Raw genomic sequence first — 124100 nt, 5'->3', positions numbered from 1 at the left:
AGTAAATAATCCAACTGAATATTAATTGCATACTATGGAGACTGGTACTTGAAATAAGGCACCACAGGAGGATATAGACAACACTCGCATGTAATCAAGCAACTCTACCCTGACACTTCAACTTATCCATGCTAGGTAGACACATGAGAGATATCTTGGGATGCTATCGATACCCATATGAGTTCCACATTGTATTAGATCCCTAGTGCTATTTTAGTGCTTTTAGCTATTTGTTATTTTCTATCTCGATGTTTATTTTTAAATTACGATTCTTTCACTATTCTTGGGAAATGTGACAGCTCTTGAAACTTCAAATGTATTTATTTTTGTCTCCTAGGTTGATATACACCTCTTTCTCCCACCCCTCCCTCCCCCCAAACACGCTCTAAAGCTAGTCCTTTTGGCTTGTTGCTAGATGCAATAATCCTAGACCTCCAACACATTACTAAATAAGATATGGAATCATTGATTGGGAATCTTGTGTCTGTAAAGCTTGACTAGGTAGCATCTTAGCTAGCACTGGTCAATCACCCTCATAAAGTGTGAAAAAAAGTCAATTTCTCCCTATATGTTAGACAATAGGACATGTAATGATCCTCTAACTCTATCTCTTTTTGGTAAAGTTGGCATTCCACTATAGTGCACTCTCTCTAGATGTAAATAGTTGTCTCAACATGGAGCTAGTGTGAGGACGTATCAAGCTAGCCAATGAATCCCATAATGTAGATATGCATCTACATATCTCGATTGTGCCAAGAAGTGGTTGATCACTATGGAGCTAGTGTGAGGACGTATCAAGCTAGCCAATGAATCCCATAATGTAGATATGCATCTACATATCTCGATTGTGCCAAGAAGTGGTTAATCACTAGAGGGAGTAGATGCTCTTAGTAGAAGACCATCTTTATGCCCAATGATCTTGCTACATTTCGCAAAGTCAGCATGTTCAATCTAACCAAATCCAGAGAGAGAGAGAGAGAGAGAGAGAGAGAGAGAGAGAGAGAGAGAGAGAGAGAGAGAGAGAGAGAGAGAGAGAGCATGAACACATCCCTCCAAAATAAAGAAGTCAAAACACAGGAGGCACAAAGGGGAAAACATTGGAAATGAGGGTTTTTAAAAAACAATTACAATGTAAAAGGAGTAAATAATGTGAGAAAACACCATACCCAAACATATTAGATGGCTACGTGAAATATTTATGCAACGCATCGAGAATATCCAAAAGTCTCAAAAGTTTTTAATACGTAACACTACAATAGTATATCAAATAACTAGGAGAGCATGTCCACATGTAAGCTAAGTAAATCACGAATCCCACTAATATCTTGCAAAAAATGTAGATTGGTCACCTCTCACACAAATTATTCATAGTCTCACCCTCTCTTACTTTAGGAGACATCGACATGTGCCATGGACATCCTTTAAGCTGTTGGGATTGGTCCTCTTGTTTCATGGGCAAGAGAGCAACTATGGTGAGAAGAAGTTATACACACAATATCTAGCACTGTGAATAATGCAAATGTTTAGAGAGAGGCCACATGTAGGAAAAACAATTAGAACACACCATGTGGAATTATGAGAGTGGTGATTCACATCTACTTTTTTTGATACATATGAAATGACACAATATTTAAAAACATCCACAAATGCACATACACTGTAAAAAAAGAGTTTAATCTTCTAAAAAATTTGAATACATGGGATGAGCATGTTCATGCAATGCATACATGCAAGCACATACACATGTATGTATGCACACATGTGCAAAACTATATGCATATGTATACATGCTCATGCTCATACACATGCAAACATATATGAGAGAGAGAGAGAGAGAGAGAGAGAGAGAGAGAGAGAGAGAGAGAGAGAGAGAGAGAGAGAGAGAGAGAGAGAGAGAGAGAGAGAGAGAGAGAGCGCACACACACACACAGAAAGGGTTACAAATATGCACACATGCATACATGCAAATGCATACATCCACACACAAATGTATATATGTACACATACACACATGTATATAGATATGTACACATACATACACATGCACACATATGAGGTGAAGAAATTTGAGAGATAGGAGGAAAAAGAAAGGATAGAAAATAAAAATGATAAGAGAAAGAGAGAGGAAACATATTTAGGAGATTATATAAATAGACACACATGTATTAGACACACGTAGATGTTTGTACACACACACATACGTATGTACGTATATAGATATGCACACACATCATCATAGAAAAAATAAGGAGAGAAAAAAAGAAAAAAAAGTGTGTATCACACACACACACACATGAGAGAGAGAGAGAGAGAGAGAGAGAGAGAGAGAGAGAGAGAGAGAGAGAGAGAGAGAGAGAGAGAGAGAGTGTGTGTGTGTGTGTGTAGTAATTCTCAATATAGTTTATGGGTTGTCAAATTTAGGTAATGTTGTAACCTCAATGCACGAGGATAATATGCATGCCATCAAAGTAAATAAAAATCACCATTAAATGATAGGCTCAATATGTGAGAATAATATGCATGCCATGATAAGTTCAATGTGAATAGAGATCACCATTAAATGTGTTTGTCTTTGAGAAACTTTGAGAAATGGTTATAAGGGTTCTTTAGAGGTATAGTTTAGGTTTCATCCTATTAATGTTGCCAACATCTTCCACTCCCTATATATCAATGAGTGCCACATCCATATATATTGTAATTTTGCGCATTCAACATTGTATTAGTCTAAGTTGCTGAAGCTTTCAAAGTTTGGATTATGTTCCTTATATTAACTTTCCATAAGTTCTCTTGCCACATGAAATGTGCTTTTGAACAACGGCGTGAACTAGTGCCAGGAGAATCTGTACCTAGTGTAAAAGTTAAACAAAATCATGGAACTCGTATGACTTGCCAAAATAGGGTGTATTGGTCTCTTTGCATTGATTCTTCACACACTTATTTGCTCTCCCTCCAGGAGAAATGGACACGTGCAATCGAAGTGCTTTGAGGTAGTGGGAGTGGTTCCCTTTCATTGATTAGAGGATGAGTTTTGGCCTGGGTATGATTAGTGGAGTGTATGTCCACCTTGCATGTCCGCTAAGTCGACGAAGTCATAAGTCGTTGCGGTCTCTACGCGTGGACACACACGTACAAATTTGTATGGCTTTGGCTAGATGAGCATGTGGATATTCCTTGTACAAAAGAGGAGGTGCTCAAGGTTTTGTAGACGAAATGTTACTGCTGTCTACCTTTAGGAAGAGCTGTTTGTGTGGAAACAGGCCAAACAATAAGTACTATCATCATCGCCATTGCCATTACGCACCATCGCACGCGCAGCAGAAGGATGGGGATAACTGGATCGAAACTGGAGAAAGCGCTTGGCGACCAATTTCCGGAAGGAGAGCGCTACTTCGGCCTCGAGAATTTCGGCAATACTTGCTATTGCAACAGCGTTCTTCAGGTGCGCTCCATCTTTTCTGGCTTTCTTCCTGCGATCTTCCCTTTGCTGCGTTTTGCATATGCGGTCATATGCATTGCCAATGATTCTGTTGCTGTCCCTGGAGTTCCCTTTTTCGCGCTGGTTATGGTTAATGAGCGATTGACCTCAGCTGATCTGAAATACAGCTATGCTATGAATGCAGCGTTGTTTTTCGGTTAGGTCTTTGATGCTATAAGGTGAAATCTTGTATCAGGCTTGTACCGCTTGCCAGTGATGCAATCAAATCCATGTCTATGTCATAACAAGTAGTCCATTACTGTTGGCATTGGATGGAAGTCCCAGAGCTTCTCAGTGGGAAGGCCGCTTTGATGAACATGCCCTGTGAATTCTTCGTAACCAAGTTCCTTCAAAAGACTGTTACAACGCTGGAAGTCACCAGGGATAACTCGAAGAAACAAGCAGTTTGCCAGTGAGAAGGCTAGCTGTTATTATGCTTTATCAAACGGCTCTATGTTTTCTGTTGCAGCCGAAAATTCCTCCAAAAGCTTGTTACAAGCATTGGAAGTCATCTGTTTAACCTTGAAGAAATATAGGGTTTTACGTGGTAGCTCTGTCCTGATTGATGCATTATAGAATCTGGAGTTGCTTGTCTACAGATTGGGAAATATATTGTACCGACATGTTTGCTTTGTTTAGCTAGATATAGGGGTTTAAGAACTTGCAAGCTCACCTGATTTTGTTGTTGAAGTGATCCTTGTAGATAAGGAAGATCTCTGTAGCAGAGATGCTCAGGTCTTTTGTATGTGGATGGTAGATTGTGATAAAACGTTATAGATAGAGATTCCAAGCTAGAGACCATTTCATTCTCTGAGAACAGAAAATTGTATTACTAAATTCCCCTTGGGACAAAGTATCCCAAGCGTAATAGCACAGGAGTGCCGTTCCACCCCCTTGGGAATGGGGGAATGTGTTCTACCCCCTAAAAAAGACTAGGGAACAGGGGAATCTGAAGGGGGAACATCCTGCAAAGGGAACTGCTAGGGAAACATGAAGGGGAATGCAAAAGGGAATGTCCAATCTGCTGTTCCACCAAAGGGGAATGTGGGACTTCACTGTAAATTATTGGGAAAGAGAAAAAATCTCACATGTTGCTTTTGCCCCCCCCCCCCCCCCCCCCTCCATAGCCATATGCCATAGCAATTGTTGCACTCAAATACGTACACAACTCTCCCCCTCCCCGTCCCCCTCCCCCTCCCCCTCCCCCTCCCCCCAACCCCCAAACAACTTGTGCCACTTTCAGCTATCTTGATTTCTTGACTCTTTCATCTAGTTTGATCTTAGATTATCATTTATTTTGGGTCTTATGTTCTGTTTAGATGTAACTGATGTAACCATGGTGTATGAAAATGCTTAACCGTGGGCGTATCAACGTATGCAAACAAACTGGATAAGTAGTGAAAATGCTGCTTATTTGACTTTCAAAGCTTTCCCATAGCGGGAGTTGTAAGCAAAAAGAGAGAGAGAGAGGAAGCAAAAGATGAAGGAAGAATATTGCACTGATTGAAGAAGAATATTGATACGATGATGATGGATTGATCAGTCCCTACACGCAGCCCAAAGTGTTAGTGAGGGCACTAGATCAAGTTGATGACGATGGCAGCACCAAGTACCGAGAGTTGGAGCATTCACTTGCAAAGGGAAAGATTGAAGATTGAAGAGTGTGTGTATCTACCAAGTGGAGGGCTGGCTATAAATAGCCATAAATGCCCAAATTTGGCCAACGTGCATTGGCGGAGACCAAAAATACTGGCCGACCAGCAATAATGCTAGTCACATAGAAAGAAATGCCAGAAAAAATAGGTGATATCCTAGAAAAATCCTAGATGACAAAGATAATGTCTGGCGGGTGTAGGCAGATTGTGGAAAGTAGTAATTGGCGTAGGAATTCACACAAGAAGCCAACAAGTAAAGAAAATGCACCTAAATTGCAAAAGCTCCTATATCTCCGTGGTATTGTGTGGAGTTGAAGTTTCTACACCAATTGAGAAGAAATAAAATTGTGAGTAGAGTCATGATTGAATAAAACAATAACTTCTTGGTGATGAGGACGAGCGGAAGCAGAGAGCACGCATATCAATCGAGGTGCTGAATAGTGAAAGAGTGTGAGAGTGAGTTGAGCGGAAGCAAAGAGAGCACACACATCAATCGAGGTACTGAACAGTGCTAAATAGTAAGAGAGTGTGAGAGTAAGTCGATTGATAGGTGTATACCAGTGTGGTGCACACAAAGAATAAAAGAATGTATTTATACTTGGGATACGGTACATTTACACCCGCTAGGGTGAGTTTACGTGTGTGAAGTAATATATACACGGGAGATACACGAGAGAGCGTAAAGGGCCTTTACACCTAACAACCTCCCACTTAAAGATCCTAAGCGAACCTTTAACCGACTCTCACAAGTCTAATGCAATGCTCATGTTGAGCCTTCGCAAGACTTTTAGTGAGAACATCTGCAGGGTTATCCTGTGATTTGATCTTAGTCAGAGTGACTAGACCATCATTCAGAACCTGTCTGATAAAATGATACCGAACATCAATATGTTATCTGCGCCTGTCATGTGCGACCGTTGTCTGCACTTGTCGACTGAGTGTTGGCTATGGTATGCACTTGTCAACTGTGAGTGCTGCTTGCGTCTATTAACTGCGAGTGTTACCTGTCACGTCTACCAGCTTGGACCGTTAAGCTCTAATACTAGTATGATGAGGACGAGCGGAAGCACAGAGAGAATACACATTAATTGAGGTACTGAACAGTGAGTGTGTCGACCATTAGGTGTGTACCAGTGTGGTACACACATAGAATAAAAGAATGTATTTACACTTAGGATACGGTACACTTACATCCGCTAGGGTGAGTTTACATGTGTGAAGTAATATATATACGGGAGATAATATATATATGGGGGATACATGGGAGAGCGTGTAATGTACCCGCCTTTATTACATGACGAGTAACGTTTTAGTAGTCGCCCAGAGTTTACCTTCTAGCTGTCGCCATCTGTACTTTGACCAGAATGATCGGATTTTGTCCAGCTCTATAACCCTAGGTCTATCCCATAGGGGAAGCGTCCTGCTGTTACCCACGAAGGATTGACCACTTGAAGGTTCCTAATTGACCTAATAGTCACCCATCAACAACTAGCTCACATCTGGAGGTGTCCTTTGAGAGGCTTCTTGTTCGAAAGGAGTGACTGCCATTACCCTTGGTTCATGGAGTACAACACTTTTTTTTAGTAGCAGACTAAGGATTTATGAAATCCCTTGCAGTGCTCTGGCACAGTTGCCGTACCTTTTCCCTAAGATAATTTATAGTTCGTGTTTTGAGACCAAACCCTAAGTAAGTCATTGAATGAGCCCTTCCTAGAGTTTCTTCCTAGCGTTTGTTTTTGGGGAAACCTCTCGGCTAACTGAGACCACCTTGCCATAGGATTGGATTTGTCGGGAATCCATCCACCTGCTTCCCTCTATGGAAGTTCTTAGTTACCTAATTACCTACCACATTTCATGAAACATATAGAAATAGCTTGATTAATTAAAAAGAATCCTTTTATACACAGTTGTTTGTTTGCTTAATGTACTCACGGACATACAATGAGAATGAAACAATTTCACTTGATTATATTCCCTAATGTGTGTTCTCCCGCCTATACAGGAGAAAAATTACAATTTTACGTGCTGCCTCATCTGGCGTATCTACATGTCACCAAGATCAAATCCATCTATAGCTAGCGTTTTTAGATGTCCCAAGTAGAACTTGGGTCATACAAGGGACCAAGTAGTTTCTAGATGCGTAAGGGATTTACTAACCAGAGCCCTCTTGGCACCTTAACCACCTCCTACTTAATATGATCCCTGCTCGGAGACCTCTCGCCATTGGAGTCAGTCCATATTTCCGTGGCGGTAAAAACATCCCCTCTTGTTATGGGGATTTAGCACCTATCCTTGGGGGAGGTATAGGGCTCCTCTATTTATATCTGTTCCAATACTTAATTCAATCAGGATCTAATCTAGAAAATCATAAACAATATTGATGTCTTTAAGCAATTGTGACTTTAAACACTCGTGCAACTTTCAAGTGATGATTAATCTCGTAGCAATCGACCTTTGAAATTCACGCAGTGAGCTCTTCCCCTAGGATATCTAGATTTTGGGGTCTCTAACCTCTCAGTTTAAGGTTTATAATGACATTCTTGTAACCAAGTTTCTTGGCCTTAAGTCCGTTTCTTCAACTTAGAGATATTTCCGGTCTTAAAATCTTCTATCAAAGCTTCTAGATTAAACTAAATCCTTGACTAATTTCTTCGGGGTTCGTTCTTAATAAATCCGTCTTGAAAAATTTCTCATGATTTCTTGAGTTCTGGAATTTCGTAGTTTCCCTAATAGTTTCTAGCCTATAAGATTTTCTAATAGTTTACCAAGTGAATACTCTAAGATTGCAATATTTCTTAAGAGACTTATATTATTTCTATTGAATTCGGATAGAAATTTTTAGAAAAAACTTGTGGTATCAAAATTAGTAAAGAATTGTTATCCGCGCCCGTGACTCCGTTAGTGACTTCCGTGCTCGCAACTCCAACTATTGCTTTCACGTTAGTAGGGTCATTCGTGATTTCCGCTTTTGAATTCTTTTTCTTTGGGGCCATGACGGAAATATGATTCGTAGAAGAAGCAGAATACGACAGTAATACCGATTAGCAAGGGTGTAAGACTCTCGATGATGATGATGCTTATTGCGAGATTCAATGATGTAGGCCTCGCGGATGGTTCTTGCCTCGTGGAGAGCAATACTTCTCTCTCTCTAGTAGAGGTATGACTTCTAACCGGACTGATAGAATAGGATAAAGTTCTTTCAGTGTCTTCTCTTCTCGGATTAGAGTAGAAGGGGATGAGAGACCTTCAGTGTATCTCCTTCCTTGGGTTGAATGGAATGATGTTTCTTTCTCTCGCGGAATAGAGCCTTCTCCTTCTCAATCAACGTCTCGTCCTCGTTAATATTGCTCTTGTTCCCTTTCCTTGTCATCCCTAAGTCCTCAATCTATAATTTTGCAGGGGGAGGGGGCAAAAGAGAGGACGCTTGCTTTTTAGCGTTTTTCGATGACATCATCGATGACAAAGAGAGAACGCTTTTTTTTAGTGCTTTTAATGACATCAGAGAGGGAGCTCTGTTTTTGTAGTGCGAAGATAAAACTTTACGAATATATGGGTGAGCACCGCGTGGCGGCCGTCACTCCAAGGCTTACGACTAAGACGGTGATCAAGACATAGACCTTGGCATGTTGGCCTTGGGATACTTGGCAACAGACTATAAGGGCTTCGTTGGCGCCGTTGGCTGCGCGCGAGAAGCTCCCACTAGCTTGTAGGAAAATCTTCCTGGGAGGTCACCCATCACGGTAGTGTCGTCACCCAAGTGCACTTAACTGCCAAGTGACTATCCACTAGGCTAGTTCTTTTTGTTGTTCCATATTACAAACATAGTTTTAATAAGCTAGTCTTGGGAGGGTCTCCCAAGTCTTTCTTCCATGAATTGGCATATAATACCTCATTAATAATAATTATTATCTTTATAATGAGAGTCAGTTTCATAATTAGAGCTAGTGTTTTTTTTATAAAAAAATGTGCAACATAAATCAATTTTCTTGTGACTTGGCCCTTTTCACAATGAATATGAGCATCATTGGGAATTAATCCAAGTCACATTCTTGAATCTTGTAGGACAATAAGTGACCACACAAGGAGAAGTAGGGAAACCAAAGATTCAATTAGCGAAAGCTTCTCGAATCGCTAAAGGTTTAAGAAAAAGCTCACCTGTATACCTAATCAAATTTAATAAGATTAAACATGATAAAGAAGTCGAAGATGAACCGTCATGGCTAAGGGAATATGTTGATGTATTTCCTGAAGAATTAACTAAACTTCCACCACAGAGAGAAGTTGACCACGAAATTAAGCTAGTACTAGGAGCTGTACTAGTTGTAAATCGACCATATTGAATGTCCATTCGGGAGGCCATAGAACTAAAGGAACGACTCAAACAACTCTTAGATCAGGGATACATTAGACCCAATAACTCACCGTGGGGAGCTCCGGTGTTATTTCAAAAAAAGGACGGGACTCTCCGGCTTTGCATTGATTATCGAGGGCTAAATCAGGTAATGATCAAGAATAAGTATCCGATTCCAAGGATTGATGAACTACTTGATCGACTACAAGGAGTGAAGATTTTCTCCAAGATTGATCTCAAATCAAGGTATTACCAGATTAGAATCAAGCAAGAAGATATACCAAAAACCACTTTTAGCACAAGGTACGGTCATTACGAGTTTATCGTAATGTCATTTGGATTAACAAATGCCCCTACTACCTTGAATAGATTAATGCAAGATATATTTAGACCTTATCTTGATGATTTCATCGTTATATTCTTTGACGACATCTTAACATATTCCAAGGATAAAGGAAGTCACAAGTCACAACTGTGGACAGTTCTTGAGACAATGCAAACTCACAAGTTGTATGCTAAGAAGAAGAAGAAGTATGCGTTCTTCAGGGTTTATAGTTTCAGCAGAGGGAATTTCAATAGATTCGGCCAAGGTCAAGGATATACAAGATTGGCCTTCTCCAACCACCGTAAGTGAAGTTCGTAGCTTTTTGGGTTTAACAGGATGGTATCGGATCTTTATCAAGAATTATGCTTTGATTGTTGCACCCTGCACCGACCTACTCAAGAAGAAAGTTGCTATTAAATGGATCCAAGTTGAATGGTTTAGCTTTGACAAGCTCAAGCTAAGCTTAGTCACAGCCCCGATTCTCAAACTACCCAATCTTAGCAAAGAATTCGAAGTGACTGATGCAAGTTTTCTTGCCTTGGGATGTATACTCATGCATGAAGGACATTCAATAGCATATTCCTTCAGAAAATTGAAGACTGACGAGAGAAATTATGCTACTCATGACTTGGAATTACTTGCAATTATCCACGCTCTTAAGTTATAAAGACACTATCTACTTGGGAAGAAATTCTCATTGGTAACAGATCATAAAAGTCTTAAATAGATATTCACTCAACCAAATCTAAATATGAGGCAACATCGGTGGATCGAAGTCTTGCAAGAATATGATTTTGAGATCAAATATAGACCAGGCAAAGAGAATGTAGTTGCAGATGCTTTAAGCTGCAAATCATTTCTCAATACACTTATCTCAAAAGAACCTCCTAAAGCTCAAACACTAACTACAATGATATCAATGCCTAGTAATCCCATCATCGAGCTAGCCAAGGAGAAGGTGAATAATGTGTCAGAAGTGGAGCAGCGGTGAAAGCATAAACATGTGCTGAAATAAACTGCTGAAACACAAGACAAAAAGAGAAAAGAAAAGAACACGATACAGATGAGAACTCAGATGTATGCACGGGAAATGGAATCCATATATCTGAACACGAGACAGTCGCATACAACAGTGAGTCACTGGCTGCGTGGGCACTGGCACTGGCTCCTCTCTCCACAAAGTCTGCAGATGGTGAAGATGAAGTGACTGACTGAGGAGGAGCCACTGAGTATAAATAGCCTGAAAAAGTGGGGAGCAATAATGCTGGTCGGACAGCATTAATGCTGGCCGACTGGTGCATAAAAATGCTCCACTGGCATAAAATGCCACACTAGAAAAAACCTAAAATACCTAATAAAAATGCCCAGCCCAGATCAAGCTCAGACTCACACATGAGCTGATAAATACTCTGCTAACACCCTCTCTCAGATCATGAGTGATCTGATACAATACAATAGTACAATGAAAAGGGATCATAAACTATACAACAGAGAACCACCAAGTAGAACCATGGATACCCAAGCAGTGGGTGATCAAGCCACCACCAAGGTGCCTCGGAGAAAACCTGATGTTGATGTCGATCGTACCAAACACCTGAAAATAGAGAAGATCATAGCATGTCTCTGTGTCTATCACCAATATCTTGCAGTAGCATACAAGTCCATCCTGTCAAAAATGCCCCTGAACATAGGTGACCATGGATTCCCCGCCTTTGGCCAGACCGCCAAAGTGTCCCCTCATGTGAGCTCCAGACGAAAGCCTCCCGCTCTCTGTCAGATAACCAGCTCAGCATGAACCTGGATGTCAATCCCAGCTCCAGGATTTGATTCCGCCAGACTGAAGTCGATGCGTCAGGGACGTCCCTCTCTGGAACCTGTGCACCTGTATAAAAGTATAGATGAGGTGCGGCTGCCCCATCTGAACACCCGCTCACACTCCCTCTCTGGCACAAGAGAGTCGTGAGGGATGACCTCATCACCACTAGAAAGCAGCCGAGGAAGGGGCCACCAAGCCCTTCCCACGATCTGAAGAAGAGGATCCCTTCCGCGCCTTGGACTTCACCTTGGTCGGAGGATTGGAATCGGAGTCTGATGAAGGAGAGGACTCATCGGTAGAGTCAGCATCCCGCTTCGTCTTCTGCTCCTTCTTCCTGGAAGCCGCTAACTTCTCGCAGTCCTTCCGCAAATGTCCCTTCTTGCCACAGTGGTAACACTGGGCCTTCGACTTCGTCTTCCCGTTACCCCTCGCTGAAGCTACATAAGCCTCACCTCCATAATGTGCCGGAAGCCGCCCCTGTAATCTCAAGGATGCCTCATGCAACTTATCATCAGGGGAAGTGCACGGAGGAGCCATATGGAGAGGAGAAGAAGAGAAGTAGAGAAGAGATGGAATGTAGAGAGGAAACACAGCCAAAACACAAGCACAGACTGCAGAAAATGAGAGTTCACATGCAATATAACCCAAAATCTGATCAATAGAAGACAAAATCTGTTGCAGAAAGTCAAAAAATCAGTCAAAAACTGCCAAAAACAGCAAAAACGGCCTGAAGTAACAGTCACCCAGCCACGAGAGATGTTGAATCAGCAAAACGCAGGCTGTAAACTGGAGAAAAACAGGTAGAAAACTGTCGCCAGCAGCTGCAGATGAAAAACGCAGGCAGTAGAGGGTGCGGAGGCAGCAGGCGATGGCAAAACTGCAAAAAACGCAGGCTGAAAACAGCCCCAAAACAGAGGCAGCAGGCGATGGCAAAACTGCAAAAAACGCAGGCTGAAAACAGCCCCAAAACAGGTCGCCTGGCTGCGACAGTAGTCGTCTGATCAGCAGGGGTACAAAACAGTCCTGAAATCAGCAAGAAAACACAGCAGAAACACAAATCCTGAAAACTGATACCATGTCAGAAGTGGAGCAGCGGTGAAAGCATAAACATGTGCTGAAATAAACTGCTGAAACACAAGACAAAAAGAGAAAAGAAAAGAACACGATACAGATGAGAACTCAGATGTATGCACGGGAAATGGAATCCATATATCTGAACACGAGACAGTCGCATACAATAGTGAGTCACTGGCTGCGTGGGCACTGGCACTGGCTCCTCTCTCCACAAAGTCTGCAGATGGTGAAGATGAAGTGACTGACTGAGGAGGAGCCACAGAGTATAAATAGGCTGAAAAAGTGGGGAGCAATAATGCTGGTCGGACAGCATTAATGCTGGCCGACTGGTGCATAAAAATGCTCCACTGGCATAAAATGCCACACTAGAAAAAACCTAAAATACCTAATAAAAATGCCTAGCCCAGATCAAGCTCAGACTCACACATGAGCTGACAAATACTCTGCTAACATAATGATCCCAAATATCAGCAACAAATGCTGAAGGAAATTCAGAATAAAGAACAAAATTCTAAGCTTAAGACAAAGTATCTTAACTTCTTTGTTGACGAAGGACTTGTCTACTTCAGGACAAGATTATGTATTTCTTCAAGTTAAGAACTTAAGAAGAAGATACCATGGAAAGCTCATGATTCCCCATTTTCAGGACATCTTGGCTATGCCAAAACGCTCAATGCTGTTGTGAAAAGCTATCATTGGGAGAAGCTCAAAAGTGACGTACTTAAATACGTAACCGAATGCTTGAGTTGCCAATGAATAAAAGCCGAACGAGTTAAGCTGCCAGGAAAGCTACAATCACTTAAAATTCCTCAGATGAAATGGGAATTTATTAGTATGAATTTTGGAGCTGGATTACCCTCAGTTCAAGGAGAATGCCACTTGGGTCGATGAGGTAACCCTTATGAAAGAATACCCCCAGTTTCTCTTGAGATGAGGATATCTCGATTTCTCTAAGGAGGGAAGAATGTAATGTTCCCATTACTAAGTTTATTTTAATGTGCGTATACATTTCACATTTAAAAAAAAACTAGTTGTAATTATGAAACTGACTCTTATTATAAAGATAATAATAATTATTAATGAGGTATTATATGCCAGTTCATGGAAGAAAGACTTGGGAGACCCTCCCAAGACTAGCTTATTAAAACTATGTTTGTAGTATAGAACAACAAAAAGAACTAGCCTAGTGGATAGTCACTTGGCAGTTAAGTGCACTTGGGTGACGACACTGCCGGGATGGGTGCACATTAAAATAAACTAAGTAATGGGGACATTACAAAGCATAAAGGGCCTTTACACTCAACACTTGGCCATTAATATAATCGGTGACCTTTAAAAGATCATGTGGACCAAATACAATTTTTATGGAACATCCATTACAACTGTTCACATTAACAAAGCAATCTTTGGGTAAAAATTTCGAAGAAATGCATGGAGCTTTTCCACTATTTACTAAATCCTTTGAAGTAGACTTCACTTTCTTGTTTTGAGGACACTCTCCACCACTATGAAAGTGCCTTGTCTGATGGCAAGCAAAGCAGCAAGTGACCTTTGGAGCAATCCTTGCTATGAGTTACTTTTCACTCACCATCCTTCTTCTTGTGCAACTTTGAAGGCAATTGGTGAGTTGCTGCTGGGGTAGAAGGTTTCTTTGGCTTGAGGATGGAGGTAGCTTGATGGGATCCACCCATTGACTACCTCCTCAAGTGAATGTAATGGATTGTAGAGCACCTTATTCTGGTAGTCCAGTGGCATTCCAAAAACATAAAGCACATAGAGTAATGCTTACAGATCGTCCAAAGCCTTTGTTTTGCGATGAAGAGCTTCAAATTCTTGTGAATACATGTCCAAGGTCTTCTTTTCCATGTTGAACTCAAACAATTTATCAAAATTTTCAATGTGATTATTCCTTACAAACCGCTTGCAAAAAACGGATGGAAAATCTGTTCATGTTTTTGGCTTGGGGCGTAGCCTTGCCCACCAAGCTCCTTCCTTGAACATGATTTATATCTATTTGATACGTTAAGTGTCATCGAATTGATACAAATCAAAATAATCCCGTGACCATGGATCGATATTGGTCTTGTCACATTTCTTCTTCTCCCCTTCAAAGAAATTAGAATGGAATTGAAGATGCAATGTCCTCGTGGGTGTTGGTACAAATGGAAATGGGGAGTGCACATGTCGGCCAAGTGTTGTTGCGTGTCTTTAATTTGAGCTTGGAGAATCTTCACTAGTGATGAATCTCCATTAGATTTCATGGAAGAAGGCCCTTTGGGACATTGCTTGAGTGTAAGTTCGGGTTTGCCGGATGGGCATCCTCTGTTAGCCTGCTCTTATTCAGTCTCAGTCTGTCATCTCCTGGTTGTGAGCTCCTGTCAGAGTCTGACAGGAGACAGAGGAGCTCTGTCATTGTGTTTTTAGGCTGCTTTAGTCAGCATTCAGCCTTGGGCATTTTACAGCCCAATCTGGGCTGTTTCTGGGCTGTTGGGCAGTCGGACCAGATCTGGCCATAGTCGGCCAGATCTGGCCAGGTCGGCCAGTTTAGCTGGTCGGCCAGTTTGCTGGCTGGGGGGCTATTTATAGCAGCCCCCCCAGTCAGTCCAGCATTCATGCTCTGCAGGTACAGCACTGCTCCCTCCGTCTCCGTCTCCGGCATTGGTGCTGCCTCTGCTTCCAGTCTGTCCTGGTTCCCTCACTGACGCTCCGGGCTGCGTGCAGGGACTGTTCTGTCCATTCCAGTGTATTCAGCATTCATCTCAGTCAGTGCAGACTTTCTTCCTTCATTCTCTGCTTCCTCTCTCCTCTCCTCTGTGTTCGTGTTCTTCTTTCGCTGCGCACTCTCACATGGTATCATTGCCTGATTGAGAGCACGGAGGACGAGAGAAATACCTTACTGCTGCTGCCCACAGTTCCACAACAGCCAGGCGATTCCTTCAGGCGGCTGCCCACAGGTCCATCCCAGCCAGGCGACTGCATCAGAAGGCTGTACAGCCTGCGTTTGCTGTACACAGGGGCTGCCACGTCATCCAGTGACGCAACAACCCTGCGTTTGCTGCCAGGCGACCTCTTCTGCTGCAGGGCGACCTTCCTACAGCCTGCGTTTTGCTGTTTTGCAGGTCGCTTCTACCCCGGCTGCTCCTATCCTGCAGGCGACCTCTGTCTGGGCTTGTTCCCGGTGCTGGTGGTCTCGATTCTGGTGTTTGACATCAGATCTATTTGCGTTTTGCAGATCCAGGTGTTTGTAGGCACTCTCTGCCTGCGTCTTGGTGGTTGGTGACCACATTGCTGGTCCTATTTCGTCAGCGGCACAACTTTCTTTGGTATTTTGCAGATTGGAAGATGTCTTACCAGTTTTCAGGCTTTGAAGACTCAGAGGATGAGCTTCTTTCTCATCATTCCTTTGAGCGGAGGCGGGACTATTGTGAAGTTCGACATCGGGAAGACCCTCCTCGCACTCGTCCCTCTTCAGTCCATGCATCTCAGAGGGTTCCATCTACTGCGAAGGTTTCTTCAGTGAAGACTGCATCAACTGTGTGGATGCCTTCCTTGATTCCCTCTATACAGGTGCCGATTCTCCCTTCCTTTCCGAAGGAAGATAAGTTGGATGGTTCCAACTACTCCCTATGGTCATGCAAGGTGGCTTGCATCCTTGATACCTTTGATCTATGGGAGCTTGTTTCTTCGCCCATCGACCGACCCCCCGTGGATTCGTCCGATGGCACCTCTATGGACCGAGCAGCCTTATGGGATAGGCTCAACTCTCGAGCCCGTTCCTTTCTTTTTATGAGTCTCCATGATTCTGTTCTTGTACATGTTCACAGGTTAAAGACCGCGGCGGAAGTATGGACAAAGCTTGCATCTTTGTATCAGCACAAGACATTTGCCCACAAGATTTCCCTGGAGAAGAAGTTGCGGATGCTCAGTCTTGATGGTTCTTCTTCCATGAAGGAGCACATCACGAAGATGGAGGATATGCGAGGCGAGCTAGCCTCTCTTGGTCGTCTGATATCGTCTGAGGATATGGCGATGATTCTGTTGACTCAGCTGCCATCACCCCGTTATGATGTCTTCTACACCAGCCTCATCACTACGAGAACCCGTGAGACTCTCCTATGGGAGGAGCTTTCCCCGCTTGTCTTGGAGCATGACGAGCGACTCATAGAGGTGGGAGCCAGTGGCTCCACCAAGGCATTTACGGCTACCACAGGTGGTGGCAAGAAGAAGAAACAAAAGAAGGAGAAGTCCAAGGACAAGAAGGAGGAAGATAAGAAGGATGCGAAGGAGAAGAAGCCCAAGTGTCCCCATTGTGGGAAGGGCACTCATCCCGAGGAGAAGTGTTGGCAGAAGTATCCCCATTTGAAGCCTAAGGAGAAGGACTCGAAGGCGGCCCCAGCCACAACAGAATCTGCGTTTGTGCATCTCTTTGTTGAGGAAGACACTGCCCTAGCTTCTACCACACAGGAGAAGCCTTGGCTCGTCGACAGTGGAGCATCTTCACATATGACCTTCCGTTAGGATTGGCTTCAGGATCTTCGTTCCAGAGGGGGTACAATCACCATTGGTGACAATTCTACAGTTCCTGTTCATGGAGTGGGGACTTTACCTATGTTTTCTGACAGGCGGTCTTCCTCCGCCAAAGTTCTCTATGTGCCTGATTTGGGTTTTAACCTATTATCTGTGCATGGTCTTACTCAGTTAGGTACCCGAGTCATTTTTACTCAGGATGCAGTCACAGTGGAGGATGCTTCTACAGGTGATGCTCTTTGGACAGGTACACAGGAGGGTGGGCTTTATACGTTCACAGCCTTGGCTGCGCGGACTTCCCATGAGCTTGGGCTGCTCTGACATGCTCGGTATGGTCATTTGAACCTCGATTCTCTCCGCCGGGCTTCTAGGAGAAAGATGGTGGAGGGACTTCCTGATTTCCCTCCTCTTCACACTTTGTGCCCTAGCTGCTTGAGGGGCAAGCAGCACCGGCAGCCTCACCCGTAGGTTGCTTCTAGGAGGGCTACTTCTCCGCTTGAGTTGGTTCATACCGACCTTTGCGGACCTATGGGCACGGCCTCCCTTGGGAAGGCCAAGTATTTGATGCTGATTGTGGACGACTTTAGTCGTTATGTGTGGCCTTATTTCTTGGAGTATAAGAGCGAGGCGTACTCTCGTTTCTGTGAGTGGCAGGTGTTTGTGGAGACCCAAACAACTTCCAAGGTTCGTGGTGTTCGAGCTGATCACGGTGGAGAGTTCACTTCTCACCTTTTCTCTCGGTTTTGCAGGGATCATGGTATTCGGGTGGAGTATTCCCATCCGAACACACCATCAGAGAATGGTGTGGTGGAGCGTGCGAATTGGACCATGATTGAGATGGCCCGATCTATGCTGGAGCATAGGAGTCTTCCTCATTTCCTTTGGGGTGAGGCGGTGGCTACAGCGGTGCATATACGCAACCGCTCTCCGACTTCGGCGTTACAGAACATGACTCCATATGAGGCTTTCTTTGGAAAGAAGCCTTCCGTGTCCCACTTTCGCATCTTTGGGTGCGATGCTTTTGTCCATGTGGACAAGAAGAAGAGGAAGACGAAGTTCGACTCTAAGTCGAGAAAGCTTATCTTCGTTGGTTATAGTACGACCACGAAGGGATATCGGCTCTACGACCCGACGACTCGGCAGGTTGAGGTGAGCAGGGATGTGATCTTTGATGAGGCTTCGGCCTCTGAGGATCCGATTGATGGTTCTATTACAGATGTTTCTTCATCATCGACGGACCCCCTCCCCCCACCTTCTCTCCCTTCACTTCCTTCCAGGATCACCCTTAGCACCCCCCCTATACCTCCTCCTTCGGCTTCCCTTTCCCCTTTGGTGGATGTGCCTTCGTCTTCTACGAGCTCTTCTACCGCCACTTCGGGATCTTCTCGGGATATACAGCCTTCTTCAGATGCGGAGGATTTACCTTCACTCGGTGAGGGGGAGTCCCTCTCCGATTTGGGTGCTTTACAGGTTCCGGAGACCCCCCAGTCTCCCTCACAGAAGGAGTCTCTCAGGATTCCTTTATGGTATCGCCGGCTCATGCAGGATTCAGGTGTTACTCACTTTCCTGCTTCTTCTTCAGGTCCACGTCGATCAGCACGTTTACAGGCCCAGCGGGACAGTTCACTATGTGTGAACTATGCTCTTATGTCTCAGATTCTTCAGGATTCTGAGCCTTCCACTGTGGAGGAGGGTCTTGCACAGGATATTTGGAGACAGGCTATGCAGGCCGAGCTCGACTCCATCGAGCGAAACCATACGTGGGAGCTTGTACCGCGTCCCGCGAAACGGAAGGTGATTGGTGTGAAATGGGTCTTTAAGACCAAATATCTTGCAGATGGCTCCTTGGACAAGCATAAAGCTAGGCTTGTTGCCAAGGGTTTTGCCCAGCGTGCAAGGTTGGATTACTTTGAGACTTTTGCTCCTACAGCTAGGATGTCCACCATCCGAGTGCTTTTGGCTCTTGCTGCTCATCACCGTTGGCCTGTCTATCAGATGGATGTCAAGTCTGCTTTTCTGAATGGCGTTCTTGAGGAGGAGATTTATGTTTCACAGCCTCCTGGTTTTCTTGTGCAGGGGAAGGAGGATCATGTCTACAGGCTGCGGAAGGCTCTTTATGGCCTAAAGCAGGCTCCTCGTGCTTGGTACCAGCGGATTGACCGCTTCTTTCTACAGAGTGGTTTTGCGCGCTCCGCTTATGATCCCAACCTCTACTTACGGGTTGTGGATTCTCTTTCGGTGTTCCTCATCTTGTATGTGGATGATCTTATCATTACAGGGAGCAACACTCAGCAGGTGGAGCATACACGGTCCATTCTACAGCAGGAGTTTGACATGACGGATCTAGGGATCCTTCACTTCTTTCTAGGTCTGGAGATCTATCAGATGGCACAGGGCATTTTTATCTCGCAGCACAGGTATATCTCCGAGCTTCTTTCGGAGTTTGATATGGCTGATTGTCGGCCTATCTCATGCCCTATGGACCCTGAGTCCAAGCTTTTGACAGCTGGAGTTCCTCTTACCGATCCCACCCGTTACAGGTGCCTTGTCGGCTCTCTTATCTGGCTGCTTCACACTCGGCCGGATATCTCCTTTGTGGTGGCTTTATTGTCTTCCTTTATGCAGACTCCTACCCAGGATCACTGGCAGGCGGCCTTGCGGGTTCTTCGCTATTTGCAGGGGACTCGATCCTTTGGGATCATGTATGGAGATGGGATTACCCTTTCTGGATGGAGTGACTCTGATTGGGCAGGTGATGTGGATTCGCGACGATCCACTACAGGTTATGCTTTCACCCTTGGATCTGGTGCTGTTTCTTGGAGCAGCAAGAAGCAGCCTACTGTGGCACTTTCTTCTACAGAGGCTGAGTATCGGGCCCTATGTTCGACCGCTATGGAGGCCGTTTGGCTCCGTCGCTTACTCGCGGAGATTGGCTTTTCCCAGACCGGACCTACGGAGCTGCGCGTGGATAACCAGAGTGCTCTTGCTCTGGCCAAGAACCCGGTGTTTCATGCTCATACGAAGCACATTGAGGTTCAGTATCACTATGTTCGAGAGCGGATCGTGGATTCGGAGCTGGTGGTGGTCTATTGTCCTACGGCGGCCAATGCAGCTGATCTCTTTACGAAGCCGTTGCCTCAGGCTTCTTTGCTTCATCACATGCGGTTCTTGGGTCTTCAGACTCTCCCAGGAGTTGAGAGGGGGTGTTAGCCTGCTCTTATTCAGTCTCAGTCTGTCATCTCCTGGTTGTGAGCTCCTGTCAGAGTCTGACAGGAGACAGAGGAGCTCTGTCAGTGTGTTTTTAGGCTGCTTTAGTCAGCATTCAGCCTTGGGCATTTTACAGCCCAATCTGGGCTGTTTCTGGGCTGACTGCCCATTATTTTGGGCAGTCGGACCAGTTCTGGTCAGTCGGACCAGATCTGGCCATAGTCGGCCAGATCTGGCCAGGTCGGCCAGTTTAGCTGGTCGGCCAGTTTGCTGGCTGGGGGGCTATTTATAGCAGCCCCCCCAGTCAGTCCAGCATTCATGCTCTGCAGGTACAGCACTGCTCCCTCCGTCTCCGTCTCCGGCATTGGTGCTGCCTCTGCTTCCAGTCTGTCCTGGTTCCCTCACTGACGCTCCGGGCTGCGTACAGGGACTGTTCTGTCCATTCCAGTGTATTCAGCATTCATCTCAGTCAGTGCAGACTTTCTTCCTTCATTCTCTGCTTCCTCTCTCCTCTCCTCTGTGTTCGTGTTCTTCTTTCGCTGCGCACTCTCACATCCTCCACGTGCTGAGGTTGACTAGTAGCGAGTGTATCAAAAGGAGAAACACCATGAGAAGTCATGGTGTTGATAGGATAAAGGATCGGAGAGAGAGAGAGAGAGAGAGAGAGAGGTAAGAATTCAAAGATTATAGAGTGTGAGAGATGAGGACAGACAAAAATAATTTGCATTCAATGCAGAACTCGTTAGCAATATAGTCAATTCATGAGTGAGTGTGGGATGTGTTTCAGAGGGCCCAACATGATAGTGTTTTTAAGGCATTTTTTATTGGTCATTTCTATGGTGATTTAGGCATTTATTGCTAGCCAACCAGCATTAAATGCTGGCCCACTTGGTCACATTTATGGCATTATTTTGTGCTATATATTTGTGCTCCTCCTCCTCCATAGTTCATTCATTTCATCAATTGTAGATTCTAGTGCAAAGGTCCTGTTGGTGAGGGAGTCGGTGCCAGTGCCCACGCAGCTAGTGACTCACTGTTGTATGCGATTGTCTTATGTTTGGTATATGGATTCCATTTCCCGAGCATATATTTGAGTTTCCTTTTGTAGTGCTCTTGTGTTCTCTCTTTTCTTTCTCTTCTATCTTGTGTTCAGCAGTTTATTTCAGCATTCCTCTATGGTTCCATTGTTGCGTTCACTTCTAACATGGTATCAAATTTCAGTATCTATATTTGTGTTGCTGTCTCTTGCTAATTATTGATCATCTGTGTTTGCTACAGTTGGGTGACCAGTTTCTAGGATTTTTCAGCCTTACAATCTCTGTTTTTTGCTGCTGTGATCACCTTCTAGACTGCATTGACTTCATTTAATATTGTTGCTGGCTAATGCTGGCAACAATATTTAATGCTTCTTTGTTTGCGTTTTTAACCTGCAGCATTTGCATTTTCAAACTCTTGGGCTCTTGAAGGCTGAGTGACAGTGTTTTTAGCCTTTGTTTGTTTTTGATTGGCTGCTTCTTCCCAAATTCTGCAGCTTTCATGGATTAGTTACCCTTGACATTGCGTGTGAACTCCATTTTGTGTGGTTTGTGTTGTGCTTAGCTATACTCTCTCTTTCTCTATTCCTCATCTTTTCCTCTAGATGACTCCTTCCTATTGTTCTGTTGATGACAACTTCACGGCCATGATTACCTAACATGGAGTGTTGTTGTGAAAGCATGGTTTGTGTAGAAGCGGTTATGGTACATTGTTTTTGGAGCTATTATTGTTCTCAGGGCCCCATTCCTCTTCCAGTTGATTTCGACGAGGAAAACTATGAAGCTCACGTGGGATAACGATGATACGCGTGGCTATTTTGGTGTTTTTCACTGTATCTCTAAAGGAGTTCTTCTGATGGTCACTTCTTGCAGGATAGCTTCAACGATATGGGTGAAACCTCAGATGTTGTACGAGGCTTCCTGTGCAGTTATCCTTCATGGACAGCTCCAGCAGATGAAGTTTGAGCCGAAGGATACCATCAAGTCATTCTTGCTTCATATTATATAGGTATAGGATTAGCTTTGTCATGCGTAGTTCCCCCTTCTAGAGGCTCATATTGTGGGGATTGTACTCTACAAGCTCCCCCTGGAGTTTGATGGAGTGGCCAATGCTGGGAGTTGGCAGCACTTCGGGTCACAACCACATTCCAAGGGTTGGTGTCCCATACCACCAGCTCACACCCTTTGTTGAGAAACCCTTCACCCTTCACCCGCAGTTTGCGTTTTTGTGTTTCTGCGTTTTGCATTTAGGGTTTGCAGTCCCAAAAAGGAGCGCCATGCTAGACCGACCGTGTCTATAGGCCACACTCTCATTCATTCCTCACGGCTGATTCATTCAGTCCGTCACCGCTTCTCTCACACCCTTTCAGGAGGACATTGTGGTTCATGGTTCGTGGTTCGTGGCTGTCTTCATCATTTTCCTTGTGCTACGGCACCCTTGTTCCCTTGTATCACATTCACTCCATGATTCAGATCTTCATCATTCCATTCATCAGAGTTTCTTCTCTCTTCTCTTCTCTTCTCCATGTTTGTTGAGTTCACTCCGTGTTCCTCCCCGCAAACCCTACTGCCTCGCTGGTATGTCATCTTTTGACATGGTAGCAGAGTTGGATCTGCTCAAACAACAGCAAAGATCCTACACTCAAGTGACGGCAAAGACCGATGGCGGGTTCAACATCCACTTCTCTTCTTCTTCCATTGCATTAAAATCTCGTTTTTGCAGGTTTCAGGTGTTTTCAGCTTGCTGCCCACACCCCTTTTGCGGAGGACATCGCAGTCTCAGCTGTCCATTGCTGTCTATATTAGTTAGTGCCTCATTTCCAGCCCTCTTTTTGGAGTTTGGAGCTGATCCTAGCTAGGTGACTGCTGTTCCTACACAGACCTGCTGCCGTACTACCTGCCACGTCATTTGCAGCCTGCATTTGGCAGATTTCTCTCCTCCAAGTGTCGCCCAGCTTTTGCAGGCTGTCACCAGGCTGTCCAGCCTGCGTTTGGTAGCTTTCTCTCTCTTGTAGGCTGTCCTGCCTGCGTTTTTAGTCTCTCTTCACCTGTGTTTTTAGCCTTTTGCTCTTCTCACATGCGTTTGCTGTTTTCTCTCTCTTGTAGCATGCGTTTTAGCACTGTCATTTACATCAGATCTAGCCTTCCTTGGCTGCGTTTGCCCACAAAGATCCTCCTCATCACAGAGAAGACAAAGATCGGTGGTGGGTTCGGTATCAACATTTGATTTCTGTATTATTTTCGCCGCGCATTGGGAGATATCCTTTTTCTCCCTCCCACCCTTCCTTCTTCAGCAAGGCACACTGGTACCCATGGCTTCTTTCCCAACAGATGACTGGACTACTGGGTGCTCCTACTGTGGCATCTCTGGAGACACCACCGATGCTTGTCAACTTCAACCTTTGCTCCCCACCCCCCTCGGAAGTATATGCGTCTTCCACCAGGCACTCCTTGTGCCACCTCTCCTTTCTAGGTCACAAAGATCATTTTGCATCCGCTATCAGAGTACTATGCTCGAGGCAATAAGACGTATCCGATACACACTAAGTCCTTTCGAGCACATGGAGGATTGATTGGCACTACGACCTCCCGGAGATCGTCACAATGCCATCGACAGTCTTCTCCCACCTATTTTCGGGTACAGTGGCTACCACAGCCCGTGGTTTTGCAGTCCGCTCCATTGAGAGACAGTGATTGTTTGATATCGTCTCCTCGTCAGTCCGCTCCTTCGAGAGATAGTGGTGGCTGCACGACTCCTTCCTCTTCTTCAGCTTCCCGGTTTTCTCCATTGAGAAGTAGCGACTGTTGCCCACTCATTGCTTAGTTTGAGCCCCACCCACCCTTCACCCTCACCTACTCAGGTTCGAGAGGCCACCTTTGGGAGTTCTTCACCACCCCAAATACCTTCTTCGGCACGACGGGCGGCACTTCCTGTTAGAGAGTCATTTCTTGGACAGCAGAGTGCCATGTTAGCAGTATGGACAGCAGGAGGAGCCACGTCAGTAACAGTTGGACAGGTGCCACATGGCATAGTAGCAGTCGACCAGTTTTTCTGTGCAGTCGTCTGCATTAAATGCAGCCAACCTGATTCTGCCCATTTTTTCGTGAAACAAAATTCAAGATGTGTTTGGTATTTTAACTCTTATTTCTTGCTTTTTCCGATTTTGTTTCATTTGATTTTACTGAAGGAAAACTTGTGGTTTTGATGTTAGCTGCCCGAAATTATAAAAAGAAGGCATGGACTACTGTTGAAATCAGTCATGGCTGGCTACATTAGACATGGATGTCCTGGCCAGATCATGACTGTTCAAGAGGCAGTGTGGCTGTCATGTGAGAAGATGAGGCTGTCCAAGGCTATGTAGGCTTCAAGCGTGGCTATTTTGATAGCAGTAATCCTGGCTGTTACAAACAGATCGTGGCTGTTTGTGGCTACCTTGGCCATCAAGAGGGCTATTTCTTGCAATCCTGTGAAAGATTGGCTACTTGTAAGCTACTATAAGTTGTGTGGTATCACATCTTTGATATAAACTCGTGGTTGTTTTGTGCACCTAGGATCACGCTCCTAGGTTGTGGTGTAGAGATCATAGTTTTCCATACGTGAATCAAACATCAAACGCAAACGCGTATGAAAGTATGAAACGAGTATGATCCCTAGACCTGAATCATACGTGACCCTAATTTTTTAACATATTCTTAACAAAATATGAGAAAAATACACAACTTTAAGATATGATAAACATGATTAACATGTGCTAATTTCAAAATAAAAGAACAATGCACAACTCTTGAACTTTGAAGACTGAGACTCCAGAGTTTGAGTCAATATAGAAGGATTCATGATTCATCATTCAACTTTCAAGGAATTGACATGATACATGATACATCTGTCATCAAGATTCAAGCCAAGTTGCCCAATGCCAACTGCATACACCCAAAACAATCTCAGCTACTTCCATTTCCTTTACTGTACGTGAAGCTTTCTTCCTTACCCAGGCATCACTAACAACCATACGCCGTAAACCATTGTAGCATCTCTCATCCAACAAGTTCACTAACATGATAAACATGTAAGCAAACCGTGTGGTCGATGGCTTCAATAGTTCTTTTTGACTGAATTGGCAATACAATGCCAATATTGTATGCTTGCGTGTAACAAATGTGACAACTTTATTTGCTTTAGCCAACACAAGGGCAATCCAAGGAAGCTTTCCAATATCTTCTAACAGAAGATCCAAGCAATGGCATGTACATCTAGTAAAAAAAAAATTAGGCCACTCCTGCTCAATCAAATCACCTGCTCTCACGCAGTTAGCTGCATTGTCCATACATACCTGCACCACATAATCTGGGGCAATATCAAGGATCACATCTTTTAAGATGCCAAAGATAAACTCCCCAGGCTTGTATTCACCACTAGTATCAACAGCTTTTAAAAACACTGAACCATAAATAGATGGAGCCATAACATTTATAATAGGCCTATGCCTTGTATTTGACCATCCATCACAGACAATGTTGCATCCATATCTCTTCCACTTCTCCCTAATGTCAAGCAATTCACGGTCAATGCATTTGACCTCCTCCACAAGGTCCTTCGTGCGTAGACTGTTATACGAAGGTGGTTTGTAGCTCTGACCCACTTGCCCAACTGTCTTTAGCATGCCAAGAAAATATGGGCTCTTTGCTTTCCAAAATGGAATATCCTCTGCATAGAAGAAGCGACGAACAGCAATATCTATCTCCTTTCTTGCTTGCAAATCCCATGCTTTTGCTAAAGCACCCTGTGATTTGGCCACTTTCTTTTTTTTGCTCACATGCTCTTGAGAGCTTGATTGTCCAAGCTGCCCAACAGTAACACTTACATCTACATTGCCAGAGCCACGCCCACTGACATGAGAAGCATCTCCCAAATCAGATACAGCTGCATCAATGTTTGTTGTGGACCCTTGCCCTCCAACACCCACATGCAATCTACGACATATATCCTTTGCACTTTGTGGTGCAACAGTGCATTTTTCCACACCAAGCCCTGACAATCCCAAAATATGTACCCTTATGCGTAGTGGGCCACCATCCCAAGTGTGTCCACAATATTTGCATTTACATGTATTCTGCCCTTTTCCAACTGTTTTGACAACAGTAACATGATCCCATTCAGCTTTCCGCTTTCTTCCCATCTTCAAAAGTTAAAATCTGATACAAATTTAATGAAGACACGAGTCATAAGTCATGACATAATAGTAATTTTGCTGTGACCCACTGATGAGTCACCAATCTGAATTCTGCAATGCTCTGGAGTCTGGACTCTGGAGTCTGCACTATGCAGTCTTTGAACTTGAAGTTTAAACTTTGAAGGCTGAAGCCTGAAGGCTGAGAGAGAGAGAGAGAGCTCTTAGCTCAGAGCCTCAGAGGCTCAGATAACCTCACACTGCACAGAACTTACAAACTGAGAGAGAGGCCTGTAATCTTCTCTTGAATCTTCAGACTTCAATGTTCCAACTTCCAAGTTCCAACTGGCCAGTGGCAATAACTTCAATCTTCAAACTTCATATTCCAAAGGTTCAAAGTTCAAACTTCAGACTTCAGACTCCAGAGTTCAAACTTCAGAGTCCAGAGTCCAGACTTCAGGCTTCAGCTTTCAAATTTCAGAACTTAATTTTCAGCCACTGTGCAGTGACCAGTCACTGTAGTGTGCACTGTGCACTGTAGTCCCAGGCTTCAGCCTCCAGGTCTGTAACCTCGAATCTCAATATTCAGCCTTCAGGTCTGTAGACTGTGAAGTTGTGAACAGTGAAGAGTGTGGACTCTGAAGACTCACTGCAGTCTGCACTGCTCAGTGCTCACAGGCTGAAGCCTGCCTGGATCCAGGGAAAGAGTTGGCAGATAAAGGCGACCACATTCTGTATGCTTTTGTGTAAAGTCGTCAACATTTTTTAATTAAAAAAAACGTCAAGTCTGATATGGGGTTTTCAGACGTCTGTTTTTCAGATGTTTACAGACGTCTGAAATTCATTTCAGACGCGTCTGAAAACAACTATGGTAGAGATTGAGGCCTTTTACCTTCTTCTTCTACCCTTGGATGGGGTGGCTTCCTTCCAGCGGTCATCTCACCTATTGATACCGAGGATCTCGAGGATCTACCTAGATTGAGGCCTTGGAGGTTTAGCCGCGACTTGGTGATGAGGCCTTCGTATTCCTCTTTGCATGGATGCACGGAGCTAGTGGCTTCTCTCTTGAGGTTGAGTTTCGGGTTTTTTAGTTCACTTTGTCTACTATTCTTTATTGCAGGTTACCTTTCAGGTGGAAATCTTGGATCTTAGGGATCCTCTACATCTTCTTCCTCCTCTTCTTTTTACCTTGGTTACTTGGTCAGTATAGAGCCAACTCCTGAGATCAAGTACGGGCATATCCTTCTTCTCGGCACCACACGAAGTTTGACATTCCTCCTTTGCATTGCATGTTTTCATCATTTTTGTACTAGGGCGCTTGGGCAAGTGAACAATTTTCCCGCGAGGAACACTGTCCAAGTGGCACTTGCTGCATGAGCATTCTTTAGCATGTAGCATTGCATCCCACTCTTCTCTTGTTCCCTTTTTTGGGCTTGGGAGGGGGTGTTGAGAAACCCTTCACCCTTCACCCGCAGTTTGCGTTTTTGCATTTTGCGTTTAGGGTTTGCAGCCCCAAAAAGGGGCGCCATCCTAGACTGACTGTCCCTATTTATAGGCCACTCTCTCATTCATTCCTCATGGCTGATTCATTCAGTCCGTCACCTCTACTCTCCAGTCTCTCCACTACCCTCACACCCCTTCAGGAGGACATTGTGGTCCGTGGTTCGTGGTTGTCTTCATTATCTTCCTTGTGCTACGGCACCCTTGTTCCCTTGTATCACATTCACTCCATGATTCAGATCTTCATCATTCCATTCATTAGAGTTTCTTCTCTCTTCTCTTCTCTTCTCTTCCCATGTTTATCGAGTTCACTCCGTGTTCCTCCCCGCAAACCCTACTGCCTCTCGCTGGTACGTCATCTTTTGACACCCTCTTGGTGTATGGATGCATTGGCCAATGGGCCTAGAGTCCACGAGTGGTGATCACACAATGAATGTGCACAATAGGGCATTGAGTCCTACTTATAGGATTCCGCTTCCCTAACCTTGAAGTTCCCTTAGTGCATTCTCACCAAGTCACTTCATGACCACTGTGACCAATGCTACTAGTGCATGTCTGGATGTCCAAGGATATAACAGCTGTTCATCATCCCTTATGTGCGTGCATATGCACATGGAGCTGAGCATTGATGCAATACACCACACCATCATACTTGGGAGGGAGCTTGTAGAGGACAGTCCCTGCCTAGTGTGCTTTTGAAAGAGCAGCGTGCATGTGTAGAATATGATTTTGTATAGTTGTCACTCGGAGAAGGAAATATTGCATTTAATCTCTTGCCTTGAATCGAATGGCGTAGAGCTGACCATAGAGAGTAACAGCTTGGCTCACCTTTGGATGGATCTCCCACCTCAAATTGAATGGTCTAATCTCCTGCCTCAAATCAGATGGTCTGGAGCTGACCATAGAGAGCAATAGCCTGCATGGTAGATGGAGCCTCACGCATGAGCAGGAGCTTGGCCCACACCTTTGGAGATATCGTGCAAGAGGTAATTTGCTGGTAGGGCTCCTTTGGAGATGCTTTAGGACCTTGGAGCTTATCCTCTTTGTTAATACAAAGAGGTGCCATCAGACAGGATAAAAGAAAGAAATTAGGAATGCAGGGAGAGAGATACTTGGGTCAACTGAGTCATCAAAGAGCCGGAACAAAACATTAACACAAAGTTCTACAATTCACAAAGCACAGTTCAAGTAACACAGTAACAAAATAAACACGCCAATAAAAGACACATGTATGGCTGAGTCTAGGATCGCGATAATGAACATAGTCTAGTGTGAAAGGACTGAATCAAGTATGGAACACCCTCTGTTAAGCACAAATGCAGATTATAGAGTGTGAAAATGTGCAAAATGCAGAGTGTCAAAGCACTGAATCAAGCATGGAACACCTCTGTTAAGAACATATGCAGATTATAGTGTGTGAAAATGTGCAAAATGCAGGTTATTAGACACTTAGGGGCAGCAGATATCAGCAATCACAGCCAAAAAGTCAGTCAAGTGCAGCAAAACACAATGACAGCAGGTTAGAGTAGGAAAACAAAACACAAATGCAGCTGTGAGCTCCCATCTGTGGCCTTTTTCGTTTCAACTTGTTATTGCATTGATACAATTGCCCTTTCCCTTGCAGTATATAGATATGTGGTGTGCATGCAAGCTGGTTATGGTATAAGCCGGTCTACATTGCAAGTTATATCATGGGCACAGTTAAAACATCATTCTGATGATCATTATGCTTTGGATGTTTACCTCCTGTTTCTAGTTGTATGATATGCATAAGTCAAATATTAATCTTCCAACATAGAGTGCAAATTCTGACGACTTGTCATGCTTTGGATGTTTTTACCGTCTATTTTGGTTTTAATGCAGTTATATATTTAGTGTCCCAATTGGTGAGTGTTTTGGAAAATGTTGGTACATGATAATCAAATCAAAAGTTGACTCAAGATTCAACATATGATGTTTGTTTAAGGCCCCAGAAGTGACTTGGAAATTACTCACAGCAGCTATTTAATTTTAGGGGGCTAGTAGTTCTAAATTCCACTGTACTACATTTACTTTGTGGCATATTGTTGGTAAAGGAATGGCTGTACACAGCGATTCATTTTGTGGCATACCATCGGTAAAGGAATGGCTGTGCACAGCAATTCATTCTATTGCATCGTCAAACTAAAAGTCTCTCTTATCTCATTCTTAAGAACAAGTACTATCCATGAGTATTACTGGTACACAAACACCTGATTCTTGCATCAGCCTTCGTTTTCAATGTTAACACCAAAAACTGTTTCAGCACAAATCAAGTAACAGGTCAGGAGAATCGAAATTTCTCGTATGTATGCCATACTGAGTTAATGATGACTCTTTACAGGCCCTATACTTCTGTGTGCCTTTTCGAGATCAAGTTCTGGATTATGGCAGTCACACCAAAGCAACTGGAGAGAGTGATGAAAACCTGTTAACCTGCTTGTCAGATCTCTTTATGCAGGTACCTTTCCTACAGTTCACTTTTGAGCATAGGGAAACCAGACGTTTTGATTGGATGTGCTGTTTTCTCCCAAGTGTCTGTGTTAGAGTTGCTTCAAGACATGGCACGTACTTGTATTTGTCTGTCTCCTATTAGCTTGGTAAACTAGTTTAGTGGGCATTCTTTCTGATTCTTTGAAAGTACACTACAATTTTGGTTTACTGCTGTAGAATTATACTACAGTGTCTACAAGAGAGTTGTTTGCTGTTCTTGCCCAGGAGAGCTTGTCTTCGAAGTCCATCTTGCTCTCTGTTGGCTGTTGAGCCAAATCTTATTATAGCATATTTCTCTGCTCAAAGTTGTCCTACTTGCTATGTAATGCACAAGTGAGCAAAGTAATTGGGTGAGAGTATAAGAAACACTTCTTTAGATAAACTTTTAAGAGTAACCTTTTAAAATTGTGATTATGTAGCAAAGCTATTTGTCTTGTGCAGCATGGTCATGGTTTACCCCTGGAAGAGTTCATTGTGTAGCAAGCTATTTGTCTTGTGCAGCATGGCCCATGGCTTATCCTTTGAAAAGTTGATCCTGTGCAGATTCTTGTAGATTGTTTAATTGTAAAAGTCTCACTCTTAGTAGCTCCTCTAAATTATTGTTAGTGGACCAATAGGCAACTTATGCTTCTGTTCTGCTACTTTCTGTCAAGTGTTTTGCACAATGTAAGTTGCATGAGGTTTTGTTTGTTGGTTTTTCCTTCCCTGCTAAATCTATCAGGTGATTTGTTCAAGTATGTAATTTATCTAGACACCTGCAGATAAATTGCCAGAAGAAGAAGACTGGAGTAATTGCTCCCAAGCGTTTTGTACAACGTGTAAGAAAGCAAAATGAATTGTTTCGGAGCTACATGCATCAAGTGAGTCAGCATCATGGATATCTGTGTTTCATTGGCATTTAGTGGTATAAGATGAATATGGAACACTTAGTTTCTTTTAACAATGTAGGCTTCTTTTCCAGGATGCTCACGAGTTTCTCAATTATTTGCTTAATGAGCTTGTGGACATATTAGAGAAGGAGGCAAAAGCAAACGTTACATCTGGAGGAAACACAGCGCATGCAGAAAAGGGGATCAATGGGACAGTAAATGGGTCAGCGAATGGTGGGCAACCGCATCCTGTCATAACTTGGGTGCACAAGCTTTTTCAGGTAAATATTATTACTTTATTGCATTTTGCCGTTTTATATTCCTTAAATTGGTTAGAAAACTGATGAACAGGGCTTCTATAGGGTACTTTGACAAATGAAACACGGTGTTTGTGCTGTGAGACGATAACTGCAAGGGACGAGACATTTCTGGATCTGAGTTTGGATATTGAGCAGAATAGCTCTATCACAAGCTGTCTCCGCAATTTTAGCTCCACAGAAACATTGAATGCTGAAGACAAGTTCTTTTGTGACAAGTGTTGCAGGTAGATTACATACATATTTTTATTTGGGATTTTGTTTTTGCTGATTGTACCTGCAAAAAAGGATGCTTCAACTGCTTAATGAAGATCACTTCCTTTTCTATGGGAAATGCTTATTGTAGTCACAGGAAATCTGCACTTATTGAAGTTTTTTTACTTTTTCAAAATTTTAAATGCTTATTGAGGGTGTTTCTTTAACATATAACGTGAGCGTACTTGAAGATTAGAACGATGCACTTTGAACAAGAATGACTTGAATATGAATCTATGATTGATTCACTTCTTGTGGATTAGCAATCAATGCCTTGATTGTTGCTTCCTTGAAGTTTTCCAATTGTCGTGTATTGGAGATATGCTACAATATTAACATTGCCAAGAACCCCATATGCAATTGTCGTGATTTTGCGATCATGCTATTGAAGGGCCAAAGGCTTACCTTGCATGCAAGCACTTGCATTATATGTATATTCTTGTCTTTGAAATGGGTCTAATGTAAATGTCTTTATACCCTAATCCATGCTTACAGATAACAATTTATCTCTTATATTTGGGAGTAGAAGAATAGTTTCCATGCCCCCAACTATTTGCCCAGTATTAACATCATAAAGCTACATGCTTTGTAAGATGCATTGTTCTGGTAGACAATGAGAATTACTAGCCCTCTTTCTAGATTTTGCAATTATGACTTTATTTTTTCCAAACAGGAGATTGAGAAATCTTTCCTTTTATTTTGTGTACACGCAAGAGTTCTCTCTCTCTCATGGAGTTTCATCCGCCATAGCCTTGACAATCTTCGTGAGCTCCATACCCAACAGTGTTATCAAGGCAGAAGATCTGATCTATCCCTGTGCAACAAGGTAAAGGAGCAACTCAATGATCTGCTAATTGAAGAAGAGGATTAGAAGAAGGATGTCTGCCCACAACCCAAAACTGTTACTACAGAAAAAGTTGTTGTTGATGTAGTGGTAAATGAGCTGCAACAAGTGAAGCCTTTGCTCCATTCACAGGGTGAAGCCAAAGCTAGAAGGCAAGAAGTCTCTACCTAGCTGAAGAACAACAAGAAGAAGAAAATGAAGAAGAGGAGGAGCAGGTGCTGCACCTGTCATGCATCCTGCGAGTGATATGCCAAGCTCCTATGCCATGTTCCCTGTGCGTTGTAGACTTGTCTGTGACCTAGAGAAGCATTGTTGCCCAATGCATGTCGAAGCTGTCACCTGAGAAACGACACAGCTACCGTGGCAGCCTTTGTCACGCTGCCGTGTGCCAGAATTTGAGTGTCTGTCACCTGTAGTCCACGTCATTCTCAGCCCATTGCTTCAAACTGTTCTGTGTCGTGATCAGCTCCGGATCATACTCAGCTTGTTGCTTCAGCCTCTGACTTTTGTAATCACAAGGTTCTAGTTAAAAGTTATTTAAACGAAATTTAAAACTCTCTCATAATTTAAAGGCCGTTCCCTTGAAGTTGGAGAATCTTGATTTTTAATCAAAATTTCTCGCCATTTTCCCAATAAAACTTGGGCTTTTCACACTAGCACTTATCTTCATCAAGTCAATGCCTTTGACCACACGTCAATGCCTTTGACTCTTGCGAAAAATTGCCTATCAAGGGTTCAACACTAATTGTGATGTCCTCAACATTGACCTCGAGTAATCCCATTAAAAAAGTAAATGTAAAAAAAAAGTAGAAATATAAAAAAATCAGTTCAAAAATTAAATGATTGGAATTATATATTGGCCATGCACATGCATGCGGTAAGACCTTTTTGTCACTTACCAAATAATTGTGTGGGGTCCTTTGCCCAAATTTTAAATCCAAAATGACGTGTGTTTCTTTTTATTTCCTTCCATTTTGACTCACAAAGGCATTGTATTTTGGGGGTAGGGCGGGGCGGGGGGCAAGGGATTGTAACCACTTTATGCATGACCTTTGAGTTGGGCCTGAAAGCTATATCCATGTATTTGGCCTTTGGTCATGTGCCTAGTGCCTTCTAGCCATATTAGCTTTTGATTAGCCTTTGAGCCATGCACATGTACCTCTGAACCGTCTTAGTTTGGGTCCTTGAACGTGTTGGTAGACCATGTCATGACTATCCTCATGTTGCACCTATGAACTCTCACATTTGTGTATCTCCTTTCTAGAAGCATTGTACAAGATTAGACACTGCCTCTATTGAGGGAAGACCTTCGCATTTCCATTTTGTATGTTTTGTGTCGTGGATTCAATCACCCATAATCGACTGGGGAGTTTGTTAGTTTTATTTATCCCCGTGTGTGAACACATTTATTGTATGTAAAAATGTGTGTTTAGGTGTGAACATCTCTTACACCACTTAACATTAATTAAGGATCAAAAGGTTAGGTACACACCTTAGCACATATATTCAAGCCCTATCCGTTGTACTTTTATCTCACTTATTATTATCAAAATTTTCTTTCATTTTGTGTACATGCAAGAGTTCTCTCTCTCTCTCTCTTTCACTCACTCTCTCTCTTCTCTCACCTCCATGGAGTTCCATTCACCATAGCTTGTTGGTCAATCTTCTTGAGCTCCATACCTAACATATTTAACTTTGGCCAAGATTTGATATCAAGCACCCATTGACACCTATCTAACACAACCTCTACCACAACCCCCATTGCACAAGCTAGGGTTTGCTTGTCATTGTGACTCATATTTCCACTTATTTACATGTGCACATCTCGATGAAATAAGTTAAATTTACAATCTTCTAACAATATTGCTTGTGAATGGAGCCACGGTTTGTTGATGAGAAGATTAGGTGGATGGCCCATTTAGGGCTAGCTCATTTGTATTGCGTCTTGCCCTAGCATCTATGTATACTCCACTCCTCAATTCTTGTTACATTGGATCACATCCACTTGCGAGAGGGAGTCTGGAGGCAATGTTGGTCAGCACACATGCCATTCACTGTTGGTTTGTACTATAGATCTCGTGTGTTATGGATTCCATTGCTTGTTCAATCATTGTTTGAGTTCTTGTGTTCTCTCTTTCACTATTCATTCTTCTCAGTGTTCCACAGTTGTGATTCTTTCTTCTTGTTCATTTCTGATGACCAATTTTACCGGTTTTGGTGCTTTGTGTTGCTGTTTATTATTCTTTGTGTTCAAGTATGCAATTTTTGTGTTTTGCTGCTTTGTTGACATTGTGAGTTTGGCTAGCGAATAGCTTGTACAGTGCTCAGGCTGCCTTTTCCCTGCTGCAACCAGCCCCCAAATGCCACATTGTTGGGAATAAAGGGCTATCGTGCCTTTATACGTTCTTGGGTGTGAACACACCCTTAGCACTTGTACTTTAGTCCTTTACATATAACTACCAAAAAACCTAAGAGTGGTACAACTCTTGGTACCCACGCATTGTGCATCTCACTCTCTACTGCTGTTGCTCTCTCTCTCTCTCTCTCTCTCTCTCTCTCTCTCTCTCGCCACCATTGGCATTGCCATTGCTGAACATCGAACCTTCACTGCGCGTAGGCCTCCACAAACTAGTATTAGAACTCAAGGCCATCTTGAGACATTGCAAGCAATCAGTCCGAGTCAAGTCACAGGATTGTCCAATCAGTAGTAGTTGTCAGGCAGCTAGGCAACAGGTAGGCGCAAGTGTTAGGTCATGCCAAGCAGGCAGGGGCGACATGCAAGATGTAGGTGAAGGTAGTTGACACGCGTGCGGGCTGCTAGGCGACATCTCAGCAAGTCAGCGCGGGTGCAAGTTCGGTGGGCAATTAGCTATCGCCCATCAACATTTTTTTAAAAAAGTAATCATTTTTTTTTCAAAGGTCTATCCTTTGTTAAAAATCTGTGGGTTGTCACATGTGTACAAGCACAATTCTACAAATCCTAGAGATTGGGTATGCATCTACTCTCGGAATTTGGGGATTTTGGCGTATATGTGAAGATTTTACTCTGCAAAGTAAAATTTGTGGATTCTTGCACACTCTCGGGTCTTAGAAATTGGGGCTTTTCACATACGTGCAGAAATTGCAATGGGACAGGTATAATTCTTGGAATTTTGACACATTGGACCTCATACAATTTGGGGCTTTTGCAAGATTTGCAAAGTTTGGGTCAAATTTGGTCTTGGCATGTACTTGCAATGCAGTTTTTATGCAAATTGAGCACATAGGACCCCGGACAAATTTGGGACTTTTGCAAAATTTGTGAAATCTTGGTGAAATTGGCTTGTGCAATCCATTTGAAAGTTATGTGTGATGTCATTTGAGCAGTTTGAGAAGAGAAATTTTGGGGCTTTTGATCTTGAAAGTCAAATTGGTGCCCGTGGATGCATTTGGAGCAGAAATTGCAGCTAAAATTTGGGGATTTCTCATGCAATTGACATATTAGCCCATGATACGGCTGCAATTGCTTGTGGTGTGCTGTAGCACACATTTAATACCTTTGAAAATTAATTTGCAGATCTGAAATTTCTGCAATTACTTGAATTTTCATTGCTAGTTGGTACTTGCTTCGTACCTTGGTCATTTGTGTGACAGTTGGGCTCACATTTGTTGGCCTTTGACTCACTTTTGAGCTGTAAATCATGGCTGGCAGTAGTGATAGCAGCAATCTTTTGCACATTAAGAAGCTTGAGGGTGCACACAACTTTGCTATATTGGAGAAGCAATGCTATAATGTCTTTGTGTAGAAGAAACAGGTGAAGCCTATAAAGACAAAAGGGGTAGAGTCAACAACCATGGATCTAGAAGAGTGGGAAGAGTTAGATGAGCTTGCATACTCTACCATAGAGCTTTCAGTGTCCGACCCTTTGCTTTTCAACATCGAGAAACTAAAGTTTGCCTATGACATTTGGCAAAGACTTAAGGAGTTATATGCTCAGAAATGTGCAACCAGCAAGGTTTTTATTGGTTGAAAAAATTGATGGACCTTTGTATGAAGGTGTCAGAGTGCAGCGGTGCGAAAGCATAGGACTGAGAGAGAGAGAACGCAGAGAGAGAAGAGAGAGAAAGAGACAGTGGAAGATGAAGATCTGTTGTATAAAGTGTATTGTATACAAAGATATGCAGATATGTACACGGGCGCAGTGCGCTGGACTGCGTGTCTCCACCTCGACGATGCAACCTGCTGTTCACCTCGAAGTCCGCTGCAGTCTGCACTGTCTCCTGTCTAAAATCTGCGAACAGAGACGGAATCTGCGCGTGCCACCAGTCTGTAATCTGCGAGCAGAGAAGTGCGGGAGACTGCTGAAGAACTCGGCTATAAATAGCCAGAATCTGGGCGAAAAATCAGGCAGGTCGGCTGCATTGAATGCACCGACTAGACTGCAGTCAGTTGGACTACCACGTGGCAGTCCGACTGTACAGTCTGATTGGACTGTGCAGTCCGGACAGGCTATGATCTCTAACACCCCCTCTCAGAGCCTAGGCGGGGCAGAAGCCTGAGGGATCTGGAATGTCTCCGAAGTAGAGCTTGGGAAAGTGCCTTCGTAAACAAATCTGCAAGATTGTCCTCCGTCTTGCAGTACTCCGCAGTGATGGTCTCATCCAGAAGCTTCTCTCTGATGAAGTGGTACTGGATCTTGATGTGCTTCGTTCGAGCATGAAAAACAGGATTCCGTGCCAAGGCAATGCAACTCTCATTGTCACATTGCAGCAAAGTAGGACGAGTTTGGGGGCAGCCAAGCTCCTCCAACAATCTCCGAAGCCACACAGCCTCACATGTGGTGGAAGACGCGGCCCGATACTCTGCCTCGGTAGACGAAAGGGCTACCGTGGGCTGCTTCTTGCTACTCCATGAGATAACACCTGCACCCAAGGTAAAACAATAACCTGTAGTAGACCACATGTGGTCCACATCACCGGCCCAATCCGAGTCGCTCCAACCTGCAAGAACAAGATATGAACCATCTGTCCCTGCGGGATAATGAATCCCTAAATCAGACGTCCCCCTCAAATACCGAAGTATCCTCTGAGCAGCCTACCAATGCACCGTCTGAGGGTCACTCATAAACCCTGCCAAGAGCCCAATAGCAAAACAAAGATCAACACGAGTGTTGAGGAGCCAAATCAATGATCCAATCAACTGACGATAGCGGGAAGCATCCGCCATGGGAGAAGCTGAATGGGAAGTGGCCTTCCAGTTCGGATCCATAGGAGTAGAAAGGGTCCGACAATCCTCCATCGTAAAAGAAACCAAGAGCTCCTGTACATATCTCTGCTGAGAGATGAAGATCCCCCTCTGAGACTGATAAATCTCATGGCCCAAAAAGAAATGGAGTAAACCCAAGTCCGTCATCTCGAACGTCCGATGTAAAGCTGACTTCGTCTCTTGGACCTGCTGTGCATGATCACCTGTGACAATCAAATCATCAATATACAACACAAAAAGTACACAACCATCCTCGGAAGTGTGAACATAAAGCTGCGGATCGGCCTTAGAACGCCAATATCCCAACTGTGACTGAAGGAACGAATCAATCTTCTCGTTCTATGCACGCGGAGCCTGCTTGAGGCCATACAAGGCCTTCAACCTGTAGACTTTCCCATCTGAAGATCCAAAGCCAGGAGGCTGCTCAACATAGATCTCCTCCTTCAAATCACCATTGAGGAAGGCCGACTTCACATCCAACTGGTAAACAGGCCATCTCCTATGGCCAGCCAAGGCAAGAACAACTCGAATAGTTGCCATACGAGCAGTAGGGGCAAAAGTATCATGACAATCAATCCCTGGGCGCTGTGCAAAACCTTTAGCAACAAGGCGAGCCTTGTGCTTGTCCAAAGAACCATCGCTAAGGTATTTGGTCTTGAAGACCCATTTGACGCCAATCACCTTCTTATTCGGGGAGCGTGGCACGAGTGACCAAGTGCCATTTCTCTCAATAGCCTCCAACTCGGCTTCCATAGCTTTCTTCCATGGTGCGGACTGTAAAGCCTCCTTAACGGAGGTGGGCTCTCGATCCTGCATAACACGGGTCATCAAACAATAGTTAGAGCAAACAAGCTCCGTAGAATGTGCTTGGTGCCTCCGTGACCGCCGCGGACCATCCTGCGGTCCCCACTCCTAAGGAACCCCCTCGATCCTTGAATCACGGAGTGTGTCACGGGCCCATCGAGGAGGAGGCCGAACCTCCCCTCATCTCTCTCCATCAGCTGAAGACTTTGGAATATCCACCGATGGAAACTCCTCAGGGGTGACCGGTGGAACAGTAGACTCTGTGTCAGAAACAGAATCATAATCAAAAGACACGGGCTCCAAAGGAACTGTAGCGGGAGCCCAACTCTCCCTTGGATCTCCAAGAACGGGATGCTCCTCACCCGTTGATATGGCCGGAACCTCCACAAACCGCACATCTCGACTAGTGTACACACTCCGCTTAACGGGATCATACAATCGATAGCCTTGGGACTGGGAGCTATAGCCAACAAATACCTGTATTCGGGAAGCTGCTTCAAATTTATCACGGTGAGCCTTGGGAATGTGAACATAGGCATTACACCCAAAGACCCTAAAGTAAGAAACATCGGGCTTAGTCCCAAAGTAAGCCTCACAAGGTGTCATCCCATCAACGGCCGAAGTGGGGGATCGATTAAGGATGTGGACTGCAGTAGCCACAACCTCGGCCCATAGAACCTGAGGGGTCTGTCGGTGCTCCATCGTGGTGTGCGCCATCTCGATCACACTGCGGTTTTTCCGTTCAAGAATGCCATTTTCTTGAGGAGTGTTGGTATTAGCAAACTCCTGGTGAATACCTTTATCTGCACAAAAACGAGCAAACTCATTAGAAACAAATTCACCACCCTTGTCGGATCACAAGGTCTTCAATCTCCGGCCTGATCGGTTCTCCTCAAAGAGAAGCCAATCCTTGAAGTGGGAGAAAGCTTCTGACTTCAATGCCAAGAAGTAGGCCCATGTCATCCTGCTGTAGTCATCTACGATCAGCATGAAGTACGAGCTCCCACGCAAGGACTCGTTCCTCATAGGGCCATGTCAGGCGACGACCTTGACAGGAGGCTCTTGACAAAAGGCTCTGAAGAAAACGATCCAGAACAGAGAAAAAGTCATTCGATTCCAATGAGCACGAGCGATCCTTTCACCTCCCAACCTTACCTAGTTCATTGCTGGCCAGACCCAACGTGATCCGATTGCCAGCCGTCAAACCTTGGTGAGTCCTACTATTTTTGGACTCTCTTTGGTTCTAGGCTCCCCTAAACCCCGTTCGGGCGCCCAAGACCCCGGACGGTCATCCTCGTGCATGTTTGCCTTAATTTACCTTAATGTCACATTTCCTTCCCCTTAAGAATCGGTTTCGTCCTCGAAAACGATACTTGGAGGGTCTAACTGTAAATTGGGAAACCTTTTCTTTAAAGTACTTACTCGCTCCCATGTTGAGCTTTTTTTTGAACAATCTTTCCACTTAACCAAACATTCTCGATAAATAATATTCCTCGTTCGTCTATTACGAACATTTAATATTCTTTCTGGTTCATGTGGATTAGATTGGTCATTTAATAGCTCCTCAATGTCATCATTTAAGATTAGATTATCCAAATCACCCAGCTTCTTCCTTAATTTACTTACATGAAAAACTGAATGTATTTTACTACCAGCAGGTAGTTGGAGCTTGTAAGCCAATTCTCCCACCTTTTTAAGTATTATGAAAGGACCACAATACCTCGGTGAAAGCTTTGGACATTGTCCCTTTTTCATAGTTTTAGTTTGTTCAGGCACTTTAAGATAGACCAATTCTCATTCTTTAAAGGAGATGTCCCTTCGGTGAGGATCTGCATATGCTCTAGCTCGATTTTGAGCTTTTTTAATATTTTCTTGAGCAAATTTTAACATACTATTGATATCCTTCAAAAAATCCTTAGCTGCCTGAACCTTTTCCTTATGCAGTCCTACTGCAAAACGAGCTTTGGGCTGAAACCCATACATTAACATAAATGGACTATATCCAGTGGAAGAGTGCTTGGCACTATTATATGCAAACTCTGCTATCGGTAAATACTCTTCCCAATTAGTTTGCCTTTTACTTACATATGCCTTAAGCATATCTTCAAGGATTTGGTTAACCCTTTCAGTTTGCCAATCAGTTTGCGGGTGATCTGCCGTACTCATGCTAAGTTTAGTATCCAATTTCCTAAATACCGTACGCCAAAATTGACTATCAAATTTTCTATCCCGATCAGAAACTATATTTGCCGGAAGGCTATACAATCGGTATATGTTCTCTACGAACATCTAGCCAATTCTGGTGTTTTAACATCAGTTGAAGTTGGAATGAACTTAGCCATTTTGGTTAACCTATCCACAATCACCCACACAGAGTCGTGCCCCCTCTGTGTTCTGGGTAAAGCAACAATAAAGTCCATGGAGATACTCTCCCATTTTCCCGAAGGAATCTCTAGTGGATGGAGAAGTCCTCCCATTTTCAATCTTTCAGCTTTATTAACCTGGCATTTATTACATTTGACCACATAGTCAAGGACGTCCTTATTCATTCCAGGCCAATAGAACTGCCTTTTAATAAGACTATAAGTCTTATTAACTCCTGGATGTCTCGCGCTAGGGGTATCATGACACTCAAAGAGTATCTGGCGCCTTATTTCTATATCTTTCGGGACACATACCCTACCCTTGTAGAGTAAATAACAACCATTATCAATGGTAAAATTCTTCCACTTGAATCCGGTTTGAGCAACCCCTAATGCTCCATTTCCTTGTTGAACATCCTCAGATATTCCTTTCTCAGTAGAAGCACTTTGATTTGGATCCCCATTTTTTATTGCTTCCCATATGTTGGAATATGCTGGATCAACCTGGCATTTTCCTTTTAAAGATTCAAGCAAGTTGGAAGTGAACTGAGTAAAACTCAATTCATTAATGATGGGCATTCTGCTGAGTGCATCAACTACTATATTATACTTTCCTTTTCTATATCTTATCTCATAGTCGAACTCTTGGAGGAGTTCGGTCCATCTGGCTTTACGCCCGTGTAAATCTGGTTGATCATTAAGCCACTTAATGCTTTCATGATCCGATAAAATCAAAAGTTTGGCACCGTACAGATAGTGCCTCCATTTCTTCATTGCATGTACTATTGCATACAGCTCCCTCTCATAAACAGAATAATTCTGTTTTGCACGGTCTAATTTCTTGCTTTCAAAAGCAACTGGTCGACCTTCTTGTAATAAGACCGCGCCTATCGCTTTATCGCTGGCATCAGCTTCAACGACAAATGGTTTATTGGGATCCACAATTAATAATATTGGAGCTGTAGCAATAGCTACCTTCAGTTTTTGAAAACTTTCATTTTGGTCTGTTCCCCAATTAAAGCTCTTTTCTTTCCCTTTAAGTTGGTCTGTCATTGAAACAACCATTTTGGCATAATCTCGAATGAATCTACGATAAAATCCAGATAAACCTAGGAAGATCTGCAGCTCTTCCAAGTTCCTTGGAGATGGCCATTCAATAATTGCCCTTACTTTTTCTGGATCCATGTTGATTCCCTCTTTCGAGATAATATGCCCCAAATATTTGACCTCTTGTGCAAAAAATTCACATTTAGTTTTCTTGGCATAAAGGGAATGTGTTCTTAACAGTTGGAATACTAATTGTAAGTGTTCCAAATGTTGTTCTCTTGATTTACTAAAGATCAAGATATCATCCAAGAAGACTACTACAAAATGTCCTAGATAGGGCTGTAAGACACTATTCATCAGCTTCATAAAGGTAGCTGGTGCATTAATGAGGCCAAAAGGCATCACCAAAAAATCATAATGCCTGTATCTAGTACGAAATGCTGTCTTGGGAACATCTTGTGCCTTATTTCTTACTTGGTGATAACCTGATCTTAAATCTATCTTTGTGAAGAATTTTGCCCCTTGTAATTGATCAAAAAGATCTTCCATTCTAGGCATAGGAAATTTATTCTTCACCGTTATTTATTAAGTGCTCTATAGTCAACACAAAGTCGCATAGAACCATCTTTTTTCTTTACTAATAAAATTGGTGAAGCCCAAGGTGAATTACTGGGTTGTATAAACCCTTTATCAAGGTAATCCTTAATTTGTCTTTCAACTTCTTGATGCTGTATTTCACTTAACCTATACGGTGGTTTAGAAATAGGGTGTGTATCCTTATTTGTGTCAATTGGGTGATTTATATCACCCCTATCTGGTGGAAGGCCACTTGGTGAATCAAAAGGAAACACAGCTTTAAAATCATCTAACAAACTACTTAATTCATTATTTACATTCAACTCACAAACATAAGAAAATTGTTGCTTTATATTACAGAAAGTAAAAGTGTTTTGTACAGGAAGAGACCATAACATGTATACCTCACAAACTTCCTTCTTTATCAGCTTCTGAACTTCAGTAGAACACAGCAAAGGATTATCAGATACTTCATGTTCACCTTGAATGACAAAAGTCTTACCATCCCTTTCAAATTCCAGTGTATTATGATGATAACTACGTTTTAAGGATGGTTCCAATCCCCATAGCCACTCCTTCCCTAGAGCAATATCCGCTCTTTCCATGTTCATAATTTGGAAATCAAGTTTACCTTTATATCCTTGAATCTCAATTTCCAAATTGGATACCATTGTATCCCATATTTTATTATCTTGACCTTGCATCATACGAACAACATATTGATGCCCACTCTTTTGTTGGGGAAGTTTCAATTTTTTGACAAGTGCATAATTTATAAAATTATGTGTAGCAGAGTCATCAATCATGACTCTAACCCTCTTTCCAGCTATCAATCCATGTACTCTAACTAAATCATGTGGCCCAAAGGTAGGCTGCCACATAGAAGTTGACATACAACACTTGTATTGTACATCCATGTGCAAGACCTCTAAAGATTTATACCTTTCATGCCCCTTTAATTCTAAGGTCTGCACTACATGGATTTGTTTTTCTTTTCCCTTGCCCTTGTCCTTATCCTTTCCTTTGTCTTCCCCCTTTTTCTTTTGAGGGCAATTCCAAGCAGCATGGTTAGGGGATAGGCAATTGAAACACAACTTTTCTTTTTTAGCCTTATCAAAGTCATCAGGACTTAACTTTGGCCTCACATATTGTTTCTTTTCAAAAGGTTGCTTTTTACCCTTAAAAATGGCATATTCCTTTTAAATTTGCCCACAAATTTTGAGGTTTCCAATTCCTTAGACTTGGGCTCCGTATCAGTGAGACTAGTGAGTGTACCTGGACGCATACTATCTTCATTAATTAATGCAAATTTAATTGCCTCTTCCAGCGTCTTAGGTGAACTCCTTTTTACTTCCTTTTTACAGGCTTTATCTAGTCCCCTAATGAATCCTCTTGTCTTTTGAAATTCATCTATTCCTTCCAATTTGAGGATTATCTCACGATATTCCTCCAGATATGTCAGCAGGGGCCTTCCCTTTTGTCAGACATAATCCCAATCTTCCCAATTTCTTTCCATTTCATTTTCAGGAAGGAATTCTTTCAAAAAGACGGATTCAAATTGAGCCGAAGTTTCAGGTATTTTATTTGCCTCCTTTAAAGTTTGCCACCATTTATATGCTTTGGGCCCCAAAGTTAAACTAGCCTCCAATGCTTGGAGATGTGGTGGAGTATTTTTAAGTTTATGTAAATCTTCCCATTTTTGGAGAAAATTAAAGATTGTATCTTTATTTCTATCTTTTTCCTCCCCGTGAAACTGAGGGGGTTTCATATCTTTTAAAACTGGATTATCCCTCAACTTGTGGTGGGGTTCCTTAGGATCTCGCATAGTCACATCTAAATCTTTTGATGAAGATGGGACATCCGAGGTTTCTATCTTATTTTTATCTCTTTCTAACAATAAAGTTAATTGAGATTTTATTTCAGTGAGTGTTTAAGTTAAAAATTCCATTTGAACCCCCTGAGCTTGTACACGAGCAGTAAGATCATCAAATTGTTCTCGTGTAGCAAAAAAATTCTTCCCACTGTTCTTCTTGCATCTCTGATTCATAGGGATCTACCATAGGGTGGTCCCCAGAACTAGAACCTTCCATTACTCCCTCTTTCCCTTTTTCTGCCATTAATACACTGGAATTGGAAAGCAAAGATAAGAAATTTGCATACAAAGTAAAGTACTTTCCTGGTTTTAATGGCAGGCAACTGTTGTTGGTTTTGTAAATAAACCCGAAGAGTAAGGAACAAATTTTGCCTTCCCGAACTAAAGTAGTGAAGCAGTCATGCTGAAAATGAAGTCCTGTGGTAGAAACGAAAAAATCATGGGAACAACCGGTATATCTTCTATGTAAAAAAAAACGGATCTGATTGACTTCAGTCCACCGATAACGAACTGACTCCTGACTTCAGTCGTGTATCATCTGATGTTTTTCCGTCCGTCCCACAACAGTCGCCTCACGCACAGCAGTCGCCTCACGCATCTCGTCTCACATTTCTGACGCCTTTCCCCACGGCCATCACAGTCAACCGTCGCCTCAGTCCGCCTTACGCCTTTCTTCTGTCTGCTACGTGTCACACTTACGTGATGTGGCACAACCACAAGTTACTACTTCGTATAAAAATCTTCGACGACTGACGGATGACGGGCGACCTTAATCGACTAGCGGATGACGGGCGACCTTAATCGATTGGCGGATGACGTGTCATGTCCGTCGAACCGTGTGGCTCTGATACCAATGTCTGGCGATGACCTTGACAGCAGGCTCTGAAGAAAACGATCCAGAACAGAGAAAAAGTCATTCGATTCCAATGAGCACGAGCGATCCTTTCACCTCCCAGCCTTGCCTAGTTCATTGCTGGCCAGACCCAACGTGATCCGATTGCCAGCCGTCAAACCTTGGTGAGTCCTGTTAGCAGTCATGTTTGTCATGCCTTGTCATCTCCTGCTTGTGAGCCTCAGTCTGAGTCAGACGAGGACATTAGGAGCTCTGACATGTCTGTCATGTGTTATGATGGGGGAGGCTAGTCACTCTCGACTGGCTATCTTAGGTTGTGTATTTCTTTTTGGCCTCTTTTAGTGGGCAGCCACTGGCTGCCCGGCCACTTTTTGGTCACTGTTGTGGGGCGCCCATTTTAGGGCACTTTTAGGGTTTGCGCCCATTTTAGGGTTAGGGTTAGGGTTTGTCCATTGCCTATTTATTGGCAGCCCCCCTCCCCACTTGGTCAGTTGTCTTCTTGCAGATTCCGACACTCCTTCTCCCCCGTGGTGGTGCTGCCATCGTCATCAGCCTGATCTGGTGCCCTCACTGACGCTGTGGGCTGCGTGCAGGGACTGATCAGTCCATTTCAGTGTATTCAGCATTCATTTCAGTCAGTGCAGATTTCTCTTCCTTATTTTCTGCTTTCTCTCTCTCTCTCTCTCCCTCCGTGTTCGTATTTCCTCTTCCGTTGCGCACTCTCACATGGTATCATCGCCAAACTGAGAGCACGGAGGTCTTCATCGACTGGAGAGAGACCACACCTATCATCTGTTGCTGCCCCCCTTCTCTCCAACAGCCAGGCGGCCCCTCCAGGTGGTCTGAATATTTGCGTTTGCTGCATAGGTGGTCTGAATATTTGCGTTTGCTGCATCAGTCCCTTCCAGAGGCTGCCACGTCATCAACCAGCCTTGTCTCCTTGCGTTTTCAGCTGGGCGGCCTTCTCTTCAGCTGGGCGACTCCACTACAAGGTGCGTTTTGCATCCAAGGTGGTCGTTTTCCCTCCTGGCGGCTCATCTTCAGCTGGCGCTTCTCTTCTTGGCTGCGTTTTGGTGCCTGGCAACTTTCCCTCCGGATTTTGTGCCCTACATAGCTGCGTTTTCACCTCCTAGTGATAGGCGATCTGATTTCCTGGAGTTTGGTGGTTCTTCTGGTGGTTGGTGACCCTTCTGGTGGTCATTCTTCGGCATCGGCACAGTTTTCTTTGGTGTTTGGTATTTTGCAGATTGGAAGATGTCTTATCATCAGTTTACAGGTTTTGATGACTCAGATGATGAGCTTTTGTCTCGACATTCATCTGAACGGAGGCGTGATTTCTATCGCGAGGATCGTCATATGGAGTCTATTCCTCGTTCCCGTCCCCCTTCTATTCATGTATCTCGGCGAGCCCCTTCCAGTGGGCCGAAGATGCAGCCTTTGGTACCCCCTGTACAAGTACCCGTACTTCCTCAGCTGCCCAAAGAGGACCGGTTGGATGGCTCCAACTTTTCTCTATGGTCCTGCAAGGTGGAGTGTATCTTGGACTCCTTCGATCTTTGGGAGCTTGTTTCTGTTCCTATTTCCCTGCCTCAGGTGGATCCCGCAGATGGGACATCTATGGATCGTGTAGCCTTATGGGATCGGCTCAATTCTAGAGCCAGATCTTTCCTCTTTTTGAGTTTGCAGGATTCTGTCCTTGTTCATGTTCACAGGTTGAAGACTGCAGCGGACGTGTGGTAGAAGCTAGCATCTCTCTATCAACAGAAGACGTTTGCCCACCGGATATCTCTCGAAAAGAAGTTGCGGATGCTCGCTATTGATGATAGTCCTTCCATGAAGGACCACATCAACAGATTACAGGATATGAGGGATGAGCTTGCATCCCTCGGTCGGACGATATCTTCTGAAGACATGGCTATGATTCTTTTGACTCAGCTGCCATCGCCTCGGTTTGATGTCTTCTACACCAGCCTTCTTACATCGAGGATCCGTGAGAAGCTTCTATGGGAGGAGCTATCCCCGCTTGTCTTGGAGCATGACGAGCGACTCAGAGAGGTCAGTGCTAGTGGATCCGACTCCATTAGAGCCTTTGTTGCAGGTTCGGGAGGACAGAAGAAGAAGAAGAAGTCAAAGGCTAAGAAGAAGGACAGTTCTTCAGGCTCTGACTCAGATTCAGAGAGACCGAAGTGCCCACACTGTGGGAAAGGGACACATCTCGAGGAGAAATGCTGGAAGAAGTACCCTCACCTTCGTCCGGGAGCGAAGGGTGGATCTACATCGGAGCCTTCTTCTACCTCTACACCAGCTGTTACCCATGAGTCAGTGTTCCTTCATATCCATGCTTTGGAGGAGGATCCTTCTTTCGTGGCTGCAGTGTCTTATGCGCAGCCTTGGTTAGTGGACAGTGGTGCTTCGACTCATATGACTCCCCGAGGTGATTTGTTACAGGATCTCCGTCCATCAGAGGGTTCAGTCACTGTTGGTGACATTTTATCGGTGCCTATTAGTGGTGTTGGCACATTGCCTTTGTTTACAGACCGACCTACGAGCTTCCTTTCACAGGCCCTACATGTTCCGGACTTGGGCCTTCCCCTCCTCTCAGTTTATGGCCTTACGAGGCTTGGCACACGAGTGATCTTCACCGAGCATGCCGTTGTTATTGAGGATTCTCTTACAGGAGCTGTCTTATCTACAGGTTGGCAGGAGAGCGGGCTTTACAGGCTCCATTCCCCTTCTTTGATGCAGGGTCCTCCGAGGCAGTCTATTGCTACACCCGTTCCCGCTTGTGCACCTTCTATTCCACAGGTTCCTTCCCATTCCCCACCTTCTCCTCCGGTGGTTCCCTCGTACCCTCCATCCCTTTCAGAGGGGGACGATCTCGGTGATGCGGCTGTGGATTCCCTGGCCCCTAGTGTTTTAGAGGGGGATTCCCAGGATCGTGAGGAGCTCCTTCAGCGGCAGTCTACATCGACGGACTTCATCGACATTGGCATTCCTCTTGCTGCCCCAGGATCCGTTTCTCCCTTGGCCTTTAGCCACATCCAGGATCTGAGAGGGGGTGTTAGCAGTCATGTTTGTCATGCCTTGTCATCTCCTGCTTGTGAGCCTCAGCGTGCCACCAGTCTGTAATCTGCGAGAAGAGAAGTGCGGGAGATTGCTGAAGAACTCGGCTATAAATAGCAAGAATCTGGGTGAAAAATCAGGCAGGTCGGCTGCATTGAATGCAGTCGACTGGACTGCAGTCAGTCGGACTGCCACGTGGCAGTCCGACTGTACAGTCCGACTGTGCAGTCCGGACAGGCTATGATCTCTATCAGAAGGTACAACCATGTCTGCACATTTGAATGAGTTCAACTCTATTTTCAGCCAGCTGATTGCTTTGGAATTTCACATTGATGAGGAGTTCAAGGCAACCTTTTTGCTATGCACTTTGCTTGAAAGCTGGGGCACTTTTAGAACAACAATGAGTAATTCTAATGCTATGTTGTTATATTCAGATGTGGATAGCTCTTTACTCATGGAGGAGCTCAAAAGGCAAAATATTTCAGCAAACAAGTTCTCCAATGCATTGCATACTAGAGACAGAATCCAGTAGAAGCGCAACTTTGATAACAAAGCATCCATCACTTCTCGTGGTAAAAATGTGGAGTGCCATCATTGTGGCAAGAAAGGGCACTTCAAGCGGGATTGCTTTAAGTGAAAGAAAGAAAAGGGCAAAGGTAAAAACACTGATGATATAACAAAGATGAGAAAAAGGACAACCAATATTCAAAGAAGAGCAGTGTGAAGATAGAGGAAGCCAATGTAGTCAGTCACGAGAGTGACAGTGGCAATGAGTACTCTTTGCTTCTTCTTTTAGTGCACAATCATTGATTGCAAATTTTGACGATGACATGCATACTTGGATTCTTGATTCAGGTGTCTCATTCCATGTAACACCACACCATGAGTGGCTTTCTGACTACAGTGATGGTAGACATGGTGTTGTCTACTTGGGGGAAAATTATGTATGTGACATTGCAGGGATTGGCAATGTGTAGTTGGCATTTCAGCATGGTTCGGTGTTCACTTTGCATAATGTGAGGCATGTACCCCAACTGAAGAAGAGCTTGATAATCATAAGGCAGCTAGATAATAAAGGCTATCATACCATTTTTGGGGATAGCAAATGGAAGATATATAAGGGCTCTAGAATTGTTACTAAAGGCTTTAAAAGTGATACTCTTTATCCATTACATGTATCTAGTGTGCGTGATCATGTTGTTGTCATAATTGAGTAGCTAGGTGTGTCTTTGTGGCATAGCGGTTGGGGCACATGAGTCAAATTGGATTGGGGAGTTGAAGGAGGAGAGCTATGTTGAGGAGCCTCCACAGGCTTCGGTTCTTTTGATAGTAAGGTGTATAGGTTGAGCAAGGCTCTCTATGGCAAGTAGGCTCTCCGTGCTTGGAATGAGAAGATTGACTCTTTTCTCCAAGAGAAATTAGGGTATTGATGTTCCAAGGCCGACTCCCAGCTTTATGTTCACACCTCAGGTGGAGGTCATGTGTTGTTTGTCCTTTATGTGGACAACTTGATTGTGATAGGTGACCATACTCAGATAGTTGCATAGACAAAGACAATACTTCATGAGAAGTTTGAGATGACAGATATGGGACTTCTTCATCTCATTCTATCAGACGCTGAGGTGGATCTTTATTTCCCAATAGCGGTATGTATAGGAACTCTTGACTACGTGCGAGATGGAGGGATGCAAGTCTCTTACGACTCCTATACGAATTAACAAGCATAGTGCACGCATTAGAGTGTACTAAGTCAAGAGCATTAGACTTCTTGACGACACCAGAGTAATAAGGAGACTTAATTTGTTTTCCATATAAGCAATCATTAGAAAATTCGAGACTAGAGCCTTTTACATCAAATCTCCCTAAAGAGGAGAGAACCTGAAGGCCTTTCTGGCTCATATGACCAAGTCTTTTGTGCCAAAGCTCCATTTGTGAATGGGCTTCAGCCACACAACCAAGAACTCTCTAGGTAATGCTTTACAATGCAAGTAATATAAAGTCCCCTTTTTGCTGCCTTTAACAATCAACATAGAGCCCTTATGGGCCTTTCAAGATCCACCACCAGAGGTAGTAAAATACCCTTTAGCATCAAGCTGCCCAATTGATAGTAGACTTTTCTTTATGCTAGGTACAAATTTGACATTTTGCAAAATCAGCTCTTGGCCATTTTTAAGAGCCAAGTGAATGGTGCCAACACCCTCTATCTCACAAGCATAGTTATTACCCAAGTAAACCTTGCCTAGGCAACCTGCAGTGTATTCAGAAAATGATTCCAAAGAGGGAGTAACATGAAAAGAGGCACCGCTGTCCACTATCCATGATTGTGACAGCCCATCATGAGCCGAAAGTAAGGCATCAATTACCTTCTTTTTGGTGATGTGCATATCACCTGTTGCTACCATAATATCTGCATCATTACATGAGGCTACAACAAGTATCTCTTCAGTGTCAGAAAGCTCTTCAATCACCACACTAGATGCAACATTTGCCTTTGCATCTTCTTTTGAGGAGAAGCTGTCATAATCTTTCTTATCATTCTTCTTTTTCTTACCCTGATGTTTCTTTCTTTCTTGCTCTTTCTTGAAGAGTTGGCAATTGAGCTTTTTATGCCCTTTATGCCCACACTGATAGCATGTGAGATCCTGCTGTTTGCCCTTGCTTTTGCTTTTGCTTTTCCCTTTACTTGCTGCATTACCCCTCTTTTTAGACTTGCCTCTTACATGGTAAGCTGAGACACTGCTTTCACCACTAGACTTTATTTTGATTTCTTCATTATGGATTGAACCTCTAACACCATCAAAAGTCAAAGCAGGGTTGTTGCTAAGTGAGACAACCAAAGATTCTCAGCTATCAGGCAAAGTCATCAATAAGAAAATAGCTTTCAATTTATCATCGAAAGCTGTCAAACCAAAGTCCTGCAACTAACTCAAAACCCCTGTGAAAGCACTCAAATGCTCAGATGTTGGCTTAGACTCATCCAACTCCATGTTCACAAGTTTACACATAAGATGCACTTGATTCAGAGGATTTGTATTTTCATAAGTGTCCTTAAGCTTTTTCCATATAGCATAACCTGTATCAAGACGCTTGATGTCTGTAAGTACATCATCAGACACTGCCATCTTAATGTATGCAATGGCCTTCTTATTAAGTCTAGCCCGATTCACATTTGTCATAGCTACAGGCTTAGTCTCCAAGAGAGCATCTTCACAGTCCTTGAGAAACAAAATGCATTGCATCCTATCCTTTCACAAGTCAAAGCCAGTGCCATCAAACCTCTTGATTTCAAAGAGGGATTTAGTGTCACTGCTGCTAGAAGCATTTGCAGCCATTTTTCAGCAATAAACCAGAAATTCAATGCTGTAATTTATGACAGCAAAAATTAGCTGAATTTTTAGCTGATTTCAGCCCAAATTTTCAGCAAATAATAGCAAGATTCAGTCCAAGTACATGAACAGCAGTAGAACGAATGACTTTCAGCAGTATGACTGCAATTTCAGTATACATTGAATGCATACATCACTACGAGGTAACTCCCACTTCAGTAATATCACCAAAAATACATCAGCGACAATCCCAAATCTGCAAATGACCACTAAGACTGCTGCAACATGAATAATCTGCAATACATCAACTCAATGGGAGCTACCCAACATGTGTATTGCATACATATGTGTTCGTATCATCTTTTGATACCCAAAACACCAAGAAATCTCTGCAATTTCTCCAAAATCGCACAAGGAGATAAAAAAACTCAAATTACTCTGCTTATAACCACAAGATTGCTTCAACAATATTCATAAAGTGCATTTCATGCATTAACTTTGCCAAAATCCATAGATTTCAGTAAAAGCCCCAAAGTTTCACTATCAAATTTGCCCTGATTGCATTAAGTCATGTTCCCGAGAGCATAAAATGGGAAAAATTAGCAAAATTTCACAAAATTTTGCAAAAGCCCCAGATTTCTCGGGTCCAATTGTGCACCAATGTTAGCTAATCTGACTCAGTTGAACAAAATTTCACCAATACATCAAAAGCCCCAAATTTTATGGGTCTAATTTTGAGAAATTTCACTCAAATGAGTAAAATTTCAGTAAATTTGGCAAAATCCCCAATTCAAACGCTCACAATGTCTGCAATTTGTGATGTAGATGCCTCAATTTTGCATGAACAACACTCAATCTGGAAAGGCCCCAATTTTTCGGGTCTAAATCTGCACAAATATGCGCACTCTGCTTGCGCGCGCGAACACTCGGAAGAGAGGAGATAAAATAACCTAAAGGTTTTTGATTTAAAAAAAAGGCTGAAAGGGTCCGTTGATCCGTTGTTCAGGTCCGTGACCCATTAGACGACGTGGTGCCTGCCAAACTGGCGCGTGTTGGCGCTGGTCGTTGGCGTGCCAGGGGGTCGTAGTGCCAATCGATCCTCCATGTGCTCGAAAGGACTTAGTGCGCATCGGATGCGTCTTATTGCCTTGAGCATAGTACTCCAATAGCCAATGTAGAACGATCTCTGTGGCCCAAAAAGAAGAGGTGGTACAAGGGCTGCCTCGTATAAGACGGATATACTCCCGGGAGGGTGGGGCAGCAAAGGTCAAAGTTGGCAAGCATCGGTGGTGTGTCCGGTGATGCCACCGTAGGAGCACCTAATAGTCTGGTCATCTGTGGTAAAGAAGCCATGGATACCAGTGTGCCTTGTTGAAGAAGGAAGAGGTCAGCCATGAACCATGAACTGCAATGTTTGCCTCAAGGGCTAGGAGGGCAGTGGAAGGGTTGGAAGTGAGCTATCAGTGGGAGGAGGATGCGACCAGCAGTAAGAGGTTGCAATCGATAGAAAAACGCGGGTGAGGAGAGAGAAAGACTAAAAACGCAGGAAAAACCAGCAGTAGCAGTCAGCATGTTGAAATCAGCTTCGAACAATGTGTGATAGGCTGGAAATAGGTGCCAGACTGTTGCAGACAGCAATGGCCAGCTTGGACCGCGATGTCCTCCGCGTCTGGGGTGTGGACAGCAAGCTGAAATACCTGAAATCTGCAAAAACGAGATTGTTTTATGAATGGATAGTGATCCACTGATCAGCAATAGTCGCTCTGCTGTAAATAGCTGCCAACTGCAGGTGGAAGGCTGGCACCAGACTGTAGATGACAGCAAGGGACAGCTGAGACTGCGATGTCCTCTGTGAAAGGGGTGCGGGCAGCAAGCTGAAAACACTTGAAACCTACAAAAATGAGATTTTGATGCAGCAGAAGAAGAAGAGAAGTGGATGCCGAACCCACCACCGGTCTTTGCCGTCACTGGAGTGGAGGATCTTTGCTGCTGTTTGAGTAGATCCAGCTTTGATACCATGTCAAAAGATGACATACTAGTGAGACAGTATGGTGTGCGGGGAGGAACACAAAGTGGACTTGGCAAACAGGGAGAAGAGAAGGGAAGAGAGAAGAAACTCTGACGAATGGAATGATGAAGACTTGAATCATGGAGTGAATGTGATACAAGGGAACAAGGGTGCCGTAGCACAAGGAAGATGATGAAGACAGCTACGAACCGTGAATCGCAATGTCCTCCTGAAGGGGTGTGAGGGTAGTGGAGAGGCTGGAGAGAAGAGGTGACGGACTGAATGAATCAGCCATAAAGAATGAGTGAGAGAGTGGCCTATAAATAGGCACAGACAGTCTAGGGTGGTGCCGCTTTTTGGGGCTGCAAACCCTAAACGCAAAATGCTGAAAGGAAGAATCACACTCTCATGGAAATGACTTCTTGTTTGTTAAAAAGCAAGGGGCTGCCACATAAATTTTGGTTAGAAGGGCTTCAGTGGGCCAATCATGTATTGAATTGGACACCTAAAAGGACTTCGAAGACGATCACACTTTTCAAGGCTTGGCATGGCAAGAAACCCAAAGTTGACTACTTTCAGGTGTTTGGTTGCATAGCCTATATACATGTTTCAAAATAACTTGTGGGAAGTTTGATGACAAGGCTATAAAATGCATCTTTATTGGCTACAGTTCGGAAAGCAAAGGCTATTGCATGTATGACCCACGCATGAAGACGTTTGTCAATAGGGATGTCACATTTGCTGAAAATGCAGCATTTTCTCATGACCAGTTTCAAATGCTAGTCACACATGATATTGGTGATGTTTTTGAAGGTTTTTTTACCACTTTCTTTGGAGTTTCTGCCTACTGTAAATGGTAGGATAGATCTGTTATAGCAAGCTGTTGCCGCTCCATACGCCACCAAACAGCATGGTATTGATGAGGGTTTGCTATATGCAATGGAGGCAATAGTTCAGCATGAAAGGGTTGTTGTAAATGCAGGAAAAACCGTCCCAAGATGGTTGTTACAAACTCTCTAGGAGAGTAAAATTTATGCCCCATTACCTCAATGTACTAGAAGGGTTGCCAGGCATGCAACACATGATGCATGGGGGGTACATTTGGCTGATATAACGGAAGTAGATGATTGTGCTGAGCATGTGTCTATGAGCTCATTGTTGGAGGATGATGAGCCTACTTCCTTGGACGAAGCTTAGCAAGATGCACATTGGATGTAGGGCATGCAGGGGGAGTTACATTCCATTGCCACTAACTCTACATGGGATCTTGTTGATCTACCACCTAGCAAGAAGGCTATTGACACTAAGTGAGTTTTCAAAATCAAATGTAAAGCTAATGATATAATTGACAGGTATAAGGCACGATTGGTAGCAAAAGGCTATGTGCAGAAGAAGGGCATAGACAATGAGGAAACTTTTGCTCCTGCATCTTGTATGATTACGGTGAGATGTGTGATTGCGATGGCTGCACATTATGGTTGGAAAATACATCCATTGGATATTAAAATAATATTCTTGAATGGGGATTTGCATGAGGATGTTTATGTATCCTAATCTCCAAGGCTTGAGATTAAAGGGAAAGAGTATATGGTATACAAGTTACGTAAAGCTCTTTATGGTCTTAAACAAGCTCCTCGTGCATGGTACTCATTGATGCATATTTGGCCAATAAAGGGTTCAAAAGTAGTCCAATTGCTCCCACTCTATACATTAAGAATGAAGGGGGGGGGACTTGCTGATTATCATTCTTTATGTGGTTGACATGTTGCTTACTAGACCTATAGGGGGAAAAATTGTAGATCTAAGGCTGATTTAAAACATGCATTTGCTATGTCAGACATGGGTTGTCTACACTACTATTTGGGGATTCAGTTTATTCAAAATCAGCACGGTATCATCATGTCACAGTCACAATATGTGGATAAGCTATTATATAGGTTTATTATGTAAGATTGCAAACCTATGTGCATTCCTATGGAGGTAGGCTTAAAGCTGTCTATGTGTGATGGTGAAGAGATGTATGATGTTGCAATTTATAGCTAGGTTGTTGGTTGCCATATTTACCTTTGCAACTCACATCGTGACATTCAATATACAATATCTGAAGTGAGCAGATATATGCATAGCCCATAGACCACACATTGGCAAGGTGTTAAGGGGATTTTCAGATACTTGCAAGGTGCTTAGTCACATGCATTATTATTTCCCTGGGGGGAGACTTGCACTTACAGGCTTAGAGTGATTTAGATAGGGTTGGTGATGCAAACACTTGGCAGTCTACTAGTGGACATTGTTTCTTTCTAGGCCGTTCATGCATTTCTTCATGGCTAAGCAAGAAACAACTTACAGTGGCTACCTTGTCTTGTGAGGCTAAGTACAAGGCAGCCTTCACAACAACAATGGAAAGCGTTTGGTTGCACAGATTGTTGGCTGATTTACATATACCATTGGAGGGTGCAATACCCATTCTTTGATAGTTAGTGCTATTGCAATAGCATATAATCTTGTGTTTTATGCTTGCATGAAACACATTGAGGTGTATTACCATTACGTCAGAGAGAGATGTTATGTAGGAGAGATTCGCTTGATATGTATACCCACACATGAAAATGTTGCATACATTTTCATCAAAGCATTACTACATGAGAAGTTTGAGGCTTTCGAAAGTCCTTAAACTTAGTAACCTTCGGTGATTGATTATCCTTGTACTTCATGACATTGGTACCACACGGGGGTGTTAGAATTTAATAATTCTGGGCAATGCCCAATGTATTTCGTGTGTTGTGGACACTCATACAAGTGTCAATATAGTGCGTGTACCTAGTGTCTTCAAACATTTAGTCAGTGACACTATGAACTAGAGTAAGTTAGCTTTTGGGAGGGGGTGTGTGTGTTAGAATTTGATAATTTTGGGCAGTGCCCAATGTATTTCGTGTCCTGTGGACACTTATACGAGTGTCAATGTAGTGTGTACCTAGAGTCTTTTAAGCATTTAGTTAGTGACACTAGGAACTAGAGTAGGTTAGCCTAACTCCAGTTGGTTGGTGGAAGGCTGGTTAGATCAACTCATGATCTAAACTAGGTTGTACTTTCACTCTTTCAGTTCAGTTCAGTTCACTCATTGTCGCTGTGTTGTTTCTCTCTCCTCCATTGCTGGTCTTGTTTTCTCACATTGGGACGGTTATTATTTAGCTACATACAGCTCGGATGGTTGGCGTGTATTCAGGATTTGGGGATGAAGATGGCTTTCGCTGAAAGTATCTTCTACATATATCCTCAGATGGTTGTGTGTTCCGACCGAGATACACGCATATGCACTTGTTCCATGGAGTACGGTGTACTATTGGCTAGTTCCGCACATCCTTGCAACAATGATGAATAGAGATTGATCGCTATGGAGCAGATTCCCTTTCCCCATAGGACCAGATTTGCCAGCTCTGCTAGCTTGAGGTGGAGATTTGAGGAGCACTACATATGCAAGTGCCCAGTGTGCTATGAGATTAGAGGGAACTTCCATTGTCTGTTTGAGATAGATTTGGACCACTATCTAGGGTGATAGACTTCCCAGATCAGCATTGCCTTGGACTCCTCTTGTTGGAGCTGCACCGACATAGAGATCACCTGTTATAGTCCAGAGGGAGGTATCTTGGGGTGCCATGACAGCGCACCCTTACTGACTTTTTCAGAGCTACAGCTGCACCTGACATATCAGAGCATATCCTAGGCAGATTGGTAGCTCCACCACATGGAGTTACCTTAGATAGGGCCACTGAGAGATGCAGAGCACATTGCCCATGGCTTGCTGGTCAATGTCTGTGCTTGAGGCACCATTGGAGGATACTTGTTGACTAGCTGGCCTTGTAAATAGGGATGCTTGCTGATCACTACCACGTAAAACTTTCTAGAGGGTATGAGTTTTGAGGAGATGATGCAGCAGAGTCTGTTGCACATCTCAATGAAAAAAACTTTTAGATATGGGTTGTGTGATCAGTGTAAATGCTGTAATGAAGAGAGTTGAGATGGTGATGATGAATAGATTTTCTGAAGACTTGAGTACAAAATGGCACTGAGGCTGATGTTTTGGTACAGGATGCTTCTGCGTGTTTGTTGTATTTAGTAGTAGCAAATTGTTTGGTCAATCTGCTGGTGCAAAGTGGTCTTTTAGGCAGGTGATGAGGAAGGGCTTTGCTAAAGATGTGTAAAATTTTGGACACCGCAGCCGAATGTGTTTCTGAAGCCATGTAAAGTTTGTGTACAAATTGTCGCTGCAGCCTAATGTGTTTGTATAGGATGTTTCCCTGTGTATTGCCGTATCTAGTAGTAAATTCTTTGGTCGATCTGGCTGGTGCTAAGTGGACTTTTAGGCAGGTGATGAGGAGGGAATTTTCTAAAGACATCAAGCTTTGGAGTATCCTGTGTTGTATCTAGTAGTAAATGTTTGGTTGATCTGCTGGCGCAAAGTGGTCTTTTTAGGCAGGTGATGAGGAAGGGATTTTTTTGAAGATGTGCAAATTTTGGGAGTACAAACAGCCTACTGCACTTGTATAGGATGCTTTACTGTGTATTCTTGTATTTAGCAGTAAATAGTTTGGTTGATCTGCTGCCACAATGTGGTCTTTCAGGCAGGTGTAGTGTTTTAGTTACATTTTTACGGTATGGAAGTAACAAAGGTGTATGAAGTGTTACAAATTAGTGTGTTTTAGTTATATTTGTAACAGTATGGGAATAGCAGAGATGTATGGACCGTTACAATGCTTCACTTTGAATACTGGCAAACAAACAGGTTGGTTTAATTTGTTAGAAAACATAGTGAACACAAAATCTCTAATGGCCTGCTGTTCTCTATTTGTAAGAAAATGGTTGAGTGCGGGTATTTTATTCTGTGCTGACGTATTTTTTCCACCAGGTAACTGTGTTTTACTAGTTTGCTTATTGGTTATTGCAGCTTGCAAGAAGCCCAAAAAAGGATGAAAATTAAGGTTGCTCCTCGCATTCTTGCACTGCACCTCAAGAGGTTCAAGTACATAGAACAATTGGCTAGATACAAGAAGCTTTCTTATCGAGTGGTATTCCCATTGGAATTGAAGCTTTGTAACACCACTGATGATGCTCCTGGATCAGAGGCTGAATATTCTCTATTTGCTGTTGTGGTTCACGTAGGGACTGGACCTAATCATGGCCATTATGTTAGCCTTGTCAAAAGTCATAATCATTGGCTTTCTTTTGATGATGAGAATGTTGAGATGATTGACGAGTCTGTGGTGCAAGCCTTCTTTGGCTCCACACAGGAGTATTCCAACAACTCTGAGCATGGATACATCTTGTTTTATGAGAGACTTGATCAGATGGCATAAGGGCTTGTAATCCATACAGGAGTCCTTTCCACACATACACTACTTTGAGCATGGTTACATCTTGTGATCTCTGATGGACTTGGCGATAGGCTTAAGATCACATGCTAGCTGTAATCCCTGATGGATGTATATAGACAAAGGTAGACTAGAAAATAATTGTTCTCCTTTGCCAGCTTTGCTGTGAGAACATTTACTGTAAATTCATTGCAATCTTTCTTCATATATTTCTAGACTCACTAATTTTGTTGTTAGGTAGACTGCAACAGATATTTGGAACACTGGCTATAGGTGGGTTTTGGATCATCTGATTGATTCATGCAGCATACTGTCTTGTGTTCACACACACTTCTCTCCCTCCATTTCCAATACATGCTGGGTATGGCAAACATTTGAATTCAATTGGGCTTTCACAATGTTGATGGGCTAGATGGGATTGCTGTTGCAAATAAAGCTAGGCTTCCTGGTCCAAAAATGTGTCGAGCTTCCACCATTTTACACCAGGCCCGTGATTTTCTATCCTTAGTGATGCTTATTACTGAGGAGATTTCGATACAATCTGATTTTCTTGGAAAAAACAGATGGTAGTCACAAAGGCACAGACATGAAGGCTTTTATTAGTAACATCAGACGAGTCACTCTTTCGATGTTATAAAGGCTTGTATGTGCCAGCTACCTTTGTCAACCAAGCAGAGCCCTCTACTAGATTGGATTGTGGTTCATGGTTGACAAGGTTTGCCACCAGGTTAAAATATGCTTTCCAACAACCTTGGCGAACTCCCACAGACCAAAATAATGTTTAGAAGCAATCAAGCTGCCAAACGTTTCCTAAATGTTTGAGAATACGAGAAAATGCGTGCTTCATTATCATAGATTTGGCTTTATGAAGGTTACTGCTAAGAACAACCTATGGGCTGAAGAAAATACCAAACTTACATGCCCACGTAGGGCTATTTCAAGGTTTTCTAACCTTCGAAGCGTATGGAATTTATTTAGTATTTCTCTCCTTACTCAAAAGAAGGCTTTTCACAAAACTTTTTTGAAGTCAATATATTAAGTTCTTGACTTTCAATGCACGGCCATACTTTCTTTTGTGTGAATGCAAGTGCCATCAATGCCAGGCGGAATTCACGAACGAAAACTAAAGCTAAATGAAAAATAAATTGCAATATTTTATTTCTTAAGGAAGCATGCTACTTTGTTAGTGTGGAAAATTGATTTACAGTTTTGCACCTAAAACAATTTAAATTTATTAAAGAAGAGCTTTGCATGCCTAAATTTATGTTCGTGTTTGTTTGGGACTTAGGTGCATGTTCACTTACACATGCACACAAGCTATTGACTTGTAGACAACGACAAAGAGGATTAAGTTTGCTTGCGGTTAAAATGACTTGTGAGTGAGACTAGTTGGTGATTATACTTTCGGCACTTTGCATTAGGGCTCAAGTTTGACACTTCTTCGTATCGATCTTTGAAGCACTAGTGTTACTACTGGTTAATATATTTCACATCTTGATATTCTTACCCACTTGAGTCCCTGAACAACAAACCATGGGAGATCCTAAAACCCTTGTGAAGCACTTGAGAGATTGATATAATGAACATAATTTGAGCTTTGAAAGCTTTGGTAGTTCAGGCTAATACAGTGTTGAATGCATGAAATTGTAATATATGAGGATGTGACACTCATTAATACATAGGAAGTGGAAGATCAATGTCAATAGGATAAAGCCTTGACTATATCTCTAGAGAACCTTTATGATTGCCTCTCAAAGAGAAACACAATTTAATAGTGATGTCTATTCACATTGAAAATATCATAGCATGCTAATTATCCACATACATTGAGCCTACATAGGTATGATTGGTATTTTTTTGTTTTTGTGGTCTTGACTATGTTTTTAATTCTCATTTACATTTTAGTAGGTTAGTTTAGTATTGAGTTTCAGAAAGAAGTATGCAATAGGACTTTTAATTGGTGAACTTATTATGATTGTTGTATTTCGTATGCTAAACCACCTCTTAATCGTACATGTGACTTTTGTTGCATATAGTTTGCCCAAACACGGGAAAATTTGGAGGGAATCTCTAGCCAAGAACTTGCATTTTAAAACGATATGCATTTTATGGCTTATCATAGAATTGATATATAGTGCTTACTAAGGGCTTCCTTATTTGACAACCCATAAACTCTATAGAGTTACTTCTTTTTCTACACACACACACACACACACACACACCCACACACACACACACACACACACACACACACACACACACACACACACACACATTTAGCTATCACCCATTAGAAACGAAGTCATATATATTTTTAAATTTACTAGCAATTCTCTATGATATTTGATTGCAATATGTTTGTCAACTTAGATATTTCTACCATGCGAATGATTGAATATCATCATTATATTTTAGAGGAGCATGAAGTATTTGGTAGATGACGAAGGTTCATGAAGTTAGGGTGTCTAGCATTTTAGGGGTTGAGGGGTTAGAATTGATGGGGGAAGGAAGCTAGGGTTGTTGGATATGAGAGAGAGGTCTGAGAGAGGAATTACCATTTTGGAGAGACCTAGGATTCAGGTTTGGTTTGGCATTTTGGGGGTTAAGGGGCCATGCCTTGAGTTTTGGTGGCATAGGGAAGAGGTCATTAGAACTTAAGGAGATTAGTATTTTTAGGTGCAGAGTTAAGCTTGATTAGGGGTCACACAAAACCTAGGGAGATCAGTCTTTTTAGGTCAAGAGTTAAGCTTGGTGGGGGGTCACACACACACACACACACACACACACACACACAAAATATAAGATAATTAAGGCAATAATAATTAATGTATTATAAAAACATTAATTATATATAAATAAATATAAATTTAACCTTATTAAAATATATTAATTATATAGTAGATAGTGAATATTATATAATGTATATATAAATCGATATAATGTGTGCATGCATATATTTTTTCAATATATAACAGTTTATATATGTTTGAAAGAGTGTGTGTGTGTATATATATATATATATATATATATATATATATGATAAAATAAAATAATATTTATATTTATATCTTATATTGTATTGATATAGTACATATATTAATACATATCGTATTAATATAATACGATATTGATATAAACATAATCTAAATATAAATATAGTTTATATTGCATTATGACAAATGTAAATATGAATACCTTAACATGATGTTATTACATTAATATAGTTTATATTGACGATTATTAGAAAAATCATCGTATTATTCTAACACAATCAATATAGTTTATATATTGACATATTGCAACTCAATGGGGTGGGGGGGTCACATTCCTTGCGTGCACCATGTAGTGACATGGAGGGGGAGTGTGGGAGGCGCCAAATACGGGTATAGATTTTGTATACAAATATCAAAGCATCACTATCACTATTAGTATTTTATTCATATAATTCCATTCTATAGTGACGAATCTTTTTAATATTGAATTCATATTATAATTACATATAAATAAGGCCAATAGGCATGATATTGAATTCACATTATTATGCATATAAATAAGGCCAATAGGCATTATATAAATAAAAGAGGGATCATCCCCTCTCACAATCTCTTCTCCGTCTACTTAGGTGCACTTGTATGATCTCTGGGGTTGCCTCCCATTTTCTTCTTCTTCTTCTTCTTCTTCTTCTTCTTCTTCTTCTTCTTCTTCTTCTTCTTCTTCTTCTTCTTCTGCCACCGCCACCGCCGCCGTTGCTCCGCCTCCTCCTCCTCCTCTCATTGGGCCATTAGATTTGAGCATGCCTTTGATAATATTTATTGTGGTGTTTCCTTTTTAGTGGGGGGAGAGGATGAGATTATTATTGGAGTCCTCATCTAGTTGTATAGGCATCACCGCTTGCAAGTGGATGTGGTTGCTTGGTTCTATCAATAGCACTCTAGGTGTCCCTAATGTGAGTAAGGTTCATAGTTTACATATCACAAAGCGTGCCTCGTAGAAGCAGAGAAGAAAGATCTGCAAGTTGCTGATTTAATCAATCTTAGTGAAGATAGCAAACTTCGACTTGAAGCTAATCCACCTCTAGCAGAGTAGAGATCCTAGCTCTTATGTTGGCAGAGGAATATGGAGCAGATGCCTATTGGTCTAGCCAAGAAAATCACTCAAAATGCAGATAAGGTATGTGCTAACATGTGTTTTCTTCAACAAAAGAGTTAGTCTTAACTGGCAAACCACCAAAGCCCATAGGGGCAAATGCGTGGTTTGACACCATCCTGGGCGGTAATGGATCTGTTGAACATATTTATTATGGTGGTAGGGGGTTCTTTAAGGTGATTTTTAGAGGCAACAAAGAAGGTCAGAGCTGAGGGCATCTATTTTTGGGTTCTTAGACCTTGTGGATATCATGGACTAGTGACTTGTGGATCTAGTATGAGATATAATCAATAAGGATTGTCCAGTTTGGGTTGAGGAGCCTAAGCTACCTGCATACCTTTGGAACTTGTTGTCATATATTGCCAAGGGGTTGGGCAAGCCGCTCTACATAGCCCTTTTGGCTAGCCCATTTTGTAGTAGGATTTGCCTGTTATAGGACACGAGAGGGAGGCAAAGCCTAAGAATTTTGAATTGGACATACGCTATGTTGGAAGTCTAAAACTTAGTCTTGTACAGTGTCAATTTGTAAGTACTAGTCATAGTCGTAGTATATGGGGATATTGTTTTAAGAAATGTGCACAAAACAAAAGAATTGAACAAGGTGCTAAAGGTGCCCAAGGGTCAAATGGGAAAATAGTGCTTATGCATGACAAAGGAGCTGATGAATCAATGTGGCATACAATCAGAAGTGGGAAGCCAAAGAGTCGAGCAAAGGGGAAGGAGGTGGAGGTCCCACCATCAACCAACACAAAACTACCTCCCATAAAATTTTTTGGGTCTAAAGTTGCAATCCTGAAGGGTTGTCAAAGTAGATGAGTTCATTTACTAATCTCAATAAAGTGCCCTTGGAGCATTTGGATAGAGTATATCTAGGGGTCAATGCAAAAACTCAGACGGCCTTTGCTGTGGGCTATCATCTACATCAAAACACAAACCTATTGGAATGGTTTGTAGCGCATATAAGTGTATAAGGAGGTGCTAATAAAGAAATGTTCATTAAGCAATGGTTTAAGGAGAATGAACACATTGAAAAAGGGGACAAGGGATATGAGAGAAACTCAAAAATCAATAATGCTACATTGAAAAAGGGGACAAGAGATATGAGAGAAACTCGAAAAACAATAACACTGAACATGCATGGGAAAACAATGCTTAGAATGGCTACTTTCAATGTGAAGGGTATCAATGCTAGTATCAAGCACTGATTATTATGTTAGATTAGACAAAATGGATTGGATGTGGCCATCCTTCAGGAGCAAAAACTTCATCACTTCAATGGGCCAATCTTTAACTGTGGGGAGCATACATGCTTTGTCTCAAGTCTCAAAAGAAGGGAGTCTAGATGTCTTATTGTTGTCAAAACAGAGGAATGCATGGCTCTAAATCATAATGCTTCACATGGGTGGTTGTTGGCAGTCAATATGACTTGGAATGATGTAAGACTGGATATAGCTAATGTCTATGGGTTCAACAATGCTAAGGAAAGTAACAACCTCTAGAAGGATTTTTGGGGATTCCCAACTTTGAAAGACTCATTGGGGGTGATTTTGACAGGTTAAGGCTTGCAAAGATGCATTATCTGTGCTACCGCGTTGCTTCAAGGAGAAGAGCTGATGGCTTGGACTTGGGTGCTATAGGAGCATAATGCAATTGATTTGAAGAACTTTTTGCAGATTAACCATGGGATATTCTCTTATCATTTCCAAACCATTTGGGATATTGGTCATGACTTGATAGATGGTATATCATGCAGGTGGGGGATTGGATCTTGAATTACATTTCATTGAAGGTGGATCATGGTAGCCTCATTTCTAATCACACTCTAGTTTTATTGGCAATGAATATATTTGAGCCGAGGAAATTCTTGGGGATGCATAAATATCTTGTTGCTAATGGTAGGCATTATAAGGAGAAAGCATTTGGGTATCTCTTGGAGGGTGCAATAAATGCATTGAAGGATCAAGTGGGATAGTATATGGAACTAGCATGGCAAACCTTTCTTGACACTTTGCAACAATGTATTAGATGGTAAGAATTTGGTTATGTGAGAAGGAAAAGGAGGAATTGACTTAGGTCAAATATGCGATAGTTCATGTTGGAGAGAAAGCAAGTATTTCCTCTTCATCAAATGAAGATCAGGGAATATGGCACAGGGCTATGGCAATAAAAAATCTTACAACAAAGAGGGGGATGAAGAAGCTAAGTATCCTTTTTAATTAGAGGCTTATTGTAGATCTTGAATGCATTTCCAAAGGTAGCTTGGTCAAGTGGTGTACTAAGGAAAACCTTTCCATGATTCAACCAGAAGAAAATGTATAGATGACTAACCTTGAAGAGATTGCTGTTGAATGTAGAAGAAATTTTAGTCTCATTTATAGTCTGATGGGTAGCAGCAACCCTAATGCATGGGAAGTGATACTTCATAGTATTCATCTTGTGATTTCAAAGAGGGAAAACTTGCATCCAAATTCAATATGGAAGAATTACATGAAGCCATGAAATATTTGGGGAGAGGCAAGTCCTTGGGCTTTGATTGCATTACTATTAAAGTTGTTGTCACATATTTGGCTGTGAATTGGAGGTATTGTCACCAATATGGTCAATGAAATCTAGGGTAGTGGGAAGATGCCACAGTCTTGGAGTAATTGTATTGTTGCATTAATGCCTAAGCAGAAGGTATGTAGCTCATTGTTGCATTGGCAACCAATATCACTTTGGGGAAAATTATAAAATGATGAAAAACACTTGCAATTAGGTTGGCACCATTAATCAAGAAGTATTTGAACCCACACTAGTACGAGTTTGTAAAAGGGACATGACTGTTGGAAAATGTTTTGAATATCATGATGGCCATTGATTGGGTTGCTATTACTAGGCAAAAAGTGGTCTTGCTTTACAGATTGATTTGGAAAAGGCATTTGATAAAGTGAATTGGAGCTTTATCAGGTAGACAATGCTTAAGATGGGGTTCCATGAGAAGATAGCTAATTTGTCGAGCTTTCTGGCACGGTATGTGATGAATCACTTAGTGGGGGGATTGAACACACATAATACATGTAAGAAGAAGCTCACTCAAGAATACAAGAAGAGAAGATAGATGCCAAAACATATTTTTTGTTGGTTTCTCTTCCTTCTTTCTTACATAATACAATGTGCACAAAGTACAAATAAGATACAATATAAAGAAAAGTGGCCTACTAAGTTAAACATTGCATAATTGATTGTACCATTCGACTAGCTCTATAACTATGCTAGCTATAGATAGGCATAACTAATCAAATATAATAAGTGATAAGTCAGTAGCCATGTGAAGATAGTAATTGAAGAGAGTGAGCCCAGAGGAGAGGAAGCATGTGAGCGGAAGCAAGAGCTATGGTGGAAGGAGCAAGAGTAAGAGAGAGAAAGAGAGGCACAAGATGTGGAAACTTCAATAGACACAATGTGTGACTGGCCTTCCCTTTATTCAAATGTCACTGAAAGAATAAAGAATGAAGTGACTATGATGGGCACTTGCCACCTGCACTATATAGGTGTGCGGGTACTGTAAGTGTAGTAATACATGGGCAGCTGGGCACATGCACGTTTACCCCCAACAATGTCCCACTTAAAGGCGAATGTGCCCCTAGTGAGGAGAGAACAAGAAAAAGTGACAAAGTATAAATGTACATAAGTACAACATGATGAGGAAAGACATCATCTCATCCAACACCCATCAACTTTCTACGAAAGGCAAAACGCTTTGTTGAGAGACTTTTCATGAGCAAATTTGAAGGATTTTGGTTAGTTGAGATCTTGACAAGGTCAATAGACATGTCCTCAATGGCCTCTCTAATGAAGTGGTAACACACCTCAATGTGTTTTATCTTCACATGGAAGACTGGATTCTTGGCTAACTCGATAGTACTTATAGGATCTAAATGTAGTGTGAGACCAGATCAATAGTACTGAGGTCTATCACTAGACAACTTAACCAGAGAGCCTCCTCGCAGTCTTAATGAAGTGCAACATACTCGACCTTGGTAGTAAAGAGAGCCATGCATTTCTACACTCTAGACATCCAAGAAGAAATAGTACCTCCAACAAAGATGAAGACATAGCCAGAGGTTGACTTCCTACAGTCTACATGTCCTACATAATCAGAGTTAGTATACCCCACGACTCATGTATCCTAGCCACCATAACATATGCACATAGCTATTGTGCCCTTCAGATACCTCATGATATCCTTGACGAAATCCCAATGTGGTTTGCCATGCATAGCCATATGGCGTGCCACAACTTTGATATGTCAGGATGAGTGGCTGTCATGGCATACATGAAATTGCCGCTGGCGGATGCATAAGGCATCTTGGCCATTTCGCCCTTCTCTACATACAAAACCACTCAAGGAATTTTTGGATATACTCCTTTTTTGATAGATAAAGGAGCTTGTTAGAGCGACCGTGCATGATGCACATCCCAAGAATGTGCGAGGCCTCTTCCATGTCCTTCATCCAAAATCTCTTATTGAGTTGAGTTTTCAAGGCATTCAACTCATCATGAGCTCTCCTAGCCATATCGTCCACATAGAGTATCAAAATCATAAGGCTGCCATCATGAGCCTTGTTCATGTATAAACATAGATCCATAGCACTACGACTATATCCCTGTGAATGCATAAAGGCATAAAATTTGTGGTACTATTCCGTAGGTGCCTTCTTAAGGCCATAAAGGTTCTTTCTCAACTTTCACGCCAGGTATTCCCTACCATTTTCTTCAAGGCCCTTAGGCCGCTGCATATTGATCTCATCATATGAGTCCCCATGTAAAGAAGTAATCTTACATCTATCTAATAAAGGTCTAGATCTAGCTGAACAACCAGTTCTAGTACCAAGTGTAGGGTCATCATTTTGACCACAGGAGAAAAGACTTCATCGAAGTCAATATCATATTCCTACATACGTGAAACCCTTAGCTACCAATCTAGCCTTATAAGAGGGGTTGGGGAGTCCACGGATACTTTTTAGCTTGTATATCCACTTGCATGGAAATGCCTTCTTGCCACTAAGAAAAGGAACCAAATCCCATGTATAGTTAGTTTATAAAGAGTCAAACTTTGATTGCATAGCCCTGTCCCATGAGTGATTATCATCTCTATGCATGGCCTCATCATAAGTGAGAGGCTCACCTTCATCTATCACCATAACATAATCCATGGAGGGTGTAAAGCACTCAGGCGGACATTTGGATCTAGTAAAGCGTCTCAAAGTAGGCTCATTCTACACAACAGGTGGGCCTTGGGCCTTTGGAGCATCAATTGCTGCAGGCTATCTAGCTGGTTGTATGGGAGCAAGAGGCTCCTCCTAAAAGATCACCTTGTGCACCTCAATTACCTACTCAAGTTGCTTATGTATATTTTCCTAATGGAAAATGACATCATGGTTGCGGATACGGAGCATCAACTACTACAGACTATTTAGTGGTTATACAGGAGCAAGAGGCTCCTCCTAAAAGATCGCCTCGTGCACCTCAACCACCTGCTCAGGCTTCTTATGCATATTTTCCTCATGGAAAATGACATCATGATTGCGAATAACCTTGCAAGCTTGGGGATCCCATTGGCAATAGCCCATCTCAACTGCATTCCCATAACAAAGAAAGATGCATTTCATGGACTTTGGATTCAACTTATTGCACTTATCCTTGGGAACATGGCAGAATGCCTCACAACCAAAGACGTGTAAATGAGCATATGATGGAGGTTTTTCAATCCAGACCTCCTTTGCAATGTGACAGTTACTAGAAGTGCAAGGGGATGGGCTAATGAAGTGTACAATAGTAGTAACTGCCTTAGCCCAAAAGTGTTGTGGTAAGCCTACCTAGCTAAGTATACTGCAGACTCTCTCATGAATCATTGTATTCATTTGTTCGAAAATGCCATTTTGGGGAGGGATCTAAGGGGCATCCAACTGATGCTTAATATCTCGTTTATCTCAAAAGTGCTCAAAAGCTTTCGAGACATACTCACCCCCATTATTTGACATTAGACATTTCAGTCTATACCCAGACTGGTTCTAGACAAGAGCAAGCCAATGCTGAAATGTAGACAAGACATTCGATTTCTGCTTAATAAGGTAAGGCTAGACCTTATGTGAGTAATCATCAATAAATGTGACAAGGTACTTCACACCACCTAGCGAGTGACATGGCATGGGACCATATATATTTGAATGATTCATGCCACAAACTTCTTATGTGTACTACATGTCTGCCTATGATAGAAACAATGATCACAAGATTCAAAACACTTATAGTCTAGGGGTACCACTCTTTGGTTTGATGCAAAGATTATATACACAATAGACACGTGGTTACATGGTGCCATTAAGTTTGACATCATTTCTAAAGATCCCAAGTAGATAAAATTTTATTGTTAGGCATAATCCTCCCTTGCTTTACGCCAGGGCCAATCCAAAAAATGGGGGTACCTCTAACTACATAACTTTTCATGGAGAGTGGTTTAGAGAGATGCATAGTTGAGAGTCTCTGTGCTAAGTGGAGATAGGGGATGATATAGCTCATCCCATTGCTCATCTTAGAAATGTTACTTTCACTATGTTGAATGGAAAAATTAAGTACTTGACCGATGTGTTGCATATACCAAATATTAAAAAAAAGTTGGTTTTTGTTGGTCAAATAGTAGAATATCGATTGCAGATTTGATTCAAATTTGATGTTATGTAGAAGATCTAAAAATGATTGTAGGTTAATTACAAAAGAAAAACATACCGGCATATTATTTAGTCTTGATGTAAGTCTACTTGAAATGGATGCTACCATGTTTACACAAGATTCAAGTGTTGTGGTTGATATTGAAATTTGGTATAAAAGAATTGGCCATGTGAATGTGGAGAGGTTGAAAGACATGTAGTCAAAACAGATTGTGGATGCCTTGTCCAAGTTTAGGGTTAATGAAATGCATAAAGTATGTGAAGCATGTCAATTTGAAAAGCAAGCAAGGCATGCACTTCCACATGAAGAGCATGTATGCAGGAAGCCACTTGAATTGATACATGTAGATGTATGGGGTCCTACAAAGACTGCAACTTTGAGTGGTTGCATGTATTATGTATCCTTCATTAATGATCATACTCTCAAAGTATGAGTTTAATTTATGCATAAGAAAAGTGAGGTGTTCACTCACTTAAAAAGCTTTAAGGCTTTGGTTGAGAAGGAGGCAAGGTTGCATATTAAATGCCTAAGGTCAGATGGAGGGGAATAATATCTCTCCAATGAGTTTTGTTATTTTTTGCAGAAAAATGAAATACAGAGGCAATATATATGTAGATATACTCTACAACAACATGGAGTTGCTGACCAAAAAAATAGGCATATTGTAGAGGTGACTCATGCACTAATATTAGAGAGAAACTTGCCTCATTACTATTGTACTGAATTAGTTACTGCTGTTGTATATATTATGAATAGGATAACCATTGCTGCCATATGTGGTATAATACCTAATTATGAGTAGAAAGCGAAATCTATTTCATCTGAAAGTATTTGGATGTATTTCTTATGTGTATATTTTTGATGATTGTACAGTAAATTAGATCCTAAAGCAAAAAAATGTGTATTTGTTGGATATTCTCTTGAGTAGAAGGGATATATATGTTATAATGCTATTACATGTGAGCTAAGAGTTAGCAGGGATGTTGTTTATGAAATGAGTAGCTAATATAGTAATATGCAAAATACATATGGAGTTGATTAGCATGAGAGTGTGGCTATGTAGAAAATAGGTAAGCAGTCACAGACATTGAGTGGACCACAAGAGTCTCCTAGTCATGATGAAAGACCTTGGAGTGGCAGATTAAGATCACATGTTACTCCACTAAGTACATAATAGATGTTAAGAAAATGTAAAGAGAAAGTTGGGGACTCACCTATTGTGATAGATGTATCATGAGATTTCTCTCATGTTGAGGCTAACTCAAATGGCTCTGAGCAGAGCTTGGATGAGGAGTTTCAAATTCTATCTATTAAAGCACCTAGTGTGCTTAAGGCACAAGAGGATGCTAAAGCACATGGTAGTGATGCAGGTCCACACAGGTCAAGTAGGGTGAGAAAGCCAATGTAGTGATTGACATATTGTAGCTACGTAGCTCATCACTATGTATACATGGGTAAGTGAGAGCTGAATTTAAAGCACAAAAGTGGTCCGAGATCCATAAAAGAGGGGTTTTTGGCAAAAAGTGTATCGATCATCAATGAAGGAGGTAGAGTTTTCGATGTACATTTTGACGTTGGGAATCCAAAACAAGTGTCCATTTTGTCGATGGGAGACCATTTGACTCCCCATTTAATGACTGCAAGGTTTGGTGTTATGAAGCAACTACTTGATCGGAAGCTGGAGAGCAAGTGATAGAGACCATTATTATAGTTTTTGATGCGATGAAGCCTCTTGCTCAGTCAGATTGTAAAGTCGAGGTTTTTCTCCCCTCCTTTCTCTCTCGCCATAATCATTGTTCATATGGGCTAAGAGGATGAGGGGGAATGGGTGCCAGTAATTTGTGATGAGATACAAGGAATGGAACAAGAAATTGCAAAGGAGGCATCAACGGGGCTATAAAAAAGCGTCAATGGTTTCTCATTTTCAAAATACGATGTATTGCGTATGATGCGGTTTATAGAGTAAGCGTCTTTTATGGAATATTATGATGAATCTCTCATTCTTATTATAAGAAATAATTAAAAATACTTAAATATGCTTGAATATGTCTACAATTATAGTGTAGTATCCTGCCTCCACATAGGAACCCCCTCTAATAATTAAATTAATTGAAAAAAATTTATCCTCCCCCCTCTCTATCATCACCGAATAGGTGGTGGGGGGAGGATGATGATGTAGAAGAAGAAGGAGATGATGACGATGGGTGAAGTGGAGGAAGACGATGATGACAAATGAGAAGACGATAATGTTGATGATGAGGGGGAGGCCACGTGGCCTACCACCCCCCCACATTGGGATCAATAACTAGACCCTATGGCCCAAATGGGCTCCCCACCACCATGCTTGATGACAAGTGGTGGATGGGGGAGATACCACCACCACCACCACCACCACTCCACTTCCTCCCCACCTCTCCCACTATAAAACCCTTCCCCCCCCCCGCAATTGACCCCCGCTATTTGAGAAAGAGGCAGCTGAAGTCTTGTGGGGATCGCATTTAAAGTGAGGAAGATTGAGAATGGCCCCCAAGCAAAGAATGTCGAGTGTGGGTGGAAATCCTACAACCGGAAATGAAGCTTCGAGCGAGGGCATCACTGTCAATCCAACTACGGTAACAATCATAAGGAATAAATCTCCAAATTGATAGATGCTTGCTTGATTCCCGCATGTGATACGTTAGGTTACAAACTTTACCATGTGAGAATAGTTCATTGAAAAAGATAAACTTCGTCTCGATTATTCAAAGGATTGAGTTTCTCAAATGCATGTATCAAGAGAAGTTAATTGCATTTAGATGCTATGCGATAAATTCATAAACAACACGTAAGGCTTCAAGCATTGTTTGTCGACTTCCCGTCCTCGCAATAGTAGGTGCATTTTCATCACTTTAAAGGTATATGCTGCAACTTGCACACCTGATGGATTGCATGGCAAGCAACCTAGTCTGAAAGAAATTCAATCTCGAAACTCTAAGATCTTCGCCCAAGCTCTTGCTAATATCACGAACTGTTAGTTCATTGGGATCTTGATGATGTGCATAGTTAGTACAAGCAACGATCATAAGGATTAAAACTAAGATGTTTGAGATCCTTCCGATATTAGCTACTATGTTTATCAATCCTATTCGGGGTTGGGGCTAGATACAAACAACAACTCTAGGCCTCAAAGGCAAGTAGAGAGCTCAAGGGATTAGGAAAACCCAAGACAAAGTAAATACCACTACTTTTATACTTGACCTTGACCACTAGGAACCCGGATGTCAGGTCGATCCCAGTGGGTTCGGCCGCGAACGTTCCGTTGCGAGGCGAACTCAATAAACCCTAGGCGACAAACCTCGTAACATTCCATGGGAGTGTAGAGCGATGTTGCTTAGATTCATCTTGCAATAGACTGCTAAAAACGTGCCTGGACAGCTAATAGGTGGGTATGTTACATATAGATAATCAGTAATTTTCAGTATCTCATGTAATGAAAATCCAAACGGTAAAACCTGCAATGTAGGTTTTAGCAGAAAAATGATAAATTTATAGATTTTTATGGTTTAAATGGTGTTCCTATGGAGTTTTATTGAATGTAATACTGAATCACAATCCAATAAGCTTCATAAATTTGAAAATAAAAAACTATAAATTAATATTAAAATAAATGATAAAAATTATAAAAAATAGATTTTTGATAGAGAAAATTAATTTTCATGTGTAAAAAATTACTATAAATTAGGTATATGTGTCTGGATGTATGGTGAAGGTAGGGGCATAGGGATTTGTTGTCTCAATCTACCTCCATCTTTATGTAAAAGTGTGTTTATCACTTTTCTACATAGAAAAATGACATCAAATACCCTTTTAAACTGATGCATAATTGCAAAACCTAAACAGTAGGGGAAAAGGGATTGTGATAGGTCAAATATCAATTATATTGTGATTTCCATGCATATCATGACATATAGGACTCGCTTCCTTTAAGTTTAAAGGGACAATAGCACGAATTAGTCTGGTGTTGTTTCTAAACAATGAAGTGATACGTTAGAAAGGAAACCATTCAAAGATATATTCACATGAAACATTGGCTAATTTGTGGTTAAATTTTTTGAGCACTATATGGCATTACACCGTGCATTTTCATTCTTATACATGGTATCAAGAAAGAAGAAGTCTCCTGGATACATTACAATTGGTTGTTAAGACTATTGACCAACAATGAGAGTGTGAGGATCCTTGAGCTATAGGTACAATTTTCTTTGGGGATTGATTAAGTGAGAAAATAAAATGTCTCATGGAATGTGCAGTTTGGAGAAAGAGTGGACAATGTTACAATTGCATTTTATGTTTGAAACGACGTATCCTGGGGCGAATCCCCGAGTGTAGAGGAGCCGTAGGAGTCACAACAATTGGCCCAGGGGTGCTTTGTATGTGTGTGCAATGAGGTGTTAGTCACTTGTATGTGTGGGATACTCCCTTTGTTGGAGTTGGGAAGGGAAAAAACCATTGGACTACAAATCGATATGAATACATGATTTAGCTAGATTAGCATATATCCTATAGAAGCTCCTAGCTATGAGGCCGTGAGGGTGGTTTGGTGAGCATAGGAGTACTAGAGTCCGAGAGCCAGTGTTATGCCCATTTTTGATCTCGACCAGGTGGTGTGTTTTTTGAGAGCTACTAATAAGTGGTGATTTTTGAATCTTGGTTAATAGGGATCATTTGTTTAGTGTATGCCAAAGAGCATTGAAATAGATCACTTATTTCCTGATAGACCATCAAAGCCAAGGTCCAACATCAAGAAAGAGATGAAAGGGTTAGAATTTTCTCCTAAGCATAGTAGTTCTATATCCTTGAGAAAGAGAGGTCTTGTTGACCCTATTATCCCAGCCAACCCATTAAGGGAAGGACAAAGCTCTAGTATTCTCCTTTCCTTGAAAAGTCAATCTCCTTTGAGTGCGAGTGTAACCCCATGGTACAAACCCCTAGAGTGAACCCGGTCATCATGATGGTGCAACTAATTGCAATACCTATAGGAACACCAGATTTGCCAACCCTACGTTTTTCTCTACCCATTTTTAATGGATTAGCAGAGAAAGATGTGGAGCTCCACATTAGTGAGTTCTAGAAATTAATGTTCAATTTTTGAATTGAGGACGAAGAACATCTCATGATGTTTTTCAACATGTCTCTAAAAGAAAGAGCTGCAATGTGGTATCATGGCTTAGAAGCTGGGACTTATTCTTTATGGCCTTTCTAAGAGAGTTTTGAATGTGGTCAATATTGCTTGCGTGTTTTGAATGTAACACGTCAAGAGCCCCGCGAGAATGCTTGAGCATATGCCAAGAAATTGAAAGAGGTGTTTTGCAAATTGCAAACCTCTATTCCTATTCCACCTACTAGCCAACTACAATACTTTTTACATGGATTAGACTTTAATATGTAAGTGCAATTGAGTAGTGTTGCTCTTGTTGATATAGACACTACTATTACATGAGCAAAGGTGGTAAAGTCACACTTACAAGCGGTATACGCATCTAGGGATAACCTAAATTCGAGTCTAGGTCTTGGAAATAATTTGGCATTGATCAATGGAAGTTAAGATGTGACTACTTATAATGTCCCCATTACTTAGTTTATTTTAATAAACAATGTGCATATACATTCGAAAGAAAATTGATTTATGTTGCATATTTTTTTAAAAAATTAGCTCTAATTATGAAACTGGCTCCACTTATGAAGATAATTGTTATTATTAATGAGGTATTATATGCCAGCTCATGGAAGAAAGACTTGGGAAACCCTTCCAAGACTAGCTCATTAAAACTATGTTTGTAGTATAGAACAACAAAAAGAACTAGCCTAGTGAATAGCCACTTGGCAGTTAAGTACAATTGGGTGACAACATTGCCGAGATGGGTGACCTCCTGGGAAGATTTTCCTATAAGCTAGTGGGAGCTTCTCATGTGTAGCCAACAATGCCAACGAAGCCTTTGTAGCCCATTTCCAAGTATGCCAAGGCCAAGATGCCAAGGTCTACGCCTTGGTTGCCGCCTTAGTCGTATGCCTTAGAGTGACGCCTGCATTATGATGACATGATGCGCAGTACGTCCTCACCCATATATTCGTCAATTTTTATCTTCGCGCTACAACATGAAGCCCCTCCCTGACATCATTAATGATGTCATTAAAAAATCCTAAAAGAAAGTGTTCTCTCTTTATCATCGATGACATCATCAAAAACGCTAAAAAGCAAGCACCCCCTCCCCCTCCTCCCATTACTATATAAACCGAGTTAGAGTGTCACATCAGAAACAACAACGACCCATGTAGAAGTCTCTCTACTGTTGACGCGACAAAGCTCTGCTGTAATAAGTTGAATCTCTCACTCTCTCTCCACACCTATGCAGAAGCACTGCTCGAATCCATCAGCTTCTTCCATGGCTCCCAAGAGATGTCAAGATGCTAAGCGAGGTCATGCTCAGAGAACTCCCCACCGTGAAGAAGTAGTCACTGCTGAAGCACAAGCACAAGTTAACCCCGAATCCATTCAACTTGAAGAACTAGTTATTCCACAACAAACCGAGGTTGCGGCTATAAATTGTAATTATGATGGATGGCCAAACATAGATAATCAGGTTAATACATAAGAAAAGGATCACGATTAGTTAGAACAAAATTAAACTTGCGAACTTAAACTTGTAAAAGCATGTTCGTATTTGTTGAGATATTTCCAATCACACCTATTGTAGCGCCTTTGTATGAGGCAATTCTAGGCTTAGGACATGCAGATAGACTAAATCCCATATGCACAGAAAGGGAAAACTGCTACCCATCCAGCGAATATAAAGCATTGTACTTGACTACCACTTTTCATATGGAATGAATACAATGTCATGATGCTTTGTACTTTCAGTTAAGTATCTTATCTTTTTCAATCCTACACAAGATTGTGTTTATGAGTCCAAGGTGCCATCTTGGAACCTAGTTCACTTGTGTAACAGTCAAGTCCAGTGTCTCTGTCATCATGAGTTCATCCTTCTTCTTCCATCTACCATAGCTCCTTGCCATGCTCTATATCTATGCATTTTAACATGGTATCAAAGCTTAGTCGGGCATGGCACTGCCTCTCCATCCTCTTGGTTCCTCTCACCTCAGTCCAGCTCACTGTTAGCCCATGACTTCATTTTCAACTTCATTTTCATCTTACACTGCTTGGTAGCCATAGCCAGAGCCTGCACCCACTTGTCTTGGAACTTCTTGATCTCCTTCTACATGCTATATTTCTCCACTCTTCCTTTTAGAGAAACGTTCATCTAATCCTAGCGCAACTCCTTGGTACATCATAGTTAGACGTTGGTGATCATTCAAGCCAACATTGCGTGATTTTGTCATCACTGCCAAAATTGTGCCTGTGAGAGGTCGTACTGTTGTCGCCATCACTACTACAGTCCACGATTTGACATGCGAGCTTAGGGCAAAGTAAGCTTGCTATATAAGCTTCTTACTCACCAAAGGGATTATCAAATGGCTTTGTCTACAACCTGCACAAGTTGAAAAACCAAGTGCCAAGCAGAAACCCTAAACTCAGAACCTCCATAGCCACAATATCAAAGCTTCATCTTTCCTTCAGTTTCTCTCTCCTGCCAACCAAGACAAACCATAGCCATCCTAGTACTGAAGTTTCTAGCAAATCCTTACATTAAGGAGGGGAACTTCTTGGAGTTCTTTGAAGTTTTTCTTTGTGAAGATTGGAAGACCTCAAGCACCAACATCAAAACTCAAGCTCCTCTTGTACTTCATCTTCTCACTATTTCTTCTCATTAGAGTTATCAGCAGTAATTTTAATCACTAAGTTACATTCCTTAGAGGTTGCTGAAGATCTAGAAGAGTTCAAGGAAGATTAAAAGGCATTTGAAAGCTAGCACACAAGAAGCATAACCATCAAGATAGTGCTTGTTAGCACTAAGCATAGTGTGTTTTCACACTACGTTCTTGTGTCCTTTGACACATTAGATTTCAACTCTTTTTGCTGGTAAAAAATTCAAGGATTTGAAGTTGAGTTCCGATGCCAAACATGAATATTTTTAAGTGGGTGCTTCTCATGAAGAGTAACATGTATCTTATGGCCCATTTACACTACATAGAAGATGTTACTCTACCTATAGGAAGACATGGAGCTGCCTATATCCAAATGCCATCAATGTATCCATTTGAAGATCTTGAAGACATGAAAGTGCAAAGGTTTGAAGTTATTTCTGTTTCCTCAAAGATAATGATATCTTTGCTTGATGCAACCGTTGCAAGCAAAGAGGACCTAGAAGAAGAGGATCAAAAGATCAAAGCGGTGGACACTGAAGCTGTAAGAAAAGTGAAGAACAAGTACAAGATCAAAAAGAGCAAGCTAGACTACATCGACAAGAAGACCTACAGTAAATTGAAGATCTATGAAAAAAAAATGTTGAAAACTGCAAGGGCCTGATGGTTCTTGACCCAAATTTTACTGACTTTTTTTAGCCTTGTATTGTCTAGCCCAAAATGTCTTTACCATAAGCTTGTAAACTCCTCATGTAGCCTTGTACTACAACCTCTGTACATTTTGTGAGGCCCCTGTTACAGCCTCTTGATATCCACCATGTTTGTGGTATCCACACTTAGCCTTTTTTGCAACAGCCTCTAGTGTTTTGCCATGTTTATGGTGTGCCCACACTTTGCAAGTGCTGCTTTCACTAAAGCCTCTACACACTTTGTACTTTCTTGTTGTAATTGAGGAGGGATGTTGAGATATTTGCAATCACACCTATTGTAGCGTCTTTGTATGAGGCAATTCTAGGCTTAGGACATGCAGATAGACTGAATTCCATATGCACAGAAAGGGAAAACTGCTACCCATCCAGCAACTATAAAGCATTGTACTTGACTACCACTTTTCATATGGAATGAATACAATGTCATGATGCTTTGTACTTTTAGTTAAGTATCTTGTCTTTTTCAATCCTACACAAGGTTGTGTTTATGAGTCCAAGGTGCCATCTTGGAACCTAATTCACTTGTGTAACAGTCAAGTCCAGTGTCTCTGTCATCATGAGTTCATCCTTCTTCTTCCATCTACCATAGCTCCTTGCCATGCTCTAGATCTATGCATTTTAATAGTATTATCCAATGCTTTTTAGGAAGGAACACAGAAATTGATAAAGGGGATAGATTCTATGCATCACATACATTGACAACTGTGTTAAAAATGTTTTATGGTTATGACTGCTTTTGGATTTGTGAATGATGAATTGTGGCTCTTATGATTCCAAACTTACACAACCGGACGAGATGTGGATTGTGGTGGTTTGGGACATTGGGGTCCCCAATCTAATGCTCCCTAAATACTTTACTTAGTGTGGAAAAACTCACATGAGGTGGGGGTCCTACGCTCTCGGGGGAGTGTTTTTTGGAAAAACTCACTTGCGGGTGGGGGTCCTATGCTCTTGAGGGAGATAGGTGTTTTTGATATTTGATCACTTGAGCACATGAGAGGGCAAAGGGCCGAGTGATAAGTGCCCTTGTTATGTAGGATGGCTCTGGAGGCTCAGGGAAGCTTAGAGGGGCTTTGAGCTATTAATGGCCCTGTTGATTGCGAATGGAGTGTGATTTCCCACGTAGTAGTCCATATGCATTTTCATTAGAATGCATTTATAATCACTCAAAGCCAAATAAAGCGATAAGCTTATAAAAGATTATTTTTTTCCAAACTGATGAAATATTACCTCTCTCAGGTTTGCTGTGACAACGGGGGTCTCGCCAATTCCTATCGTGTCATTTTCTCCATCGACTACGTTCCTTGCTTCCCTTGCCTTCAAATGTGTTTTTTGAATTTTAGCTACCTCGTGGAGCCATCAGATGTCAGGAAAAATTGACGTGATAGTTCAGGGAGAGTTGATGGTCATAAAAAAAAATTTCGCCAGCATTTTGCCTAGCGATTTGTTTGCATGGGATGAAGGCGTAATAAAGGGTAGAGAAAATGAAAATGAGGTAGAAGGGGAGATAGTTTTCCTCTTTCAAGGCTCAAAGCTTCAATGGATAAGAGAAGTAGAGAAAAATTTCCATCATCATGAGGTTTTCCTTCTTGCTTTTTTTATGAAGGAGAGGGGGTGTATTTATAGGCATGAGGGGGAGTATGCAGTCGACTGATTCATTTGGCTACTTATCAAGAGCCAATTGAGCTTTATTAAATATTTATTTTGATTGCTTACATGTTGGATGGTGGCATGAGGATAATTTTTTAATGCTTTCTCTCCCTCCAAGCATAAAAAATGATATGCATTTGGGCTTATTTTTTCAAAAAACGTATTTTTTTCTTCAAAACGACTTCTTCGGGTGGTTTTTGGCCTAATTACTTCATGACTTATCTAGTATATAAAGTCATATCATACTCTTTGATACTTAACTTACTTAATATCATGCTCATTCTTGTGCATTTTTCATCTATTGATTGAGGCTTTTGTGAATTGACTTGCGGTTATGAAATCAATGCGATCCTCGATGCATTAAATGGAAACAGGAATGTCAAATCAAATATAATGCGAGAAAAATTATATGATCAAGCGGTCGTAATATTATTTATGAGGCATCTTTGCTCTTTGTTGGCTGGGATCATTGAGGCATCTTCTCATGTCGGACTGTGGAATTGATTTAATGCGAGACTCGATATCAAGAAAATTACGTGCGGTCACTTATGTGACACTCGACGAGTAATTTTTAAAATGCCTCAATCTCGAATTCGTTTTTTGATATGAAATGTTGTGGCGGGAATATTACATCCTCTCCTCCTTAGAGGAATCGAGATGTCCTCATCTAAAAAAGAACTGGGGAAACTATTTTTCTAGAGCTGTCTCTTCTATCTAGGTGGCATCCTCCTCAAGATAGTCTTTCTACTGGATAAGATACTCTCTAACGGTCCTGTTTCTCAGAGGTTTCTCTTTTAAATCTAGAATATTATCAAGCTGGAGTTTAAGGGCTCCTTGACTAGGCATTACAATTTTCTAGTCATCAAGAATATGATTTTGATTTGCCACAATAAGCTTTCAGAAGACTAATGTGAAATACATTGTGGACTTTCTCATGATCAAGAAGTTGTAGTTTATAGGCATTAGCTCCTAGGCATTTGAGAACCTTGTATGGTCCACAGTACCTTGGACTCAACTTTTTAAACTTTCCTAATGATAGAGAACTCTTCTTTGGGTGTACACAGATGAAAACCATGTCTCCCTCTTGTAAGATATGCTATTGCCATCCTAGATTAGCATAAGCTTTCTGGCAGTCTTTGGCAGCTTGGATGTCTTGTCTGATAGTTTTGACCTAATCATCCATGTCTTCTAGCATTTTGTTAGAAACCTTAATCTTTAGGGTTGGATTAGAGAAATTTAGTGGCGTCAAACACTTGCCCATACAATGCTTGAAATGGAGTCATTTGAATACTCTGGTGATATGATGCGTTGTAGGAAAATTCTACTAAGGGCAAAGCTAAGTTCCAATTACTTCAGTTTGACCATCAATTTGGGGATAGTAAGTTGTGCTAAAGCAAAGCTAAGTTCCAATTACTTCAAATAGGCTTCTCCAGAAATGTGATGTAAATAGAGAGTCGTGATCACTAACAACTCGTTTAGGCAATCCATGAAGCCTAAAGATTTCTTTCACAAACAGTCATGCAATATCTGAAGCTTTGTAGTTGGTCTTGTGGGATAAGATGAGTGACCTTTGTCAGCATATCCACAATCACCATGATTGAATTATACCCTCCTTGAATACAAGGTAAGCCAACTACGAAATCCATATTGATGAACTCCCATTTCATATGTGGAATGTCAAGTGGCTAGAGCTTGGCTAGCATTTTGACATGCTCAGCTTTCACCCACTAGAAACTTAGGCATTCAGTAACATATCTTAGTACATCATGCTTCAGTCTTTCTCAGTAGTAGCTTTTCTTGATTGCATTAAGAGTCTTTGCATAGCCAGGGTTTCCTGAGAACGGGGAGTCATGGGTTTTCCATAATAACTTCTTTTTCAGCACTTGACTGAGAGAAATGCAGAGCCTTGTCTTGAAATAGACAAGTCCATCATCCACAGTGAAATTTTAGTATTTGACTCTGAGCTTAGGATCAGTGCCCTTATTTAGGGTTTCTCTAAGCATTAGCTGATACTTAAGATAAGGGTATGCCTCTTCTTTGGCTAGCTCAATGAGTGGATTGCTAGGCATCGATATCATGATAGCTAAAATCTCTCCTTTAGATGGCTCTTCCATGATAAGTGCATTCAGAAAATATTTACGACTTAATGCATCAGCAATCACATTCTCTTTTCCAGGTCTGAACTTGATTTCAAAATCAAATTCTTGCAAGACTTCAATCCAACGACGCTGCCTCATATTGAGGTCTGGTTGAGTAAAGATCCATTTGAGACTTTTGTGGTCAGTGACCAAAGTAAACTTGCTTCTAAACAGATAGTGTTGCCACAATTTGAGAGCATGGATCATAGCTAATAGCTCGAGATCATGGGTGGTATAATTCCTCTCATGGATTTTCAGTTTCCTTGAGGAATAGGCTATTGGATGACCTTGCTACATAAGCGCACAACCTAGTGCAAGAGAACTTGGATCTATTACGACCTCAAAATTTTGACTTAGGTCAGCAGGTAGCTTTCAAAAGGGTGATGTTATCAAACTTTTCTTGAGTTGCTCAAAATTGGCTTGCTCAATGGGCATCCACACAATAACAATTTATTTTATCAGAAAATTAGTGAGAGGTGCAACTATTAGGGCGTAATTCTTGATGAAAATTCTATACCATCCAGTCACCCCTAAAAAACGTCTCACTTCCTTAACTGTTGTTGGTGGTTGCCACTCTTGAACATCTCTAGGGTCTACTGAGATTCCTTCAGCAGATACTATGAATCTGAGATATTCCATCTGTCTTTTGAAAAAGGCACACTTTTTTTTTTCTCATAGAGCTTGTGTGTCCTCATTGTGTCCAACACAATGCGCTATTGCATTTCATGGTCTTCGTCTCTCTTGGAGTATGTTCGGATGTCATCAAAGAAGACTAGGACAAACTCATCAAGATAAGGTTGAAAAATGTCCTGCATTAATCTGTTAAATGTAGCAGGGGCATTAGTTAGATCGAAAGATATTACAAGAAATTCAAAATGAACATATCTAGTATTGAAGGAAATTTTGGGGATATCTTCTTCCTTGATCCTTATTTGGTAATAACTAGATCGAAGATCAATCTTGGAAAAGATTTTCGACCCTTGTAGCCTATCAAGTAGCTTTTCTATTCTTGGGATCAAATACTTATTCTTGATTATTACCTAGTTTAGTCCTCGATAATCAATGCAAAGGCCTTGCCTCACCTTGGGTCATCACTTTTTTTCCCTCCTTTAGGTTTTGAAAAGTCACTAGGCCTTTTTTGCACTGAATATGTGCCTTGGGGATTAGCTAGTCCAAACGCAATAGACATTCGTAGGCCCCTAAATTCATGATCCTAAATCCCATTTCAAAGAGATTGCTTCCCAGGCTAAATGTCACTTTGCAAGTTTGCTGAGTAGATAGGATTTCTTTTCTATTGGCAAGTTTCACAAGCAACCTAGATGTAGGCATTTTTCTATACCTCATTTCTTGGCAGACTTTGGTGACATGAATGAGTGTGTGCTTCCACAGTCAATCATAATTTTAAAGGACTTACCTTGATATTTTTCTAGTCTTTGAATCACCGAAAATTGGCTATTTGAGCCTTTCTTATGGAGGGTGGAGTGAATTGATGCCCTCTCCATACTAGCTTCCATAGTTGGGTTTCCCTCTTCTTCAAGATATTTAAGAATTACATAAGATGCTTTTTCTTTTGCAATTGAAGCTTGATTGTGACCTCTATACTGCCCTTGGCAAGGAATTGGGCCAAGCTTTGGGCACTGTCTTTTAAAGTGGCCCTAATCTAAGGTTAACTATAAAGAGCATCATGCTAGTGCCTGAAATAATGCTAACCTCCAATTAAAGCTTTCCTAAACCTTTATCTAGGTTGCTACTTCTCTTAATCAAGATTCAGGGTACTTTGTCACTCTTAATCTTCAAGCTCTTGAAATACTACTTTTCCTACCTCTTTCTGCCAACTGCTTGACTTGTTTGGTTGCCTTTTTCTTGGCTTTGTCTTGTTCTTGCCAATCAAGTTTCAAACTGTCTTGGCTTCTAGTAATAGCTATTACCATAGCTTCTTCAGGACAATCTTCCACTTTAATGCAATTAGAACAATCACATTGGACTTGCACACTTACAACATTTAAATTTGGTGACACCTCGCCCTTCCTTGAACTTGGTCTCGGTAAATATTCATAGTAGTCTCTGCACCTTCAAGAGGTGGGATTTGCTCATCTTGGTCATTTAGCTCTATTAGGACTGTTGCTACTAGGGCAATTGGAAGTTGTTGATGAAGTGCTCTTGTAGGGCAAGTGGAAGTTGTTGATGAAGTGCTCTTGTAGGTCTTCCATCATTGTGGGTCCTTGCTACCGGCATTCCTCTCTTAGTCATATGCCCTTCCCATAGTTCACAATTTGGTCCTATGAAGTGTCCTTAACCTCCACAATAATGGCATGCTCTAATTTGAGTAGTTTGTTGATGTCCCTAAAAATTTCCCCATGGCTGTCTTGGTCATTCTTCTAGGTCCCTTGAAAGGTTTTTGAGGCATTAAGTCATGAACTACTTGGTTAATTGATATTGGATGTATAACCCTTGCTCTAGGCTACATTACTGGCACTTGTTGCCCTATGCATACATTAGGATTGTATTAGCAAATCCTAGTTTCATGTCCTTGTTGTTGACATATATCATAGTGTTTCTCTTTCCTCTTAGTCTTAGACCTAAATCTTTTAGCTTTTGCTTGATTTTCTTTTCTAGTTTATTGTCCTTTGATTTTTTTCTTGGTTTTGTCCTTTTTCTTTCCCTTTTTGCTCTTTGTTAAACTTGATTTCTTCCTCCTTTTCTTATGCTTCTTCTTGTTAGACTCTTCATCATTCAAATCACTAGATTCATCTTTTGAACTTGAACTTGAATCACTATCTTCATCCTTAGTGCGACTTTTTGAATTTGAATCTAAATCTGAATTTGAATCTAAGGAATCATCATCTTTTTGGTTCTTTGATTGAAAAGTACCAAGCCTTTTCTCCACCTTGAGAGTAGTTGTTTTGATGACACCTAAAGAAACACAAAAATAGTGCATAAAAATATCCATGCATATATCACAATTTCATCTTTTGTAAAGGGAATAATATTGACATTATTGCAAAAGTACTAAAATACACCTTACATGGGGGCCACATCCACATCCTTCATAAATATATGGCATACACAAAAGCGTATGTGCATGCATTTCTAAAAAGTTAGAAAGAATTGAAATGAGAAGGCTAAAGCCTTATGAATGCAAATGTATTAAAAAATCAAAGAAATAATAAAAATATGAAAGGTTGTGTATCTTTTGGGGAAAAGGTGGGGTGGAGTGCATGGTCAATTCTATGCCTCTTTCTTTCCTTTCTTCCAAGATTCACACATTTTCCTTTTGTATGGTGCTAATCTTTCTCTCTCCTCTCTCCTCTCTACAAAATTTCCTCTTTTCCCTTTTGCTATTTCTTTTGTGCATAATGGTTGAAGCTATGGATGAAGATGATGAAGATGACAAATTTGTTCATTATTAAGAGAGAGATTTATGATTTCAGCTCAGTATTGAGATTAATGGCAGAGCCATACACATAGATTTTGTGTGCTTTCTCCTTGGTTTTCTATTCAGTTTATGGCATGGGAGGGCTACTTTCATGTTATCATAGTATCTAATGTATCCTTCAACCCCTTGATAAAATAAGAGATTTGCATCTCCATAGATGGTTTATCTGCCTGATTAAGCATATTCAATAAATTCTTAAATTTTAAAGCATAATTTTCTACTAAGATGCTATTTTGATCTGTGTTTTTTAGCTTTTGTAGAATGTCTCCAAGTATCTTTTCCTTTTTGAACCTCCTTGGGAATGCAGTTTTCAGTCATCATATGTAGTAAATGTAGCCATGCCATAAATGCTAAACTAGTCCATGGCTTTGCCTTGCAAAATGGCTACAAATTACAGCTTCTTAACCTAATCCCCATACATTTGATTGAACCCACTTGCTATTCATCTAGTTTCAAATTGAGCCACATGACAATCAGGATCTTTCCTCTTGCCTAAAAATTTGGATGCCCAAAACTTAGGGTTATGAGATGGTGGTACTTGGATTGTCATCCTTCTTCTTTGAATGCCAATTCCTAATGGATTAAATAATAATTTCCTTCGTGTCGGTGGACCAAAAAGAGTAGTACCTATGATAGGGACATCCCATATTCTTCTTTTGAAATCATTAGAAGAGGTATGAGTATCCATATTAGGTTTCAAATTACTCCTGCTCTCGATGTACTTGTGGAAGGACATCTTTTGGTGCCAAATCCTCAAGTTCAGGTCCTTCTAGATATAAATATGCATTAGGTTACTCATCAAGTTATCTGACTCTATAAGCTTGCACATCTTCATCCATCCATACTTCAAATTTTGCCTCAAACAAAACATTGTTTCCCCCTTCTTAAGGCCTCTCTCAGTTCTCTTGCTCAAGCTCTTGTGATAATCCAATTCTCTAGAGGAGTGTGACTCCATAACATAAATGCTACCCATCAACAATACTTTAGACATGATCACTACCAGTTGAGTCTTGCACTCCTAAAACCAATTCCTAAAATTTGGTTTCTTCTAGACCAGATGCTTAAATCATGAGCAGTATGCACATGAACATGGCAAGGTTGCCAAAGTGTTATGGCATCTCAAGACCAAAATAGAAACATAGAAACACCAGTCTACTTGAAATATTCCTATAGAGCTGCAAACAACTTCTTGAACCAGTTTACAACCAATATCAATAATTTAATCTTCAACACTAATATGCAAATATACAATATATACTATAATCATTCATAGAGTATTGCTCCCTCGAAAAATATCAATCAATGGAAAAATTAGACGTAAGCAGCCTTGTGTGAGTGCCATCCTTAAGATCCTTGCATTTCTAGATATAAAAATATACATCTAAAAAATAATCAAGATAGTCACCCCCTTTTAGGTGAAATCAAACGACATGTAAGGGTCACTTCATACATGGTGATCCCAAGTGCCTATATTTTATGCATAAATACTAAAGTATAAATGCTAAAGTAATGGTGTAGTCCAAGCCCCAACATATATTAGACAAGGTAGTGCATTTTTGTACCCTAGACATTCAAGAAACAACATCTCCAATAAATGTGAAGATATAGCCAGAGGTGGATTTCTTACTATCTGCATGTTTTGCATAATCCGAGTCAATGTAACCCATGACTCTAGCATCCTAGTTGCGATAACAAAGGCATAAGTCTATAGTGCCCTTAAGGTATCTCATGATATCCTTCATGATGTCCCAATGTCACTAGTTAGGTGTCACCATGTAATGAACCACAACTTCCACTGCAAATGCAATGTTAGGTTTAGTGGCTATCATGGCATACATCAAGACCCCCACTGCAAATGCATATGGAATCTTGGCCATCTTGGATTTCTCATAATCTAACTAGAGACAATCTTCTTTTGACTAACCTTCATATGAGAAGGTAAAGGGGTGCCAATGGGTTTACCACCCTACATATGGAATCACTCATCCTGAGAATGTGCTCCTTTTGTAGTGATAAGTAGAGGAGTCTCTTAGGGTGATTATGTATAATACACATTTCAAGTATATGAAGAATATGCTCCATGTCCTTTATCTCAAAGCTCCTCTTGAGGTGAGTCTCTAAAGCATCCAGCTCATCATGAGCACTCCCATCAATCATCATATCGTCAACATAGAGTACTAGAATAATAAAGCTACCATGACATGCCTTCTTTGTGTAGAGACATAGATCCATAGCATTGTGGGAATAAGATAGTGAATGCATAAATGCATAAAACTTATGATACCATCCTCTAGGTGCTTGCTTAAGTCCATAGAGGCTTTTTGTCAACTTGCATACTAAGTACTCCTTTCCCTTTTCCACAAAACCCTTAGCCTATTGCATATAAATGCTATCATGTAGGTCTTGATATAGAAAATCCATGTTAATATTCATGTGATACAAGTACAAATCTAACTATGCAACGAAGGCCAAAACCAAGAGAAGGGTAGTAATTTTGACCATGGGAGAAAAGATCACATCAAAGTCAACTACATTTTCTTGCTTAAAAGCCTTTGCAACCAAATGGGTCTTATATGCTAGCTTAGGACGACCAAGGTTGCTCTTTAGCTTATACATCAAGCTGCATGGCAATGCATATTTTCCATTAGGTAGAGAAACCAAATCCCACATATGGATTTTTTTCAATGGGTCAATCTCAAACTGCATAATTTTCTCCTAAGAAGAACTATCACCTTTGTGTATAGCCTCGTCAAAAGTAAGGGATCAGTAGAATCTATCATCATGACATAATACATAGAGGCCTCATAACAATTAGGAGGACATGAGGCTCTAGTGGAGCATCATAAAAGTAGATGTGGAGCTGGTACATCATATACTCCCTATCCAACATCAATATGATCCTACACAATACTAGGTGGATCTTAGGCCAATGGAGCATCAACAACAACTACAAGTTGTCTAGTAGGTGTTAGCTATATAGTAATTGAAGATTCTTCTTGAAAGATCACCCTACGTACCCCAATTAGCTACTCAGGTTTCTTATGCACCTTATTCTTATGGAGCATAACATCATGGCTGCATATAACTTTTCTAGCATGTGAATCCCAAAGACGATAACCCATCTCACCTACATCACCATATCCAAAAAGATGTTTTTGATAGACTTTGGATCCAAATTGTTGCACTTGTATTTGGGAATATGGAAAAATACCTCACATCCAACGACTCTCGAGTGTGCATATGAAGGAGGCTTACCCGGCCATACCTCCTCTATTAGTCTACCACCAAGAGTAGTGCATAAGGATTTCTTAATCAAAATAAACTACAATAGTAATTTCCTTGGCCCACAAAGTATGTGATAAGCTTGTATGATTGAGCATATTATGAACTCTCTCCCAAATGATCCTATTCATGTGCTCAATAATACCATTCTAGGATGGGGTATAAGGAATGGTAAATTGACATTCAAAAGCACAGGATACATACTCACCCCATTATTTGAGCTTAGGCATTTTAGTTTATGCTTAGATTGGTTCTCAACCAAAGCAACAAAGCATTGAAAAGTAGTAAAAATATTAGATTTCTGTTTAATGGGATATGCCTAGACAAAAAATCATCAATGAATGTAAGAAAATACTTAGCATCATTTGATAGGGCACAAGACCACATACATCAAAATGAACAAGAGTCAATGGTTCACCCATATGCAGAGCCAGTCTTCTTATATAAGCATTATGAGTTTGCTTGCCATATAAGTAATGGTCATAAGAATCAATACAAGAATAGTTTAGGGGTGGAAGATACTAGAAATGAGTCAAAACTTTCATTCCTTTAAGTGACATATGCCCAAGGCGATGATGCCACAAAGATACATGATGAAGATCAATGACATCCAATACATGATCTGTAAATCTAGTGAGAGCGGAGTTTTGATGCCGAGAAGTGCTTAAAAATAGCCAAAAATTACGAATATCAAGGGAAAAATATTCAACATCGAAGGCGGCGGCACGACCTAGGACGATTTTAAGCGTCAAGTGCTTTAAAGGCAACAGTGCGACACTTTCGGATTTTTAGTAATTTTTCCGTGTGCCTGTGTGAGTCAGGGAAGCTGCCGACCAGTCTAGGATGCCAAGGCGGACGCCCAAAATTTTCCGGAATGCGATTTGGACACCGGATGCGGGAAAGGCCGGGAAAAGGGATAGAATTGAAGAGGTGGCCAAAGAGGAGGGCCAAAGGGGGTGCCTCTTGGGACCGCGCCCCCCCCGTAAGGGCTTTGTAGCTATACAATGCCGTTGCTACCGATTGCACCTATATAGGGAGTAGTAGTGACTCAAAGCCCTGCCTTGTTTCCACTCTACATGTGATTCCCTATGCCCAGTGGTGAACCCTCTTATGTGCGGCGTCACGAGGGTGTAGTCCTGGGATGTGTCTATGTTGTCCTGCTTTTTGGATTGAATAATACAAGAGTATACCTTGAGCTCATATCGTGTTACCTTTCTGTGCCGTGTTGAGTGCGTAACGAGTGCAGGTTTATCACACTTGGTATCAGAGCAACTCTTGCTCAGAGTGAAGGAGTGCTCACGGAAGCAGGAGGAAACCCCGAAGAGATCGAAGTCGTAACGACCCACAGCGTGACACCCCTCGTCGTGTCGCCCCACATCACATCGCCCCACGTCACGTCGACCCACGTTGCGTCGCCCCAAGTCGCGATGCCCCCCGATGCGTCACCCCGGCGTGACGCCCCAACCTCGACATCCCACCGTATGAAGACATGACGCGGCTTCCTCGCGGCACGACCCACACCACCAGAGGCGAAACGTGGCTTCCCTGTGTCGACACCACCACCAACCACATGGAGGACGAAAGGGAGAACGTCACCCTCCCAACACTGGAGGAGAGGAAGAAGAGTAGGGGGCAAGAATGGAGAGTGGCCCAAGAGGAGAAGGTGGCCGGACTAGAAAGACAATTAGATGGTATGTCAGGCATGCTAGAATCAATATGGAGGAACATGCAGATGAAAGAAGAGGAGGAAGAAAGGAAGAAAAAACTAGAAGTAGAGGAGGGCTATAGAGAATGGGTGATTCAACAACAAGAAGAGGAGAAAAGACACCGAATGCAAGAGGAGATGGATAGAACGGGTAGAGAGGAGACATCTAGGAGGGCGCAAGATACAAGGAAGGAGAAGGAGAAAGTAGTAGAATTAGGAAGCAAAAAGAAAGACAAGAAGAAGGAGAAGAAACACCATTGCAAAGAAGAGGAAGATAGCAGTAGTTCAGAAGATGACTATGGAAAATTCAAGATGCCCCAACCCGCCAAGTACAAGGGAGAGAGAGATGGGTTGGTCCTGAAGAAATGGATCGGAGAGGTGGACAAGTACTTAAAGTACTCATGAATTACCGAAGACAGGAAGGCGGAGGTGGCAGCCATTTACTTGGAGGAGGACGCTGCCAGTTGGTACCTACTAGAACAAGAGCAGGGCCACACAATCTGTTCGTGGAAAGAACTCCAAGAAGAACTGAAGGACTACTTTATTCCAAAGCTGGAGAAATTCAAAGTGAGAGATGAATGGAGGAACCTCAAGAAAACATAGGGAAAGATGAAAGAATATGTCAACAAATATAGGCAAATCATGCTGCAACTACCAAACATGGATACAGACACTAAGCTACGTGGATTTTTGTTTGGGATGCAAGAATGGGCTAGAAGAGATGTGGAGAGACAGGAGCCAACAAGCTTAGCAGAAGCCATGAGAATGGCCGAACGACTGGTGGACCTGGAAGGCAGAAGATCAGCACAAGGGAATCAAAACAGGTTCAACAACAACTTTAACAACACCTTCAACAACAACAACTCATGGAACCAGAGGCCCAATGCTCCTAGAGGGGCATTCACAGATACAAGGAGTCAAAACACCACTAATGCCACGGCCGTATCACAAACCGCATTAGTACTAAGAGGAGCAGTAGGAAGATGGGGAAACAATCACTACAGGCCAACCCCTAGCACATCATATGGGCCCACAGGATCAAATACATCATGGTGGAGAACCCCAGGCCCTTCCACGGCATCAGATGCTTCAAATGCGGGGGCCCACACTACCAAAACAGATGCCCAATAGAAGATACAGCTTCATCGAGTGGATCAAGGGTGAATGCAACTTGTGCATATGGAGGAGAAGAACTACAACCACCTCGTATCTAGGAAATTCCAAATGGGAAGAAAGCATGGACCACCCAAGGGTAGGGTCAGTTAGTGCCCGACCCCAATGCATGGCAGCCAGGGTAGCGGCAATCCACCATCTATACATCAAAGGCCGAATGGGCGAATGAAACCAACTTATCATGGTGGACACAGGAGCAACACACAACTTCATGACACCAGAGTGTGCAGCAAAGCATGGATTGAAGCTATCAAAGGCCCCAGAAGGATTAACAGTAAGAATCGCACAAGGAGAAGCCAAGGAAGTAAAACAAGTCTTTGCGGTCCAAGTGGAAGCCGACAAGTGGAAAGCGAAGCTCAACTTCTTAGTAATCCCCATGGATGATTTTGAAGTGATGTTGGGCTTAGAATTCTATGACAAGTATGTCATTGCAATGTTTGGTAAGGGTGTGAATGAAATGATGCTAGATATGCAAGGAGAAGGGATTAGAGTGCCATGCGAAAGAATGCAGCTACCTGGCAGGACCCCAATCAAGGTGCAAATGAAGGAGAATAAGCCAGGCAGTAACATGCCAAAAAGTAAAACCAACTGCAAACCAACCAAAGGGCCAGACCCAAAAAGCACCGGTCCAAGGGACTGTGATCAGGTCACGTATCATGACATGCAGTGCAAAGCAAGTCGAAAAATCAGTCAAGCAAGGAGATATGGTCTATCTGTGTATGATCCAACCAATTGAAGAAGAAGAAAATGGCAAGAAACCCAAACAACAGAATAGGAACACAAAAGTGGCAGAACTACTTGAAGAATTCAAAGATGTAATGCCAGCCGAGCTACCCAAGGGTCTACCACCTAGGCGAGATGTGGATCACAAGATTGAGCTGATTCCAAGGTCTGCCCCACCTGCCCGAGCTCCCTATCGCATGAACCACACTGAGCTCATGGAATTGAAGAAGCAACTACATGAACTAGAAGAACAAGGATTCATCCGCCCTAGCAAATCCCCCTTTGGTGCCCCAATGTTGTTTGTAAAGGAGAAGGATGGGGGACTTAGACTCTGTGTAGATTATAGGGCTCTTAACAAAATCACCATAAAGAACAAATACCCTATGCCCCTAGTGGAAGACCTCTTAGATAGACTGCATGGGGCCAAGTACTTCCGTCGTATTGATCTTAGATCAGGATACCACCAAATCCGCATAGCCGAAGAAGATATCCCAAAAACAGCCTTCCGTACCCGATATGGTAGTTTTGAGTGGTTAGTCTTAGGGTTCGGCCTAAGCAATGGGCCAGGCACATTTTGTGGCCTCATGGATGGAATTTTTAGACCGGAGATAGATATATTTGTCATTATCTACATAGATGACCTCCTAGTCTACATCAAGACCTTAGAAGAGCACAAGCAACACTTATGCCATTTTTGAGAAACTGCGGCAGCATCAGTTATACGCCAAGCCGGAAAAATGTGAGTTCGCAGTGAAAGAATTGGAGTTCTTAGGATTTATTGTAGGAGCAGATGGAATCAAAGTGGACCCTAAGAGAAGTGCGCGAGTTCCTCGGCTTCACAGTATTTTGTCGAAGGTTCATCAAAGATTACAGCCTTATCACTGCCTCCCTCTCCCACCTCACCAAAGAAGATCACTCTTTTACATGGGGGAATGCGCAACAGGAAGCCTTTGAGCAGATGAAGAAGTGCATGAGCCAAACTCCCGTCCTAAGGGTGCCGAACTTCACCAAACCCTTTGAAATCTCTACAGATGCATCTGACTATGGCATAGGGGATGTACTGGTCCAAGAGGGTCACCCCATTGCGTATGAGTCAAAGAAATTTACCGATGCTGAAACAAGGTGGAGCACACATGAGAAGGAAATGTTGGCAGTCATCCACTGCCTTAGAAAATGGAAGCACTATGTTCAAGACAAGCATACAATAGTCTTCACCGACAATATCTCCCTCAAATACTTCCAATCCCAACCCAAGTTATTAGCAAAGCAAGCCCGCTGGCTAGACTTCCTAGCCGAATTTGACCTAGAGATTAAGCACAAGCCGGCTCTACTAACAAGATAGCAGATGCCTTGAGCCAGAAAGCTGACCTGAAAGCTATCAGTGTGGTCAGCAGCAACTTCATAGAACTTGTCAAAGAGGCCCTAGAACAAGATCAAGAAATGCACAAGATAATCAAAGATGTGGAAGCAGAGAAGACACCACATGGAATGTACACCTTAGAAGAGGGTATTCTATTTTTAGGCAAGAGATTGTATATCCCCAACAATGTGGAATTAAAGAAACTCATCCTGTATGAGATACACGACGGCAAGATTGGAGGCCACAAAGGGCAAAGCAAAACCTTGGAGGCCCTTTTATGTAACCAAGCTACCTCACATGCAGCCATTGCTGCACCCCTGTACTCAGCCTTTGTGCTCGACAAGGCAACTGTAGGCTGGTTCTTGCTGCTCCAAGTGAGTGCAACACTCCCAAAAGAGAACACATATCCACTGGTAGATCGTCTATTAGAAATACTACCAGCCCAATCAGCATCAGTGTATCCATGCAACTGTATCTGAACCCCAGTCTCATAAAATAGTCCATATTGCAATGTGGACTTCACATACCTGAGTATGCGTCTAGCCGCATCCAAATGCGGTTTCCTTGGAGCCTGCATAAACTGACTTACCAATCCAATAGCATAGCTTAAATCTGGCCTGGTAATAGTCATATAAATCAAACTTCCTACTATGCGTCTGTACATAGTAGAGTCTTTGAGAAGCTCACCTGCATTTGTGCTCAGCTTCACATTCTGCTCTAAAGGAACTGAAATAGGCTTACAGCATGTCATCCCATATTTGGACAGCATGTCCAATCCATACTGCCTCTGCAAGAGCCGTATCCCACTTGGTGATCTAATCACCTCAATGCCCAAGAAATAATGCAGCTCTCCCAAATCTTTCATCTCAAACTTTTGCTTCAATAGCATTTTCACATGAAGGATATCTTCATCACTATCACCTATCATAATCAAATCATCAACATAAATGACAAGTAGCATAATATCTTTCTCTGTTTTTCTCACATAAAGTGAGAAATCTACCTTGGAAATATGAAAGCCAATAGTGACAAAATACTGTCCTATCTTGTCAGACCATGCTCTAGCTACTTACTTCAAGCCATACAAGGCTTTCTTCAACCTGCAAAAAAACTCAGGATGAACAGCATACACATAACCTGGTGGCTGCTCCATATAGACCTCTTCTTGCAAATCACCATGCAAGAAGGCATTCTTTACATCCATTTGATGTAAAGACCATCCCTTTGATGCAGCCATAGCAATGACTGCTCTTACGGTTTCCATCCTTGCAACCGGACTAAATGTTTCTTCATAATCAATGCCATATATTTGTGCATACCCTTGACTACTAATCTTGCCTTGTATCTATTCACAAAACCATCTGCATTGTGTTTCACCTTATAAACCCACTTACAACCAATTGCATTCTTATCTTTAGGCAAAGGTACCAATTTCCATGTAGCATTTGCTTTCAAGGCATCCATTTCTTCATCCATGGCTTTCTCCCATTTTTCTTTTTCCATGGCTTGCTCAAAAGAAGTGGGTTCTGGTTCCTGTATCACTTTGACTATATAGGCATAGTGAATGGCTGTAAATCCATCACATTTCAGCCTATCCACAAGATACCTAGCTGTGGTAGACCTGCGCAAAGTAGGTTCACTCCCGGGTGCTCTCAAAACATGCCTAGTCTTTCTTACTCTAGGTGTAACAATAGAAGGAATATCCAACTCATCATCAATGCTCTGTTCTGAGCCACTAGATTCACCATCCACATAAGAGTGACCTGCATTCACATCAAACATGGGCTGATCTACCTTCTCTTTTCCTTTTCGTGAAACCTGCATACCACTATCTGCATTGTTTTAAGGAGATTCTCCTGATCTCAATCTGCCTGTCCATGGCGAAGAATGTGAACCACTGCTAGAGAACACTCTAGGTCCACTAATATTTTGTGACTGCTGCTGTGAATTCTGTGCAGCATTACCATTTTGTGCATCTACATCATCAATCACATTTATTGGTTTATACCAGCTACTCATCTCATCAAAAACAATATCTCTGCTCGCTGTAAACTTATGAGTAGAAGGGTTATAACATCTATACCCTTTCTGCTATGCAGAGAGTAACCAATAAAGATGCACTTCTCAGCTTTTGGATCCAACTTGGATCTCAACTCATCTGGCACATGAACATAGGCAATGCAACCAAAAATCTTCAAATGAGAAATATCTGGTTTCCTACCAATATACCTCTCCTTTGGAGTCATTCCATGTATTGCTGCAGTGGGAGTCCTGTTCATTATGTAGACTGCTGTAGCAACTGCTTCAGCCCATTGGCAAGTCTTTTTCGTTGAGCATGGCACGAGATACCTCTCCAATATGCCTGTTTTTCCTTTTTGCAATTCCATTTTGTTGTGGGGTATGATTGCATGAATATTGCTGCTTTATGCCATGCTCCTGCAGGAACCTTGCAAAATCATTTGAGAGGTACTCTCCCCCTCCATCTGACCTTAGGCATTTTATTTACAGGCCTGTTTCTTTTTCAACCATAGCTTTAAGAGTTTTGAAATGCCTAAACACTTCACTTTTCTTTTTCATAAAATACACCCAAACTTTTCTGCTATAGTCATCAATAAAAGTGACAAAATAATGACAGCCTCCAATAGATGCAGCTTTAGTAGTCCACACATCAGAGTGGATTAATTCCAATGGCTTCTTACTCTCTTGAACATGTCTAGGAAATGGTTTCCTTGCCTGTTTTCCAAACACATACCTTATGCATTTCTGCAACCTTGAATTTAGGCAATCCTGCAACAATATTTTGGGCTTGCATTGATTTAAGTCACTGTACATTAACATGACCAATGCGTTTATGCCAGATATCAATATCTGCAACTATACCGGTCCCATGTGCAAACATTGCTGCACTCAATTCAGGCATGTCTGCATCCAATGTAAACATTCTGCCCTTCTTCTTTCCTTTTGCTATCAAGTGACCTTTATTTTTCATATCCTCAACAAAGCATCCATGAGAATTAAATCTGACCTGCAAGCCCTGGTCAACCATTTGACCACCAGAAACCAGGTTCTTGGTGATATTCAGGACATGAAATACATCCGACAGGTATTTCTTTTTCCCATCCTACATATATAAATGAATATTTTCAATCTGCACAATAGGATGTGCAGTATCATCACCAGTCTCCACAAATCCTGGTTTTTCCATTTTCCTTGCATCCTGCATCCATTCTGCATGACCTGTCATGTGGTTTGATGCACCTGAGTCAACATACCACACATCGTTGCTTTCTTCTGCACTTGTCACATAATTGGTCATGTACTGCACCATAAATAAATGCTCATTTCTGTCATCACCTTGTCTACTAGAAGATGCATAATTCCCTTGTTGCAATTTTCCATTCATGATGTCATTCTGCTTTTTATAGCAGTCTTTAGTCATATGACCCTTTTTACCACAGTAGTAGCATTCAACATTGCTGTTTGCATTTTGGCCTCTTTGCCATCCACCACGACCTCTTTGGCTCCCCCTGCTCTAGAGTTACCACGTCCTCCTCCATAGGACTGGTTTTCTTGAGTTTGCTGCATATTTTGATTTCTACCACGGCCTCTAGATCGGCGTCCTCTACCTCTGCCTCTACCTCTTCCAGCATTTGAGTAGAAGATAGCTTCTTTTGAAGTTCCTCCTGAAGAAGATGCACCACCATTTCTCTGCTCCTCAGAAATTAGAAGAGCAATCAACTCCTCAAAATCAGGAAATCTTTCATGGACGGAAATCGATGTTTGGAATTGTGCATAATCCTTTCCTAGACCATTCAAGGTCACAGAAACTAAATCATCATCTTCCACTGGCGACCCAATGGAAGCAAGTGCATCTGCAATCTTCTTCACCTTCATGTGGTAGCCGTTGATGCTCATACTTTCTCTTTGCACATTGTACAACTCTTGCTTGAGCTGCATTTTCCTGGCTTGCGTATTCGTGCTATACATCTTTGACAAAGTATCCCATGCCTCCTTTGGCGTACTTGCATCCTGAATATGCACAATCATAGAGTCTGAAATACTGATAGACAACCAGTATATAACTTTTTTGGCTCTCTCATGCCATCCTTTAAATGCTTGCATTTGTTGTTGATTGGGAACATCAGGAAGAACTGGTTCTTCTTCGTTTCCTGCAACGAATTCCCAATATCCTTTTCCCATAAGGAAGTTCGTCATTCTAAACTTCCATGCTTGGAAGTTGTTCTTGTCAAGCTTTTCAGTGACAGTCTGTGAAAGAGAATCAGACGCCATTATAGAACACTGCAAAAAATTCTGTCACTGCAAAAAACACAGCTTCAGTCTCACAAGGGCAAATCTGCAAAACTGACGAAAGTGGTATTTGACCACACAGTCACTTTCTAGTGACGATTTTGCATCAACAGGCAACAAGGATGATCCTGTAACTCCCAATGTCTCTGCGCACAGGCATACGATGCAATTTCTACGGAAACTTTTCACCGACATGTAGAACAGTGGTCGCACATCAAAAAACAGGGCATTTTCTTGAGTGCGTGCGGAAAACTTCTGCCTCCAAAATAGGCCCCGAAATGGCCTCGAATAAAAAAAATAGGGCAACCAGGGGCTAAATCCTTCTCCTGCAGCATATGCTGCCCTCTTGCTACATCGCGAAGGGCGTCTCAATCTGAGACAATGCACTCTTCCACTTTTCAGCTGTGCTACCTGCTGCAGAGACTTGCTCCCAAACTCGAAAAATGAAAGCAATACTGGTCCTCTTACTAGAACACCGCGAACTTGGTTTGCTTTCTTGAGCTCCTTACCACGAATCAGGCTATGATACCATGTCAAGATTGTGTGAGAGAAGGAAGGAGTCTCACTTGTAGCTTTCTCACTTACACAATGGGGGAATACACACAAAGGTGGAGGCTGAAAATAGTTTTTCTCTTCTTAGTTGTGTAAGCCAAAAGAACTCTAGTATAGAGAAATAGAAGAACCCTATATATGGGTCTCAAACCAAACTCAACTAACTAAAGTGGCATACTAACTGAGCCACGAACTAGAGTGGATAAGGATAGCTATCATCTAGCTATTATTCATGGGCGGTGTACCAACCACATTTGCAGCTAACAAGTCGGTGACATAAATGCACAATGGTCACCTTGGCATATCATGAGTGGAGCTCGATATCTCAACAGCTACATGGCCGGAATTAATGTTAAAATACATGGAAACACGCGTTTTAAGGGTAAAATTGGGTTTTTTTGCTATATAAATGGAAAATATGATATGTCACACCAATTAAATCTCAGTTTTTGCTGTCAATGAACCTAAGGGCCATAGCCCACAATCAATTTTCATTTTCAGTCATTATTTATTAAAGAAAAATAGGAAAAAATGCCCAAAAATGGAAAAAATAGATTTAAAATTAGAAAAAAATAGAAAACGGACTGAGAAAAATTAGGAAAAATTATATCTATGTTTATGCAATGTATAACGATGGAAAAGCACGAGGTTGGCCTCGGTTTGTCCCCGTTTCTATGTTTTGTGTGTATTTATCGTTCTTTTAAAAGGGAGAAATGCATAGAAACCCTATCTAACCGATTAATGATGCAAAATGCTAAGAGTTGGATGAAGAGGGGCTGAAACATTGAAAGATAAAGAGAGATTTGATTTATGCATTGCACTTGGCATATAGGAAATGGTTTAAATAAAGAGGATGGTAGCATGAGTATATGGCTCAGTGCCTCCTTTCAACGCAGCACGCGCTAGTAAAATTCATGGAAAGAATGCCTTATGTACCATGCACGATGCTGATCTTTCTTTTGTCTGAGCACATAGCCATACACAATTTGCATTAAGCATAATAATTAAAAGGTATCAAAAAAACCTCATGGATGCATGGCACTTATTTTCTTTAGGTTGTGACCAACGATGAGCATGAAAGGATGTCCTAAGCTGTAGGTTAGTCGTTGGGTCCTAAGGGGAAATTGTAGTGAGGAATGGTACATCCTGGAACGTAAAATATTGGTACCTTGAGAGGAGTTTGTGTTATATGTTCAGCAGTGCATCAAAGGGCCAATCCCTGCGATGTAGGAGAGCTGCAGTGGGGCTCTGACTATTAGTCGGTGGAGTGCCTCCTATGTGTGTGTGACGAGGCGTTATGCCTATGTACTTTGGGATCTCCCTCTGAGGAGTTTAAGGGAATTGTTGGACTATAAACTATAAACGTAGAGATTAAGCTTTAGGGAAGTTGGTCCTTTAGCATTAGATTGATGCTCCTAGTCTGCGAGGCCGTGAGGGCGTTTGTGTGTCATGAGCATGAGGTCCGGCTAGTGCTATAGCCAGTGCAGGCCCATTTTAGGTCCCATCAGTGGTGCGTCCGCCGGGAGCCGCCTTTAAGTGGTGGTTTTCGAATCTAGGGTTTGTAGGGACCAAAAGGAAGTTGGTTTATGTCCTTTGACAAGAACCGTCAAGCTGAAATCCAAAAAGCAGAACGTGCTGAGAGGGCTAGACCGCGGTTAGAGATTGTAAGTGGTTATTCTCCTGAAAGGAGTAGCCCGGTACGTATAAGAGGTAGTGGTCTTAGTCACCCAACTGCTCCACATAGTCTGTTAGGTGTAGGAGGAAGCGTAAGTTCTTCCTCTTCTCCACCAAGTCTACCCACGTCAAGTGGGGGGGTGAATTCACCCGTTCAAGCTCCTATTGTTAATCCGATTGTCACCATGGCACAACCCATCGCAATTCCTACAGCAGGGACACCGGATTTACCAGCCTTAGGATTTTCCTTGCCCATTTTTAATGGGTTAGTGGAAGAGGATGCATAATTTTACATTTGTGAGTTTCAAAGATTGATGTTCAATTATCGCATCCAAGACGAGGGACATCTCATGATGTTCTTCAATGCGACGTTAAAAGGAAGGGCTGCGGTATGGTATCACAGCATAGAGTCTGGGACCATAACCACAATTGATCGATTATATACAGCTTTTTGAGCGGAATATGCCCCTGAAAGAGGTGGCCAATACTGGTTGCGGGTCTTGAATGTAACGCGCCAAGACCCTCATGAGAATGTGAAAGCATATGCCAAGAAGCTAAAGGAAGTATTCCATAAGTTACAAACTTACATTCCCATTCTGCTGGCTGCCCAATTGCAATACTTTTTGCATGGGTTGGACTTTAATATCCAAGTACAATTGAGCAGTGTGGCCTTAACAGATATAGACACCGCTATTACGCGGGCAGAGGGAGTAGAAGCACGATTACAAACGGCCTACTCCTCTTGAATGAATGTTAATGCGGGTTTAGTACCTGGAGGCAATCCATCATTGACGAATGGAAGTCAAGGGATGCCTACGACTAACCCTAATGGGAGAGGGAGTATGGTTCAGAATGTACCCTTGCTGCCAGCTCCTCCCAGTGTGACTATGCCTATGGCAAGTTAGTTGGCTCCACCAAATGTTGGAGGCCAGTTTCGAATTCTAATGTTGTTCCTGTGAGTCAACAACCAATGCCAAATCAGATTGTTAGGCCAATGGAAGGACGGGTTGACGATCGAGGCTATGAGTCGAGTACATCTAATGTCCTTGGCGAAGTTAAGGACATGATGAAGCATTATACCGACATGATTTCCAAACAATATCGACAAATAGCTGTTGACGTTAATTTCTTAAAGAAGCAACAAAATCTGATAGGGAGTCGACGCCCTGAAGAGGGTGGACCCTCTAGATTCAGTTGTAAGGGGTGTGGTGGACAACATTTCCCTAGAAACTGTCCAAATGTGAAATGTGACATTTGTGGGAAGTCGGGCCATTTAGCTGCTACCTGTTGGAGTAAGATTAGTTCTCTCCAACAAGGGAGTAAACAACCAGGTCCCGTGAATCATAGAGCGCAAGGAAATAACTTGCAACAGAATGATGCACCAAGGCAAATATTGCAGAGGGGAAAAACAACTATAGAAGAGTTGCCACAAGGCAACGGAGTCAGCCTTATTGAGGCTGTATGAGTCAATGATGCGGAAACCTCTAACTTAAGAGCTGTGATAAGAGGCCAAAAGGCTAAAGAGGTTGACAAAGATAATGCAAAACTGGTTGAGGAAAACCCTAAACAAGGGGATAAGGGGACGCAAGTCCAGAATCCTAGCATGGAAGGGGGTCCGCTAAGGCCGGTTGACAAGAAAGTTGACCCTAAGAAGGATGAGGAAGTGCCAAGAAAGAAGCCAAGAGCCAAGAAAGAAGCACCAAAACCGGTCCAAAGACCAAAAGAGAGGATGGTGTGGCGAGAAAAGAGGGCTTTGGCTACTTATCATGACTTTGATTTAGCAAGTTCTCTTTGCGAAGTTAAACCAGATGTGAACCTCTTGCAATTGATTAAATTATCTCCAGGAGTACGCAAGGAATTTAAGAAGATTCTGTGTATTGGGTATATTGTAGAACCTTTGGGCATAGCATGAGTAGGGGAAGATTGGTTTGACCATGCTGAAAAGAACTGCCCTAGGGTTCCAGCTTATGTGGATGGAATATTAGTGGAACATGCCATTGTAGACAGTGGATCCTCCGTCAATATCATGAGTTCAGAGTTGATGGAGAGGTTGGGTCTAGGCATTCAAAAAGATAGCTTCACTCTTCTTAGAATGGCTGATGATAGTCTAAGACAACCAGAAGGTTGCGTTACTAGAGTCCATGTTATGGTTGCGAGTGTAGAATGCTTCTTGGACTTTAGGGTGATAAGATTTGTAGGACGCCCTAGTTATCGAGTCTTGCTAGGGAGGCCTTGGATCTTACAAACAGACTGTCAAGTTGATATACCCACTGGTTGAGTGGATCTAGGTAGAGGTGCCAATCGAGTGATAATCGATGCTTACCCTGAGTCTCCTCAAAGAGAGAGCTCCTTTATCTTCTACTGAATTAGAGACAGCAGATGATCCATCTGGTAGTGAGACATCATCCAGTGATGAATCTAAAGAGGGGTCCACTACAGAGGATATCTATCAGATAACTCTAAATGAGCCGATAGAGCCGTAAGATAAGATAAGAGATGTGGATGTGATTGAGTTAGACCTTGGCACGCCGAATGATTCACGGCCAATTAAATTAGGTTCCATGCTCAGTTAAACAGAAAGGGAGGACTATGTGTCCTTGATTTAAGAATTCCGCGACATCTTTGCTTGGAGTTATGATGAGCTGAGAGGCATTCCTCCCAGCCTGGCTGTTCATACTATTCGTGTAAAAGAAGGCAGTCGTCCTGTGCATCAGAAGGTAAGGCGTATGCCTTTTGAATTGAGGGACGGGTTGTTTGAGGAGTTACAGAAGCTAAGAAAAGCTGGTTTAATCTTTCCTGTACAACACACAGAATGGTGTTCACCAGTTGTTATCAGGAAGAAGAAAAACAACCATATCCGATTATGTGTAGATTTTAGAGAGTTGAATAAGTAGACGGTTAAAGATTACTACCCGTTTCCATTTATTGATCAGATTTTGGATCAATTAGCGGGTAGGGAAATATATTCGTTCATGGATTGCTTTGCAGGATATAACCAAATGACAATTGCAGAAGAAGACAAGTTGAAAACAACTTTTATTACTGTCTTTGGAACTTTTGCATACCATGTGATGGCCTTTGGTTTGTGCAATGCACCTGGATCATGGCAACGAACAGCAGACAAGACCTTTGGTGACATCTTTCCCGATGAGTTGAAAGTATCTATTGATGACTTGGGGGTAGCCACTGTAAGGGAAAGGATATTGGTTATTTTAAGAAAGTGCTTTGAGCATTGTAGACAATTTTGCATCGCTCTTAACCCACGGAAGTGTGTCTTTGGAGTGCCTTATGGGTTATTGCTAGGCCATGTGGTCAGTTCAGTAGGGATAGCAATTGACCCTGAAAAGATCAAGGTTATAGTCGCTATGAGTCCACCACGCACTCCAAAAGAGGTTCATAGCTTTCTGTCATCGATAGGGTACTATTGGAGATTTATAAATGCCTTGGCAGAAAGGACGTTGCCATTAACGAACTTATTATCCTTTAGCTGTCTATTTGAATGGAGCAACCCTTGTAAGGTAGCTTTCGAGGATGTGAAACAGGAGCTAGTAAAAGCACCCGTTTTAAAGGCACCTAAAAGGGGCGAGGTATCTTATATATTTTCAGCAGCCACCATACATAGTATCAGCTGCTGTTTAGCCCAAATTTGGGAGGAAAAGTGGTATCATCCGATAGCTTTTGCTAGTCGGAAATTGGGCATTTCAGAGATCAATTATACCTACATGGAGAAGTTGTGTCTTGCGATGGTCTTTGGGACTAAGAAATTCAGGCACTACATCCTCTATGAAAAGGTAGTGTTCTATACAAAAACAGAAGGGCTCAAATTGCTTATGAACAAGCTACAACTGCCTGATCGTTTGGCAAAGTGGTTAATCACTTTACAAGAGTTTGATTATGAGATCAAGAGTAAGCCATCGAGGCTGTAGGGTATTATGGAATGCCTTGTGGATTTTGGGGAACCGAAAGAGATCTTGGCTAAAGGAAGTGATATTGAAGAAATGTTTAAAATTGATACAGCTTCTATTCCATCTTGGTATGCTGCTATTACGCATTATCTATCAACAGGAGAGACTGTAGCTGGTTTGTCAAAATAAGAAAAGAGGAAAATCAAACAACAGGCTTTGAAGTTTTCCTTGATCGCAAGAACACTATATCGGCAGGGGGTTGATGATATCTATCGTCGATGTGTGATGCCTGACGAGGTTCCTTTCATCTTGGAGGAGTGTCATGACTCTGCATGTGGAGGGCATTTTGCGGGACGGTTGATGGCGCAGAAAGCTTTACGAGCTGGATATTGGTGGCCATCTATCTTCCAAGATTCCTTTGAGTATGTAAAGAAATGTGATACCTGTCAAAGACATGATAGTAGAGAGAATAGAAAACGTCCACTTACGCCTATCATGGCTATTCTTCCATTTGAGAAGTAGGACATTGACTTTGTGGGTCCTATTACCCCGTCGTCTACTACCCAGAAGAGGTACATTATAGTAGCCACTGATTATTTTACAAAATGGTCAGAAGCGTGGGCGACAAGACATGACAATGCAAAAGAGACTGCAAGTTTCCTTTTAGAGCAGATTATTTGCCGCTTTGGTCCACCAAAAGAATTAGTGTCGGACCGTGGAACCCATTTTTTGAACAAAGTGATCAAAAGCTTGATTGAAGCTTAGCAAATCAAGCACAATAAAAAGACCCCCTATAATCCGCAAGCAAATGAACAAGTTGAAAGTACTAATAAGCAGCTTGTGGGTATCTTGTCTAAGATAGTCTCTGAGAAGAAACGACACTGGGATAGGAAGTTGTATGTGGCAGTATGGGCGTACAATACCACATTCAAGCGAGCTACCGGCCATACTCCATTCAAATTGGTTTACGGGGAAGAGTGTGTGTTACCCCTTGAAATTGAGTTGCCAACCATAAGGTTTGCAATTAACCACTCTTTGGGGGATGAGGATTCCCTTTTTGAATGTTTCACGACCATAGTCCATCTGGATGAACTGAAGTTGCAGAGGTTATTACACCAGGAGGTAGCTAAACGTCGGATGAAGCAGTTGCATGACTTTAAAGCCAAGAAATATACCTTTAAAAAAGGGCAATTAGTGCTGTACTACGATGCACGTAGGGAGCTATTTCCAGGGAAGCTGGAACCTAAATGGGATGGCCCCTACAAGATTGTTAGGATCGGGAAAAATAGGTCTACGGCTCTATTAGCTGATCTACAGGGAGTAGAGTTTAAAAATAAGGTTAATCTTAATAAGATTAAACCTTATTATTTCTAAGTATACTAATACAAAGGAAATGCATTGGAGGTCCATGCTGGGGCTGATTTGAGACCTGCAAAAGAGCTTAAAAGCTAGTTGATGGGGCGGTTAATTCCTTATTTGGAGCACCCATATCTGGAGCAGAGATACCATCAGGGGAAACTTATCTGGTGGAGCAAAGGATACAAAGTGATGGAGCAAGAAGACGGAACCTTTGTGTGGGAGATCAAAGTCTTCTGCCATCACTACTTATGACTGTTGACAAGTATCCCTGTTGAGTTCAATGAAGAAGGTGGGATGGAGCCGTCAGTTCATCCTCTGAACATGTTGAATTTTGATTATCATAATTACGAATAGAGGAGTTCGTGATGGCAGGCTGTGTAAACCCATTGTGGACGTATACACTATATTTTGATGGAGTGTCCAGGGGCCCTAATAAAAAAGGGAGTATTGGAGTAGTAATTTGAGATCCCCGACGTAGAGTTACGATGAAGTTAACTGCTTATCTCGGGGTAGGATTCACTAACAATATGGTGGAGTATAAAGCCTTGATTATGGGACTGCATATTTCCAAACAAGGTGGTATTCGTCGGTTGTTAGTAAAAGGGGATTCCCAATGTGGAATCCCATTCTTTGTATGTATCATCGAACTGCTATGACCCTACTTGAGGAGTTTGAGAGAGTGTCTTTTCAGCTGATTCCATGTTATTGGAATCAGTTTGCGGATTCACTGGCAAATCTTGCTTATGAGGAAGACCTCTTCTTCAACTGTGGTCCTAGTTTGGATATTGCCATCAATGATGAAACAAGACCCGGTCGCTTGTGGGGAATGTTATCAGAGCATGCAATATATGGCAGACGATGGTTGATATGGGTGATGCAAAGAGTAGCCGAGACCAATCTACCATTATTATCCTGGACCCATAGGTTGATTAGACAACATATTATGCGTACACCTATTGCTATATATGCAGGAGGGATGGGTCATAACCTTATGCATTTAGTTTAGGGCTACGAGCCCTATGTTTTCCTCCTTGGGAAGGAGCCCATTATTGTATATCTGTACTATTCCAGGGAAGGATGTGTAGGTATTATTCTGTTTGATCTCGTTAGGCCAAGAGGGCTAGTTTTGCGAGGTTTTGAATGTTTTATTTCGTTAGGCTAAGAGGGCCGATTAAGTTTGTGGTGAAGTGTGTTATTTCGTTAGGCCAAGAGGGCCAGTTGTCTGTTTAGTGCAGGTACGGTTAATGGTTTCTTGTTTTAGTTTTGTGCTAGACAGGTTTGAAGACGAGCTTGGAAGGAGCCTTTGGTTGCGCGGGAGCTTCTCGTGGCCCTATCCAGGTGATATCTCTCCTTTATGAGTACCATGTTTTATGCTATATGTGTCTGTGTACTTGTTGGGGGATTTCCGTTTCTTGTTGGGGACCAGCGTCCAAGGCATGAAGTCCCACGTTTAGGTTCAGTATGTTTGAGGGAGGTTTGAGTAGTCGTGGCCTCCTGTAAAGACATTGTCAAGCATCAAAGACCTGTTTTAGAAGGTAGTCTTGGTGACCTTGTTCTGCTAGCCTGCTAGGCAGCCATTCTAAGAGTTCTTGTTAGTTGTGAGGCAGTTAGAGAAGCCTGCCAGAAGAAAAATAATGATGATGAAACAAAACTTTAAATATCTTAAAAGAACTAAATATATACAAAGGTGTGTAAAAAGGGGTTCTAACCCCCTATAAAAATAGAAAAGAAAAGAAACAAAAATTTATAAGCAGTTGATCATCGCCTTACGAAGCCTGGTAGGTTTCTGGGGACGAGTCAGACCCGGGGCCGATGCCTTGTCTTCCTAGGGGTGGCTTCTTACTGGAAAAGAAGAAATTAAGGAAGGTTGGAGTGAAAAGAAAAGTGAGCGTCAGAAAAGGATTAAGTGTCGCCTTGCGAGGGGTTGGTAGGTTCTTGGGTACCAAGACAGGACCTGAGGCCGATGCCCTGTTCTCCTTGGGTCACTATGCTCAGCTCCCTCCTTTTTACATGCTCGAGTATGGAAATAAAAACCCTAAAAGAAGAAATGTGGTAATAGAAAATACTTCTTGATCAGGCTATAGGGGTCCTCGCCTAGTAGGAACTCCTGGTTGTGTTGTCCTTAGTTAGGTAGGTAGTTCAGACCACCACTTAGGGCAATCTCTTTGATAGTCCTTTTTAGTTTGGCCGTGTTGGAGCAGTTGGTTAGTGACTAGCTTTGGACCTTTTATCAGATTATGCTAGGCCTACTCCTTGTGGATGTCATGCCTTGGTTTTGTCAAGGGGTAGGGTGAGCGTTGTGTTGGGTTTAGTATGTATCTATTTTGTATCAGCTTGATGCTTCCTTTGGTTGTTTTGTGCAGATCTATTGTGGGATTCAACGGGCTGAGTCGCCCTATCCCGTGGTCGCCAATGAGAGAGGAGTTTTGATGTTGAGAAGTGCTTAAAAATAGCCAAAAATTACGAATATCAAGGGAAAAATATTCAACATCGAAGGCGGCGGCTCGACCTAGGATGATTTTAAGCGTCAAGTGCTTTAAAGGTGCCCGTTCGACACTTCCGGATTTTTAGTAATTTTTTCGTGTGCCTGTGCGAGTCAGGAAGCTGCCGACCAGTCTAAGATGCCGAGGCGGACGTCCAAAATTTTCCGGATTGCGATTTGGACACCGGACGCGGGAAAGGCCGGGAAAAGGGCCAGAATTGAAGAGGTGGCCAAAGAGGAGGGCCAAAGGGGGTGCCTCTTGGGACCCCCCTCTTAATTTTTCGTGAGGTAGGGAGGCATGTCGTCGCCTGATCAGCGCGACGAAAATTGACGCCCCGCCCCCCCTCTTCCCCCCCCCCCCCCCCCCCCCAAAATTGAGACATGGTGGCTGCAAATAAGCCATAGCAATGATGCTACAGGGCTGATGCACAATCCCTTCGCTTCAAATCGCCGCCTCTCGCCCGAGAAATGATGGCCTGGTTGGAGAGAGAAAAACTCAGTATTTCTCTCTCCTCCCTCTCTCTCCTTTAAGGGATGGTGCACGCGGGAAGAAGAAAGAAGAAGAAGGAATGGCGAATGCTCGTCCGGCAAAGATCGGATTGCTCCATGGATGAAGAGGGGTTGGAGACAGCAATGTGGGGTCATGTTAGGCATTAAATGTATGCTGGAAATCAGTCCCGTAATCAAGAATAAGAAACCGAGACTTGAAAATAAGCGGTAATGCTATTTTTACAAAGGAAAATGATCTTTTTATGCTATTTGCTTTATGAAACCTTGTTCATATGGGATGAAAGTTCATTATGATATTGTTTGCCATGAGTTTCAACTGTTTGCAACCTGAAAATCAGAAAATATAAGGCTACATGGCCGGAATTAATGTTAAAATACATGGAAACACGCGTTTTAAGGGTAAAATTGGGTTTTTTTGCTATATAAATGGAAAATATGATATGTCACACCAACTAAATCTCAGTTTTTGCTATCAATGAACCTAAGGGCCACAACCCACAATCAATTTTCATTTTCAGTCATTATTTATTAAAGAAAAATAGGGGAAAATGCCCAAAAAAGGGAAAAATGGGTTTAAAATTAGGGGAAAATAGAAAACGGGCTGAGGAAAATTAGGGAAAATTGTATCTATGTTTTTGCAATGTATAGCGATGGCAAGGCACAAGGTTGGCCTCAGTTTGTCCCTGTTTCTATGTTTTGTGTGTATTTATCGTTCTTTTAAAAGGGAGAAATGCATAGAAACCCTATCTAACCGATTAATGATGCAAAATGCTAAGAGTTGGATGAAGAGGGGCTGAAACGTTGAAAGATAAAGAAATATTTGATTTATGCATTGCACTTGGCATATAGGAAATGGTTTAAATAAAGAGGATGGTAGCATGAGTATATGGCTTGGTGCCTCCTTTCAACGTAGCACGCGCTAGTAAAATTCATGGAAAGAATGCCTTATGCACCATGCACGATGCTGATCTTTCTTTTGTCTGAGCACATAGCCATACACGATTTGCATTAAGCATAATAATTAAAAGGTATCATAAAAACCTCCTAGATGCATGGCACCTGTTTTCTTTAGGTTGTGACCAACGATGAGCGTGAGAGGATGTCCTAAGCTGTAGGTTAGTCGTTGGGTCCTAAGGGGAAATTGTAGTGAGGAATGGTACATCCTGGAACGTAAAATATTGGTACCTTGAGAGGAGTTTGTGTTATATGTTCAGCAGTGCATCAAAGGGCCAATCCCTACGATGTAGGAGAGCTGCAGTGGGGCTCCGACTATTAGTCGGTGGAGTGCCTCCTATGTGTGTGTGACGAGGCGTTATGCCTATGTACTTTGGGATCTCCCTCTGAGGAGTTTAAGGGAATTATAAACTATAAACGTAGAGATTAAGCTTTAGGGCAGTTGGTCCTTTAGCATTAGATTGACGCTCTTGGTCTGCGAGGCCGTGAGGCTGTTTGTGTGTCATGAGCATGAGGTCCGGCTAGTGCTATAGCCAGTGCCGGCCCATTTTAGGTCCCATCATCTAGAAATAAGTAGGGAAAAAAGACTACCAACTTTGGCACCTCTAGCAAAAATGAGGTTGCAACAAGTAATCTTCCAAGAAGAATCACCAAAAGAGACATGATAACGAGCATAATCCAATTTTCCATTAGAAACAAGGCTTTTCATCAAAGAAGGAACATGCCGCACATCATTCAAAAAAAAGAAGCATCTATAGGAAACTGCAAGCGAACATCACCAATGCTAATGATATCACATACACGATCATTGCCTAGTCGTACATAACCTAAAATGTATGGTAGATGTAAAGTCAATTGTGATGTACGATCATATGAAGGGAAGCCCTTGAATCAAGTAATCAACATTGAGAATGAGGATTGTGACCATCAATCAACTATGTGGTAGCAAGTGAAGAAGTAGTCAATATCAGTTATTTGACTTGTACTATAATGTATTAATATCTTCAATCTTGAAAGTGGATTCAGTGATGTTGATCATCCGATGATTTACCATTATCCTATATTTTCCCTTTGTCTTTATCACACCTATCTTGGCACATCTCATGGCACTATGGCCATACGTGTCCCTATTGCCCACAATAATGACATGTAAGCGAAAAATTAGGATCAGGGGATTTATTGCGAGCCTATCCATACCATGATGGTCATTAATACCTCTAGCATCATGTTGGTCTCGAACTATGTCAAGAGCATGAGATGTGCGGGTTATTTGAAGTCAATCATTCCAAGTATAAGGGTCCATTGTAATGGAACGTAGGAGGGGGGCCAAAGGGCACCCCTACTTAATAGATCTTTTCAATTCATAGCCACAAGAATAGTTACTGAAGTTGAAGAAAATCTAGTTGAAATCGAGAAAAAATGTGGATGGCTAAGAGGTTGAATTTAGACTATTGAAATAAAATTTTAGTACATTTTCACTACTTGTACAATGCTTTAATAATGCTTATACAATGCTTTTATAGTACTTAAAAAGCACCCTTACAATACTATAAAGTACTATTGTCATAGTTGATAGTTTAGTAAATAGTGGTAGTAAAATGTGTTGAGATGAGAGCAAGGCACTAATACAAGTCTTAATATATACCGTTAAATATATAATGGATAGAGAACATAAGCTTGATTTCAGTAGTAGTAAATTATTTTTTCAGTACCAAGTACAAGTGATGGATAGTATTTAAGGATCTCAATCAGCTTTGATATAATGATACATATACTATTAAGTGTGGACTATGCTCAACACCACTCTTTCTCTCAATAGTATACCTCTATGGTGTCTATTGTCTACTATCAGTCTCACAATATGGGATAGTGTTAGTGCTTGAACTGTAGTCTATTTTTCTCAAAACAATTGATGTAACTTTCAATTTTGAGTGAATCTCGAGTAACCCTTTGGTGAATGCTCCATTAAGTGGGGAACTTCTTCTTCACACTCCACTATATGATAATAGCTATAGTTCCAAATATTTATCTTTCCTATTAGGTAGGTGAAAGTAGTCCAAGTAGATGCACAATGGAAGGGAGACATGCACTAGAGTTGGGGCTCAATCCTCCTCCTCCTCCTCCTCCTCCTCCTCCTCCTCCTCCTCCTTCTTCTTCTTTCTTCACACACTACAATGAGTATCTCTCAAAGTGGATAGATACTCTTTTGACTTTTAAGTCACTTTACATATAGTCTACTTCGTTTCATACACACATAGGATACGACTATAACATTTGAGATATTTCTGAACACTCCCCACTCAAGCTCAAAATCACCTTGCGAACATAGTACTCCAAGTGCACTCCTAAAATGCTCAAACTTATGTTTACCCAATGATTTGGTAAAGATGTTTGATACTTGGTCATTTGTTTTGACATGTACCAAGTCTATCTCTCCATCCATGAATTTCTCTCTGATAAAGTGATAGTGCACTTCAATAGGTTTTGTTCTTGCATGATAGTCTAGGTCCTTTGCAAGCATAGTGCTACTGATATTATCACAATACATGATAACTCCACCATCTATCTCGATCCCCATGTCACATAGAAGTAGTCTCAGTCATGTTTGATCACAAGCTGCCAATACTTCTCCTCTATACTCTACTTTCATGCTTGATAATGCTATTGTAGGTTCTTTCTTGGTTCTCCAACTCACTGTGACTAAACCAAACAAGAAAGCATATCTAATAGACTTAAATATTCTACCCATAATACATCTTGCCCAATTTGCATATGTATATCCAAACAAGGTAGGCCGGATTCCTTTCTCATAAAACAACTCGTAACTCATTATCTTCTTTACATATCTTCACACTCTTCTTATTGTATCCAAGTGTGATTTGCATGGCTTTTGCATGAACTTGCTTATTGCTCCAATTGCGTAGCTCAAATCTCAACACTCTTCTTACTCCATCCAAGTGTGACTTGCATGGCTTTTGCATGAACTAGCTTATCACTCCAATTTTGTAGCTCAAATATGATCTTGTTGTTAAGTAGATCAAACTGCCAAACATCTTCCTAAACATAGTAATGTCTTCAACCTATTGTCCATCATCAATCCTCTTCACATTTTGATTCACCTTTACACCAACCAATTTCCATATGGTGTGTCTATCACTTCAATCCCCCAGAAGTATCTCAATAGTCCAATATCCTTAATTTCAAACTCCTTGTGCAAGCCATACTTTAATTCCGCAATCTCTTTTTCATTAGTACTTGTTATACTGAGATCATCAACATGATGACAAAACTACCATACAATCATTAGAATGTCTAACATAAAGAGAGTAATCAGCTATACTCTTTTTCAAGAGTACTTGTTATGATTATATCATCAGTAAGAGATGACCACAACCACCATACCATCATCAAAATGTCTAACATAAAGAGAGTAATCAGCCATCCTCTATTGGAAACCCATGCTACATACAAATCTAGTCCTCTCACACTAAGCTCTAGATGCTTGCTTCAACCCATACAATGCCTTCTTTAAGTTGCATATATAATGTAGAAACTTTGGATGTACATACCCTTCTAGTTTCTCCATATACACCTCCTTTTCCAAAGTACCATTCAAGAAAGCATATTGAACATCCATCTAATACAGATTCTAACCATAAATGTAAGCCAAAACCACAGCTAATTTGAGGGTAGTCATTTTTGCAATTGGATCGAATGTTTCCTCATAGTTTAATCCATAAGTTTGAGCATACCCTTTTGCAACTAGCCTTGCTTTATACCTTTCAAGTGAGCATTTTGACTTGCATTTCACTTTATACATGCACTTGCAACCAATGGCTTTCATCCCATAAGGTAGCTCTAAGGGCCAAATCCCGTCTTATTCCTCTCCAAAGTATCCATTTCTGGCAAGCTTGGACTTGTTGTAAACCTCATTTGAAGTTCTTCAAATCGTGCAAACCTTGCTTAAAGTGCTCCTCAATTCGATTCTTCACTCTTGCTCTAATACTGATTGAAAGTATCCAAGTATATGTACAATGAAAGGGAGACATACACTAGATTTGGGGCTCAATATCTATCTTCTTCTTCTTCATTCTTTATTCTTTACTCTCTTTCATTCTTTATTCTCTGCACATTGCAATGAGTATCTCTCAAAGTGGATAGATAGTCTTTTGGCTTTAAGTCACATTACATACAACCTACTTTATTTCATGCATACATAGGATATGACTATAACATATCTGATATTTCTCAACATTAGATAGGTGCAATCCAATTTCCTATTAGTAGGTGACTGACCAAATTTTTGGTTGTATAAAATGATCTCAAGATTGCATATGAAAAACCCCAATAATCAAGTTGTAGTACACAAAAAGATGAACATTTTATGTTTTTACTCCTCCTAAAGTTAATGCTTGGATTGAGAGATATTAGCTTTGCAAAATTACTTATAATAAAAATTTCTCCTTGATTGAAGGAGACTTTTCCACCATTCAATACCACGTGTTGGTATTATCAACAATTTTATCCATAGGTTGATTGTATGACCTTAGAGGCACATACTTTTACATCATCTTTCCATCATAACATCATAATTAATATTTGCTAAAAAAAGCATTATTCACACCTTAATGAAGAGATTGTGTGGATTTTGACATGAAGGATTTGGGACATGCAAATCACATTCTTGGTATGCACATATTAGGGATAGAATAAAGAGATTGTTTTTTGTGTCCCTAAACAATTATGTTAGCAAAGTATTGCAATGTTTCAATATGGAGGAGGGCGAAGCAATTAGTACTCCATTACCTCCATATGTGAAACTAAGTGCTGATGGTTGTCCCAAATCTAATGTGAGTAGAGGGATAAAATGGCCAAGGTTCCATTTTCATCATGTGTGGGTAGTCTCGTGTATGATATGATTGCCACTCACTTGGACATTGCTTTTGCAACAGGAATAGTAAGCAAGTATATGTCAAATCCTAACTAGAAGCATTGAGAAGCAATGAAAGGCATCTTGAGGTACTTGAGTGGTAGAAGAGAAACAGATGCATTGGGAAAATTTCTTATCTATGTTTCATTTTCAAATCCTTCACACATCTAGAACTAAGAATGTGGTAGAAGGGACATGTGTGTATGCTTTGGAAGGAGAAGTATTAGGATGCTTGGGTACACAGATGTAGACTATGCAAGGAATGTTGACAACAAAAAGTCAACCACATGATATGTCATTACCTTGTATGGTGGTGCAATCTCATGGATGTCTCATTTGCAAAAAATGTGTGGCATTATCTACCATTAAGGTAGAGTATTTAGTAGCCACAGAGGCATGCAAAGAAGCTATACAACTTACTCATCTAATGGAAGTTTTGGGCCTTGATTGTTGCACAATGATAGCTAGAGTGCCATTATATTGGCAAATAATCTTGTGTTTCATGCAAAGACCAAGCACATAGAAGTGAAGTATCACTTCTTTCGGCATAGTTTCCTTTACGTGGAAGGTTGTTAGGGTAAAGGCCAATGTGACCATCCCTTGAAGGCATATTGGCCTTTAAGTGAGACATTATTGGGATAAAGGTCGATGTGACCATCTGCCCATCTTATTCACTTGCCCTAACTATACATGTATACACTCATTTCTCTAATATTTGAGTAGCCTTTGTGCATTAATAGTTTGTCTATAGCAACCAATGAAGTGGCATTCTCAACAAGTGTCAACCTTGGCTCATTATGACATCATCAATTAATGAGCTAGGTGGGCAAGATACTCAATGATGGGTGACTTAACATCGCTAGAAGGGTGATCTTGTCATGGTGGGCCAATTATCACCATAAAAAATACTAGATTGTGGTGTGGTAGATGAATCTTATCATGTGGAATGCCACCAAGTTGGTTAAGTCCAAAACCTAGTTGGGGAGTCTAAGTTGACTATTAAAGGCTTGGTGTTTACTATGTAGTCAATTCATTTGCTCCGTTTATGCACAGTTTAAGAATGTCTCATTGTGTGGCAACCAAAAGGGTACTGAGATACTTAACATGTACTCAACATTAGGGTATCTTCTATGCAGGTGATAAATTGAAACTACACAGACTTAGTGACTTTGAGTATGCATCAAATTTGATTGGCAGGAAAAGCATTAGCGGTAATGCTTTCTTTCTTGGAAGTGGGGTAATCTCTTAGTGCTACAAGAAAAAAAATACAACTAGTCTCTCAACTATAGAGGCTAAATACAAAGCATTAACTACAATAACTTATGAAGCTATATGGTTGAAGAGATGCTTGTAATAACTTGGATTCTATGGATCCTTTGATCCCACTCTCCTAGCCTTTATGATAACATCTCAACTAAATCTTTAGCAAAGAATCCAATCATGCATCAAAGGACCAAGCATACTAAAGTTAGAGAGCACTTTATTAGAGACAAAGTGCATAATGGTAATATACTATTGTATCATTGCAACACTAAGGAGAATATTGCTAATATCTTTACTAACACTCTAGGAAAAGGGTTCTTTTATAAACATAGAGCAAGACTTGGCACAATGGAGCTTCCCTTAAGGGAAGGAGTTTGAGGAGTAAGGAAAGTCTCATCATGGAAGGCTTCAAAGTCTTTCTAACCATTACTTAGATCTTCAGACTTATTTCATCATTTTACATTTTTAGAGTGTATTCAAAGATGTTGCTGAACTTGATAGAAGGTGTCAAAGTATATAACCTTTTCTTTAGGCCATCAATCTCATACCTATTTTTTCTAGCTATCAACATATCATCCACATAAAGAATTAACACTTTCAAGCTGCCACCCTTGGCCCTTCTAATGTATAAGCAGTGGTTTGTCTCACTTCTCTTGTAACCATCACATTGCATAAAGGAATCAAACTTATATTATACCATTCCCATGGGTGCAGCTTCAAGCCATAAATACTCTTCATTAGGTTGCAAACAAGATTTTCTTTGCCATTTTTCACAAATATTTTTGGTCATTGCATGTAAATCTCATCATGAAGGTCACCATGTGAGAATGCCATCTTGGCCTCCAACTGCATAAGGTCCATATCTTCTTTATGTTAGAATATCAAGCCCCCATTACTCTTCAGTCAATCTATCTTTATGTGTGTGATCGACATTAGCTAGATACACAGCTGTACACGTGTGTGACATTCAATAAGTCAGTGTAGTTAGTGACTTAACCACAGTTAGTCTTGGTTAGTCATACCTATGTGTGAAGCTATATCTTTCTACAAAAATGGTTTTTGGAGAAACGACCCAGCTCACCTGACCGTTTCGACATGGTCTACAACTTTGCAGAAGAAAGTGTTTTAAATTCCTCACAGATTTTGAGATATTCAGCATAGACCTGTGTAGATTGGGTGTTTACTATAGTAAACAACAGATGATTCCAGGGCATTGGTGGCTTTCATCCTAACAATGTATATGCCCTTATTATCATGCATTTGGGCATGATATGGGAGTGTTAAATGCTCAGTTTTGGAGCTTATTTGTAGGCTGAAAATAGTAAACTGGTTGCTGTTGTGAATTTGGAAACGATATACCTACAAGGTTGAAGTATTTGTGATGCTTATTTGCAACTTACAAATGCTTGGATCATACCACTTGAGTGGTAGATGCTTTTTGGGATATTGTGAGTGCTGAAAGTCCAAAGTTTGGACTGATTTGTTGCTGGTTATACCAGGGTATTGATTGTTTATTGTCTACAAGAAGGATACCTATCATCTTCACTTAACATACATGCAATATATTCTGACTGGTTGGACATGTATCAACTCATGCATAGAATGGAAGAATGAGATGTTTTGGGGCTGTTTTGAGGTCTAAATACTCTTGTTTTAACATAGAAAATACTACTGGTTATAGTAGTGGACTAGCTGTATTTGGTATTGCTACTTGCATACAGTACAAACATTGATACTTGTATGGATATAGTTTGTTGCTGGGATGTTTTGCCAATACCATAGAATGTTTTGAGCTAATTTGAGCTTGGTTTATGCTTAGTTGACAGTGTTTTTTCATTGTTGGAATACAGTTTATAGCAAGCAGGTTGTCAGGAAAACTGTCCTGAATTGCAAGAAACTGTCCCTGAATAGCAAGAAACTGGTCCTGAACTGTAGGAAAAGGAGTTAGATACTTACAGGTTATATACATCACTGAATACCTAAGCTGCAACTATGGAAACTGCTCAAGGCAATGACAATATCACTCAAATTGTGGGAGAAAAGTTGGACAATTTTTTTTTTTGCTTTATGGAAGTTCCTATGAAGAATTTTTGGTTGGCAGAGGTTATTGGGACTTATGTACAGGTGATGAGGCTGAACCCAAAATGCATGAAAGGAATCCGACAAATGATCAGAAAAGGGCTCATAAGCTATGGACAGAGAGAGCATGCAAGGTGTTACATTAGTTTTCCTTATGTATATCAGATGCTATGGCTATACAGATTACTGGATGCAGTTCCCCAAAGGATGCATGGGGCATACTTATGAAGAATTATGAAAATATAACACATGTAAGAAAGTTTCAGCTAAAGCAACAGCTCAATAACATGTCTAGGAATGACAGAAGCATTCAGGCCTACACTATAGAGATCAAGAACATAGCGGATTAGCTTGCCACCATTGGATCTTCAGTGTTTAAGGATGATATGATTGCAATGACATTGAATGGACTTGGCAAAGAGTATAAATAATTTGATATGTCTATTTTTGTGAGAGCTGAATCCCCTGATTGGGATGAGCTGATTGCATTGCTACTACATGAGGAAGTTAAGCTTGGGCTGAATACAGGTTCTAGTACATCTCAAAGCAGAGACACTATTCTTTACTCTAGCCAGTGTGGTAGAGGCGACAGAGGTCATGGCTCTTTTTGAGGTTGAAGAGACACTCGAAATGCTTATGGACAATATCAATAAAATGCCTGGCATGGCACAAATACACAGGACCAGCATGGATTTGGCGGCTTTAGAGGTAGGGGGAGATCACCCCATGGTAGAGGTGGTGGATCTGGTTCATGGCAGTCAAATGATCAGTCAAATAGAGATAAGCACGGTCATTACTACGACAGATATGGACACATTGCAAAGGATTGTTACAAGAAGCAGGGAGATATGAAGGCAAAGGGCAAACATCATGGTCACTATGCATCTTCTAGCGGTGCTCATGATGAGCAAGTTGACAGATCGTTTGCCATGCAGCATGTGTCTAAGAATGCGACTGGCATTATACATTTTCTAGTTGTAGGCAGATGTAATAAACTAAATATAATAAGTGATAAGTCAGTGGCCATGTGAGTATCATAATGACCACCAACGTGCTAAGTGTAGATGTGCAGACTCATCTAGCTAGGCTGTCCATCATCAATGTGTGCACGTGTTGAGCTTGCCATCTCAATAGAAAAGAGGAAGAAATTGGATCCTAAAGCTGTCAAGAGTGTGTTCCTTGGTTATGCACAAGACCAGAAAGCTTACAAGTGTTATGTACCATCTACACATGAGACATTGATTAGCAGAGATGTTGTTTTTGATGAGCTGGCATCATGGTATGGTAATCCTATTGCAGTGGCTACTACTGATGGATTAGGCATAACTAGTAATGCTAAAAATACACCTACAATGAGTACATCTATGAGTGGTCCTATAGGTGATGGGTCACCTATAGTAAGTCCTTAGTCAGGATGCTTGCTGAGTCGTACTCCTATATCCACTGACACGAATATGTCAGTGAGGGGGGAGATTGGATAAGGGAAAAGAAAAGATGCTTGAGAATGTGATAGGTCCACTTATTGCATTCTATGAATCATCTAATAACAATAGTTTGGATAGTGAGTTGGGCATTTTGTCTATTATGATGCCTAGGGCAAGGCAGATACGTTATGTACCGCCTCATGAGAGGCAAGCTCAAAGTGAACCACAATTACGGAGATCTAAGAGAGTCAGAAAACTAGTTGACAGGTTTATATACACTTGTTATTTAGCCCATAATTATGCATATATGGCTAGTGTGACATGTCAGAAAGAACTTACAAAGTTTGATGATGCAATTACAGATGATAACTAGTGTGCTGCCATGGATGAGGACTATGCAGCCTTGGCTGAAAATGGGACATGGAAATTGGTTGAATTTCCTGAAGGAAAAGTACCCATTGGCTGCAAATGGGTGTACAAGGTTAAGCACAAGTCAGATGGTTTGTTAGAATGCTATAAGGCCAGGTTGGTTGCAAAAGGGTATGCACAACAATATGGCCTTGACTATGAGGAGACTTTCAGTCTGGTGGCTAAAATGGCAACAATCAAAACTATCATTTCCTTGGCAGCATGCAAAGCCTGGAAATTATGGCAAATGGACATCAAGAATACTTTCTTAAACAATGATTTGGTTGAGGAATTATATATGGAGCAGCCTGAAGGCTATGTTCACCTGGATTTTTCTACACATGTATATAAGCTGAAAAAGGCTTTGTATGGTCTGAAACAGGCACCTAGAACATGGAATGCTCGGATCAACAATTATTCACAGCAACATGGATTCAGATTGGGTGATGCAGATCACAGTCTGTTCACGGAGAAGACATATCATGGATATGTGTTTCTAGTGGTTTATGTAGACGATCTTATCATCACTGGAGATGCTGAAGAGGGCATTGCTGAAATTAAATCATGTTTACAATCATGTTTACACGCTGAATTCAAAGTCAAAGACCTTGGTGAACTAAAGTATTTTCTTGGGATTGAGGTAGTCTCTACGCCTCAAGGTATATGGCTGCTACAGAAGCAGTATGCTCATGACATGTTATAGAAGTATGGTATGGATGAAGCCTATGGAGACACCTCTTGATTAGAATGTTAAGTTGTAGATTGATGTTGGGAATGACATAGAGAATGTGACCATGTATCGACAGATGGTGGGCACCTTGATATACTTGACTATTACTCGTCTTGACTTATGTTATGCAGTGAGGCTGATAAGTCAGTTTATGTAGAAGCCTCGCAAACCACATTTAGATGCACTTAGGAGGATCATGAGATATGTAAAGGGTACTGCAGATTATGAGCTATTTTATGCATATGGAAAATCCCTTGAATTGACAAGGTTTATTGATGCTGATTGGGATGGTTGTGCCTATGATAGGAGGTCAATCATGTAAAATATTACACGGCGCAGCGAACAGAATCTGAGAAAGAGATAGAGAGTACACAACAGATAAGAGGAGAATCAGTAAATTCTTTAACTTCAAACAACTGATACAAAGATGGCTCTGTCCACCTGTGCGCTTCCACTGTGTGAAGCTTAGATGGTGATCTAGACAGAAGATAGGTGAAGAGCTTAAGGCTAGCTGGAACAACAACTCTGACTGGGTGAAAGATGAGTGAGAGATGGCTGCGAAGGGGTTTAGCTTTTATAGCTCGCGAAGGTCGTTAGGTCGGCCTGCTGACCGACCTACCATATGAGCCTCCACTAGTCGGCCAGGGAATATTCTAGGGAATATTCCCTTTGCCATCGGGCCGGGGGTGCTGCCCCCGGACCCCCGCCAGGGGGGCCGCTGGCCCCCCTGGGACTCCCCAGCCAGGGGCCGGTTCCACGGCCCCTGGACCCCATAATAGGGGCCCCTTTTAACTCCCTTACCACGCAACTCAATGCAATGTGCCTCGAGTTGCTACCAACTTAACCTCTCCGTCTAGCCCAAAGATTAGAACCACAATGGTCACCTTTTTGCCATCCGGTCACATAGACCTCATCTGATATACAAGTCAGGACTCCACCAATGTCTGGGCTCACACTTGGCTTCTCCTCATAATGGGGGCCTTACAGCTTTGAGCACCATGGATCATTGGTAGCACCTAATGAGGGTGGGGCATTGATCATATCTAACACCCCCCCTCAATGTCCACCCATAGGTGAACTATCTCCTCGGCCCAATGCCGAGTCTCTGAAGATGAACTTGAAGCAGATCCTTCGTAAGTGCTTTGGTGAAGATATCTGCTCCATTCTCCTCTGTTGGACAGTAGACCAATTCCACTATCCCATCCTCCATCAAATCACGCACATAGTGATACTGGATCTCTATATGTTTGGTGCGTGCATGAAACACTGGATTTTTGGCAATGGCAATGCAACTCTGATTGTCACATCTCAGCACAGTTGGTTCTTCATCCTGCACTCCCATATGCCATAGAATCCTTCTCAACCATACGGCCTCACATGCAGCAAAACAAGCTGCCTTGTACTGTGCTTCGGTAGAAGACAATGCCACTGTTGGTTGCTTCTTACTAATCCAAGAGAAAATTCCTGAACCCAAAGAGAAACAATAACCAGAAACTGACTTCCTGGAATCAATGTCTCCTGCCCAATATGAGTCACAGTTCCCCACAAGAGAAGTTCCAAACTGTATGTGATACCATAGTCAAGAGTTTTCTTCAAGTATCTGAGCACTCGCATCCCAGCCTTCCAATGACTCTCATGAGGTTTGTTTGAGAACCTGCTCAAAATACCAACAACAAAACTGATATCTGGTCTGGTGTTACACAAGTAGATCAGACTGCCAACCAACCTCCTATACCTCCCAATGTCTGCTAGTGTTGATGTATCCTCGACGGATAACTTTACATTCACCTCCATAGGTGTAGCTATCTCCTTGCACTCAGTCATGCCAAATGCCTTCAAGATCTCCCATGCATACTTCTTCTGAGAGATGAAGATCTTTCCTGGCTCTTGCCAGACTTCAATCCCCAAACAATAGTGCAGCAAGCCTAAGTCTGTCATTTCAAACTCAGAACTCAAAGCCTTTCGAGTTTGGTTGATCATATCTTCATAGTCACCTATAATAAGAAGGTCGTCCACATATAGGACAATCACTACAGACTTTTTACCATCCCTGTAAACATACAAGTTAGCATCTGAGGCACATCTTTTGAAGTTTAGGTTTAAAAAGAACTTATCTATCCGCTGGTACCATGCTCTGGGGGCTTGTTTCAGCCCATAAAATGCCTTCTTCAGCTTACACACTTTGTTCTCAGAATGGGGGCCCTCAAACCCTGGTGGCTGAGCCACGTACACCTCCTCCTTGAGGTCACCATTTAAGAACGTTGACTTAACATCCATTTGGTACACTGGCCACTTCTTGTGGGCAGCCACTGCAAGTACCGTGCGAATAGTGGTCATTCTGGCAGTTGGGGCAAACGACTCTTGAAAATCAAACCCTTCAACTTGTGAAAATCCTCGGGCAACCAGTCTAGCTTTGTACTTTTCTAAGGTACCATCAGCCTTGTACTTTACCTTCCAGATCCACTTGGTGCCAATAACCTTCCGCTTTGCTAGTTGATCCACTAGCTCCCAAGTGTCATTCTTCATTATGCTATCATACTCCGCCTGCATAGCAGCCTTCCATGATGGATCTGCAAGTGCTTCTTCTAAGTCAGTTGGCTCCTTTACTTCTCTCATAATCTCAACCATCAAGGCCATATTGACTATGTGAGCAGAAGCCCTCCTTTGCTCCTCTATTCTCTGAGACCTCCTTGGTCCATCTGCCTTCTCCTCAAGAGATGCAGGCATAGGATTATTGTGGTCATAGAGCTGCTTCACCGAGCGCGGCAATGGCTTTTCCGGTGGGGTGATGTCAGGTTGGTGAACTTTTTCCTCATCATCTGAAGATGATGCTTCCTCCTCCTTAAGGATAGGGATAGCTCTCGGGACAGGTTCATAGTGGACTACTTCTTCACTTGATGATAAAGTGGAAGAACTTGCCTTCCCCTCCTCCACTGTATGCGGCTCCTCCTTGAACACCACATCATGGCTCGCGATGATCTTCTTTGCCTCTTGGTCATATAATTTGTAAGCCTTCTGCTCATCACTATAACCCAAGAAGATACATTTTCTGCTTTTTGGTTGTAACTTGTTTCTCTTCTCATCTGGAACATGTGCATAACATTCACATCCAAAAATTCTGAAATGTGAGACAGATGGTTTCTTACCAGTGTAAGCCTCATGAGGTGTTTTTCCCTTGAGAGCCTTTGTATAGCTCGGATTTAGAATGTAGACTGCAGTATTAACAGCTTCAG

At 41.7% G+C, this 124100-nt stretch overlaps 2 protein-coding genes across 2 annotated transcripts; one reads left to right on the top strand and one right to left on the bottom strand.

Moving 5' to 3' along the window:
* Positions 1–3209: 3209 nt before the first annotated feature.
* On the top strand, positions 3210–60173 carry LOC148033156 (ubiquitin carboxyl-terminal hydrolase 3-like). Its single transcript, XM_087681027.1, has 6 exons — positions 3210–3439; positions 30495–30611; positions 31405–31503; positions 31605–31793; positions 31875–32056; positions 59032–60173. Exons 1-6 carry the CDS (start codon positions 3323–3325, stop codon positions 59438–59440), a joined length of 1113 nt encoding a protein of 370 aa, XP_087537153.1. The 5' UTR covers positions 3210–3322; the 3' UTR covers positions 59441–60173.
* Positions 25244–26719, bottom strand: LOC148033157 (uncharacterized). The gene has a single exon (XM_087682228.1). It carries the CDS (start codon positions 26639–26641, stop codon positions 25355–25357), a length of 1287 nt encoding a protein of 428 aa, XP_087538354.1. The 5' UTR covers positions 26642–26719; the 3' UTR covers positions 25244–25354.
* Positions 60174–124100: the final 63927 nt, after the last annotated feature.

The sequence above is a fragment of the Lygodium microphyllum genome, chromosome 7 (assembly GCF_053477565.2).
Source record: "Lygodium microphyllum isolate KBCC chromosome 7, Lygodium_microphyllum_v1.1.10, whole genome shotgun sequence".
Lineage (NCBI taxonomy): Eukaryota > Viridiplantae > Streptophyta > Polypodiopsida > Schizaeales > Lygodiaceae > Lygodium > Lygodium microphyllum.
The sequence above is the reverse complement of the archived record's forward strand: the minus strand, read 5'-3'. Positions and strand labels throughout refer to the sequence as shown.

Coding starts and splice junctions, on each gene's coding strand:
- LOC148033156 (XM_087681027.1), top strand. CDS start 3,323: ATGGGGATAACTGGATCGAAACTGGAGAAAGCGCTTGGCGACCAATTT. Junction 30,612..31,404: donor TGTCAGATCTCTTTATGCAG/GTACCTTTCCTA, acceptor AGACACCTGCAG/ATAAATTGCCAGAAGAAGAA. Junction 31,504..31,604: donor TTCGGAGCTACATGCATCAA/GTGAGTCAGCAT, acceptor CTTCTTTTCCAG/GATGCTCACGAGTTTCTCAA.
- LOC148033157 (XM_087682228.1), bottom strand. CDS start 26,641: ATGGGAAGAAAGCGGAAAGCTGAATGGGATCATGTTACTGTTGTCAAA.